We start from the raw sequence: 142026 nt of genomic DNA on the forward strand, positions 1-142026 counted from the left end.
ACCCTTTCCTCTGTAGAAAAATCCATTTAAATTAGTTACAGTGGTCCGGGGAACCCCTGTTAGGATTCTGACGCTCCCCATTCTCCCGAGGCACTGCAGGGTTGTGACGATTTCCGCTTGGCTCATGCTCCGTAACCATTAATACGCCGGGATGTCTTTCATTCTCTCCCCCCCCCCCCCATGTTCCAGGGCAGGAGATGACCTTGCCATTGGTGGAGGGCGGTGAGATTGGGGGCCGTTTCTAGGCCATCCAGCCGACCCGTAGCCACCCCTCTGACTTGGAGAGGGTGAAAATGACAACAGGATCCAGAAACAGAATCAATTCCATGTAGCTTTCGCTGCCTTAGCTGATAATAAACCCCACAAGCCCCTAAAACCCCCCAGGGCTTAATCTGCTGGTTGATTGCAAACGAGCCACACATCTGTCACACTGCAGCCAGAGCCTGTCTGGTTTCTCAGATGATGCTAGCACTAACACATCTCCTATTTATTTCCCTGCTGTCACACCCGGCTCTTTATTATCATCTCTCTTGACCCATTGCAGCAGTCCTGGGCATCTCCTGCTCATTTTAAGGAAGCTGGCATGCGAGAACCTCCTAGCTGTTCTGTAGGGCATGTGACTGGTTGGGTTTTTCTGCCTTTCACACCAACTGCCCTCCCTTCCTCTCTCCCTGTTCCTGCAGGTGACGAGACAAGCTCAGTGGCTATTTTCTCAGCGAGACGATGAGCTTCAAAATGTCAAATCCTTCATTCAGCAGCATTAAAAGTCCTTGTGATCCAGATACCAGACCTGACATTGGATGGGATCCAGCGGTTCACATACCACTTCCATCTGGCTCAAATTAAACCCTGACCTCACTTCCTCTCTTCCCAGAAGCAGGCTGCTTCCCCTTCCTTTGGGACTTTCTCCCCTGAAAGGATTTGAGGTGGATTAAATATATATCGCCATATCAAATTTTATGGTCATGGCAGTTATACAGGCACAAGACTCCCTATACAGGTAAACCGAGCTGGTCAAAGCTGCATTCCACAGCCTGGATGTTATTATAAATCTTAATAAAAACCCCGTGCATTTGTACAAACTGTCTGATATTTGGCATGGGTTAGCTACATGCTAAGCAATACACTCCTGACAAAATTTCCTGTGTGAGTGCCTGGAAGCAGTTGGAGGATGGATGGCGGCTAACAGATTGAGGTTGAATCCTGACAAGAGAGAAGAACTGTTTTGGGGGGACAGGGGGCCGGCGGGCAGGTGTGGAGGACTCCCTGGTCCTGAATGGGGTAACTGTGGCCCTGAAGGACCAGGTGCACAGCCTGGGAGTCATTTTGGACTCACAGCTGTCCATGGAGGTGCAGGTCAATTCTGTGTCCAGGGCGGCTGTCTACCAGCTCCATTTGGTACACAGACTGAGACATTACCTGCCTGCAGACTGTCTTGCCAGAGTGGTGCATGCTCTAGTTCTGCTTGGACTACTGCAATGTGCTCTATGTGGGGCTACCTTTGAAGGTGACTCGGAAACTACAACTATTCCAGAATGCAGCAACTAGACTGGGAGCGGCCGCTGAGACCACATAACACCAGTCCTGAAAGACCTCCATTGGCTCCCAGTATGTTTCCAAGCGCAATTCAAAGTGTTGATGCTGATCTTTGAAATCCTGAATGGCCTTGGCCCAGTGTACCTGAAGGAGCACCTCCAACCTCATAATTCAGCCCAGACACCGAGGTCCAGCTCCGAGGGCCTTCTGGTGGTTCCCTCCCTGCGAGAAGTGAGGTTAGAGGGAACCCATGCAGAGGGCCTTCTCAGTGGTGGCGCCCGCCCTGTGGAACGCCCTCCCATCAGATGTCAAGGAAATAAACAACTGACTTTTAGAAGACATCTGAAGGCAGCCCTGTTTAGGGAAGTTTTTAATGTTAGCCACATGGGTTCCAGGCAGATCCAGCAAATGGCTGGGACATCACAGTTTATAATCTTTTGTCCATTTCACCTTGGATTTTGCCAAGATACTTTTGGGATTGTTTTTCTTGCTCCTTTAATTGGGCACAGAAGTTCAAGGAAATGTGATCATGTGGAGAAGTGACATGCAGACACTCTGCTTCAAATCTCCCTCCTCCAACACATGGACAGCGACAATAGGGACACAGCAGAGGGTGTAGGTGCCCCCCCTGCCCCCACCTCCAGTTATGGGGTTGTAATAATGTGAAAGAGAATGCCCGAATTGGGGCAATTAGCATTCTAGGAAATGGCTAACATGATAGTGAGTCTGTTTGCTGTTGTGGATAACATGTGTACTCTTCAATATACAAATGTGCTGTTTTTTTAAAAAACAACAACTTTTTATTGGATTTTCTAAACAAGGGCCATAGGAATAACAAACGGTACAAATACACTGGTACCTTGGGTTAAGAACTTAATTTGTTCTGGAGGTCTGTTCTTAACCTGAAACTGTTCTTAACCTGAAGCACCACTTTAGCTAATGGGGCCTCCTGCTGCTACTGCTGCGCCGCAGCTGCACGATTTCTGTTCTCATCCTGAAGCAAAGTTCTTAACCCGAGGTAATAGTTCTGTGTTAGCGGAATAGTTCTGAAGCGTCTGTAACCTGAAGTGCATGTAACCCGAGGTACCACTGTAAATAGATCAAGCCTTCTCACGTCATTTGTCCACCACAAAAATAGCAAAAATAAATTTGCAGTAATACCTACAGCATATCACTGTTCATTATTGGTGGTTAATGTATAAGTCAGGGGTTGGCAAGGTTTACCTCGCCTGGGCCGGTTCACTCCAGTGGAGAAACTCCGTGTGGCCATAATTTCTGGCATCTGCGCAGACATGATTTTCGGCATCTGTGTCTGCGCAGATGCGATTTTCGGCGTCTGAGCATGCGCAGACATGATTTCCGGCACCGCGGAAGCAGGTCCCCATGCTGCTCTGCACCAGTTTAGCATAGCGCATGGGGACTCACCGAGTAGGCGGCTCAGTTTGGGGGTGGCTCGTGGGACGGTTAAACGACCCCTGTGGGCCACTTGTGGCCCATGGGCCTTAGGTTGCCTATCCTTGGTATAAGTTCTTGGTTCATGAATTGGTTTAAATAAAATGAAAAACTAAGGGGAAACAGAATAGAACAGAGTTAACAGATAACACTCGGCATTGCGTAGCTAAACGCCTAATCAGGAGCCCTTGTGTTTGTGCTTAGATTAAATATGAGTAATAAGTCACACACACCCCATGTTACCAATGAAACAATGTAAAATGCTTGTCTATCGATGAACATGGGAGCAGGGTTCAAAGTGAAGATAATGATTTATGCTTAAATTTAATTGTAGATCAACCAGATTGAGGCGAATGCTGAGGTGGGGACTTGGTCGTTTCTTGGAATACTGGCATATGTTTTGAAATTACGTCACACCAGGGTAAAGCCATATTTCTTTATCTGTCCACGTGTCAACCATAATTTATATGTTAATCTCTTGAGGAGAGCTCAGTTGTACCAATTGTCCATTGCTGTGCCAAAAAAGGTTATTTCCAGTGTCTGGTTATGTTGTGTCTCGCCGCTTGTAATGAATGGCTTATTAATTTGCTATTATGTAAATCCAGATGGCTGTCTTGAAATACATTCAATAAACTTTTAAAAAAAAAATTATTAGATTTTCCACAATGATAACACAAACCACAAAGCAGAATGATACACAAAAACAGAAAAAGAGAGAGAGAGAGAGAGAGAGAGAGAGAGGAACAATAAACAGATAAACAATAACAACAAACTTAATTCTTCACAAATCCAACCTTTTAAACATCTTGGTTGACTTCCTCAAGTCCCTCCCTTCCGAGTTTCCTTGTAGTTAAAAGTAACAGCTTTCTAATATCATTATTAAACTAAAACAATTTCCAATTATAGTCCATCTTATTCACTTTTCTTAACATTCTAAATCCCATTTATTTAATTATAACTTAGTTTAATCCTAGGCCTATTTGTTTCTTTCAAGTAATTTCTAATTTTTTTCTATTAGAAATATATTCAACGAACTTTTAATTCTCCACCACTGATTGAGGCGGTAGGGTGGGCAGGGCACCCAAGTGGGGGCCTCTGCAGCCTGAGGCAGCTGTCTCACCCTGTCTAATGGCTGGGCCAGCTCTGGTTGTACAGTCCAGCACTGTCTGGAGAGCACCATGTCGGTTACTCCTGCCCTAAAGGCTTCTGTAGCAGCGGGCTAATTTAAGAGGCAGGGTACTGTGAGGCATGTCCAAAATGCTTTCTTTACCCCGCTACACACCATGGCTGTGGGAGGCCCTGCAGCAGCCCAGCTTGGACTACAACTCCCATTAGCCTTGACATGACTGTGGTGGCGGAGGCTGCCGGGAGATGGAGTCCAACAACATGGGGAGAGGGGACGCACAGATTCTCCAGCGCGGATCGCCAGTGATCTTTAGTTTGATGCCACAGAAGGGCTGGTTGCGAAGTGATTGCCGCGGCTGATCCGAAGCCCCACGCTTCTCTGGCCATTCCTGGAGAAGAAAGACTGCTTCTGTCTGTGTTGGTTAAAAGAATGGATTACCCTGGATAACGCAGACATCCTGGACTTAGCTGGTCATGACTTAAAACTTGGCTGGCATGCATGTCTTTGGTATGGGAAGGCGATAATTTGTAGGAATTTTATGAACCATATTCTTAGGAAGAATCTGTATAGAGTTTGGGAGAAATATAAAAATCTGCTGGAAAGGAAAACAGCGTTTTCAGCTGCGCACAATTATTTCCCATATTTTCAATAAACGTTTTCCAATATTCTCTGAACGTATGTTCTTCTTGTTCTCTTATTCTATATGTTAGGTCCGCAAGCTGCACATATTCCATCAATTTAAGTTGCCATTCTTCTTTAGTTGGGACCGCTTGTTTTCCCTTTTGGGGCTAACAAAACACGGACCACAGTAGTGGCATGCATAAATATCCTTTTTTGACACCTGGGAATTTCTGAATTATCCCCAACAAAAAGGACTCTGAAAGATCTGTCTTTAAGCTCTGGGTTGCCAGCACAGACAGATTTACAAATTCATATGTATGTCTGTGTGTGTGTGTGAGACAAATTCCAGAGGGGCCCCCCTTGAAAGACTGCAAGAGATTGTAATGGATCGCGTGGAAGTCACTTCAGCACCACCAGATGAAAAGGAAAGCCGTCCGCCCTGTCTTCTATTTGGCCAAAACAAAGGTGGCCACCTTGCCTCTGACCCTGTGCAGAGCGCTCTTCCCGCTAAGGGGCGGGAACGAGCAGCTCGGCGGAGAAAGAGAGAGAGAGGCCGTCGGCTGGTCCCGGGCGGAGGCGCGCCGGCGCTCGCTCCCCGCGTCGGAGGCGCGCGCAACGGGCTTGCTCCGGCCAGCGGCAGGCGGAGGCGGGCAGGGGCGCACGTGCGGCGGCGATGGCCAGGCGGCTGGGCTCGGGAGCGCACTGAAGCAGCCCGCGCCGCGGCTGCAGCATGGGCGGTCGCGCCATGCTCTTCGTGTTCGCCGTCGCCGCTCTCCTGCAGCCCAGCCACGGAGGCTGGTTCTGGCGTGAGTGTCCCGGGACTTGGCGCGGCGGTGGCGGCACCTGCATTGCGGCAGAAGAAGAAGCAGCCCGGATCGGGCCGGCAGGGGAGAGGGGGAAAAAGGTCACGGGGCGGGGACAAGGCGGACTGCGCTCCGGGGCGCGCGGCGCAGCGCGCAACGTTTGGGGAGAGGGGCTTGCGGCGGGGCGCGAGGTTTGCGCGCGGGCTGCGGCGTCTTGGGTGCGGGGAGCGGCTCCCTGGGGACCTCGGGAGCGGGCGGGGTTTGCGCCGCGCGCTTGTAGGAGAGACATCACCACCCCATCCCTCGAAACCCCCTCGGGAGAGGCTTCTGCGTCGGGGTCGTTTGGCACAGGACGCCTGGGTCCCCTTCCCCGTCTCTTCCCCCATCCCCCCTGCCCCGCCACCCAGGTCAGAGTGTTTATCCCGTGTTAGCAAGGAATCCCGACTTGGGGAGCTGCCGGGCGGGGCTGGGGCTGGAGGTTGGTTGGTATCCTGGCCAGCTGTCGAGAAAGCGGCTTTCCATCCAGCACTTCCCGGCTACTAGGTCTCCCGGAGACCCGGGACACAGGCGCTCATTTGGCGTAACCTTTGCGCCTGCGGATCGGCATGTGTGGATGCACAATTAGGTCGCTGAGCAAATTAAGGGGGCTGGGGGCTGGTAGCAGTGCCCTTTGCGGTGGCAAAGTTTGTTTTTGTTTTTTGGTAAAGCATTCAAAGTTGTTGCTGCCTTTTCCAAAATAGGGGCAAGGGGTCTGGGGCTCAGCACCAAAGATTTGGGCCTCATCAGCTGCTTCCTGACAGCACCCCATCCCCGCTTTGCTCTTGGGCGAGTGTGTATCCTGGGCCCTCTCAAAACAGAGGGCCAGAGAATGGTTGCCTCTTCCATCTGAACACACACATACATACACACACATACACACTTTTTCTTAGGCTGCACAGTTTGTTTGTGGGGATGGCTGAGAGCCTGGAACCTGTTCCATACATAGGTGCTCTGGGAGGGCAGGACAAAGCCAGCCCCCTGCTCCCCCCATCCACCCCACCATGCAGGGCCTTGCAAAAATAGGTTACAGGTCTGGGTCGTTTCTTCCACATCTGCTTTTTTTGGTGTGTGTGTGTGATGATTCTGCAGACTTCTACACTTACCTATGGCTTCCCTCTTCATTTTTTAACAGGGTTGAGTGGGGGGGGGGAGTTTGGGGTTCCTCTCCACCAGAAAGCTCTGCACTAGTGAGCTTGCTGGAATTTTGCCTGAGGTTGGTGGGTGCGATGCCTGTTATTTGTTTTCACCCCTTGGGCAGGTCAGTGGCTTCCTACATCTGTCCTTGATGTAATGTGCATCTCTTTCCGAACTGGGAACCCCGAGCTCGTCCCCCTTCCTTGCACCCCCGGCCATTTGTTTCTCGAAGCCTTGTTCTGCTGTCTCATAGCTGGGTCGAGAGAGGGCTTCCCCATTTTGCTCTCTAACAGATAGAGGCAAGCAGGAGCTGAGCCTGCAAGGGCGTGCCAGCCACTCTCTGCAGTGGAAGGGGGGGAAAAAATAATAAACCTGGAGGGAGGGAGCCGGTGGATAGCTCTGCTGCTGCTGCTGTTGTGAAACGGTCTTCCAATTTTGCAGCGGTGACAGGCTCAGGCCTGCCTGATGTGCGTGTGCCTTGCCATCTCTGGAAGGAAAACAGGAGCTGCTCACTTTGTCGCTTGGTCTTGGCCGCTGGCGTCCAAGAAAACTGAACTTGAAAGGCATACAGCTTAATCTGGCGGGGGTTCTGCCCTGGAACCTGTTTTACACGGGAGGTGGTGATAGCGCAGGGGTAGGCAACCTAAGGCCCATGGGCCGGATGCGGCCCAATTGCCTTCTCAATCCGGCTCGTGAATCAGCGTGTTTTTACATGAGTAGAATGTGCCCTTTTATTTAAAATGCACCTCTGGGTTATTTGTGGGGCCTGCCAGGTGTTTTTACATGAGTAGAATGTGTGCTTTTTATTTAAAATGCACCTCTGGGTTATTTGTGGGGCATAGGAATTCGTTCATTTCCTCCCTTCAAAATATAGTCCTGCCCACCACATGGTCTGAGAGACGGTGGACCGGCCCACGGCTGAAAAAGGTTTCTGACCCCTGTGATAGCGTATCATCTGAGCATGTCTGGAGTGCCTTTCCTTCGCTACCGCAGTGTGCTTTGTGTAGGGCTTCCCTTGATGATGGTGTGGAGACATCAGCTAGTGCAGAGTGCCATGGCATGAGTTCGAATTCGTTGGGCCTCCTGTGGTGATATGCTGCTAGTTCTGGCTGCTCAGTTCATCACTGAGCCCAATTCAAGGCGCTGGCTTAAAACAGTAAAGCCCTGAAGAGGATGGGACTCTGCTGTCTCAAAGAGTGGTGCTCCCTAAACTGTTCTGCCTGTGAATTGAAATCCGCCACGGAGGTCCTGTTGGCCATGCCAGCAATAAACAAAGTCTGGTTGGCCAGAGCCTGGAACAGGGCCTTCTCAGTGGTGGCACCATGGAGTCCTCTCCTGTTCTGAGGCGGTTGTCAGCACTGGCTGGATTTTGGCACTAAGTAAATATGTTTCTCTTTCCCCAAGCCTATGAGGAATTGCACCTGTCTATAATTTGGAATGTTATCAGTGGAATGAATGAGTATGGTTAATTTTAAACGAGGAATCAGAGAATTGTGTAGATATTTTATGGCTGGCATTTGGCAAGTGAACAATTGAGGATGGTGATAATTTGATTTGTTGAAACCCACCCTGAGACCACTGGTAAATTTTATAAATCAATAAAATTAAATTAAATAATTAACAACAGCTATTACACATACGTGTGGCAGTAAGCTTACTAGTTGCTGCCCTCCAAGCTTTTCTCAGTAGACATACTTCGGATGCTTACTCAGAAGTAAGTTCCACTGTGGAACTTAACTCTTTGGTATGTTGGTATGTTGAAGACTGCAACCTTAGGTGGCTTTAAAAACATAGGAAGCAGCCTCAAACAGAGTCTCGCCATTAGTCCATCAAGCTCACCATAGGAGCCAACTCCTAGGGGCTGAGGTCCCTTCACCCCCCCATAAAATATTTGAGGGGGCCACCGACCCCAAGTTGACGGGGATTGCCATTCAAATGGGGGGGGGGGTGCTGCTTTGTGTGACCAGTTATACAGGGCTTACCTGGCGCCTCCAATGTTTAATTCAAGTTGGCGCCCCTGATTATAATGATGATTTCAATTTATAAGTCACTTCCAGCATAAGGAGCATCCAAGTGACTTACAGAATTTAAAGAGCATTAAGCGTAATGTAAAAAAGAAAATACACATTGCAATAAAACCCCGCCCTGAGGTTGCCACACCTTGGGCAGGTGCCCCCATCAAAAGACTCCATTCTTCCTATTCTTCCCTGCAGGGACTTGTGACTATGAACTGGTTGGCCCCCTCTACACTTGGAATCTTGCAGCATCTTCCCGATCCAGCATCTTCCGCGCTGCCACATTCGCTCGGATTTATGGTGAGTTCATAATGGAGGGACAGACTTCATGCTCTCTCCAGCTCAGTAGCATTAACAGATGCAAGACTAAGCCAGTGGCCCATTGAGTTTTGTTGACTGTCTTCCAAAATTGGCCCACTGTCCCAAGGCGGTGCACAAGCAATGCATGGCAGTAGAATGTGTCGCTTGTAGGCGACGATTGCTATACTGGATCCAGCCACCGGAGAAGCACATGGTCTCTAAACGCTGGATTTGTGGTTGTCACACTAAATCAGGGTGGTCCAACCCTCAGATGTGGCCCACGAGACCTTTTTTGGTGGCCCTTAGCAACATTCAGGAAAACAATATCTTTAAAGCTTTATAAATTTATTTTTGTGTGTGTTATGCATTGTTTATGAAAGTTTGGTGGTTCAAGCCCAGCCAGGGAGGTTCATGGGTAGAATTCCTTCATTGCAGGGGGTCGGACTAGATAATCATCCGACTCTACAGTTCTAGGATTCCACGAAAGCAGCCGTTTCCTGTATCTTGTCCTCCCCACCCTCTTTCAGGTGCCGGAGGCTGGTCTCCCGACCCGCAAGACAAGCAACCGTGGCTGCAGATTGACCTGACCAAGAAATGCCGTATCAACGCCATCGCCACTCAGGGGACCTTCAATACCTACAACTGGGTGACACGCTACATTGTGCTCTATGGGGACCACCCCAGCAACTGGAAGCCTTACTTTCAACAAGGGAGCAATTGGGTGAGAGAAGAGTTTCTGGCCCTACCTTCCAACAGGGAGGGGGCAGCACTGTGACATCAGGTGATTGCTGGGTGGGCACCTTCCTGCCCAAACCTGGCCTATAAGGGGTTTGGGGAGATAATAGTTCCCCACGCCTATAATGAAGGGTCATTAGGTAATTCCATTGGAAAAGTCCCTCTCGTTTATTCTGCTTCTTGGCTCCAGAACTGCTGTATTTTCCTACTTGGGCACCACAGGTGGTGAAAACCAGCCTTTTCAACTTCCTGTTGTGGATTTGCAAGGGATCTATACAGTTTTCGTCATGATTTGTGGCTACTGAAAACAACAGTCCTTTGCTATGTAGAGATTCCCAGACTTGTCCTCTAGAATCGCCTGTTGTAGATTCTGTGCCCATATCTTTATATGGTGCAAAAAAGGAACACACTCGTTTTGCTCAGCCACCCGTTCCCACCACCCCTAATATATGTGATGGTTCAAAATACATATATAGAAAGAATTCCCTGGATGCCAAGATCCAGATCTGGGGCCAGTACGCGTTGGTGAGAGAACCCTAGCAGAGATTTAAAGTCATAAAGTAAAGCATGGAAATACAGACTTTAAAATATGCCCTTCCAAATTTTCTCACTTCCAGTAGCATAGAAAAAGACCACATTTTTGATAAGTTAAAAAGTGGTTTACTTATCAACTCTCCAAAGGTCAGATTCATGTGCTTTAGAAAGTTGCACAGGCGGTATGGCTTGGCTTAGCTACAAAGTGGTGAAAGTTCCTAAATTATTGGAGTAGGAAGTCAAGAGTGGCTTGTGAGAGCCATGCGGTTGAGCTGGAGCAACCAGCTCAAACCTCTTGACGCTGAGCTTCTCAGGTAGACTAAGGTTGAACAAAGCCCTGATTACATAGCCCTTCCCAAGGTAAGGGGAAGTGGATGTAGCTAAGCCTGGCAGGACAGCTTACTCTATGGTATTAACCCCTTCATGCATTAATTAGACTTAAGCATGTTGGTTATATGAGGCTGGTTATCCCACAATTTGGCCGTGCTGACTGGGCATGATGGGGATTGCAGTCCACAACATTTGGAGGCTGTCATATTGGCTATCCCTTCTTTAACATCAGCCTTGAAGGTCCTCCTTGTATACCTGTCAGTGCATCTGCTTGGCTGGAGTGGGCATGGCCTTTTCACCAGTAGCCCCACCCGTCAAAATGAAATTGCCTCCCAGGTGGGATGTGGGTGGCTCTTTCTTTGCAGGCCCTTAAGCAGACATTCAAGACTAGTCAATTACAGATGCCTTTCTATTAAAAAAAAAAAAATGTTGTGCCCCTATACAGGGCTTGAGGGAGTCTTTTGCTATTATGGCTTGTTTTTATGTCCTGAAAGACCTATGTACATTGGCTCCCAGTACGTTTCCGAGCACCATTCAAAGTGTCGGTGCTGACCTTTAAAGCCCTAAACGGCCTCGGCCCAGTATACCTGAAGGAACGTCTCCACCCCCATCGTTCTGCCCAGACACTGAGGTCCAGCGCCAAGGGCCTTCTGGCGGTTCCCTCACGGCGAGAAGCAAAGCTACAGGAAACTAGGAAGAGGGCCTTCTCGATAGTGGCACCCACCCTGTGGAACGCCCTCCCACCAGATGTCAAAGAAATAAACAACTATCTGACATATGAAGGCAGCCCTTTTTAGGGAAGCTTTTAATATTTGATGAATTATTGTATTTTAATATTTTGCTGAAAGCCGCCCAGAGTGGCTGGGGAAACCCAGCCAGACGGGCGGAGTATAAATAATAAATTATTATTATTGCTATATTATTATGATGTAGTAGGACGACTTGATAAGTTGGTTTGCTCTTACTTGTTTGCGTTGTACTGCATCTTAATACTGTACGGAAGCTGCCTTGTGCCATTACCGTGAAAAGTGGCTCGTAAGTATCAAAAATAAATATGTCTTTTCCCAACTGACTGTGTGCCTTCAAGGTCTTGGGCAGAGGCTTTACCCAAGTTCCTTTCCATGGCAAATGGCAAGGAACGAACCTGGAACTTCCTACATGGGGAGAAAAAAGTGCCCTTGCCTGGAGATTTTGCATTCTATTGCCTTAATTTCTCATCCCTCCCTTTGGCTCTTAGTTCTGAAATCCACAAAGTGTTTGTGTGCCTAGGAAGACAGCCCCCCATAGCTGATCGTGCTGCTGCTCTTGAGAAGTTTCTCTTCCCATCACCACTTTGTTTTCCCTTGTGCAGACATTTTTTGGCAATGTGAACGCAAGTGGCGTGGCCCTCCACAACCTGCATCACCCCATCCTGGCGCGGTACCTCCGCATCATCCCTGTGGCCTGGAATCCACATGGTTCCATTGGCTTACGCGTGGGCCTTTACGGCTGCTACTACCGTAAGTGATTCAAGCTGGGAATGTCGACTTCTCTTTCATTGATTTCATTTCATTTTTATTTCCCCACTCCGAGATTTATGTGCAGCGCCGCTCTCTTGTGATAAAAACCCCAAAGCGGTTTACGAAAAGGATAAAGCAGTAGCATTATCAGTAAAAAAATAGTTTAACAAACCCTATTTGCAATATTCAAAAATACAGTGGTACCTCAGGTTACAGATGCTTCAGGTTACAGACTCCGCTAACCCAGAAATAGTATCTCAGGTTAAGAACTTTACCTCAGGATGAGAACAGAAATCGTGCGGCGGCAGCAGGAGTCCCCATTAGCTAAAGTGGTACCTCAGGTTAAGAACAGTTTCAGGTGAAGAACGGATCTCCGGAACGAATTAAGTTCTTAACCCAAGGTACTGCTGTATCAACAATAAGCCAAAAAACAAATTAAAACACATGCTAACGTTCCACGGCATTCTAAAAACAACTGCTTCACAGAAATGTGAAATACTTGGATGCTGTTTATACCTTCCAAGTAAAATAAGATTTGTGGTGGACACCCTGAAAATATCTGAAGTGTGTTATCTATCTAGTCAGATTATTTTACTTTGGGCTCTGAAATTCCGAAGTTTACATTGGGGCAATACATTTGTTAATACATTTTGAACATGCCCAGTGTTTTTATTTGCCTTGATCGATATGTTTTCCTAATAGGCAGTGCTTTTCATTGAAAAAAATGAATGAGGTGCTGGTATTCATATCTTAATCCAAGTGTTGTGGGTGCCAGCACAAAATATTTTTTTATTCTTTTAAAAACTTTTTTAATTCAAAATTAAAACAAAACATATTATCCGGAAACCTATCATCCTTATTCCCCCCCCCCACATTTTTCCTCCCACCCCCCCTCCCACACAACCCCCCCAGCTTCCCTCAGTTCCAGTCTCTGATTTCTCTAAGAATGCTGTTTTCTGCATGTTACACAGTTGTATAGATCCTCAAACTATTTAGCTGATTATCATCACAAAATAGTTACCAGTAGCAGCAAAGACAGAGAGAGGTGACAGTATTGTGTACCAGTGAGTACTCTCACAAAAAACAGTGTTTGAGATTACGGACCAACATGACTCCCTTTTACTTTTTCACATTAACAAAAAAATCCATAATCATAGCACATACTCAAAAGAAAAACTTGTATTTGTGGAGAAGCAGTTTGGAAATTGATTGGCCCCCACAATCATTGGTTAAAAGAGGAAAATATGGTGCATGTATTGGTTTGTTTGTTTTTTCTTAGCAAACTGGGCGGGGAGGGGGAAGAGGGTGATTTTCCAGATGTCTTCAAGGTGTGACATATTTAGGGCTGAGGAGACAGATCTAGATAATATGGGGATAAAATGGGGGAGAGGAAGGTATTCAGGAAATTAATGGAACCCGAGATGAAAATATAGCTTAGTAACTGAGGCGCTGACTCTTAGTATTGATCAGGAGTCACATGCAAGCAAACTTTGCATTGGCCAAGGTCCTGTTGGTCTAATTTGGGACATTGGCAACGGACTGGCTACTATTGTACTGTCGTACTTGGAAAGGGGGGGACGCGGGTGGCGCTGTGGGTTAAACCACAGAGCCTAGGGCTTGTCAATAAGAAGGTCGGCGGTTCGAATCCCTGCGACGGGGTGAGCTCCTGCTGCTCAGTCCCAGCTCCTGCCAACCTAGAAGTTCGAAAGCACGTCAAAGTGCAAGTAGATAAATAGGTACCGCTCCAGCGGGAAGGTAAATAGCGTTTCCGTGCGCTGCTCTGGTTCGCCAGAAGTGGCTTAGTCATGCTGGCCACATGACCCGGAGGCTGTACGCCGGCTCCCTCGGCCAGTAAAGCGAGATGAGCGCCGCAACCCCAGAGTCGGCCACGACTGGACCTAATGGTCAGGGGTCCCTTTACCTTTACTTGGAAAGGAGACTTGACTGGAAGCATCTGTGCAACTGCTTTGCTCCTCTTCCCCGCAGAGTCTGACGTCTTATATTTCGATGGCGACGATGCCATCGCCTACAAGTTCCGCACCAGAACGGTCCGTACCGTCCAAGACATGCTTGGGTTCAACTTCAAGACGATGGAACGCGAGGGGATCTTAATGTACGCGGCGGGGGCCCAGGGCGACTACATCAGCCTGGAACTGCAGCAGGCCCAACTGGTCTTCAGCATAAGCCTTGGTGAGTTTGGAGGGGGGTGGAAACCATGCAAGTCCCAACTCAGAGATAGGCAACGTGGTGCCCTCCAGCTTTCATTGGGCTCCAAGTCCCATCATCCCTGACCATTGACCACACTGGTGCCAGATGGTGACAAGCTGCTAAGGCAGTGATTGGGTACCTGGGTGGAAATCTGCAGTTGTGACATAATTCATTTGTGAATATCCTTGTTTGACGTGAGAGTAAATAACTGATAACAACAACAACAACAATTTTATTATTTATACCCTGCCCATCTGGCTGGGTTGCTCCACCTTCCAACACATATAAAAACATAATATAACATCAAATATTAAAAACTTCCCCATACAGGGCTGTCTTCAGGTGTCTTCTAAAAGTTGTGTAGCTCTTTAACTCCTTGACATCTAATGGGTGGGCATTCCAGTATACCTGAAGGAGCGTCTTCACGCCCATCGTTCAGCCCAGACACTGAGGTCCAGCTCCGAGGGCCTTCTGGCGGTTCCCTCACTGCGAGAAGAGAGGTTACGGGAAACCAGGCAGAGGGCCTTCTCGGTAGTGGCGCCCTCCCTGTGGAACGCCCTCCCATTAGATGTCAAGGAAATAAACAATTATCTGACTTTTAGAAGACATCTGAAGGCAGCCCTGTTTAGGGAAGCTTTTAATGGTTGATGTTTTATCATGTTTTTAATATTCTGACGCCCAGAGTGGCTGGGGAAACCCAGCCAGATGGGCAGGGTATAGATAATAAATTATTATTATTATTATTATTATTATTATTATTATTATTATTACTGCTGCTACTACTACAGAAGCACAATGAAAGAATAACATTAATCAAGGCAGTCAAACTCATAGCAATGCATGTAGATGTTTCAGGGTGCTAAGATTTGAGATTTTGTTTAGCAGACCTCTCCTGTGAAGCTCTCTGGCAGAGGTGGTGCAGTTTGCAACGTCTGCATGCCAGACTTTGGCAGCTGAGCCCACTAAGCAGCTCAGGCTAAGCAGAGATGATCTTGAGCTGAAATGACATAAAGTTGATAGACTTTCATCTTTAAATGTGAGCACCGCATTTGCATGCGAAATGTGTGTATTTGTGAGAGAGATTTAAAGGGCATGCGAATGGGTGGATGGGTGCACGCCAAACCTTTCTGCTGCCCTTCATCCCCATGCTTCCATCTCCCCAGGTACTTTTATCTCAGCTAAACTCTTGATAGAGAAAGTGAGCTTAGCTGGGAGAAAGCGTCTGTGGAGGATAAAGCTGGCTGGAGTAAGGGCCCTACACTTCTTTGACCTTTCAGAATTGCAACCCACATCTGCCACACCTGTGAATAGACACAAGATAATATCAGTGGTAAAGTGGTAAAGGGACGTGGGTGGCGCTGTGGGTTAAACCACAGAGCCTAGGACTTGCCGATCAGAAGGTCGGTGCTTCGAATCCCCACGACGGGGTGAGCTCCCGTTGCTCGGTCCCTGCTCCTGCCAACCTAGCAGTTCGAAAGAACGTCAAAGTTCAAGTAGATAAATAGGTACCGCTCCGGTGGGAAGGTAAATGGCGCTTCCTTGCGCTGCTCTGGTTTGCCAGAAGCGGCTTAGTCATGCTGGCCACATGACCCGGAAGTTGTACACCAGCTCCCTCAGCCAATAAAGTGAGATGAGCGCCGCAACCCCAGAGTCGGCCACAACTGGACCTAATGGTCAGGGGTCCCTTTACCTTTACCTAATATCAGTGGTACCTTGGTTTTCCGAGCGTCTTGGAAGCCAGACATTTCGGTTTTCGAATGCCAGAAACCTGGAAGTAAATGTTTCCGTTTTCGAACGCGCCTCGGAAGTCAAACGGCTCCCGCTGCATTTCCCCCCCAAATTTCTCTATTGAAATTGCCAACTGCCCTTTACGCCTCAGTTGCCGAACTTTTCGGAAGTCAAACGGTGTTCCGGATTATGTTCAACAACCGAGGTACCACTGTTTCTGTAAACAAACAATAACCGTCCCCAAAAATGGCAAAAGTCGTTTCTTTCCCAAATAGGTTTTATCTTAAACAATGGCAAACGCAGTAAATAAAGAGTTCCCTTGTAATATGTCAGCGGTTCAGTGCTCATTTCTTCTCTTTCCAAAATAGATTTTATCTTGAACAATGGCAAACATGGTAATAAATGGTCCACTTGTAATGTATCAGTGGTTCAGTGCTTGGACGTTGTTCTGGTAACCTAGCGTTTTGTCGCTAAAGAGCTTAGTCATCGAGCTTTGTAGTAAATAGTGTACAACAGAAGACCTAATCCATCCTAGAGGCCAATAGAGCATAGACAACAGAAGTTAGACTATTCCTGTTCAGATAGAGGGACAGCTGAACCACCAGCCAAAGCTGATGGAAGGCACTCCACATCACTGGGGCCGCCTGAGCCTCAAGCAACAGCAAAGGATCCAGGAGGACCCCCAAGCTATCTTATCTGCTCCTTCAGAGGGAGTGTAGGGAACCACCCACTAACAGACTTAGCTGGATTGAACTTCAGTTTATTGGCTTTCGCCCAGGCCGTTACCAAGGCAAGACTGCAGTCCATCACACATCCGCTGCCACACCTGCAGATATTAAATAAATAATAGAATAATATATTGTTATATTAATGGTCTATTGTTGTATGAACTTAGTTCACTGATTGATTTGATTTTGTGTCCTGCTCTTCCTTCCCAAAAAGCCCAGAGTGGCAAACAAATAATGCTGTTTAAAAGGAAACAGAAACAATTAAAAGCATCAACAATCAGTTTAAAACGTCCCTAAAAGCTGTTAGAGCTGTTTAAAAAGTTCTTTGATTCAGTGATCTGCAGGATTCCTGGAACATTGTTCTTCGGCCACCCAAATTCCTGAGTTGCAGTTTCAAAATTGACCTTTTGCTCAGTTTTCTGGGAACTTCCAGTACAGAAAAACAGCATTCTTTGCCTGTCTTCTGCCCGTGGGTATATACAGTGGTACCTCGGGTTACATATACTTCAGGTTAATACGCTTCAGGTTACAGACTCTGCTAACCCAGAAATAGTACCTCGGGTTAAGAACTTTGCTTCAGGATGAGAACAGAAATCGTGCTCCGGCAGCAGCGGGAGGCCCCATTAGCTAAAGTGGTGCTTCAGATTAAGAACAGTTTCAGGTTAAGAACGGACCTCCGGAACAAATTAAGTACTTAACCCGAGGTACCACTGTACTGGTTCACCAAATAACCAAGGCCAAAAGTTGGATTTTAGAGGGGCACGGAAAGAACTCGAATGACTTGGCTCTGCTCTTCTGCGGACAATATCTCCCGCATCCTGTTGACATGCTGTTTCTGCTCCCCAGGCAACAGCTCACTAAACATGAGCGGAGGGGAGACGATTATGAAACTGGGAAGTCTCTTGGATGACCAACACTGGCACCAAGTTCGCATCGACCGCTACAGGCGATTTGTCAATTTCAGCTTGGACGGGGAGGTCTTGCAGTACCGCCTTAACGGAGAGTTTGATCAGCTTGACCTGGACAAAGAGGTGATTGGGATGGCATGGCATGGTGGGCAGCTGCTCCCAGCTCTGCCAGGGGTTTACACTTGTGATGCCCTGATTGGAGATTTTAAATTTAAGCCCCAAATTGAACCCTGCTCTTCTCCCTTTCTCCATGGCAGTGGTACCTTTCAGTGTTTCCCAGCCTTACATATTTGATCCCCTCTGGGTTTCCTTGACTTCTGCAGATCTTCTTTGGGGGAATAATGAACTATGAGAAGCAGCGCCTTGTCTATCGGCCAAACTTCCGTGGCTGCATGGAAAACATTGCCTACAATTTGGTCTATATCAGCAACTTGGCAAGACGTCGTAAACCGTCTATTAGGATCGAGGTGAGGATGAACGTGTTACTGTGGTCTGCAAAAATAGAGAGAGAGAACTTTGTTTAGTTGCCCCTGACTCTGTTGTAGATGTTTGCTAAGACTGCGGAAGCAGCTTTGTTGTTGTTTAGTCGTTCAGTCATGTCCGACTCTTCGTGGCCCTATGGACCAGACCGCGCCAGGCACTCCTGTCTTCCACTGCCTCCCGCAGTCTGCTCAAACTCATGCTGGTAGCTTCGAGAACACTGTCCAACCATCTCGTCCTCCGTCGTCCCCTTCTCCTTGTGCCCTCCATCTTTCCCAGCATCAGGGTCTTTTCCAGGGAGTCTTCTCATGAGGTGGCCAAAGTCTTGGAGCCTCAGCTTCAGGATCTGTCCTTCCAGTGAGCACTCAGGGCTGATTTCCTTCAGAATGGATCGGTTTGATCTTCTTGCAGTCCGTGGGACTCTCAAGAGTCTCCTCCAGCACCATAATAGTCCAAATGTAGGGCTCTTCGGCTTACACTTATTCTATTATGAGGCTTGCATTGACCATGCAGCCCTCTGCACTTCTGTTATTTTCTCTCTCTAGTAATTCAGAAGCAAGTAGACTTTTATAGAGATGCCTGCATATTCAGCCCCCAGACATATTTTCCTCTGGGTCTGCTGCCCATCACCTGTTCAGTGGGGAGCAACTGAGAGAGAAAAGGACAATGTTGTATAAAGTGTATGGCCGCTGCTCATTTTTCTGTAAGAAAAGATAAAAGTAGCAGAGATAATGCCTGAACAGAAAGGTGGATCCTTATTCCGTGCTAAATGTTGCATGTATTTTGTGATTGCACGTTTGGTGATGCAATTGCATTTTGAAGTTTGAGGCTCTGAACAGCTGAGAAGCAGGACTTGCAGGTGACATTGACATTTTCCCGCTGAGATGATGGAGGTTTTTTTAAAAAACCTCCTGCAAAGTCAGGACACCTAAAGGATGTTGGAGGCTTTTGTTTTACAAAGTTTGTAGATGAAAGAAAGTCAAAGGACTGAAATTCTGAGGTGTCAGAAAAGGTTATTTATGTATACAACAACTGTGGCCTATGTTTTGTTAGCCCCCAAATGGAAAATGAGTGAGGTCCCAACCAAAGAAGATTGGCAACTTAAATTGACAAAATATGCACGACTTGCAGACTTAACATACAGAATATGAGAACAAGAAGAACATACGTTTAAAGAAGATTGGAAAACGTTTCTCGAATATATGGAAAATAATTGTGCACAGCTGACAACGCTGGAAGCATTAAGATAAATTCAACAGTGGAACTAAGTTTTGAAGGCTGCAATAATGGAAAACCGATTGGTGTAGTTTTTGTAAAACATGCAGGGATATAAGATACGTAAAATGAATCACAGAAATAGAAGATGGGAAGTCATCGATACCTTAAGTATGTAAAATGTTTATCTGAAATTGTAAAACATAAAATTTAATAAAAATCATATTTAAAAAAAGGAAAGAAAGTCAAAGGAGTAAATGGAATGAGAACGCCGAGTGGAGTTACACCTCTGTTTCCACCTACATCCGAGGCTACTTCAGGCATTGCCCTGTTCTTAGCACCAAAAACATGATAACATTAATTTTATTCCAAAAGAAGCCAGAGATTTGCAACCTGCAGAGTTGTGTGCCTGTTAATAAGTCCATCTGCTGCACAGCGCAGTCACAGGAGCATATGGCCCTGTTGTGATGGAACATCAACCAAGCCACCTCCTTAGCTGTCTCCTCGTTTGTTTCAGGGCCACTTGGGCGACTACTGTCGAGACAACCTCTTGTTCCCCTTCACCTTCGCTGGGGTCAACAACTTCTTGCAGGTGCCCGGGTACCCGCGCCGCAATCAGCTGGCCGTCAGCTTCAGCTTCCGGACCTGGGACGTTGTGGGGCTGCTCATGTACACGTCCTTTGCAGACGACCTGGGCTGGCTCGAGATGGTGTTGAGCGACGGGCAGATCAACGTGACCATCGCTCAGCCAAAAACCAAAACGAAGACCAAGAAGCTGGAGTTTGCAGCAGGTAGGAGGAGGGGACGGAGGAGGGATGGTTTTCTTCTACAGTGGTACCTAGGTTCTCAAACAGCTTAGTAATTGAACAACTTGGAACCTGAACGCTGCAAACCCGGAAGTAAGTGTTCCGGTTTGCGAATCTTTTTCAGAAGACGAATGTGCTGTGTTTTGAGTGCCACACTTCCGATTTGAGTGCCACACTTCCGTTCTGAGTGTTACGCTGAGATCTGACTGTTTTTGCTACTTATTTTGCATTTTTGTTTTTGCTGCTCTTTTCTGTCTTGTTTTCTTGACTGTGTGGAACCCAGTTCAGCTACTTATGGATTGATTGTATTACTGCAGTACATTGTTTATTGCTGTCATTTTATGAATCAGTGGTCTCATTAGATAGTAAAATTAATGTTACATTGCTGTTTTAGGGGTTGTTTTTAAAAGTCTGGAACGGATTAGTCCTTTTTGCATTACTTTCTATGGGAAAGTGTGCCTTGGTTTTGGAACACTTTGGTTTTGGAACGGAAATCTGGAACGGATTACGTTTGAGAACCAAGGTACCACTGTAATTGTTTTGAGGTGAAACTTTAAAATGCCTGCCCTGGAGGCAAAATGGAGGAATGCAACCTAGCATGCCGTTTGGGTTTATTTGTTTTTGTTTTAAAAATTATGCATTCTGTTGCATTGTGTCATCGGAATCACTCAAGGTAGCAGATATTTCATTGAGGGCTTTGGTGGCCCCAGATGTGGGGACCCGTGGCTCCAACGTGAGGAGTCTGAGGAGTCTTATCCCCTCGTGTCCCTCCACCCACAGGATATCGCCTGAATGATGGCTTCTGGCATTCGGTGGCCTTGATGGTGCGCGAAACCATGGCTGTCATCACCATCGATGACCAGAATGACGCCAGCTTCCGTGTTGACAGAGACATTCAGCTGCGCACGGGAAACCAGTACTTCTTTGGAGGTGGGTTCTGGGCTGGTTAAGGGTTAAAGGGGGAACTGGTCATTTTTTTGCAAGAGGGTGGGCTGACAGTTGGTTAACTAATAGGCAGTCGTCAGGCTTCGGGGAATCCTATCCCTCCCACATAGCAGCCAAGAAGAAGAGAAACAATAAAAGTTCTTACCAAGTAATTTATTCAATATTCACAGAGAGACACGAAGGTATGCAGTATCCCCTAGATAATGGCGTTGCTCCAAGTCTCTTGGCGTCTCTTCTGTTCTCTGTCACCCCTGCGTCGGCTAATCTGAGCTTTCCGCCTCTGAGCTTTTTGTTCTACTACCCTCAATGCTCGTCTGGTTCTGGGAGAGGGGGGTCAGGAATGCTTTCCAAAGGCACTGAGTCTGTCAGCTGTCTCTCCCCTGGTGCTGCTTCTTCTTCCTGCTGCTCCCCCAATATTCCCCAGCTTCTCCACTCTTCAGCCACTGAACTATGACCTTCTGCAAACCACTGTTCTAAATCTATAATGTCCTCTTGTTCTCGGGAAGGTTTGGGAGAAGGGGCAGTGACCCCCACCATTCCTCCTCAGTCCAGCCCCTGACAGCAGCAAGCTCTATGGGTCCACGGGAGCTGCCTGCTGATGTACTGCTTTTGAGAACAACTATTAAGGGAGGCACCTGAGAAGAGATGGGGAGGCAGCCAGGCGCATGTATTGTAAGCTGTTCTGAGTTACCTTGGGAAAAGAGTGAACCATACATTTAATAAATAATAAAAATGAAAAGAGGAACAAACGGCTCAGTCGTTTTAAGCCATTTTAATCTAGGTGCAAATTGAAGTTTGAAGGTGTTGGAATGAGGCCTAGCTAAATCTCACGGTCACGAAAAGGAGGAGCATAGACTAAGGAGGACTGTTCTAGAAATGGGGGCTAGTCATCAGTGCCATCACCTCCAAAGTAAAAAGAACAGGACAGAAGAAGCCCAAAAGCAAAATGCATTGCAAACTAAATGTACAATAGTAAAGGTAAAGGGACCCCTGACTATTAGGTCCAGTCGTGACTGACTCTGGGGTTGCGGCACTCATCTCGCTTTACTGGCTTAGGGAGCCGGCATACAGCTTCCAGGTCATGTGGCCAGCATGACTAAGCCGCTTCTGGCGAACCAGAGCAGCGCACGGAAACACCGTTTACCTTCCCACCGGAGTGGTACCTATTTATCTACTTGCACTTTGACGTGCTTTCGAACTGCTAGGTGGGCAGGAGCAGGGAGCGAGCAACGGGAGCTCACCCCGTCGCAGGGATTCGAACCGCCGACCTTCTGATCAGCAAGCCTTAGGCTCTGTGGTTTAACCCACAACGCCACCCACATCCCACATATAATACACAGGGCATCACGTTATTTCCTCATCCAATCACTTTTTTTGTTTCTGTTTCGTGAAATGTAACGGAGGAATTTCCCCCTTCCTTTTGCTTGATGGTCGCTGCGTCTTTCCTAGGCTGCCCCAAGCCAGCCTCTCGTACCGGCTGTGCCTCCAACCAAACGGCCTTCCATGGGTGCATGCAGATGGTCAGCGTGGACCGGCAGCCCATCGAGTTAGATATGGTCCGTCTGCACCGGCTCGGCAAGTACTTTGAGGTGTACTTCAACGTGTGTGGCATCACAGACAGGTACGCTTGCTGGAGTGGCAGTTCTGGCCTGGGCAGAAGATGGTGGCTTCGGCTGGCAAGACCAGGGGATGAGGTCTAGCTGGTTCTCCCTGCTGTCTGTTTGGGCCAAGCCTATAGAAACAGCATGGTAGGAACCCAGGGGATGCTCTGAGAGTGTGTGGGGTCTGGCTCCAGGTCAGTGCTTGCATGGGAGATGCCCAGAAAGCTCACTCACACATCATTTAATTTTTAATTCTTTTAATTTTATTGAAGGTTTTCAACTATATTATTGTAGTGTAGTGTAGTGTAGTGTAGTGTAGTGTAGTGTAGTGTAGTGTAGTGTAGTGTAGTGTATTATTTATACATACCCTGCCCATCTGGCTGGGTTTCCTCAGCCACTCTGGGCGGCTTCCAACAAAAGATTAAAAACACATTGAAACATCAGACATTAAAAACTTCCCTAAACATAGACCATTAAATTTAATAGACCATTAAATTCAAACTAAACTAAAAAGAATAATAAAAAACAAACAGAAAAAACTAGAGGGGGAAAAAGATACATGAATAATAACCCTTATATGCTCCTCATAAAATTATAAATATATCTATGTAGGCCTCAGAGAGTTGAATCTTCCTGCCTCCCACCTGGGAGAACTTCTCCTTCTTGAGTCTCCCACTCTGAGAAAAACCACTCTGGTCTGCCTCTCATAATAGGCTCCTTCCTCTTCTCTCTGTAGCTCCCTCAATATGTTTTCTTGAAGGCAGGGAAGATGTGGACTTCCTTGCCCAGATGGAGGAGAAATGTTTTTGCATTCTTTAATCTGGTCTCGGCAAGCTTTGGGGGATGCTTGGGAAAAATGGTTCATGCTGGACTCGGAAGGTGCATCTTGTCTGCTATGCCTACTCCTGTTCCTCAGGAAAGGGCTTGAAAATAACCTAGCAGATGTCATCTCACCAGTTTAGAGAGATCGGAGCTTTTGCTCGCAGTTGAAATATCAACACAGTTATTTTTTGATCGCCTCCTTCTCAAAGAACCTTCGAGAGTGGGGAAAGGACCTTCTAAAATTATCATGAAAGTGGAGGAAAAGGTTAAGGAACTTGGGGGAAACACACAGATTCTTTATAAAAAAATTTAAGGGATGTTGTAGATACTAGGAGAGGATATATTGATTTAATAGTATCCGTCCTAACTCATGCTTGTGAGTGAGCAGCAGAGTGCATTCTCCACAATATATATCAGGAAGCTAGTTGGTAGATTCGTTTGAATCTCTTTACTTAAGCAATCCTATGTGGCTTTGTTCAGCTTGGGTTTGGTTCCTGGTAAGTCCCCTTTTATCCCTCCCAAAAAAGAATAAAGACACAACAGTCTTCTTTTAAAAGTAATAAGAAGTTTACTCACATTCAGTTCACGGTTGGATTCCTCTAAGCTTTAGCTTAGAGTTACAGAAGAGGGTTTGAGTTCATCCCATATGGGAATGAGCCCATGTGCTGGTGGCTGAGAGCCAGCAGACAGCAAACTACTTCAGTTTCAAGAGGAAGAAGAAGGGAGGTGTCTGCGTAACCAGCCCCTTTTATGTGGTCTCCCAGGATCACACCCACCAACCTGGTCACACGCAGGGGGAGGACGCTCCAGACCAGGTGTGATAGGAAGTCCTCCTGGCTGTGGAGTAACACCCCTCTGTGTGTCCACTCTGGGCAAACAGGAAGTGTTGTACTTGACTCCTTGTGTTACATACCACAAATGGGGCAAATGCCCCTGAAGAAAACTAGCCCAGGGTGTTCAGTAGCCAGTATCTGGGGGTGGGAGAATTTAAAATCTTGAATGGAGATGGAATGGGGTCTCCTGGAAGGAGGGCAGACTGGCAGAAGTGTGCCACACTGCCATGTTATGTTGCAGGTCCCACTGCAGGAGGCTGGCAGTGCCATCATGCTTTAATGTTGTAAACTGCCCTGTGATCTTTCAACAAAGGGTGGTACGTAAATTTAATAAATAATATTCATGATCACAGTCATGCCGTGCCTATGAGCTTACTGTGGGTATTGGCTTTGCCAAAGGTGAAGTCAAAAGCGCCAGGCTAGAGGGCTAGTTTTTGATGTTTCAGGAGTGGCAGTTGTCTTCCCAACAAACTAGAAAAGAGATGGTGTACCAGGAAGCTTGACTGACTGATTGATTGATTGATTGATTGAATTTATATTCCGCCCTATATCCGGAGATCTCAGGACAGCTCACAGAACACAAAACCACAAAATATATTATCAAGATAAAAACAACAACCCAATTACCACCCCCAACCACGTTTTAAAAGGGCATCGGATGTCAATCAAATCTACCAAAGGCCTGGTTAAAAAGGAACGTTTTTGCCGGGCACCTAAAGGTGTATAATGAAGGCGCCAGGCGAACTTCCTTGGGGAGAGCATTCCACAGACAGGGAGCTGCTGCAGAGAAGGCCCCGTTCTCGTGTTGCCACCCTCCAGACCTCTTGAGGAGGAGGCTTGGATCCCTGCTGCGATGGGGAGTCCCTTCCTCTAGTGCCAGCTTGCTTCTCATGTCATCCCAGGTGCACTCCCAACATGTGCGAACATGGAAGCCGCTGCATCCAGTCCTGGGATGACTTCACCTGCATCTGCGACTTGACGGGCTACAAGGGGGAGACCTGCCACACACGTGAGGCCCTGAGGATGGAGAGGGGAAGGGAGATCTTGAGGTGCTGACCACACGAGTGCTGACCCTTCACTTTCTTCTTAAACCTTGCAGCCGTTTACAAGGAAAGCTGCGAGGCCTACCGGCTCAGCGGCAAAGTATCTGGAAACTACACCATTGACCCGGATGGCAGCGGGCCCCTGAAACCCTTTTACGTCTACTGTGATATTCGAGGTATGGTGGAAATGTGTGGGATACTGGTCTTTATCAGGGGGTGTTCAGTGCAGGCTGGAATAGGCACAGCAGCGAAAAGAAAAGGGAGTCTTGGAGTATATGCAGAGAGCAAAGCCATCATCGCTGAGCAAAATGAGCCAGACTCTACCAATATATTATTTAGATGCCCAAGCAGCCCAGGCACTGTGCAAAAACTGTTGAAAGAGAATATGTCAGAACCTGAAAGCTTTACAACAGAAATCTTCAGCTTGCAATCTAAATTTTGCAAAGGGGTAGTGTATCATTTTTATGCTGAATATCAGCAAGCAACGCCCTTTCCTTTCCTGGAACGCTGCTTTTCTGTATTGTTGCTGATTTATAGAATGTGGCATCGCATGAAAAAACATTACCGGCTGTATTTTGCTGCTCGTCTAAATAGCAACAAGTGTTGCGGCGGAGAGCGCTTTTAAAAAATGGCAAATGGAAAAGGTCAGAAGCATAATGGAGGTGAGAGGTGTCGGGGACTGGCTGGACCGAAGAGGAATAGTGGGAGCCCCAAGAGAAGCCCCAGAGGAGGAAGGATCAGAGCCTGGGGATTGGCGGTGGGACACTGAGGAGAGGTCAGAGAGAGAACTGGATGCTGAAGGGGCAATGGGGTTTAGTGAGCAGGGAGAGCCGGTGACAGGGAGCAGTTCAGACTCAGAGGATGAAGCAGAGGAGGGGGGTTCAAAGGCTGCTGAAGAATCCAGGGAGTCTCCCTCTTCAGCTGCGACAAGCTCCCCTCCCTGCTGGTCTCTAAGATAATGAGAGCAAAACAGAGGGCAGAGGTGCGCAGACACAGTTTGAGACTGCTTGGGAAATGTCCGGGAGAGGAGGAGCTTTAGACGGGGTGGAAGGCAGGGGCCTTCAGTTCTGGCAACTGCTCTGGCAAGACCTACTGGGAATTGTTGCTGAGTTGTATGCCGTATCCTTGAATAAGGAGTTAGCTTCACGGGCAATTGCCTCTGCCTCTCTGTGCTGAGCTGCATCGACTCCAACCTTGACGAGTTGTGGCACCCGGTGCGATTCCTAGCATCTCGAAGTAGGACGGGGTTACCCAGCCTGAAATCCTGCCAGCCAGTGTAAACAGCACTGGGCTAGGCTGATCGATCATTCAGCTTTTGTAAGGTCTTCTGATGGAGGCTGGCTCTGTAAACTGGCTACAGAGGGTTTCCACAGCCAGCCCTGCAGGCCACTGTCTCCATTGCATGGGGGGGGCAGTTGTTTTTCCTGTCGCACACTCGTTTTGCACCCTTTCTGCCTTCCAGAGGACCGGGCTTGGACCATCGTCTGGCACAATCGATACTGGGTCACACGAGTGACCGGTTACAGCCCTGAAAGGCCTTTCCTGGGCACTGTGGACTACTGGAACGCCTCGTGGAGCGAGGTGTCGGCTCTGGCCAACGCCTCCGAGTACTGCGAGCAGCAAATTGAGTTCCGCTGTTACTTCTCTCGCCTGCTCAACACCCAGAGTGAGTGACCAGGTGGACGGAGCTGCACGGCTGCACCCTCGGGTGCTGTGTGGGTTTCGCTTTTAGCACCTGCTAAAATTTGAAATTTGCTAAAATCGAACCATTCCAGGTGGCTTGTTTTTGTTCTGCCTCTTCTCCCTGGTCCCTGTGCAGAACCTGTTTTTCTCAAGTGGGAAACTTCTAAAGTTAGGCTCATGTTTTTGGTGGGTACCTTGCCCTACCTTCTGTGCCATCGTTCCCCAAGTTGGTGCCTTCCAGCTGGTGCTGAACTACAACTCCCATCATCCCATTGGCCATGCTAGATGGGGGTGATGGGCATCGGAGATGGGGCTCTGTGTGCAGGCAGCCACTCAGAAGGACTGTAAAGGTAAAGGGACTCCTGACCATTAGGTCCAGTCGTGGCCAACTCTGGGGTTGCGGCGCTCATCTCGCTTTACTGGCCGAGGGAGCCGGCGTACAGCTTCCAGGTCATGTGGCCGGCATGACTAAGCCGCTTCTGGCAAACCAGAGCAGCGCACGGAAACGCCGTTTACCTTCCCGCCGGAATGGTACCTATTTATCTACTTGCACTTTGACGTGCTTTCGAACTGCTAGGTTGGCAGGAGCAGGGACCAAGCAACGGGAGCTCACCCCGTCGCAGGGATTCGAACCGCCGACCTTCTGATCTGCAAGTCCTAGGCTCTGTGGTTTAACCCACAGCGCTACCGGCGTCCCTCCCAGAAGGACTGTAGTTCCAGGTAAACCACCTGTTTCTTCCAGTTGGGTCCAAGGGCTGAGCCAAGCCCTGGAATGCCACCTGTTCCAACACCTCTCTTGAGCCTGCCTTCATATGATTCACTAGGCATTGCTCACTCTACTCTGAGGTTGATCTTTACCTCTATCATGACTAGAAACTTGAAAGTATTCATGCTCCCTAAAGAAGCATGGAGCATGGGAGCATGAATACTTTCAAGTTTTGGGGAATTATAGGGACAGAACTACCTAAAATTGTATAGAAATTTATTTATGTATGCTACTACAGCAGCAAGAATGCTACTTGCCCCAAAGCAGAAAGAAGCAGAAATCCCAGTAAAGGAAGAATGGATACAAAAACTCATGGAATATGCAGAAATGGCAAAACTTACTGGAGGAATAAAAATTCAAGATAGCAAACTTTTTTAAAATAAAAGAATGGAAACGGTTTATTGAACATTTACAGATAAATTGCAAACAGATAAAAACATTATCAGGATTATTGTAGCAACCTGCAGTTTCACAAGAGTGAATATTTACAGAAGTTAAATGAGCAAGTGAAATGAATTTGGATATGCAGAAGATATTAAAAAATAATCATAAGGAACCGCAGAAAGGGAAGAAAGTTGAATTTTGAAATGTGAAATTGATTGTAAAACTAATGAAATGTATAAACTTGAAAAGTATATATATAAAAGTATTCACGGCTGGAAAAAATTCAGGGTGCTGAGCTTTGCATTAACCGATGGCACTGTTGTCACAGAATGCAGGCAACCCCCCTAAACAGAGGAGATCTTTACTAGGAAGAGATTTTCAGGTTGTGTTAGATATCTGAATGAAAACGTAAGTTTGGTATGCAGAGGCAGCGGAGTGGGTTAAATGGACCTCTCGCCTGATTCAGCAGGTGGTAGTTTTGTTGCATAGCTGTCAACTTTCAGATTTGAAAATAAGGGATCAGAAGCCTCACCTGTCCCGGGGACAGTCTACGGCAGGGGTCTGCAAACTTTAAGACAAAAAGAGCCACTTGGACCCGTTTCCGAAGAAAACAAAACTGGGAGCCGCAAAACTTGTCATTATAAAAATAACTTTTTTGTCACTTTTTATTATTATTTCTTTGTTTGACCCCTCAGAATTACTCCTCCTCATAGAAATAAACGTTAAATTAACAAGTTACCTTTTTGTGTGTGTGTGTTCTTCACTCCCCTTCAAAACAGTGACCAGCGTACATGGCCCCTTTCAATGCAGTGACCAGTGTACATGCCCCTTACAATGTAGCGGGCGGGCGGGAAGGTGACGTCGGGACGGTGCGTGACTAATGCACGCACCGCCCCCATGCGACGTCACAGCCAGTACAGCGCCCGCCACAGTGGGGAGTGTCGGGGCGCACAATGCGCGTCCTCCCCTCGCTAGTATCCGCCCCGGAGCCGCGGCAAAGGTGTAAAAGAGCCACATGCGGCTCCGGAGCCGCGGGTTGCAGACCCCTGGTCTACGGGATATCTAACAATCCGGGATAGCAGCGGGAAGCAGTGGGAAATGGCGTTGGAATAAAGGAATTTCCCGCAAAAAAGGGAAGGTTGACAGCTATGTTTTTCCGTCTGCCTGCGAGCAGGCTCTGTGAGGTATCCCTCTGACAGGCTCTCTCGTTCTTCCTTAGCTGGGATGCCGCTGAGCTTCTGGATGGGCCGCAACGAAGAGCGCCATTACTACTGGGGGGGCTCTCCCCCAGGGCTGGGGCGCTGCGCTTGTGGCATGGACAAGAACTGCGCCGACCCCCGTTTCTACTGCAACTGCGATGCGGACCATGCCATGTGGTGAGAGAGAAGGCGGCCCTCGTCCCTCCAAGGAGGGCCTTGGGTGGTCATGGCGGCGGGTGCGAAACGTATATCCCTAACTGATAGCGGGCCCAGTTTCCCACAACCATGGTGTTATGTACTGAAGTTCTCACCCTGGGCCAGCAGGGGGATACTGTAAATAGTTCAGGTCCACATGCAAATAAGGGATCGAAAGTGATGTTCAGTGATTGGATAGTTACAGAAAGTTGTTACAGTTACGTTGTACTGGAGCTCTATATAAGCAGGCTGGCTGAACCCTTCAGTTCAGTTCTGTTCTGGCCTCTGAATAAACAAGAGCTGTTTGAAGAATCGCTGTGTCGTCTGATATGTTCACCCACAACTTAACACATTGCTCTCTCTCTCTTCCAGGCGGGCGGATAAAGGGCTGCTGAATTTTGTCGACCATCTTCCTGTCACGCAGGTGGTGATCAGCGACACGAACCGCACCGGGTCGGAGGCCCAATTCTACGTGGGCCCATTGCGTTGCTATGGCGACCGTGAGTAGCGGCCTGAGGATACGGATGCCGTTCCCTCATGTGTCTATCGAAATGGATGGAGGGCCCCTGAGGGAGGACGGGATGGGGCTCGCACCCATTTTACATGCGCTAATAACGGACTTCCTACGATTTGCAGGCAACTCTTGGAATACCGTTTCTTTCGTCCGGGGAATGGCTTTGATCTTCCCCACTTTCCAAGTCAACTACAGTCTGGATATCAGCTTCTTCTTCAAGACTTCTGCCCCATCTGGCACTTTCCTGGAGAACATCGGGCCAAAGAACTACATCCGTGTGGAGCTTAACAGTACGGAATCGTCATTGAAATTCCACTCAGTATTGATCCAGAGTAGATCCCAATGTATAGTTAGCAGAGTAAGAACTTAAACACATTGGAGGATTCCCAAAAAATAGACAAGAGGCAATTATATTTCATCCAGCAGAGCTTTACTGCTACTGAAGGCAACTGAGCATAGTGGTCACAAATCCAATACATTCAGGATTGGCCCTGTCCATAAGAAATCCAGTTGCAGAAGACTTACAATAACTTATAATAAGACTAAACCTTAATACTATATATACTATGTACAGAACACCACACCAGAAGGAAGAGAGAAAGTGAAACTTAGGCTCCTTCTGGCCTCTTATTATAGTCAGAAGAGATAAGAGAACCAGTTTAAACCAGCTGTATTCAGCTTCTCTGAAGGAATAACCCAAACATCATGAAGTTTCTTTCACACAGAGAAGCTTCCAGAAGCTTCCAGAACCCTCTTAAATTAAGTAGAATAGGAAAGATCTCTACACAGCAGATCAATACTTTCTGTACTAAGAAATGCAAACTGACAGGAATTGGGAACTCGAGGCAGTGGGAGTAGTCCGAGAGGCCTTCTTAGACAGATATTGAATGTATTGGCACTTTGCCCAATCCCAGTGGTGTGCAAAATGTAGGGCTCCGTCCGCATGGTACATTTGAAGCGGCATCAAATAACTTTAAATAGGGTTCCCCCCCAAAGAATTATGGGAGATGGCGTTTGTTAAGGGTGCTGGGTGTTCTCCCCTCACAGAACTGCAGTCCCCAAAGTTTCTTGGGGAGAGGGATCGACTGTTAAACCACTCTTGAGAATTGTAGCTCTGTGAGGGGAGTAGGGCTACAACTCTCAGCACCTTTAGCAAACTATAGTTCCCAGGATTCTCTGAAGGAAGCCATGGCTGCTAAAAGTAGTATGATATGTTAGAAATGTGAACGAGATGGAGAACTAAGGATGTATTGCTTGAAAACTGAATCTTGAGTCATCTAAGTAATATTATTAATAATAATATTAATTCTATTATTTGTACCTTGCCCGTCTGTCTGGGTTGTCCCAGCCACTCTGGGCAGCTAATAACAAAATATTAAAAACACAGCAAAACATCAAACATTAAAAACTTTCCTATACTGGGCTGCCTTCAGATGTCTCCTAAAAGTCATATACTGTATTTTTTGCTCTATAAGACTCACTTTTTCCCTCCTAAAAAGTAAGGGGAAATGTGTGTGCGTCTTATGGAGCGAATGCAGGCTGCGCAGCTATCCCAGAAGCCAGAACAGCAAGAGGGATTGCTGCTTTCACTGCGCAGTGATCCCTCTTGCTGTTCTGGCTTCTGAGATTCAGAATATTTTTTTTCTTGTTTTCCTCCTCCAAAAACTAGGTGCGTCTTGTGGTCTGGTGCGTCTTATAGAGCGAAAAATACGGTAGTTCTTTATCTCCTTGACATCTGATGGAAGGGTGTTCCATAGGGTGGGTGCCACTACCGAGAAGGCCCTCTGCCTGGTTCCCTGTAGCTTCACTTCTTGCAGTAAGGGAACCACCAGAAAGCCCTCAGAGCTGGACTTTAGTGTCTGGGCTGAACAATGGGGGTGGAGACGCTCCTTCAGGTATATAGGACCAAGGCCATTGAGGACTTTAAAGGTCAGCACCAACACTTTGAATTGTGTTCCAAAACGTACTGGGAGGCAGTTTAGATCCTTTAGGACTGGAGTTACAGGGTGGCTGTAGGAAATCATCAGAAAAAAAAAACCAACAACACTTCCTTTTGTGCTTATACTCAGCAGGCAGTGAACCCAGGTACAGGGAGATAGCATTATTTAGGCCCCCCCCAAAGCATAGCTGTCTGGAGGGGCAGAGACCCTCCCTCCTGGTCAGGGCTGTCTTAAGAATATCTGGCGCCGTGGTGCAAAGATCCCGCCACCGCCGCTCGTTTCCCAGAGTTATCGACCTTTTTAAGGGGGAGACCCCAAAGTTGTTGACCTTTTTAAGGAAAGGCTGCTCCCACCCTCACGCTGCTGCCCTGTGCTGCTTGAACGTGGCTGGGCATTGGCTGGGGCTGGGAAGCCGGGGCGGCACGGGAAGCAGGCGGGGGTCTTGTCCGGGCAGGGACAAGCAAAGCGAGCTGGGCTGTACGTGTCGCCGCAGCAGAGAAGCGCGCTCACTCAGCTGCAGTCTCGCTGTCCTTGCTTGGGGAGGAAGGAGGGGGGAGGAGAGAGCATGACTGGGAGGGGATCGGGCAGGGGAAGGAAACGAGGTTTGTGTGAAGGGGTGCAGAGGTGGTGGGGGCAGTGGGAGGAGGCAGGCTCCATGCAAGGCAGTGGAGAAGCAGGAGAAGGAGGGAGGGGCGCTGGGGGCAGCAGTTGCAGCGTGCAGCCTCAAGCGCAGGGATCTTTTGAGGCAGAGTAGATGAGGGGAGCGGGACATGGGTGGCGCTGTGGGTTAAACCACAGAGCCTAGGACTTGCTGATCAGAAGGTCGGCGGTTCGAATCCCCGCGACGGGGTGAGCTCCCGTTGTTCGATCCCTGCTCCTGCCAACCTAGCAGTTCGAAAGCACGTCAAAGTGCAAGTAGATAATTAGGTACCACTCCGGCGGGAAGGTAAACGCTGGTTCCGTGCGCTGCTCTGGTTTGCCAGAAGCAGCTTAGTCATGCTGGCCACATGACCTGGAAGCTGTACGCCGGCTCCCTTGGCCAATAAAGCGAGATGAGCGCCGCAACCCCAGAGTCGGGCACGACTGGACCTAATGGTCAGGGGTCCCTTTACCTTTACCTACACGAGGGGAGCAGTGGTAGAGTCACGTTTATGATGCGCAGAGCTTGGGATGCAAGCACACACCATGCAGCCGAGGAGATGGTGTGTTGCGGAGCCAGGAGAGAGAGCTCCCGACTGCGGGAAAGCATCCAGAACCTTTCCGCCTCTGACGGGCGCTGGAGGCGCGCAGGCACCAAGCCCCCGCTCCGCCTCGCTTACCTCCCCGCTCTCCCCTCCCCGGACTCTCCGCTTGGCACCCTGGCTCGCCACGCCACTACGCCCAATGCTCCTGGAAGGCAGCTGTGGTGTGACACCTCTCTCCTGCTGCTGTTTTCTAGCTACCCGAGACCTGGTATTCATATATGACATTGGCAACGGGGACGAGAACCTGACAGTGCACCGGGACATGCCCTACAATGACAACGAGTGGCACGAGGTCAGGGCGGAGATCAACGTGAAGCTGGCTCGGATGCGGGTTGACCGGATGCCGTGGGTTGCGCGAGCAGCCCCTCCCCAGACCTTCCTTCACATGAACCTCACGAAGCCTCTCTATGTGGGTGAGTGAGGATGGGCAGGATGGCGTGAATGAATGAATGAAAGAGGGAGAGATAATAATAATAATAATAATAATAATAATAATAATAATAATAATATCTTTATTGTCATTGCCCCCTTCGGGGTCAACAAAATTACTTGACTGCTCCATAAAAACACTAATTAATCAATACAGTATAATACAGCAAGGGAGATTAGATGACTTTCAAAGTCCGGGCTTCCCATTCAGGGCCGAGATCGCTCTGGAGAAGAAGCTGTTCTTAAGACGGCTCGTTCTTGTCTTCATCGTCCTGTATCTCCGTCCCGACGGCAAGAGCTCGAAGAGACAGTGACCAGGATGCGATGGATCTTTTACTATGTCCAGTGCCTTCCTATGGCACCTTGTGGCATAAATCTGCTCTAAGGTGGAGAGTGGGCAGCCAACAATGCTCTCTGCTGCCTTAACAACCCTGCACAACCCCATCCTGTCCTGGGTAGTACAGCTTCCGTACCACACACATAAGCCATAAGTGAGCACGCTCTCAATGGCACAGTGATACCCTATTGGATGAGGTTCTTTCATTGTTGATAACCTCAAACTAGAACCAGGTTCAATACAGCTTACTCATCAATATGAAAAAGCTCAGCCAGCTCAGTTTTGTAACAGGCAAAATCTCATTTTTGTGTATGTGTGGGTGGTGAAAATCTAGCTTTATCATCTTCACCATCCTCTTCATTTTATTTGTTAAAAACTTTATTTCCATAGTTAAAAACTTATAGGTTAATTTTTAAAAAAAATAATTTTTATTTGATTTTACATGTAAAAAGCTATCACATTACCAAATGCATCACCATATATAGAGATTTCTCTGAATCTCGAAACTTCCCCCCCATCCCCTCCATGGGTCCTGTTGTCAACATTTATAATTGCATATTATTCCATAATCTCCATTTTGAATCCATAGTGTTTGTTACATTACAAGTGTGATTAAAATCCTGCTAAGGTTTCCATCTGCTGACAGTGGTCTCCTAAATAAATTACAATTTCCCACCATTCTTTTAAAAAGTTCTTGTCCAGCTTCAAAGGCAACGGACTTTACAAAAACACCTTGCTGTTTTCCACTGGGACCAGAAGACTTAAAACGAGCTTGCCTAGATCCAGCAAGGCAGCTGTTAACGTTTTCATTTCCTGTCCCCCTTTCTTAGGCGCTGCCGAATACTACCTGCGCCCCTTCTTGGGCTGCTTGCGGGGCCTGCGCATGAACGGGGTCACCCTCAACTTGGAGGGGAAAGCCAACGAGACGGAAGGAGTGCTTGTGAATTGCACCGGGCATTGCCGGAACCCTTTGGTGCCCTGCCGGAACTACGGCACCTGCCTGGAGGCCTACAGCCACTACACCTGCAACTGCTCGGTCTCTGCCTTTGAAGGACCTTTCTGCAACCTGGGTGAGCGCCATAAACAAGTCCGGAGGGTTGAGGTGAAGTGACGAGGCGAGGAGGGGGCAGGACGGAGAAGACAGGGCTGATTTTTTCCCACCTTCGCCGCATCAAGCAGTTGGTCCCTTACCTTTCCCGCCCCGACCTGGCCACAGTGATCCATGCGACGGTCACCTCCAGGCTTGACTACTGTAATTCGCTCTACGTGGGGCTGCCCTTGAAGCTGTCCCAGAAACTCCAGCGGGTGCAGGATGCAGCAGCGAGGCTCCTCACGGGGTCTCTGCCATGGGAGCATATTCACCCAGTGCTTTTCCAGCTGCACTGGCTCCCGGTGGAGTACAGGGTCAGATTTAAGGTGCTGCTTTTGACCTTTAAAGCCCTTCACGGCCTAGGACCCTCGTACCTACGGGACCGCCTCTCCCGGTATGCCCCACGGAGAGCCTCAAGGTCCATAAATAGCAACACCCTAGTGGTCCCGGGCCGTAAGGAAGTTAGATTGGCTTCAACCAGAGCCAGGGCCTTTTCAACTCTGGCTCCGGTCTGGTGGAACGCTCTGCCTCATGAGACCAGGGCCCTGCAGGATCTGATTTCTTTCCGCAGGGCCTGTAAGACAGAGTTGTTCCGCCTGGCCTTTGGCTTGGAGCCAATTTGATTCCCTCCCCCTCTTTCTTTTTCCTTTCTCCCCTGTGATGAGGCTGCATTTTAATGTTTCAATGTTTTGATGTTGTATTTTAATCTTGTTTTTAAGTTGTATTCATTCAACCTGTTTTTATTATTGCTTGTTAGCCGCCCTGAGCCCGGCCTTGGCTGGGGAAGGCGGGGTATAAATAATTTTTTTTATAATTTTTTATTATTATTTTCCTTAGGCCTTTGACTCTCCGCCTAACCGTTGCCGTGTTCCCCCATCTATCCCCTTTTGCAGACATCGGCGCCTACTTCGAGCAAGGCACCTGGGTGCGCTACGACATCATGACGATGCCATTGCACGTGGTCCGGGAGTTCTCCAACATTCTCCACCAGCCGATTCAGCCGCTCCCTGGCTACAACCTGACCAGGGAGGATGTGTGGCTCAGTTTCCGCACCACTTCGGCCCCCGCCGTCCTGATCTACGTCAGCACCTTTGTGCACGATTACATGACCATTTTGATCCGCGAGGACGGTGAGCACCACGGGAGCTAGCTCAGGGCCCTCCGAATCTGGCCTCTTTCTTGTTGACAACGCATCTTGCCATGGCGTCAGGATAGTTCATAGAATTGTAGAGTTGGAAGGGGTTCCTCCCAGGGGTAATCGAGTTCAGCCCCCCTTCAACGCATGAATCTTAACTACAGCATCCACAGCAGATGGCCTAATAATAATAATAATAATAATAATAATAATAATATATTATTTATACCCTGCCCATCTGGCTGGGTTTCCCCTGCCACCAGAATACAGTGGTACCTCGGGTTAAGTACTTAATTCGTTCCGGAGGTCCGTTCTTAACCTGAAACTGTTCTTAACCTGAAGCATCACTTTAGCTAATGGGGCCTCCCACTGCCGCTGCGCCACCAGAGCACGATTTCTGTTCTCATCCTGAAGCAAAGTTCTTAACCTGAGGTACTGTTTCTGGGTTAGCGGAGTCTGTAACCTGAAGCGTATGTAACCCGAGGTACCACTGTAGTTCTAAAGGGATTTGTTTCAGGGCTGGCTTTATTGCTCTATGGTGGGTGAGAACAGGGAGCATAAATGTTCAATCCACACACATTCCTCTTACCTCTCATAGTGAGAAGCAGCAACTGTCAGAATGACAGTTTCTGAAAACCGCAGGAGAGGACAGCGCCCTTGCGCTCGGATCCTGCCTTTGGGCTTCTCACAGGTCAGCCACTGCGACAACAGGACGCCAGACTAAATGGACCATTGGCGTCATTTTTCACTGGAAAGAGACACGATGTGATGGGTTTGAAGTTGTGTCTTCTATACAACATCACATTTTCATTAATTGGCCCTGAGGAGAGGGAAATTCCGCCCCATCATTCTGCACCCACCCGAGGTACCACTGTATTAAAAATGCGATAAAACACCAAGCATTAAAAACTTCCCTAAACAGGGCTGCCTTCAGATGCCTTCTAAACATCAGGTAGTTATTTATTTCCTTGACATCTGATGGGAGGGTGTTTCACAGGGCGGGTGCCACTACCGAGAAGGCCCTCTGCCTGGTTCTCTGTAGCTTCACTTCTCACAGAAGGTCCTTGGAGCTGGACCCCAGTGTCGGGGCTGGATGATGGGGGTGGAGACGCTCCTTCAGGTCTACTGGGCCGAGGCCATTTAGTTCAGCACCAGCACTTTGAATTGTGCTCGGAAATGTACCAGGAGCCAATGTAGGTCTTTCAGGACTCAACACTGAAATGTTCAAATGTTTCTTTGGTTGTTCCGGCCACGCTTGCTGTTGCACCAGCGTGGCACCCCTTTGAGAGCTCTTGTTTCAAAGTAACACCATCTCCTCCTTGCCGTCCCCTTCTACCTGTTGCCGTTTCCCTTGCAGGCATCCTGCAGCTACACTACCAACTGGGCGCCCTCCCTGCCATCTACCCCCTGAGCACACGCTCTGTGGCCGACGGACAGCCACACAGTATCAACGTCACACGCGTCAATCGAACGTTGTACACACAGGTAAGGGGGACCCCTCTTGCTGCACGAGTGGGGAGGGGCCTGTAGAAAGGCGTCTTGCGGCGGAAGGGACTTGGAGCCCCCTGATGTTGCTTGGCTCCCAACTCCCATCAGCCTCAGTTGAGTGATGGATGCCGCAGTTTAGCAATGCCTAGAGGACTACACATGGTCTTCACCTCTGGCCCTGTGGCTCTCTCACTGTCTGGAGGGAGGGAGGGACTCACGGGAGAGTAGCCCAGCAGCTTTCTGCTCTGCGGAGTGTGGGCCCGTTGGTGTCATGCGGACAAACGGTTAAATTATGCAGTGCTTGGCCTCATGTCTCCAGGCACACATTCCCAGCGCCTGGAGGTTCTGAGATAAGGTGCCAGGTGCGCTGGGTTGCCATAGCAACACTAGCAAGGCCAAGTGTATGTCTTGGTGAGTCATTTACCCTTCCATTAGTCCAAGAATGCCTAGGTGTAGAAACAGGTATAACAGGCATTGTTTTTATGATGTATGCCATATTGTTCTGTCCTGTCTGGATACTACCCTGTTTCCATGGGAGTGTCTGACTCTGCATGTGAGGAAAAGGCTCTGCGTTTTACCCAGCAGCGTTACCTAGCAGGGAGATAGTGTTACCAGATCTCTCTGTACATATGTATCTTTACTTCAGAGACCAGAAGAACTCTATATAGTATATAGCTGGGGCTCCACATACTCTGCTGATATATAAAACTGGTTGTTGAGGTGTGGGGAACACAACCTTCCACAAGTAGCCCACAGGGCCTGGGACAGCGCTGGGAATGGCTGAGTTATCCACTGTAAAATACTACTACTACTACTACTACTAATAATACTAATAATAATGATGATGATGTTAGTATTATTTATAGTCCACCCAACTGGCTGGGTTTCCCCAGTCACTCTGGGCAGCTCCCAACACAATATTAAACAGAATAAAACTTCAAACATTAAAAGCTTCCCTAAACAGGGCTGCCTTCAGAGGTCTTCTAAAAGTCAGAAGGTTGTTTATTTCCTTGACATCTGATGGGAGGGCGTTCCACAGGGCGGGTGCCACCACCGAGAAGGCCCTCTGCCTGGTTCCCTGTAGCCTCACTTCTTGCAGTGAGGGAACCACCAGAAGCCCCTCGAAGCTGGACCTCACGTCCGGGCAGAACAATGGGGGTGGAGACACTCCTTCAGGTCTACTGGGCCGAGGCCGTTTAGGGTTTTAAAGGTCAGCACCAACACTTTGAATTGTGCTCAGAAACGTACTGGGAGCCAATGTAGGTCTTTCAGGACCGGTGTTCTGTGGTCTCGGCAGCTACTCCCAGTCACCAGTCTAGCTGCCACATTCTGGATTAGTTGTAGTTTCCAGGTCACCAGTCCACTGTTCTCTGTGAGGGTATCCTGATCAGCCTTATAGTATGTCCTCTCTCTTCTTCCTTCCTTTAGTTGGATTATTACCCAGTCCAGGTGTACCAGCTCTCCCTCTTTGTGGATGGCAGACTTGACTCGCCCAAGGCGCTCTATCTCGGTCGTTTCATGGGTGAGTGAGAGTCATGGGTCCTGCCCATTCTTGACATTGATTGTCCCATTCCCAGCTCCTTGGATGGGCCAGTCAGCCTTCTGCTGCCCTGGTTCCTTCCACTTACTTTGGATTCCCAACCCATGGCCAGTGGCCAACATCTAGAAAGCTCCAGATTGAGGGGGATGCCTGCTCCACATAAGCTCACCCTGACATCCAACTCTGCTTTGCTTTTAGGCTCACAAACATAGTTCTCTCCTTCCACTTCCACATTTCTGGATTTTGCCCTGTCCCTCGAAACAGCCTCTGTTGTCCTCTTTCCCCTGTGTTCCTGGAGACCCCCATTCCTTCTAATTGCCAACCTGGGAGTGCCTATCAGTTCCAAAGCAAAATGTGGCCACCCCAAAATGAGGAGATGGCCTCTGCATCCTCAGGGGCCTCCCTTCGGTATATGGAAGTTTGTTGTTTTATATATATGCCCGATAGGGAACTGTGAGCTTCGATACTTACCGTATTTTTCGCTCTATAGGACACACTTCCCCCCCTCCAAAAATTAAGGGGAAATGTGTGTGCGTCCTATGGAGCGAATACAGGCTCCTTGGCTTCCACGATAGCAACGCAAAGCCTCCGAAGCGCAGAAGGAGCGCTCCCTCCGCACTCTGGAGGCTTTGTGTTGCTTTCGCTGAAGCCTGGAGAGCGAGAGGGGTTGGTGCGCACCGACCCCTCTCGCTCTCCAGGCTTCAGGGATAGCTGCCTGAAGCCTTTGGAGCGCAGCGGGAACTCGCGCTGCGCTCCAAAGGCTTTGGGTTCCTTTTGCTGAAGCTGGGAGAGCAAGACTCTCCCAGCTTCAGCAGAGAGGGAGAGCTGCGCAGCGCCCCTTCAGCGAAGCAGGAGGAGAAATGGAAGGGGCTCCGTTTCTCCTGCCGCTTCACTGAAGGGGCGCTGAGCAGAGAGGGAGAGAAATCCCCCCCCCCGTTCTCCCCCTCCTATGGTCTGGTGCGTCCTATAGAGCGAAAAATACGGTAATAGAATTTGGTGGCAGCCAAGTCTGTAACAGGAGGAGAAGGGTCTCCTCTAAGGTAAATGGGGAACTCGTTTCTTCAAAGAGCCACCATCGCCCGAGCTCCTCTGCTCTTCCGTTTCCCTCCTGCACCACTTTTTCACGTCTTCTCCTTCCACCCCACTTTCTGCAAGCTCTCCCCCCCCCCCACTTTCCCTTTCCTTTCCCCCTTGTTGCATCCGTCAAACGCAGACCTCTCTGTATGAACATTCTGTAACAGGGCTGAAAATGATTTTGCAGGTTCTGGGCTGAATAAATTATGCAGATCATATGAATTTTGCATGCGCGTCCTTAATTTGCATAGCATGCCCTTCTGTCGCTAGATGGGGAAAGGAACAAAGAGCCCCTCTCCCCCTGGAGTGCTGCTTCACGTCCTGACAGACAATGACTCCTAAGCCTGTCCTTACAGATCTCAAGGCTTTTTCAAAAACTGAAACGGCTGACCGTTGTCAGTGCTTTTGATTTGGGGTAGTTTTTATTTCATTTCATTGAACAACCTGTTTTATTACATACATTTAAACCCATTGACACACACAATTTCTTTTTTAATTTTCTAAATTACATTTCAAAATACTCATTTCAACAACCATAAATCAATGACTTCCCTTCTTCTCTTTCGGTGGTTCATTTTGCATCCTATACATCCCTGAATATTTTACATGAACTAAACCATTCAGTAATCCATTTTTACATCCCTCAAAACTTATTTACACTATTGAATTTATCTTAACACTACCAGCGTTTTTAAATGAACACAAATTTCACCCAGATATTCAGTAAACATTTTCCAGTCTTCTTTAAACGTGCATTCTTCTTGTTCTTTTATATTCTATATGTTAAGTCTGCAAGATGCTTGTATTCCATCAATTTAAGTTGCCATTCTTCTTTGGCTGGGGCCTCCCTCATTTTCCAAGACACTGGCCGTGGTAGTGGCATACATAAATAGTCTTTTTTGACACCTGGGAATTTCCCTCTGAATTATCCCCAACAAGAAGGACTCTGGGGGTTTTTTGAGGGAGGAATGTACTTTAAAAATTTTTTTTTCAATTCATTATATATAATTTCCCTGATTTGGGGTAGTTTTGAGGGGGGTTAAGGTTTGAGGGGGAGCTGAGGAAGAAGCTGGCGTCTGTTTAACTGTGTCCTGTTCCTTTTATCTTCCATGGTCCATAGAAACGGGCCTGATTCACCCGGATATCCAAAGGTACAACACACCGGGCTTCACAGGTTGCCTCTCAGGAGTGAAATTCAACAGCATTGTGCCTCTGAAAACCATCTTCCGGGCCAGTGGCAAAAATCCTATCCGCCCCTACAGCATCAAAGGGCGGCTGGTGGAGTCTAGCTGTGCCTCTATGCCCAACTCTTACGTCGAAACGCCACCGGAACTTGACCCCTGGTACATAGACCCAGGTAAGGTAGCATTTATGGGGCAGGAAGGGTTGGGGGCAAGACTGTGCTTACCTGGGGGCGAGGAGACCTCTTAATAAATTTAATAATAAATGTTATTTACACCCCGGCCAGAGCTGGGCTCAGGGCGGCTAACACCAATAAAATCACAGTAAAAACATAATGGGGGGTGGGGGAGGAAACAACCAATTTAAAATACAGGTTAAAATGCAATTTAAAATGCAGCCTCATTTTAAAAGTAGCCCATAGAGCAAAACCATAAGGGGAGGGAAACATAAGGGTCAGACTGAGTCCAAACCAAAGGCCAGGCGGAACAGCTCTGTCTTGCAGGCCCTGCGGAAAGATGTCAAGTCCCGCAGGGCCCTGGTCTCTTGTGACAGAGCGTTCCACCAAGATGGGGCCAGTACTGAAAAGGCCCTGGCCCTAGTTGAGACCAATCTAACCACCTTGCAACCTGTTGTCATTTGTGGACCTTAAGGTCCTCCACGGGGCATACCAGGAGAGGCGGTCCTGTAGGTACGTGGGTCCTAGGCCGCATAGGGCTTTAAAGGTCAAAACCAGCACCTTAAACCTGACCCTGTACTCCACCGGGAGCCAGTGCAGCTGGAAAAGCACTGGATGAATGTGATCCTGCGGCAAGGACCCCGTAAGGAGCCTTTCCGCGGCGTTATGCACCCACTGGAGCATGCCTAGCCTTCCTTCATGTGCCCCAGGTGATGTTTGGCCCAGAACCCTTGGACTAATCTACACTGGTGAGTTAAAACATTATACAGTGGTACCTTGGTTCTCGAATGGCTTAGCTGACGAACAAATCGGCTCCCGAATGCCGCAAACCCTGAAGTAAGTGTTCCGGTTTGCGAACGTTTTTTGGAAGCCGAACATCCGACGTGTCTTCTGCTTGAGGGCAGGAAGTTCCTGCAGCCAATCGGAAGCCGCGCCTTGGTTTTCGAACCGTTTCAGGAGTCGAACGGACTTCCGGAATGGATTCAGTTCGAGAACCAAGGTACCACTGCAAATGCGTTATCAACATGTGACACCAGAGGGCGCTGTCATCAATGTAAAATTGCATCGCTCTTGTTTTATTTTGAGCGTTTTTACAATCACGATTTAAATCACCAGTCAATAAGACTTGATTTAAATCTTTTTTTTTTTTTTACAGAAAGACTCATTATTGCTGGTATTATCTTAATATTTACAACCAGAGGAAGGTTTTATTTTTGGAATAATAAATTTTCAGAGTAGTTTTTACAGTTATATCAAAAATTACAGATTTGGTTATACTATTAGAAATACATAGACAGATAATTAAGAAATTATTGTGAGGTTTAATGTTAACTGTTTATATTTGGACAACTTTTTTGCTGTATTTTATTGGAAGGAGATAAATAATCATTTCCTTAATAACAATTTATTTAACTAAAACAATAACATATAGCATATGTATCCATGTTTGTTAACTGATGTGGTTAAACATTTTTTTAAAAAAACTTACGAGTTTTAGCACACATGAAAAACTTAAAACAAATCCTTATTTCCTGATCAATAGCCTTTGGCCTATAATGTACAGTGGTGCCTCGCAAGACGAAATTAATCCGTTCCGCGAGAGTCTTCGTCTAGCGGTTTTTTCGTCTTGCGAAGCAACCCTATTAGCGGCTTAACGGATTAGCGCTATTAGCGGTTTAGCGGCTATTAAAGGCTTAAAGGCTTAGGGGATTAGCTGCTAAAAGGCTATTAAAGGCTATTAAAGGCTTAGCAGATTAGATAAAGGGGGGGGAAAGCGAAAAAAAATCTCTAGACTCGCAAGACATTTTCGTCTTGCGAAGCAAGCCCATAGGGGAATTCGTCCTGCGAAGCAACTCAAAAACGGAAAACCCTTTCGTCTAGTGGGTTTTCCGTCTTGCGAGGCATTCGTCTTGCGGGGCACCACTGTAACTTAAAAAGAAAACTATCTTTAGAAAGATTTTCCCTCCAAAAACATTTTATTTTAAAAATCTGATTTAAATAGAAAAAAACCTGATTTAAATAAAAAATCCAATTTAATTATTTTTTAAATCCGATTTTCAAAAAAATCATTGATTTTTATTCATCCTGGTCCTCTGTGTCCTTCTAGTTGACTTCCTGTACATCCACGACGACGGCTGGATCGCGATCATCATTGGAGGTGAGTGGGAGACCAAGAGGGTTGCTAGGAACTTTGGCCCAAGAGCTTGGCCCATGGGAGCTTTGAGAGCTCAGATTTAGATGCTGACTGTGGCCTACTGTGCTACAGCCACAACTAAGAACAGAGGAAGCCACAGGGTGCCACGTCCGACCACGAATCCACCTAAGGGCTCAGCACTGTCTGCGTGGGTTGGCAGTAGCTCCCCAGGGTTTCAGATGCGGAGGGGGGCATTCCCAGCCTTAACCTTTAAAGCCCTAAACGGCCTCGGTCCAGTATACCTTAAGGAGCGTCTCCACCCCCATCTTTCTGCCCGGACACTGAGGTCCAGCGCCGAGGGTCTTCTGGCAGTTCCCTCCCTGTGAGAAGCCAAGTTACAGGGAACCAGGCAGAGGGCCTTCTCGGTGGTGGCACCTGCCCTTTGGAACGCCCTCCCACCAGATGCCAAAGAGAAAAACAACTTCCAGACTTTTAGAAGACATCTGAAGGCAGCCCTGTTTAGGGAAGCTTTTAATGTTTGATGCATTAGGTAAAGGTAAAGGGACCCCTGACCATTAGGTCCAGTCGTGACCGACTGTGGGGTTGCGGCGCTCATCTCACTTTACTGGCCAAGGGAGCCGGTGTACAGCTTCCAGGTCATGTGGCCAGCAGGACTAAGCCGCTTCTGGCGAACCAGAGCAGCGCACGGAAACGCTGTTTACCTTCCTGCCAGAGCGGTACCTATTTATCTACTTGCACTTTGATGTGCTTTCGAACTGCTAAGTTGGCAGGAGCAGGGACCGAGCAACGGGAGCTCACCCCATCGCGGGGATTCGAACCGCCGACCTTCCAATCGGCAAGTCCTAGGCTCTGTGGTTTAACCCACAGCGCCACCCGTGTCCCCATTTGATGCATTACTGTATTTTAATATTGTGTTGGAAGCTGCCCAGAGTGGCTGGGGAAACCCAGCCAGTTGGGTGGGTTATAAATAATACAAACTATAATATTTATTATTATTTTGATGATGATGATAATGTTACAGTGGAGAACTCAGCCATTCCCAGCGCTGTCCCAGCACCCATTATATTATTATTATTAATACTATTAATTATTATTATTAAGTATTATTATTATTATTATTATTAATTAATTAATGGTTAATTATTATAATTAATAATTAATTATTATTATTAATTAATATTATAACTGGAGAAGCTGGGAGTTGAACCTGGCACCTGCAGGCAACCCAGATGCCCTGCCCATGTGTAGCCTTCCTTCTGGGTTATTCTCGTCCTCCCCCTTCACTCTCGCCTTTCTCCCTCAGTGATTTTCTTCCTGCTCCTGCTGCTGGCGGCCGCTCTCCTCTTGATGTACCTGCACCATCACCGCTACAAGGGCTCGTACCACACCAACGAGCCCAAGGCTATCCAGGACTACAACAGCAGTAGCAGCAGCGGTGGTGGCGGTGGCGGCAGCAGCAGTGGCAGCGGCGGAGCCCCTCCCGTCCCGCCGGCGAAGCCTGCCGCCTCGCGGAAGGATCAAAACTTGCCACAAATCCTGGAGGAGTCCAAAACCGAATAGCCGACCGGAGCCAGGAGCGCCGATTCCTCCCTCCGATGGTGCTGGCTGTAGCCTTTTGGCAAGACCAAACCTGAACTGCCAACTGTGCCACTTTCTGGTTAGCCGACCTTCTCCCCCCTGACGACGGCGCTCCTGGCGCCTCTGCCTTGTTTCACCTGCACATCCTGTGGAGTGTTGCTGCATCTTCCGGTTGGATCCAATAACCGATGGGCAGGTGTCAATCAAAGGTCCCCAGCCCGAGTTTTTTTTTCTTTAATAGCCTGATTCTCCCCAGTCCCGTTTCTCATCTCTTGATCAGGTGGTGCCTAAGAAGATGCCCAAATGATACCTGACGGTGGTTGTTCCCTGACCCCCAGAGCTATCAAGTCTCTCTGCACTCCTGTTTCTGGACCGCGCAGAGTCTCCTTTGGAGTAAAATTGGGGTGGCAGAGGTGACGCAAGACAGACTTTCTCCATGCCAAACTCCACAGATCCTTGCCGTTATTGAAGAGAGACACTGGATGGTCAATATTGCACTTTCTTCTTTTTATTTTGTTTTTACGGAACAAGGGAAAATGCAACGCAATATCCATTCTGGCCTTTTCACGCGTGACTCACTAGCACATAGTCTTCCTTGCTTAATTGCTTAGCATTTAATTAAAAAAACAAAAAAAAGCCATTAGTCGAGCCATGCAATACAGCATATTTTAGATCTCGGCACGTTATATTGTGCCCTAAGAGAAATCCAATGTGCAATGTAGGTACCTGCCTGCCAGTATATATAAAAATATATATAAATATAAATATATTTCTGTGTGCAGCTGCAGCGCATGGAAGGATCACTCGCACTTTGCTACCACTTTGCTGCTTTCGTAAATCAGGGTTTTGAGAATTTTAAGATTCTTTCTACCTTCCCTTCTTCCCTTTTAGTTGTGGGTTATTAGACAGACTAGTTTTTTTATTCTATCGGTTTGTATAAAAAACACAAAAGCAGAAGTCTGATGTTCTGTTTTTTCAAGTGAAGTGATGTCGTCTGTGTGGTCTGTAGTTTGCTACTTCGGGGAAGGAGGTTTTGCTCTTGGGTAACTCTTCCGACCCTCTTCCTCCCCCTACCTTTTGAAAAGCTAAGTTCACTCGTGAAATGTTAAGAAGATAAAAACTGTGTAGCAGAAGCAAAATGGATTTATTTTATCCAAAAGCCCAGGGCTATTCTTGGGCGGTTTATTTTTTCTAAGGAGCTGTTTGTCTGGACAAAACGTGAAGGTTACCTAAATAAATAAATGTAAAGAAAGTTAAGTCAGGGCGATGACGACGTGATCCTGTGTCATTTTGTGGGGAGGTGATGGTGTGAAGGCTGTTGTTCAAAAGTATCTAAATTATGAATTGAGTTTTAACAGGCAGCCCTCCAGCGGTTCTCAACCTGTGGGTTCCCAGATGTTGGACTACAACGCCCATCATCCCTGAGCTCTGGCCTTGCTAGCTAGGGGTGATGGGAGTTGTGATTCAACAACATCTGGGGACCCACAGGTTGAGAAAGGCTGCAGGCTTAGTCCAAGCAACCACCAGGATTGTAACTACAGTGGTACCTTGGGTTAAGTACTTAATTCATTCCGGAGGTCTGTTCTTAACGTGAAACTGTTCTTAACCTGAAGCACCACTTTAGCTAATGGGGCCTCCTGCTGCCGCCGCGACGCCAGAGCACGAGTTCTGTTCTCATCCGGAGTCTGTAACCTGAAGCGTATGTAACCTGAAGTGTATGTAACCCGAGGTACCACTGTACAGCCATGTGGTGCAATCAATGAGGGTGTGTTAAAGGTAAAGGGACCCCTGACCATTAGGTCCAGTCATGACCGACTTTGGGGTTGTGACTCTCATCTCGCTTTATTGGCCGAGGGAGCCGGTGTACAGCTTCCGGGCCATGTGGCCAGCATGACTAAGCTGCTTCTGGCGAACCAGAGCAGTGCACGGAAACGCCGTTTACCTTCCCGCCAGAGCGGTACCTATTTATCTACTTGTACTTTGACATGCTTTTGAACTGCTAGGTTGGCAGGAGCAGGGACCGAGCAACGGGAGCTCACCCTGTCGCGGGGATTCGAACAGCCGACCTTCTGATCGGCAAGTCCTAGGCTCTGTGGTTTAACCCACAGCGCCACCTGCGTCCCGAGGGTGTGTTAGGATGGTTCAAAATCTCCACTGCTGCAAAGTTCCTGCTCTAGACTCACGTTCCTTTTGCACATAGAGAATCGACGTGCTGGGGTGAGAACGGCAGCAGCGAAACCGGCCGGAGCTGCCCTAGCTATGCAAGGCAATCGGATCTCACAACACATAAAACCCGAACAGGCATCGTTTGTCGCAAAGGCCAGCTCCTATGTGTGGCTCCTATGGTGAATAACAGGGTGAAGAGACCTTGGCTCCTACAGCTAACACTAGAATGATGGGCACCCCTTGCCCCGAACTCTGCATTAAGGCAACAGCTTTCTTAAGCTGACCAAAATGTCACAAAATAGCATGCAAGCTCTCGGTTTCCCCAGAACTCTTCATCAAGTTAATAGTTAAAAAAAACAACACCAGCAACCCACAAGCAGGGGAGGGTGGGAGGGAGTCTATATTTCAGTTTCTCTTTCCCCCCAGTCTTCAAAGTCTGTTCTTCCCTTTTCTGCTGCAACTTGTACCTATTTTTATTTTTAAAAAAGGTCCTCATGAAAATTCATCAAGTGTTGAAGAGAGGATGGAATCACCCGTAGTTGTAAATGCGTTTCCTCTTCCCAGGCGGCCTGGATGCATCCTGATTTGTGCAAAATGTCTGCTACTTCCCCCCAACGGTCAAAACTCCCATTGTTCTAGGCGTGTTTTGCGACAGGGAATTTCGTTAACGTGAGCAGTTTCTGAGCTCTGGGCGCAGTACTGAGCCCAAGATTTCAGATTAAAACTGCAGAGTGGAAGGAAAGGAGGACCTTTTTCTGCCTCCCCACTTCCAGCTACTCTCTGAAGACTGGAAGAGAGACCCTCTTAAGAATATTAGGGGGGTGGGCAGGGGAAGGACTAGACCATGTGAAAAATGAACATGATATTTTAGCTGCAGTTCCTTCATTCTCAGCTTTGTATTCTTGTTATAAAGAAAAGGCTCACCTAGACATTCTGTTGTTGTGCCCAGAACCTAGGTTGAAGGTGCCATTTAGCTCCAACTTTCATATCTCTGTTTCTAATGTTGCCACTCCACCATGCCACCTCAAGACTCTTACCAAATGCCCACACCTTCCACTTTTCTCTTTCCCTCCTGCTTTCTCTCTCATTGGATTTTTTCTTACCATCTAGTGGTGTTGTTGTCTAGTCGTTTAGTCATGTCCGACTCTTCGTCACCCCCTGGACTAGAGCACGCCAGGCACTCCTGTCTTCCACTGCCTCCTGCAGTTTGGTCAAACTCATGCTGGTAGCTTCGAGAACACTGTCCAACCATCCCATCCTCTGTCGCTCCCTTCTCCTTATGCCCTCCATCTTCCCCAACATCAGGGTCTTTTCCAGGGAGTCTTCTCATGAGGTGGCCAAAGTATTGGAGCCTCAGCTTCAGGATCTGTCCTTCCAGTGAGCACTCAGGGCTGATTTCCTTAAGAATGGATAGGTTTGATCTTCTTGCAGTCCATGGGACTCTCAAGAGTCTCCTCCAGCACCATAATTCAAAAGCATCAATTCTTCGGCGATCAGCCTTCTTTATGGTCCAGCTCTCACTACCATAACATCACTACTGGGAAAACCATAGCTTTAACTATACGGACCTTTGTTAGCAAGGTGATGTCTCTGCTTTTTAAGATGCTGTCTAGGTTTGTCATTGCTTTTCATTGACATCTAGCCTAGGGAAATCAAAAGCTTGCACACCAGTTCATGACATTTCAGTCAGCTTAATAAAGGCACTGTCTTAATATGGGCTCCCCCCCCCCCTCTTATGGGCCTTTATTTGTAGGCTGACTGAGATGAAACATTCCTTTGGGTACCTCTGACTTCGTGAGGCAAGCATTTTCAGAGACACAAACCACAAGCGCAATACAAAACAAAGTAGAAAGCACATCATCACACCCCACTTTTTTTTTGTCTTTCCCCCTCTGCTGTGAGACTCTATATACCAGTGTTTCCCATACTTGGGTCTCCAGCTGTTTTTGGACTACAACTCCCATCATCCCTAGCTAGCAAGATGATCGGGGTGATGGGAAGCGTAGTCTAAAAAACTGCTGAGACCCAAGTTTGGGGAACGCTGCCCTACGCAAATGTCACGGGGATGATTCTCAGGGTCCCTTCCAACTCAACAATTCTATGCGTGTGTATCTCAAGTTGTATATGCGTTACTCAGTTACAGTGCTGTCATCTCGAAACATGCATGTACGGTTGTGTCCCTCGGTCTCCTGAGGGTGTGGGAAGTGCCGGGGGGGTGGGGGTGGGTTTAGACCAGATCTCTCTTATTTGGGACCCAAACACCCTTGCTCTTCGCCCTCAAGTGTTTTTGCCTGCCCTTGGCCTGTGCTAATACTGCCTCCTTGCTTGGATGGAGAGGACCACATGCTGCGCAGAGAGGTAAGTATCCCAACGACTGCTCTATCAACTTTTTCCCGCAGGCTGAACAAAGGCCCCGACTCCCCGGGTCAGACAAACGGTCACTCCAGCTTACTGTCCCCAGGCAGGCTGGAAAAGAGGCAGACTTAACTCAGCAGTCACTACAACTTTATTAAGACAAAACTCTTACAAGCCATAATATATAAAGTGCACATAAGTTGCCAGCAGCAAAGCACAGAGACACAAGCAGCCAGAGGAGTTGGGAGGAAGAAGCCAAGGCAAGAGTGGCTTTGAGAGAAACTGCTCTGCCCCGCCACCACTTCTCCAACACAAGAGCAGTTCCATTAAACTTCCTTTTGGTGTGTGTTGTGTTGTGTTGTGGGTGGGGGGTGGAAGTAAGCATACAAGTCCACAAGTCCACAATGCTAAACCTGCTCTTGTTACCACTCTATAAATGTTCTGGGAGGGGACTGGAGGCCTCTGCCCCGGCCAACCTCTGTGCCGTGCCTCAAAAGTGTCAAGCGATACAGGCTTGCATTATAAGAGGGAACAGAATGCACTATGGATGTGAGGTCCAAACACCCAAACAGCTGCACAAACAATGCCTTTTTATGGGTTAAGGTACTTTTGCAACGGAGATGAGCAGATGAAGCGCCTGTTACTAAAGGCCCAGCCAGCCCCTAGCAAAGTATTAAAACTTGCATCACCTTAAAACCAATTGCTGGTTCAGCACTGGATAGCTCCTTTCAGAAAGGCAGCAGCTCAGTTTGGCACTTCAAGCCATTGGTCAAATCAGAGAGTTGCAGACCTTCCCACTGCAGTCTGCCCCAGGAACCATATTCTCCTTAATCTAAAGTTGGGTGCAGAGGTAGCTGAGGTGGGAAAGTGCATTTGCATCTATTTTATTTAGCTACAACCCCACAGCTAATCTCACACTCCAATTCCACCTTCCCTGCTACCAAAAATGACTTGCTGCTATGCCGATAGCAATCCGAACGCTAGCCTCCTTCATGGCTTTAGGCAGCATTTAACACAGTGTTTCCCAAACCTGGCCCTCCAGCTGTTTTGGGACTACAATTCCCATCATCCCTGACCGCTGGTCCTGATAGCTAGGGATGATGGGAGTTGTAGTCCAAAAACAGCTGGAGACCCAAGCTTGGGAAACCCTGATTTAATGCATCGAGGAGTTCTTTTATTAACTTCGGCATCCAGCGCGCACGCATGTAATCTCGGAAGCAGGCTGCTGCCCCAGAAAGCTCCCATCACAATTAGTCAGTTTCTGCGCATTTTTACAGATAAGGGCTGCTGTGGAGGGTCCTGTATGAGCAACAGCCAGGGAGAGGAGGAGGACTGCAAGCTGACAGCTACTGGATCTCCTTTTCTCACAACAGAATCAATATTCGTGTTGGGAAGCACAGTAAAATGGTTTGAGCGACTATGTGTGTGATAGATGTCCTTGTTTCCCCGCCACCACGAGTATTCAGGTGCTGGGGAACAATGAGCAACAGGGAAAGGGGCGCAGTCACTGCTGCTTAGTTCTTTCTGTGATTAATTTCCGAGAAAGATTTGGGAAGTCTAGGCGGTCCAGCAATCGCAGCCCCCCTGCCTGGAAAGCCCTGATCCCAGATGACAGAGGGAAGGTTATAGCTATACGGGAGAAAACGCACTCTACGCATGTTTATACACTATCCATAGTATTACTCTACATGTCAAATGTAGGCCAAGGGACAGGCAGGAAAAGGGATTTGGTCAATGAACCCTTTCAAAGAGTGTTCGACTTGGGATAAATGCAGGAGCTTCTACAATTAGGCAGCTCTCTTGATCTGAAATGGCTGAAAATCCTTCAGACTAGGCCAAATGTTGCTCTTTGCAGGTAGTAAGAAAACGCTCCCTGATGCTCCAGGAGATAATTATGTAGAATTCAAAAGCTCTGCATACTACTAATACGAAACCCAGCCCCATAGTGTAAAACGTCTTTCGCCACCTCTAAATGGACAAGACTGTCACACGCAGCAGCTGCTATGCCAAACTTTGAGAAGAACATCTCGTCTTCTGCTGGTGCCTGCAAATAACCTCAACAGCAGGAAAAGCTGGCTATTATTACTGCCGGAGCTGATGAGGATTCAGCCCTTACAGTAATTCACGCCATCGACTCAGCTTTCCACCCTCGACAGCTCACAGAGAGCCCAGCTCTCTGCGGCCTACCCTTGGTGGAGCAAATTATTCTAAAGTGCATGCTAACTTGTTTGTTTTGTACATCGATAGGCAGGGGGAAATCCTGATTTCTGAGGGAGAGGAATTTGGTCAGGAACAGACTACACATCCCATCATCCCTGGTCACGATGGAAGGGGCAGATGGGAGTTGTAGTCCCGACACCATCCCTGAAACAGCATTTCGTAAGGTTTCATTCTAGCTGGGACATGTACCACCAAACATCCCTTGCATGAAACCTCCTGCAGCTTCAAAGGTGCTGATTTATTCATTCATTCACTTATTTATTTAAAAAAGCTTAAAGGGGTAGAGTCTGACCAAAAACGTGAACTCAGCAAATGTGGAGTGTTGCCAGTGCTGCAGGGCCTGAGATTCTGCTGGAGGGCTTGGGAGAGGACAGATGATGAATAAGCAACTTCCTTGCTTCAGAGGCGATGGGAGAATTGCTCACGAGACTCTGGGGGAATTAATCCTGCAGGATTGCAGCCACAGAGTCATTTCTCAAAAACAGCGGGTCTTGGGCAGCGCAGCTGCAGCACCATTCTGTGCAGTCGCTTTGTCGCTACTGGCAGGGACTCTTGGTTCAGCCTGGCAAGACTGAAAACAACCGGGGCTTCCTCTGGACTCTGAGAATGCTTTGTACTTCCCGTCTCCCAATATCTACCACATACTGACGGGATGGAAGAGAACTGATTATGGCCAGGGAGGAGAAGCCCCATTACACCCTAATGCAACCAACAAAAGAGGTCAAATCACCACCATGGGAGACCCAAACCAGAGCCGATGGCGTCTGCGCCTTGTCTCCCATGCCCTGATGCCTCCTACAACCTTCTGCCGCATCTTACTGACCCACTTTACCTGCCCCAAACACTCCTCCTCACCTTTCTGCCCACATCTCTATGTGCCCATGCTCCTTGCTTTTAACTACAGCTCCTTAGCCTATACAAATTCCTTGCTCCAATGACCTCCTGTGCTTAGCACTTCACGGCCCATCCTTCCCTGCAGGTGGGGTTCTCGCTTGTGTTGCTCTTGCCTGCAGAGAAGGTAGGGGGCAGCCAGAGGAAAATAATACTTCCTGCAGCTCAAACCAGGCTTCCCTGCAAAAGACCAACAGAGTCCACAAAGCCCAGCGTCCCAACCCCAGGTTCATTCTGCACGGGGCAGCGCTCAAACGCCTTTTCAGCACCTCTGAATTTTCCTCCAACGGTAACTGAGAAGTGCTCCCCAGCTCAGGCCTTGGAAGTCAGAATCTCACTTCTGTAGGACGTTTGTGGGCCTCTCCTGCTCCTCCTTTCCTTCTCTGAAGAGGGACCTGGATGGAATGAAGCGCTCACGACACACACAGCAACAAGGGAAGCAGCATGGATAGGGTGTGGCGATGCTTGCTGGGAGCACGGCTAGATTATTTCGCCTTCTCTTTCTATGCCAACGTATTTGAGCGCGTCTGCCTGGCTGTACCTGCGGAGAAGAGAAAGCAACGTGGACTTTCCTCCGCAACTTCTCAGAACCTCCCGGAGCTAAAAAGCTTGCGCGCCTTCCCTGTCGCACGCACTCTCACCTGTAATCGAAAAAGAGTTCTTCACCGGCCTGGATTGCTCTCTTGGCAAAGATCCCAATGCGGTGGTCCCCGTTCACCATGACCACTGAGTCAGAGCAAGAGAGGGAGCGCGTCAGTTGCAAGGCCACATCAATGTAGGACAATCGCTCCTCCCTCCCTCCCCCCCCCAGCTCCTCAGGGTCCCGGCCGCCCACCAACCATCCACATACGTGGTCCCGAGTTCACGTTACTTCCTAAGACACAGCAAAACTTGGGATGAAGGTTCCAGATGGTATCTTCACAGCCAGAATCTACTTTTGCACATAAGCATCAAACTGGCATAGACAACAGTAACTGGTTAATCCAACCCCCCCCCCCCATTTTATTTACGAAGACTAGAAACCCAAAAGCTTTTACTGAACGCTAGGATCTATTTCTTAAATTCATTAGACAGCCAACAGCTATCATTATCTTTCTGCCATTCTGGATTTTGCAAGAGGCACTCAGTGAAGTGAGTGACTTCCAGCAGTTTCTGAATTAGGGCTTTCAGACACTGAGCCTTCATCCCATCTAAGCTTCTTGTTTCTCCCCCACAGCTGCAGGATGTTACTCCCTTTTCCCCCAGAATCCCTGATAGGGCCCTCGTATCTACGGGACCGCCTCTCCTGGTATGCCCCGCAGAGGACCTTAAGGTCCATGAACAACCATAGTTTAGAGGTCCCGGGCCCTAAGGAAGTCAGACTATCCTCCACCAGGGCCTTTTCAGTGATGGCTCTGACCTGATGGAATGCTCTGTCCCATGAGACTAGGGCCCTTCAGGATTTAACCTCCTTCCGTCGGGTCTGTAAGACAGAGCTATTCCGCCTGGCCTTTAATTTGAATTCAGCCTGATCTTTTATTTCCCTTCCCTCCCCCTCCCCTTTTATGAAGATCACCCGCTCTGGGATCCCACAACTAATTCTCCCCTGGCTTCCTCGCTGGCTCAAGTAGGACCAATTCAGCCAGCTAGCCCTGGGGATTATCTAATACTTATTTCCCCTAAATTGATTTTTGAATTTTATTGTTATTCATGTTTTTATACTGTATTTTATGTTGCTTTTATAATTAAGTGTTTTAAATTTGTTGTTAGCCGCCCTGAGCCCGGTTTTCGAACTGGAAAGGGCGGGGTATAAATAAAAATTTATTATTATTATTATTATCTGTGCTCAAAACCTCCCCCTTCCAGGAAAACCAATTCTACCAAAGATTTCTACTTTCAAAAACCTGCAGCCACATTTCTGGGGGTTTTGACTACAGAACCGCTTTGCTGTGGTCCTCTTTATCTGACCTGATTATTTAAAAATGCATTCCCTACCATGTCTGCTTTATTTATTTATGGGGGGCGGGGATGAGAAAGACACCAAGGGGCTATTCTGCTCCCACAGAACAGTCGCTGAGCCACTCATCTTACCTTTGGCGTAACAGTTGGGGTTGACGGAGTGGTTTGCAAACCGGATTTTGTTGCCTTTCCGGGTGGCGTCAACAACGAAATCTGTCCGGGGAAGAAAAGCAGAGCTAAAGAGACCACAGACGCTACTGGGACCTATTGAGAAAGCTGAATTGCCTCTCTCCAAACCAAGCAGAAGGGCTGGGTTTTTTGGGGGGAGGGGTTCCCCCATTGCCACTACCATGCAAATTGCTTCCCCCCATCCCCTTCCGTTACTCAGGATTGTGCCACTGATCCGACGCGGTCAGTTACCGTTATTGAGGTTGAAGAGGAAGCTGGACATGTACTTGTCATAGACCTTCCCACGTCGGTCAGCCTCATCTTGAGAGATGAGCTGAAGCAAGCAAGGAAGGAAGGACAATAGATAAAAGCCAGTGAGTGGGCAAAAGGAGACCAAGTCAGATCCTGTCAAGCAAGCAGATAGGGTTGTTACAGGGATCAACCTCCTGCAAAGAACCCCTAGATCGGGCAGACAAGAGCCCCCCCAAAGCGGAAAAAGACCAGCATACATTCCCTGCAAGAAACAGCACAGCGGGGGAGCTAATACAGTCGTACCTTGGATCCCGAACGCCTTGCGAGTCAAATGTTTTGGCTCCCAAATGCCGCAAACCCGGAAATGAGTGTTCCGGTTTGCAAACGTTCTTTGGAACCTGAACGTCTGACGCGGCTTCAGATTGGCTGCAGGAGCTTCCTGCGGCCAATCGGAAGCTGCGCCTTGGTTCCCAAACGTTTTGGAAGTCAAAAGGATTCCGTTCGACTTCCAAGGTACCACTGTATAGTCATGGAGGAGAAGAGAGCACCTAACCCTAGCTCAGCCTCACTTTCCCGTAGAATGGCAAAGACCACTACCTATGCGTTACAATATCCCCCCTCCCCTAAGAGTTTGAGAGAATAGCATCAAGTCAGCTGGCCACAAATGATCACAAACGCAGAGGCTGTCTGCCTGGATCTTCAAGCCCCAGGTGCCATTACTTAGAAGGACTGCTGACCCCGGAAGGGCCCCCAAAATCCAATGGTAGGCAATTTCCAGCTGCCTCATCTTAGCCTTTGGGCTATGGGGGTACGGCAAAACCAGAGCTAGCCACAAAACGCACTTTGGGGAAGGATTTGACAATTGCACAGGTTTCCCATCCAACGCCAGACCTGACCAAAGAAAGCTGCGCTTCCTCCACGAAGTCCCTTTCCCGCCTTACGAGATTATGGAGGTGGGATGCCAAGAAATCTTTGATTTGCTGCCCCACCCCCTCCACCACCAACAGAGCATAGGAAGGCCGCGCCAGAGAGGAATTTGGAGCTCCCATGCCACATCCTGCCTCCCAACTCACCTCCCCGCAGTACTCAGAGATAAATTCATTCTTCTGCACCGCCTCCTTGATGAAGGTTCCCCACCCGGCAACATCCGATGGGGCGAGCAGCAGGTGCTAAGAGGAGGAGAGATGGAAGGTGCCTCAGCCTGCCCTGCCGGGTCCCTGGGAAAGTGGCGGCAGGCCACACTGACCCAGGGACTCAGAGGGCTGGGAGGGACCAAATAGGTACTCCAGGCCCCCTTCAACACATCCGTTATCCACTACCCACATCCGTTCTGGAAGATGCCTGTCCTTCAAAGACCCACAATCCGTTGATGCTCTAATGCAGGCTTCCTCAACCTCGGCCCTCCAGATGTTTGGGACTACAACTCCCATCATCCCTAGCTAGCAGGACCAGTGGTCAGGGAGGATGGGAACTGTAGTCTCAAAACATCTGGAGGGCCGGGGTTGAGGAAGCCTGCTCTAACACAAAGCTCCCAATCTGTTGGTGCTCTGAGCCCGGAGCAGCAATGCTCAGAGGATCCCCTTCGGAAAAGCAAGCTGCTTGGCCCTTACGGCTGCGGAAATAAGCCCAGTGTTGCTGTGAAACTTACTTAGCATTCCCATTAAAGAATGGCATTGGGGTTGAGCATTTCTCTTCTTTGTTTTTAAGTGGTTTTTACAAATTCATTCACGCTCAAAACCGCAAATAATAATTACACAAGATTCCTCCGAATCTCAACACTTCCCTCCTCCCTTCTGTGGGTTCTGTAGTTAACTTTTTCAACTGCATTATTATAAATCCTCCTGTTTTTCCATTCCTCCATCGTATCCAAAGTCTATGTAACATTACAAGAGCTATTTAAGACCTGCCAAAGAGTTGAAGTGTTTACAGTGGCCTGTTTGCTTCCGCTTGCTCCTCCCCATGGCTAGCGGAAGCAAACGAGTTACGCAAAACACATCAGTCTGTGCAACTGATCTATTTTGCGTAGCTCAGTTTGCTTCCGCTAGCGATGGGGAGGAGCGAGAAATAATGAGAAATACTTGGGGTTGAGCATTGGTCATTACTTCTTGCTCCTCCCGATGGCTAGCAGAAGCAAAAGGAGTTATGCAAAATACATCAGTTGCACAGAATTCCTATGCAGGCTTTCCCCGTTCCGCCCCCACCCCTTCCACAGCAAATTCAAATATCCACATCAAATATCCACACCAACCCACAGCATGCAATCTCGACTAACCTTCTCTCTCCTCCCCACTCTTTGAACAGAGATATACCTTCTTAAGACCCCGCTGGATGCTGCAGTTCTTGCAGGAGACCACCTTAGATTCCCAGTGCTCCGAGGCGCCGCAGGTCAGGCAGAGGTCCGGGTCACACTCTCGGACCGCCAGGTAGCACGGGCACTGCTTGGTGTTGCACTGCGTTTTGCACCGGCAGCCTGGGAAACGGTTCTGGCCTTGCGGGAGGAAACAACAGAGACACATTTCAAAGGGACTCACGCGCCACGAGAAAGACGGAAAACAAACCCACATGAGGCCGAGTGCCTGCCCACTCTTCCTGGAACGCCACGCGCCAGGAATTTCCGGCCTGGCCTAGTGCCTCGCCCCTTACAGTCGGGATTGCACTGGCAAAACTTCTCGCAGAAATTCTGGGTCACGATGCATGGGCAGGAGCTGTCGCAAGGGTGGTCCGGGTGGTCGCAGGGCTGGTAGTTGTACACCTGAGTGGAGGAGCTGTCTGCACAAAGAGAAAGAGGGGGAAGCTGTGAGCTGAGCCCCGTGGAAGTTTGAGGGTCAGACAGACAGGAGACCCCCAACAGACAGTGTGCCCCACACGCAGAGGGCCACGCTCAGCTTCACCCAGCGCTAGAATAGGGCTTGAACAACAAGAGGCTACGCTTTTATAATAATAATAATAATAATAATAATAATAATAATTTTTATTTATACCCCGCCCTCCCCAGCCAAGGCCGGGCTGAGAGCGGCTTACAAGCAATAATAAAAACAAGTTAAATGATTACAACTTAAAAACAAAATTAAAAAATACAACATTAAAATATTGAAACATTAAAATATTAAAATGTAGCCTCATCGCAGAGGGAGAAGGAAAAGAAAAAAGAAAGAGAGGGAGGGAGGGAATCAAATTGGCTCCAAGCCAAAGGCCAGGCGGAACAACTCTGTCTTACAGGCCCTGCGGAAAGAAATCAGATCCTGCAGGGCCCTGGTCTCGTGAGGCAGAGCGTTCCACCAGACCGGAGCCAGAGTTGAAAAGGCCCTGGCTCTGGTTGAAGCCAATCTAACTTCCTTAGGGCCCAGGACCACAAGGGTGTTGCTATTTATGGACCTTGAGGCTCTCCGTGGGGCATACCGGGAGAGGCGGTCCCGTAGGTACGAGGGTCCTAGGCCGTGAAGGGCTTTAAAGGTCAAAACCAGCACCTTAAATCTGACCCTGTACTCCACCGGGAGCCAGTGCAGCTGGAAAAGCACTGGGTGAATATGCTCCCATGGCAGAGACCCCGTGAGGAGCCTCGCTGCAGCATTCTGTACCCGCTGGAATTTCTGGGACAGCTTCAAGGGCAGCCCCGCGTAGAGCGAATTACAGTAGTCAAGCCTGGAGATGACCGTCGCATGGATCGCTGTGGCCAGGTCGGGGCGGGAGACCTTGGCAACCATAACTTCCCCGTTAAGGGCTTTTCTTTAAATAACACGAAGGGCAATGAGGGAATACCTGCTCTGACTTGAATGGCACTGCCTTAGGGGAAGCGACAAGGAGATTCTGTTCGAGATTCAAACACGAAAGACGACAGGCATGGCAAAACCGGGTGCCTGTTGACATTCTGGACCCCCCCCCCCAAATTTCCAGTTGGGCAGAAAATCACATGGGGACATTGTTGGGGGAGAATGCACAGTACCTTTTTTAAGTTGGATCTTCCGACAGTGAGCAGCCCAGAGCCTTTGTTGGAGACAGGGGCAGGGGGAGAGAGGAGAGAGAAAATAATGCCCCAGTGTGACGTTAACATATGAAAGTGCTGGAGGTGAAATAGTTAAACAGGTTACCCTATCAGAACCCAGGGGGTGGAGCCAGAGGGACTATAAAACCAGCTCTGGGAGGGGCAAAGGGTGGTGTTCGTTGGGAGTTGGGTGGTTGGTTGGAGTGGGAGTGAATTGGGCTAGAGTTGTGGGTAGGTTGAGTTAGTGTAACAAAATAGGCTGAGTCAGGAACAGTTAGGGGCTAGGCAGACAAGTAAATATAGGAGAGTTGGTTTAGTGAGTGAGAGCAGGTAGCGGAAGTTATAGGTCTGGATAGGCACCCAATGAACGTAATTGACTGCTACCGTTTATGAAACCACACGCTTGTTAAACTGCAATAAATAAACAAAAGTTTATGTTCCAATTTAACTGGACTCAGTATTGTACCAGGTAGGGCCTGGGTGGTGGCAGTGGGAAATAAAGTGGTGGCACAGGGATCAATAGACGGTGAAACGTCCAGGGACCCTGTGTGATCGCCACGCCCGGTTTTAATCCTGATGACACACCATGCTGAATCCCCAAGGCTCAGTAGCTTCTATCCTGATCTTCCCTGACACATCCTTCCCCGAGGAACTGGGAGCCGGGGGAACAGCAATATGGGCGGCAGGGGGCTTTCCAGCCAAACAACACTCAGAGAGGGGTGTGGGCATGAAGCAGCCACATCTTAGATCTTTGACCCCTTTCCTCAATATGTGTGGAAAAGCAGAAACAACAGCTAGGGATTCATTTGTCCTGGGCAATCCCCGCCCCGCCATAGGCTTCATCAAGGGGCAACTATATTCTGTAGCCCAATGGAACTATTTTTACGTGGGACTTCCTCATGAGCCTCCTACTGGACAGGCTGTCCTGGCCACACACCTGTGCTTCCTCTTCTTCTTCTGGGAAGGATTCAAGAGCTCATTCATGGGCAGCTTCATGATCAAGGACTCCTTTACTGCAAACTGAAAGACCTGCCAGGAGAGAAACGCAGCTCGTTCAAAGGACTCTCGGCGTCAGGAATTTGCACATGCAATTCCTGGTTCTGCTGCCGGTCTGCTCTTCCCAGCCACCCAGAGGTCCACCATACCTGCTTGCAGGTCTTGGTTCCCAGGAGCCGAGAGATTGAGCAGAAGTTGTTGAAGTAAGTCCCGTGGAAGACGCGGAAGAGGGACTCCTCGGCTCCGGTCCACTCGACAGGCTCCAGCGGCATGTCAGCCACGAAGGGCTGCGAAGAGGCAGGGCTCAGCTTCGGCTTAGTTGGGGTCTGGCAACGTGAGTTTGCCTCTAGAGCAACATGAGAACAAACACAAAAGGTTGGAAGAGAATCCGCCTAACAAAGCAAGCTGCAAGGGAGCTACTGGTCCCTTTTGCCGCGGGACAATCCTCAAAAAAAAAAGTAGGCCTTTATCAGATGCTTTTATCTCTAACCCCACTCCAGGCTTGAACCTGGACGCAGAAAGCAGGTTCTGGGATTAAGCTCTGTTTGGAAGTACTGTATTTTTCACTCTATAAGATGCACTTTCCCCCTCCTAAAAAGAAAGGGGAAGTGTGTGTGCGTCTTATGGAGCGAATGCAGGCGGGAGGCTCTGCTCAGCACTCCCTTTAAAGAGCCGCGTGATCAAGGGACTGATGGGCTGCCCTTCTCCCTCCTCGGGGAAAAGCCCCGAAGAGCCGCACACACGCTCCAGGCAGCTCTTTAAAGGGAGCGCAGCTCTTGGGGGAGCCTTCATCCCACTGCGTGGGAGAGGCTGCACATGGCTATCCCATAAGCCAGGACAGCCAGCTGCACAGCGATCCCACTAGCTGTTCTGGCTTAGCATGCGGCTCTTGCGGGAGGTGGGGGAAGGGACAGAGCACAGGCTGCCCTTCTCCCTCCTCGGGGAAAAGCCCCTGTAATGGTTCAAGGGGTTGCTCGTGCGTAAGCCGGTGCCCACACCTGGCTGGGTTGCCTAAGTGAACCTTTTCTGTCCGGACAGCCACTCACCCGTGGCTGTCTCAATCGCTGGCAGAATCCGTCAGTGGCCGTTTCTTAAACTTCTTCCAGCAAAGAAGTTCTTTCACGCCCAGTCGCCTCCTACTTTCCCTGCGCGGAAGCCTTCTGCGCAAGGAAGGCGTAGGCAGCGGAGGACCCTTCCTCCCACCACTGGTCCCAGGCAAGGAGTCATGTGACTCCCTCTCAGATTCCCCCATCTGCCCCCCTTCTCCACTGGAGCTGAGCTGATTCCCTTCCCCAGAAGATGGGCTGCCTCTCCCAATCCCGTGATGCTCTCTGGGATCCCTCTGGAGCTCTCTCTCTCCCTTCGGCACTGATGGCAGTTCCCTGACAGCCCCCAAGAGCCGCACACACGCTCCAGGCGGCTCATGAAAGGGAGCGCTGAGCAGAGCCTGGGATGCATATAGGCTCTGCTCTGCGCTCCCTTTAAAGAATCTTTTTTCCCTTGCAGTCCCCCTCTAAAAACTAGGTGCATCTTATGGTCAGGTGCATCTTATGGAGCGAAAAATACAGTGAATTCTGGAGGAACTCTGCCTTGAAAACAGCAGGCTGTGCGTCTCCTTATATCTGTTTAACCAGCAACCCCAAGAAGCACAGGAAAATCTTGCTCAGCGGGAACTGCTGGCGGCCACGATTCCTGCAACTCCTGCACACACACACACACACACCCTTCCCATAGGGCAATGAGAGGATCTGTCAAGTACCAGAGGAACTGGAGGCCCAGTCATTGCCCGTGTCTCGGTCGCTATCGCCTTCTTTCGCTTCGTTGCTCGTGGAGGCGGAAGCGCTGGAAGTGTTATTGAGTGTGAGATGCCTGCGGCGACGTCGTCCAGAGCACTTGGAGCGCGGGTTGTGCAACACAGCAAACTCCTTGGCTCCCTCCTATAAGCAAATCTTCATTAGAAGAGTCCACACAGAGACATGGGGATTCCCTAGTGCTGCGTATCTCAAATTTGGGCCCCCAGCTGTTATTGGACTACAACTCCCATCATCCCTTGCTAGCAGGATCAGGCTAGCACCTGCCTTTGAAGTTTCTGTTGTTGAAGAAGAACGGTGGGTTTCAGGTCAGTATCAGAGAGCTGGGGGTGGGGAATTTGAAATGTTCTGCCATTAGCAATTATTTGCCAATAATGCTTCTATATTCTACACACAGAACAAACAGGCAATGGATGCCAATCTGACATAAAAGGGCTTGCTTACTAGTGATTTTTGTAAGCCACATTGTGAGCCTTTTGTAGCTAAAGAACAGAGCTTTTAAATAAAAGTAAATAAAACAAACATTCGGAAACCACCCGGAGAACTTAACACTCTCCCAAGACATTCTGGTGCTGGCCTTACAAGCTGCCATTCTTCAACAAAAGAATAAGGGAGACTCTGGCATTACTTGGAACTGATCAGGAAATTTGATCCTATTCATTCAGGTCAGAATGGAGGCAACAGTTTCATTTCCCACTTACAGGTGTTAACCAGCACAACAAACCAAGGATGACTGTGTTATCGTCACTTGTTGCTGCTGTGAATGGCTGCTACACTTATCTTGTATACATTCAAGGTTTACACAGAAATTCTCACAGACTATCATTTGTCTCTCTCTGTCAATGTGTGTGTGCATAAGACAGAGAGAACGAATAGTGCTAACTCTAATGAGTGGATTGCGGTCCAATAAATGTGCTAGCCTTAAAAGGTGCTAAAGAATTCCCCTCTCTTTTTTTTTTGCTCCAACATAAAGGTAAAGATAAAGGGACCCCTGACCATTAGGTCCAGTCGTGGCTGACTCTGGGGTTGCAGCGCTCATCTTGCTTTATTGGCCGAGGGAGCTGGCGTACAGCTTCCGGGTCATGTGGCCAGCATGACTAAGCCGCTTCTGGAGAACCAGAGCAGCGCACGAAACGCTGTTTACCTTCCCGCCGGAGTGGTACCTAGTTATCTACTTGCACTTTGACGTGCTTTCGAACTGCTAGGTTGGCAGGAGCAGGGACCAAGCAACGGGAGCTCACCCCGTTGCGGGGATTCGAACCGCCGACCTTCTGATCGGCACGTCCTAGGCTCTGTGGTTTAACCCACAGCGCCACCCGCGTCCCTTTGCTCCAACATATACCACCCTCAATTCTTCACTTCTAAGTGAACAGAATATCTTCTTCCTAAGTGTACATCTCTCTCGCACCCTAACGTAACCTCTACCCAACATACCAACCACAGGAAGCACTCTGGCCCGCAAGGCTCCATTTCAATTTTGGTTTCTCTGTTCTTCCTCTTGTAAACGTTGGGAGTAGCGTGAAAAGCTAGAAGACAGAAGTTATTTTGTCTGGGTTACAATGAGAAGCTGACGAGATCACCTGTCGCTCTGATCCTCATCAGAAGTCCACCCTCCCCCTTCCTGTGAGAGCACCCCAAGCCCAGCACTAAATAATAAAAGTTACTATTACAAGTTTGAGAGAACTTGGTAATAACCCCACCCATATCCAGCACACCAGCGTTAAGAATGCAAGAGTGGGGCAGATTAGGGGGCATTTAAGAAAGAAAATCTATCCTCCCAAAGAACTTGAGGAATTGCTCGTGTCTTTCACATGCTGCTAATTAATCTTGCGATGTTTCATTATGGATGAATAATCCCAATTGAGCCTGGCTGGCTGAGGTTACCACTAGTATTGCAAGAGCTAACCCAGGGTTTCCCAAACTTGTGTCTCCAGCTGTTTTTTTGGACTACAACTCCCATCATCCCTAGCTAGTGGGACCAGTGGTCAGGGACAATGGGAACTGTAGTCCAAAACAAAGAAACAAACAAAAAAACAGATGGAGACCCAAGTTTGGGAAACGCAGAGCTAACCAATAGGAATTTTAACTGAAATGTTCACCTGCAAATGAATTATGGTTTGTAATCACGACATGTGTTTTACAGATTTTGTTAAACCACTCTGGGGTAGACAGGTGGGTGAATGGATAAGCAGGCAAGTGGGGAATTTCTCTAGGGCAACTTTTTGCAGAGGCACATTCCAAATGGTGGGTATGGATACATTTACAGAGGAGAAGTTGGATCCTGCTAGGGACCTGGCAAGACAAGATTGGCTAAGATCTTTAGGGAACGTTTCCCATGTCATAGGGAGCATCTGGGCCACCTCAAATACTTGGATGTAACCGCTTTGGAATAGCCACTGCTTCTCCCTGAATTGGAAAGCCGGAACAGAAAAGGTTGGGGTGAGAGAGGCGGGGATTGTGACTACATGGAATTGGCGGAAATGACTGGCAGAATCCGTGACCAGGGAGAAGAGTCGGTGGAAGAAGATTGGAAGAAATTTAAAGATTATTTACAGAAATATTGCAAAATTAATGAATGTTAGAGTGATGTTGGATTGAAGTTAAGTGGCTTCTAGCTGTACAGGCTTTAAAGTTATAAATATATCAAGATTAAGGATTAGGATTAAAAAGGTTAAAAGAATGGAAAAATTGGTTTTTAATAGGTAAAAATTTAATGTTATAATATATTAAGATTAAGGATTGGGATTACAAAGGAGGGAAAGAAATTGCTGGACTAACAAACTGAATTGGAATACAAAAGAGGGAGGTATGAGGAGGCCCGGGAAATAAGTAAATGTAAAAGAAGTGATGAAAAGACGGAATTGTTTTTAACTGTTTTTTCTTTTTTCTTTTTGTATTTTGTATTGTGCATTTTTCCTTTTATTTTTAAATTCTTCTTTTTTATTAATGTGATTCTTTTTTTTGTGAAACTTTAATAAATATCTTTAAAAAAAAAAAGAGAGGCGGGGATTGTGTCGGAAACTTACGATGGAGGAAACAGTCATACTTGAAGCAGCGCCTGCAGAAGAGAGTGTGGAAAGAGTGCAGGGCCTGCTCACGCTGAACAGATTTGGCACACGGTCCATCGATGTTTGGCGTGCATTGGGGAGGGAGCACATTCGGGTCAGACTCTTTTGTCAGTTCTCTGTATCTGTGGAGGGAGTGGGGTGGATAGAAAAGTCACTCGAAGGCACTCAATAAGGTGCTCCAAATGATAGGACTGCTCGGAGCCAGCTGGGTGGACGGACAGTTTGCATCGGTGACGGACTTGAAAACACCTGCCACTTTCTAAAATTCTTCCGCCATTTCAACCCTGCCATTTCAGGGTTGCCTTGTTAAGAGGCAGATGCCGCTTTTGGTGTTACTCAAGCACAAAGCACTATGCCCAGGAATACAACCGGACACCTTCAAGAGAGCTCCAGACATCTGGACAATCTTCATTATGCTGCAGATTCTGGGATCACAGAGTTAGAGCAGGGCAGAGCCAAGAAGACGTCTAATCCAGCTCCTTTTATGAACCACATTCATCCGCTGCCCAGTGCCCAAAGATCAGCCCACCTGGTCCAGACCTTAGCACGCAGGAAGCCAAGTCCATGGCAGGGCATAGGCCTACAGAGCATCTTGCTCAAAGGTTCATTGGACAAGCAAGCAGAGTCTCACACTGCAGTGGCGTGAGGCCAAAATAAGGCAGCACACACCCCAGGATCACTTCCATGTAGTAATTAAGGGGAAAACCTTGGTTTAAATTCAGCATCTCTACCTACACTGCAAAGGGACGCGGGTGGCGCTGTGAGTAAAACCTCAGTGCCTAGGACTTGCCGATCGTATGGTCGGCGGTTCAAATCCCCGTGGCGGGGTGAGCTCCCGTCTTTCGGTCCCAGCTCCTGCCCACCTAGCAGTTCGAAAGCACCCCGAAGTGCAAGTAGATAAATAGGTACCGCTTTATAGCGGGAAGGTAAACGGCGTTTCCGTGTGCTGCGCTGGTGCCGGCTCGCCAGAGCAGTTTCGTCACGCTAGCCACATGACCCGGAAGTTTCTCCGGACGGCGCTGGCCCCCGGCCTCTTAAGTGAGGTGGGCGCACAACCCTAGAGTCGGACACGACTGGCCCGTACGGGCAGGGGTACCTTTTACCTACACTGCAAAGCAATGGGTGAAACTCACAAGTTAAGCAGTGCAAACCATGTACAGTGGTACCTCGCAAGACGAATGCCTCGCAAGACGGAAAACTCGCAAAACGAAAGGGTTTTTGGTTTTTTGAGTTGCTTCGCAAGACGATTTTCCCTATGGGCTTGCTTCGCAAGACGGAAACGTCTTGCAAGTTTGTTTCCTTTTTCTTAAAACCGTTAATACAGTTGCAACTTGACTTCGAGGAGCAACTCATAGCACACGGTGTGGTAGCCTTTTTTGAGGTTTTTGAGGACTTTGGTGATTTTTGAAGCTTTTCCAAAGCTTTTCCGACACCGTGCTTCGCAAGACGAAAAGAACCGCAAGACGAAAAAACTCGCGGAACGAATTCATTTCGTCTTGCGAGGCACCACTGTATTCCAGTTACTGATCCTGGGAATTTATAACTCCGCCTACTCTTATAAACCATGACTAGAAATGCCAAAAGACTGTGTCAAGAATAAAAAACGGCTACCTCTCCTTCATATCCTCAGGAAAGCCGTTCTCTGGGAACATTGACGAAAGAGCAGTGAAGATCATGTCGTTTGGAAAGTGCTTCTTCAGACATTTCTTGTTGCCTGCATCACAGGGAAGGAGGGAAGGGGGGTGATTTCTGAATTAAAGCACTTTATTCCCCTCCTGGAAAGAGTCTTCCAAGATAGGAGTGGCCCAGAGCAGAGTTAGAAAAAACCCTATAAAAGTAAAGCAGATGCTCATACAAGCATTAGATAATACGCCAAGTGTAAGATAGAGGAATCCCACAATTTTATTCTACAAAGCAAACAGGTTACATGGAATTATTGTACATAGTGTGCAGGTAGCCATTCAATGCTTCCCATGCAGCAAAATACACACCTTACGGCCTTGATCTGCATGTAAGTTGAAATTTAGTTCTTATAAGAAAAGGAACTTCCGCATACGAATTGTGGAGTGTTTGCAGCAGCCCTTAACCTGCTCCTTCTCAGATCAATAGCAGCAGCCTTGCTAGTGACAAAAAATGCTAGCAAATTTAGCGAAACTTGCGTGGGGTGGCTTCCATAAGGTGACATCATTTCCGGGGTGATACAAGAGCTGTGAATTTTAGCAGAAATGTACTCCAATCCGTATAACAAGCAAGGCCCTTATGGTTCTGACAGCATCATGGTGCGCCGTAATAGGAGGGGGGGAGGGTGATACTGGGAGGGTAACTGGTTTACCTTCCATGGAAAGCCACTTCCTCTTCCGGGTGACAGGCAGCTCGTCCTTCGCCACTTCCTGTTTGCCTTCCGCAGCATCGTGGCCTTCCTCTTCCTCCTCAGAGTACTGATTGAGCGCATCCACTAGCTCCAGGAACACAGCATCGCTGATCAGGACGGAGGTCGAGAGCATTTCTGGATGGGAGAATCAGGCGAAAGGTGGGATGGCATATACTCAAGCGTGGAAAAGATGCAGCTTCTCTGTCATCACAACGACGATGATAATGTCGACGATGACACACAAATCCAGTACAGTGGTACCTCTGGTTACGTCCGTTTCATGTTACGTTCTTTCAGGTTACGTCCTGCGGAGACCCAGAAGTACTGGAAAGGGTTACTTCCAGGTTTCTCCACTTGCGCATGCGCAGATGTGCAAAATGGTGTCACGCGCATGCGCAGAAGTGGCAAACCGTGACCCGCGCATGCGCAGACGCACCACTGCGGGTTGCGCTCTTTTCATGTTGCTTACGGGCCTCTGGAACGGATCCCGTTCGCAACCAGAGGTACCACTGTACGTGCAAGCAGAGTAGTGTCCGTAAGGGTGATAGACTCTTCCAAAATTGAAATGCTAAGAACTCAAGGAATCTCCCCTCCTGTCCACCAGCCACCACCACATGGCCTCTTACATCCCTGTTGAAAACTATTGCCCTCATTACCTTCCTCTCCGTGGACTTTGCCATCATAGTTGTTAATGAGCTCCTCAATGAAGGTTTCATCCTCCTCTTTCACCTCGTCCCCCATGTAGGGGATGTTGCACAGAACGGTTTCATCCTCCACCTGCAAACGGAGTAGACACAGCAGGTGGTTGTCCCTTGTCCACTCACCAGGAGCGCCTGCAAATGGCAGATTGCACGGCTACCTTAACGAGATCCCAGAGGGGTATTTGGTGGTCTCGCTGCATAGCCCCTCTCTCAGCACCAGAGAGCAGATCTTCCTTCATCAGTGGGAGAGGGGATCCTGAATGCAGTATTCCCCTCTGCCACCCTCTGATGGCAAGGCCATGCACACCTGCTAGAGATTTATCCTTTCCTGTAGAACAGGGTTTCCCAAACTTGGGTCCTCAGCCGTTTTTTGGACTACAACTCCCATCATCCCTCACTAACTGGACCAGCGGTCAGGGATGATGGGGACTGTAGTCCAGAAACAGCTGGAGACCCAAGTTTGGGAAACATAGCTGTAGGATGTGGCGCACACGGTTCTGATCCTACCCACTTGGAAGCAGCAGGGCATTTTCAGAATTTCTGCTCCCTAATTATTTGTTGGTCTCCTGGATTAAATAGTTTTGAGGTGGGGAGACAGCTAGACAAAGTACTTCCCCATACAACAGCACACACTTGACCATTGCAAGGTGCACAACTGACTCTTCTGGCTATCAGGCAAAGAGAAGAGACAGCCTTGAGAGGTGCAGCTAGATGATGAGTGGTGGGCATTTTATAACCTTACCATCTCAACCCAGATGCAAGAAGGCAACAGGGGGAAAGAATGGAGGGGGCTCAACAACTGGAATGGAACAGCTGGAATGGATTGTTTCCTGCTGCCTCTGCACCTGGGTTTTTGCGAAAAGTTCCTTATAATGTGGGAATCTGAAGACAGGTACCTCTGCTAGCATGCCTTATCTATCTCTTCTCACTCTGATCCTCTCTGTAGGTGGGCAGGGAAACAGCCTCACATTGGAATAATAATAATAATAATAATAATAATAATAATAATAATAATAATAATTTTTATATATCCCGCCCTCCCCAGCCGAAGCCGGGCTCAGAGCGGCTAACAACATTAAAATGATACAACATTCTAAAATCATTTCATTATAAAATCAGTTCAAATCAAATTAATGGCAACCATTGGGCTAGAGTTCTGTGAGGAATGCCAAAGGAGGGGGTCAGACTGTGCCCTGACCAAAGGCCTGGTGGAACAGCTCTGTCTTGCAGGCCCTGCGGAAAGATGTCAAATCCCGCAGGGCCCTAGTCTCTGGTGACAGAGCGTTCCACCAGATCGGGGCCACAGCCAAAAAAGCCCCTGGCTCTGGCTGAGGCCAGCCTAACCTCCCTGTGGCCCAGGACCTCCAAGATGTTTTTGTTTGAAGACCGTAAGGTCCTCCGTGGGACATACCAGGAGAGGCGGTCCCGTAGGTACGAGGGTCCTAGGCCGTATAGGGCTTTAAAGGTTAAAACCAGCGCCTTAAACCTGATCCTGTACTCCACCGGGAGCCAGTGCAGCTGGTATAGCACCGGGTGAATGTGATCCCGCAGAGAGGACCCCGTAAGGAGTCTTGCTGCGGCATTCTGCACCCGCTGGAGTTTCTGGGTCAGTCCCAAGGGCAGCCCCACGTAGAGCGAGTTACAATAATCCAGTGGAACTCAAGCTTCTACTGGCAGACCATTAGTGGGACTTTTTTTTTTATTCTGCAAATCACGCTGGACCTCCTCAGTCCCACATGGGGCAGAGTGTGAGAGATATACCACCCCTTGCAGCACCCCCACAATATAGCCGGGCAATATGCAAAGCAGTTCCATTTCCCCAACCAGACACTAAAGCCTGAATCAGGAACATTTGCTCAAAGTAAGAAGTTCTCACGCAAAACTGTTATTTGCAGCAAGGGATTCTGTATATATGGTAGCAGCTGGTCACCTACCATGAAATTCTGCTGAAGTGGGGACCAGGAATACATGATAGGCACCAAAGCCACAGTGTTCAGAGTCCGCATGAACAAGGTCTGGGTGGTCAGACTGGGGAAAATGCTCTCGACTGTGCACTGGAGTGGTGAGAAAAAAATGTTACACAGCTGACAGGTAGCAATTTATTCAGTCATCCAATGCCAAGGCAACCTCAGCTCCACCGACTCTCAGTGGTTGCTCAACCCAATTGAAGGTGCTGGTTCTTAAATGCCAAGGCCCATCTCCCAGAACATTGAAAAACACCAACATACTGTACTGTAGTCATTGTGTGTGGCTCTGCTGGTGCTTCTCTTTTGACCTATAAGACCCTGCTGATGATTCCTCTGCGTTCAATCAGGCAACAAATTAAGATAATTCCATTCAGATGGGAATCTAGGGTGGGCTGTGACCTGGAATTGTGCTGCTGTATTAAAATGGGCTTGATCTTGTCTGCTGCCAAGCCATAACAGTGGTACAAGAGTTGGTTGTGTCTATGCAGAGACCAAAACAAGGCCCCTTCAATATGACCAGGTGCACCTATTTGTATTCCTTGGAAGGGCATCAAGACATGATTCTGGGGAGAAGCCCTCACTCATATTAAACCTGCTCAACTCACAAGCACAGTCTCACTACCTCTGTCCTAGAAAGGCAAGTCTCTAGAAAGAAGGGACAAGAGAACAACGCAGGCTGAACAGAAATTCTCGACATCTGTTGTTTTGTTCAACCTCCTCTATTCTCTAACAGAAATCTGTACACAAAATGGAACAATGGCAAGGAATGAGGGGCACATGGCAGGAGGTAACAGCATTCTAAAAACAATATTCCTCTTTTCATCCTCTAGGTCTCGAAGAGACTGTGGTAACTTCCTTTCGCATCGTCACTGGGTACAGCTGAGCAGAACGGACTGCAACTAGCCAGCAGGAGGAACTGGAGTACAACTAAGCAGGAAAGCCTTTATACTATTGAAAGCAAACCATTCTATCCAAACCCATTTCTGCATGTTTCCCTGGTTTTGTAAAGGTTAGCATTTTTTATTGAAAGTTCAGACTGGGATTCTCCATGGGACAATAATTCCACACTACTTAAGCTTTTCAAAAGCACTTTGAAAAAGATTCATTATGAATAAATTGTAAACCTGGGATGTGAAACCTGTGGCCCTCCAGATGTTGGTCAGCTCCCGTCAGCACTGCCAATGGTCAGGGTTGATGAGGATTGGAAGCCAACATCTGGAAGGTCACAAACCCTGCTTTATAATATGGCATTGCAGAACACAAAAAAGTAGAGATATCTTGGTGTGTGGATACAAATCCTAGGGGAGGAGGCACAGAGGGTCACAACATGGCAGACTGGCACATCCACAGAACCCAACAGCTGCCTCCTCAACATACCTGTTTGAGAAAAGGATGCCCCCCAACCAGCTTCATTGATTGAATAGGTTGAACTCTAAGCTTCTTCCAGTCTTCGTTCAGAATGTTTATCTTCTCCTGAACCTTTGCGTAGTTAGACACAAACAGCGCCTAGAGAAAAAGAAGATGCTTGATTGCCAACCTCACCCAAATCCTTTTGCCACTGGGGAAGAAGGTGCTCCATGGAGACTGCTTGAACTTAGCTAGCAGGAAGTTGCTGTTAAGCCTGCATCCCTGATAAAGGAACGATTAACGATCTTATGCAGGTTGGCAGAATTTCAAAGATGAAATCCACACAATTTTTATGCTGGTTCAGCGGAGAGCAATCTCTCCCACATAACAGCCTGTAACGACACCTGCTTGCCTTCGGTCTCAAATATGTCACCATATCTTTTCTATCAACTGGGAGACCTCCTTGCTCTCTCACATGTTAATAAGTGAGTTCTGGTTTTCCTTAGTTAATAATTTTAAGATTTAAAAAAAGGCAGTCATTCCCTTCATGGCTCTTTACCTTGGCTCCCATGTTCGCTTGCAGTCTCTTGAGCTGCCTAAGGCGCATATATTCTGACTTGACCTTCCTTTTCCAATAATGGATGCATTTGGACGTTGGTACGGCTGGAATCTCCATTTTCCTGGGGGCGACAAGAAGGAGCATATGAGCTATGTGAACAGTAAATGGAACCACAGTTGTTGTTGTTGCTAATATTATCGGCAACAAATCTCTTTCTCAAGAAAAGCTGCATCCCTCTGTTCTGTATCATTCATGCAAACTGATATATTTACTTGTTCTACATAGCTATTAGTCCTGGGAAAGTAGGAAACCTATGGCAAAGGAAGCGGGAAATTCCGATCAGCTGATATTCCACTCGGAATTACCTCTGGTTCTTGTTATTTCACTATGCCTTGCTCCTACTTTGTGGCTTCTCTTCACACCAGAGTCCTCACCCTTTATAATAAAAGCTTGCATTCTCAAGTTGCTGAACTGCACCCATTAACAGCTTTTGTTTCGTGCAGTTGCAAAGCTCTAATCATAAGGTGGATGGGCCCTTAGAAATTCAATTAATACAGCACCATCACTACCAACACTTCTGCAATAACTTAAGAACTGCAATGGCTGAAGTATGTGGGGATTTCAGGATGCAATCAAAAGGATATAATTAGAGTTTTGAAGGCAACGAGTGCTTGTGATTAACAACTAGTTGAAGAGGATGGCATGACTCCTTCTCATACAGCTGAACTATGAATTGGGGAGGCAAGGACTCCAGACCCTCAAAGAATGCAGAAGCCACAGCAGAGAGAAAGCAGAAACTGCTATAGATCTAGACATAGTTCTCTACTACAGTGAAGAGCCAACCACGATCTCTTTTTCTTTTTTCTTTCACTAGGAAGAACAGGGAAAACGCAAAAGACCCTTTCATCTCTCCTCATTCAACAGAACGGAGGAAACCTTGTAGAGCAGCTTTCTCCAACAGTGCTGGCTGGGGCTGGTCCAAAATACCTAGAGGGCACCACATTTGGGAAGGCTGTTGTACCTATACCTGGGCGTTTTCAGGTGCTTCCATCAGCACCATTTAGGTCAAAAAGCACAGAAAGCTGCCTAGATCAACACTTGAACAAGTGTCGAAAATAAAGGGGTGGAGGAAGAAGCGACGAAGCCTCGCCTATTGCCCACAAATTCCTCACACAGCAGCCAGGAAACACACCACACAAAAACAAAAAAACCCGAGCTTTTCACGCCCATTTCTTTTTCCACACATGCCTCTGCCGAAGGCCAGGAAGCGGGGGAGAGAAGGCTGAAAAGTGCAAAGCTTTGGGAGCATTCACAGGCATGGGAGATGCAAAGGGCCCTCCCTCCCCACAAGGGTCAGCCCCAATGCAACCCTGTCATCTTATGGAAAGATGTCCTGAAACCCCCCACCCCACTTCCTTTTTGACCCCCTTATGGGAAGATGTCCCTGACACCCCCAGCCCAACCCCCACCCCTTCTTGCACCCCCTTATGGGAAGATGTCCCTGACACCCCTTCCTCCTTTTTGCACCCCCTTATGGGAAAATGTCCCTGACACCCCTCAACCCTTTTTGCACCCCCTTATGGGAAAATGTCCCTGACACCCCCACCCCTTTTTGCACCCCCTAATGGGAAAATGTCCCTGACACCCCTTCCTCCATTTTGCACCCCCTTATGGGAAGATGTCCCTGACACCCCTTCCTCCTTTTTGCACCCCCTAATGGGAAAATGTCCCTGACACCCCTTTCTCCTTTTTGCACCCCCTAATGGGAAAATGTCCCTGACACCCCTTCCTCCTTTTTGCACCCCCTTATGGGAAAATATCCCTGACACCCCACCCCTTTTTGCACCCCCTTATGGGAAAATATCCCTGACACCCCCACCCCTTTTTGCATCTCCTTATGGGAAGAATTATCTGACACCCCACCCCTTTTTGACCCCCTTATGGGAAAATGTCCCTGACACCCCTACCTCCTTTTTTCACCCCCTAATGGAAAAATTTCCCTGACACCCCTACCTCCTTTTTTCACCCCCTAATGGAAAAATTTCCCTGACACCCCTTCCTCCTTTTTGCACCCCCTTATGGGAAAATGTCCCTGACACCCCCACCCCTTTTTGACCTCCTTATGGGAAGAATTATCTGACACCCCACCCCTTTTTGACCCCCTTATGGGAAAATGTCCCTGACACCCCCACCCCTTTTTGACCTCCTTATGGGAAGAATTATCTGACACCCCACCCCTTTTTGACCCACTTATGGGAAAATGTCCCTGACACCCCTACCTCCTTTTTTCACCCCCTAATGGGAAAATGTCCCTGACACCCCTTCCTCCTTTTTGCACCTCCTTATGGGAAGAATTCCCTGACACCCCCACCCCTTCATGCACCCCCTTATGGGAAAATGTCCGACACCCCCACCCCTTTTTGCACCCCCACCCCTTTTTGCACCCCCTTATGGGAAGATGTCCCTGACACCCCCAGCCCAACCCCCACCCCTTCATGAACCCCCTCCCCGCCACAAACACATATTTTCAGGGGGGTCCCTCTCCCCTCCGCCTCCTCCTACCCCGGAAAACCGTTTCCCCACACCCTTCCCCGCCATTTCTGAGGAAGGGGCTCCCCATGGCACCCCAAATTGCCAATGCTTCCCCCCTCCCTCAAAGGTCCTTACTGCATAGGCGTGGCGGCCCCCCCTTTTATTCCTCAACCCACCCCCAGAGCCCCCCCCCTCGAGGCCCCCCCGTCACTCACTCCACAGACATCGCACTCAGGTGACCTACAGAGACCACAGAAGCAAACACCCCCCTCCTCCTCCGCCTTCCGATGCGCGCATGCGCGGGGAATCGCGTCACCGCTTCCTCCTCTCCGGCTCCCCGACGCGGCCCTCTTCCCGCAAAGCCACGCCCCCTTTGCCGCAGAGACCCATAGACTCTCAAGGGTAGAGGTGGCGCGTCGGGGGCGGATTCCGGGATCCGTAGTCGTTTCCTCTCGTGCGGTGAATTAAGTGGACATTGGCAATTGGGGGGGGGGGCGACACGTTTGTCTGTCTGTCTGTCTGTTTTCAAAGTTTTTAGCGGGACTGCGTCTGGGTAGCAGGTATCCCCCCTCCCCCCCAGATAAAAAAAAACAGAGCAGCGAAGTAAGACATTTTTTAATGTGTGTATAATTTTTATCAATTATATTTATTAAATATTTATTAAATATTAAATATTATTCCGTTTTACGATTTAAAACATTCATTTAAACAACCTTAAAATGTCAATGACTTCCCTTCTTCCCTTTCCACGGTTCAGTTTGCATATCATAAATCCTTGAATATTTTACATACACAAAACCATTCAGTATTCCATTATACCCATCAAAACTTGTTTACACTGTTGAATTTATCTGTATGCTGCCCACGTTTTCAAATATACACAATCCCCCCCCCCCATATATTCATTAAACGTTTTCCAATCTTCTCTAAACGCGTGTTCTTCTTATTCTCTTATTCTATATGTTAGGTGTTATATACTGAAGTTCTCACCCTGGGCCAGCAGGGGGATACTATAGATAGTTTTCACTCAGGTGCACAAATGCAAATAAGGGATTGAAAGTGATGTTCAGTGATTGGATAGTTACAGAAAATGGTTACTGTTGCGTTCTAGTGGAGCTCTATATAAGCAGGCTGGCTGAACCCTTCAGTTCAGTTCTGTTCTGGCCTGTGAATAAACAAGAGCTGTTTGAAGAATCGCTGTGTCGTCTGATATGTTCACCCACAATTTAACATTAGGTGCGCAAGCTGCGCATATTGCATCAGTTTACAGTAGTTGGGAAGAAGTCAGACATTCTCATCCCCTCCTCTAATTTAAGGCATTACAGTGGTGCCTCGCAAGACGAAATTAATCTGTTCCGCGAGTCTCTTCGTCTTGCGGTTTTTTCGTCTTGCGAAGCACGGCTATTAGCGGCTTAGCAGCTATTAGTGGCTTAGCGACTTAGTGGCTATTAACGGCTTAGCGGCTTAGCGGCTATTAACGGCTTAGCAGCTTTAAGAAAAAGGAAACAAACTCGCAAGAACTCGCAAGACATAGGGAAATTCGTCTTGCGGAACGACTCAAAAAATGGAAAACTCTTTCGTCTTGCGCGTTTTTCGTCTTGCGAGGCATTCGTCTTGCGAGGCACCACTGTATTTAGAGAGAGGATGGTTTTGAAAGAATTAAGGGTTTAAAAGGGCGACACCTCCGCATGCCAGTCAATGTGTCCCACGTGGTTTCTGCGTGCGACACGGTTTTGGAGCTGAGTTGGTTTTAATATTTGCACCTCCACTTTTCCAACAGCGATTGCTGAGCAGGAACAGTAATAATAAAAAATTGCAATCACTATAATATCAAATGCAAAAGCCTATGAAGCGAACAACAAGAAGAAATCCATCAAAGCAAGCAATACAATTCAACAAAGTCATAGTTAACTCATAGCATGGCCAGGATACTTCCTAATTTGAGCCAAGAGGAAGGCAACAAGATGAGGAGTGTTTTGCAGGAGGGATTTTCGACTGGAAAAGGCAAACCAGTCCACACTCCCAGCACTCTGCAATATTGGCAACAGAATGTATAGTGCAAGGTTGTTTTGCACAGCTCTGTAAACGATACCTAAGAGCGGTGGACTCGTAATCTGGTGAACTGGGTTCGATTCCCTGCTCCTCCACATGCAGCTGCTGGGTGACCTTGGGCCAGTCACACTTCTCTGAAGTCTCTCAGCCCCACTCACCTCACAGTGTTTGTTGTGGGGGAGGAAGGGAAAGGAGAATGTTAGCCGCTTTGAGAATTCTTTGGGTAGTGATAAAGCGGGATATCAAATCCAAACTCTTCTTCTTCTTCTTCTATTTTATTTTATTGTTTTTTTAATATTTTTTAACTATTGTTGTGTTGATGTTTGTGTACAGGCATGGTCCTCACAATAAACGGATTTGATTTGATTTTATTGTTTTTTAAGGCACACTACTCCATAAACAACAAATCACAAGAAATAAAATCCAAATTGGAAAGAGTATAAACAACCCTGCTGTTTTGTGTTTGGGCGTGGAGACGCCGATACCTATTGGCAGCTCCCAGTTCTTTCCTCCTTTTTCTACAGTTCTCAGTTATGCCTTAACATTTCTCTGATGAAAATAGGGATGTCCTATTCCATAATAGGGACATCCTATTCCTCCACCACCACCATCATTTTATCATTTATACCCCACCCATCTGACTGGGTTGCCTCAGCCACTCTGAGCAGCTTCCAACATCTATAAAAACATAATAAAACATTGAACACAGAGACACAAAAAAACAACCCTTCCCTATACAGGGCTACCTTCAGGCCAGGTCTTCCTGTTATATACCTGCTGGGACTGACAAGGCATCTGACCCTCACCTGAATCTCATAGCTCTCCTGACGAGTGCTTTGGTCTGCCCACCAGATACCAGGCACTCTACTATTCAAATTAGGCCCCAGTGTTTTTGTTACAATCCCCTTCTCAATTAAGTAATCAATTTTAATCTAGAATTTAAATTCTCAGAACTTTCTTATCAGATTATCAGATGTCTTCTAAAGGTTGTAGAGTTACTTATCTCCTTGGTTCGCGGGTTGCATAACTCCATACCCTCCAACATTTCTCTGATGAAGATACGGATAGCCTAACGAAGCGCGGGACATTCTGGTATCAAATCAGAAACTGGTACAGCTTCTGTAAATCTGGGACTGTCCCTGGAAATTGGGGACACTTGGAGGGTCTGCCTTAGGGTTTAGCAGCTTCTGTGTCGGACTAGAATTGAGTAACTAACATCTGATAGGCAGCACAATTCCTCAGGTTGGAACTGGGAGTGGTGACAGTGGCATGGGCCTTGTGTTAATTGTGGGGGGGCTACCTCAGACTTTTCCGAGTGAGACATGTTCACAGTGCAGCAAGCTTTTGGGTTCCACAGAATCTTTCAGGCAGGAGTAGGGAGGGTGAAGAGAAGTGTTACCGGAAAATCCGAGGGCTCCCTTGGACAAATGAAGACACCGACCAGGGCAATACAGAGCAAAACAGCAGCCAGTAGGCTTGGTCTTTATTTGAAGAAGACTGTCGCGACAGGGCTCCCACCGTCCACGAGGTGAAACAAGATGGAAGCCCCGAACAATGGGAGACCCCAACTTTTATTAACCACTAATCCCCTTGACTACACCCCCAGAATTACATCATATATACATCATGATTTTATTAAAGAACGGGAGGAGTCGAGGAGGAGCTACCCAGGTAATCCGAGTATCCTGACACCTGGCAGGGACCACCTTTCCCCCTCCCCACATGAGTCATTTCCATAAACAAAGGAATGAGCGAAGTTTTCCTGCCCCCTGAGGGGAATCCGGTCAGGGTCCTTTGTCGGAGTCTGTATTGAATACACTACCGTATGCAGTTTATTGTGTTCCTAATAGCATTTCGTCTGAGTCCTTCCCGATGGTTATCAAGGTTGCCCCGCCATCCGGAGAAGGGCCGTTGTGTACGTGACTGCGCGGTTCAAGGCTTATGGCCGATCAATCCCAGCTCACCCCCCTTTGATAGTCCTTGTAGTATGCAGTGAAATAAAAGTGGTCCGGTGAAAATCCATGGTACGGCTGATTTTTGGTGAATTTGTAAAGAATATAGTCACTGAAGTTCAAAGTACTTTCCTCTTTCGGAAACAACTTGCAACATTTTGATTAGATCAGTCACGGTCCATTGAACTCGGAAACAATGAATTGGGAGCTGTCAAAAGGTGAGGGAACAGACGCTCGCAGCCTGCAGTACCAGCGTGGCCGCCACAAGGGGCGCTGTTCGATAATGCTGATTGGTTGAGGCGGCCGCTGTTTAGCCTAGAGTTCGGTCGTCCGGTCTACTCTCAATAAAGATAGGGCGGCGCGGAGCGCTAAATAGAGTGTTGTCAATGCAGCGCTTCCTTATTTACGGAAGGCTTTTAAGAGATGGCCCTCTAAAGAGACATCTCTAGGGTCAGGGAGGGGAGATGCGTGTGTGTGTGTGAATGTGGTGCTTGTGCGATACCAGTGTTAATGGAAGGGGGGGGTTTCCGGCGACAGTTCCCCCCTTCGGAGATAAGATTGCGAAGGCAGGGAAGCCGCGCAATCCTTTTCTCCGCACAAATCAATAAAAGTTTGACATGCCATACCTAGAATCCAGATTCTGGAAGTCCTTTAAGGGCCCCATTTCGATGGGGTTCGTCTGGGTTCCTGATGCCGGTGGTCTGTAGGTGATAGTCGACCGCGAGCGAGGGGTTGGAAGGCAAGAGTCGCAAGCTTGACAGCACATCGGGAAGCAGTGGATCGCGCAGCAGAAAACAGCAATACAGATTGTCAGAGTAATGAGGATCAAAAGTCCGTTCCCCAGGAGTTGTTTTATCCAGCCAGACCCAGGTAGCCAGCTCCACAACTGGATATCGGAGAGTCCTTCATGTTGGATGTCTTTAAGTCCGTCCGTTAGTTTATGGATGTTGTTAAGATGTCCGGTAATATTAAGGGTTTGATCAGATACGTGTGTGCAGCATTCGGTCCCGACAAGGGCACAAACGCCTCCAGTCGAGGCGAGAACGTAGTCCAAAGCAAGGCGGTTCTGTATCGAAGTCTGCCTGACTTCCGTTAACTCTGTCAGGATAGCTTGGGTAGCCGCATTGGACTCCTCCATGAAATTTAACAGGATGTCCGTTAACTTAAGGATATCGACGTGGTTGGAGCCGGCCCCATATGCGGGAAAGAGAGCCCGACCATAAGTTTCACTATTGGCTGCTACGTCGGAGAGTTGTGACAAGTCTTTTGCCCTCTTATTGCGCCTCCTTCCGGAGGGTAGATCTTGGGTGACCCGGACTCCAGGCAAGATTAGACCGAGATAACAAGTGCCGCGGGAGTGGGGGCTGGCCCATACATAGCCGCGGTGGCCGCAAACCCAGAACAACCCCTGTAGGCACGAGTCTATACGCCCGGTGAGGAAGGTACGGAAGAAACACTGGGAGACCGGGGAGGGGCTCCAGGAGTCGGGTAAGGTCATAACGCGTTTCCATGCGGACATCAAGCTGGGTTGGATAGAGGGGTTACCTTGGTGCCACAGGGTGATCCTCCCGTTTAGAGCAACGTCAATGGTGTACTTACAGGTGCTCTCGCCGATGACCTTGTCGTTCCCGCTGAATTTCCGGCAAAGGTCGCCTGTTGTGGGTCCGGTTAGGTAGATGTACTGGTGTGTCAGATTCACCGCAGTCAGGTTCCAGGATTGCACATTAGCAGAGAGATGTTGTTGTAGGGTGAGAGGTACTCCAAGAAATGGTATGCCACTGTAGAGGTGTGAGGGGGCATTGGCGCAGATCCAGCACTCTTTGGTTGCTGTCTGTTTTGCAATTTGAGAGATCAGTTTTACGTAGGTGTTGGAATGCCAAGTGGACAGAAAGTCATTATTTTGAGGGTTTTCGGATATTGACAGTTCCCCCCTTTGTCGAGGTGCAGTACCGGGGGGGTGAAGGGGGTCTTGACGGAGTAGGTAGGTGAGGTTTGTGGTGAGGCCCCCGCACCTTTGGGGTCCGGTAGTGTCCCATTCTGCCGGAGGCATAACGGAGTAATGCCAGCCCTCGAGGTACGCTTTCCCGTCCCAAGCGGAGGCGAGTCCGATGTCCCAGACGCAGCAGTACCTCCGGAGGCAAACTCCTTGTAGGAGGGTTTGGCGGGGAGCGGAGTCTACTCGTTGGCAGTAGAACCCATGAATTAGGTGGTCTGTGGGGTGATTCCGGTCAGTATAAACTGAGTCACCACCCCCGTTGTCTATAAGTGTCCAGTTCAGAGTTTGTTCGAGTGTGCCATCAGAAAAGAGTACGTAAGATCCATTGAGGCAGTGGGCTCTGTACCAAGGGCCATCTGTGGTGAGGGTGAGTCTGCCAAGTGGAGTGTAGGAGGGCGAGCGAATAAAAAGTTCCCAGTTTTGGTGAGTAGCGAGGGTCGGTAGTATGGAATGTCGAAGGAGAACGCGGGTTTCGGGTAGGCAGAAGTCAAAATCTCCTAGGCGGTCTGGTGTCCCTCTTTTCACCATATCAACGATTCCAAAGTCCAGATATTTGTATTCAGTTTGTAATCCAGGGCATGAGATGTGAGTGGTTATGGTGTGTTGAGAAAGGGCAGATGTGATAGAGAGGATGAGGAAGGTGGGTACAGTTGTTGTCATTGTGAATAGCGGTGTGAAGCGGAGCTGTCAAACAGTGGAGCTGTCAAATGTGGAGCTGTCAAACCGTGGAGCTGTCAAATGTGGAGCTGTCAAACTGCCGAGCTGTCAAAATGTGGAGTTGTCAAACTGCCGAGCTGTCAAATGTGGAGCTGTCAAACTGCCGAGCTGTCAAAATGTGGAGTTGTCAAACTGTGGAGCTGTCAAATATGGAGCTGTCAAACTGCGTGTGTTTTACGGAGTTTGAGACGAATTGGGGGTTGCTCGTCCTGATTGGCTGCCGGGATGATTTCGGAGGTCCAAGTGGTTGACGAATGTGGTCGGTCCGGTCCGGTCTGTTGGGCCCGATATGTGCCCCGATCTGGTCCGGTCTGTTGGGCCCGATATGTGCCCCGATCTGGTCCGGTCTGTTGGGCTCGATTCGTGCCCCGGTCTGGTCCGGTCTGTTGGGCTCGATTCGTGCCCCGGTCTGGTCCGGTCTGTTGGTCGTCCTCTGTATCGGTGTCGCTGTCTGCCGGTCGGTCTGGGGTGCAGTATGGTGGGTCGTCAGAGGGAGGCTCGGGTGGCGAAGCGGGTTTGCAGCGGGTGTGATGTAACCAGGCTGTCTTCTCTGCTACCTTAACGGAAGTTGGAGTGGTTAAAAGTACTTGGTAAGGGCCCTCCCAAGTGGGCTGTAGGGGTACCTTATGGTAAGTTTTCGCTAGTATCCAATCGCCTGGTTGGTACGGGTGGATGTTTTCATCTAGAGGAATGTTTTGACCTGAGGCTGCGTATCTGTGAAGATCAATGAGTTGTTTTTGGAGTTGTATTACGTATCTAGTTAACTCTGACTCGCCCACCTCTAGTTCTGATGTTGGAAACTGGGTGTTATATACTGGGGAAGGCCGTCCGAATAGTAGTTCGTAGGGAGATAGTTTAAGATTTCCGCGGGGGCATGCTCTTAAATTATGGAGGACTAATGGAAGGGCATTTACCCATTTGATGCCGGATTCTTTGCAAAGTTTTCCCAGCTGCGATTTAAGCTGCTGGTTCATTCTTTCGACTTGTCCGGAGGAAGGAGGATGGTATGGGGTATGTAATTTCCATTTGATTCCGAGGGCAGTAGCAATTTGTTGGATTATATCCGATGTGAAATGTGAACCCCTGTCGCTGTCTATGTGCCTGGGAACCCCAAAGCGAGGTATGATTTCTTGTATCAGAATTTTTGCAACAATGTGCGCAGTTGCTCTGCGAGTAGGGAAACATTCTACCCACCCAGTCAACTGGTCTATGATTACTAAAGCATGTTTGTAGGCTTGGCACGGGGGTAGGTCTATGAAATCTATTTGAAGGCTTTCGAATGGGACAAAAGCCCATGGTCTGGCCCCTGGCGGGCATCTGGCGGTATGTTTTGGGTTAAAACTCTGGCAAGTATGACAATTCTTTACGGCTGCCTTAGCGGCAAGTGTAAGACCTGGGGCATACCAGCAGCGTTGCATCGTGTCGATAAGTTTCTCCCTTCCCCAGTGGGTACGTTGATGGAGAACTCTCAAATGTTTAGGTACCCATAGCTTGGGCATTATGAGTCTTTTATCCGGATAATACCAAATGCCATTTTCGAAGTGAGCCCCTTGTTCTTCCCATACTTTAACTTCTTCTGGGGTTGCAGTTTGGTACATCTCAGTAAAATTTATATCGGATAGAACTTGTGGTCCCTGGAACTCATTGTCTGTGGAGAGGGGCTCGAGGGCTGCTTCTTGTGCTGCGCTGTCAGCACTTCGGTTCCCAGTTGAGACCGGGTCCCTGCCTTTCGTATGTGCCTTGCAGTGTACTACTGCAATAGCCTCAGGGAGATGGATGGAGTTCATAAGGCGCTGTACTAGGGATGCGTGTGCGATTTGGGTACCTGCAGCAGTCAGAAACCCTCTCTGCAACCAGATTTGTCCGGTGGCATGCACCAACCCGAAACAATACTTAGAATCTGTGTAGATAGTGATCCTTTTGCCAGCCCCTAGTTCGCAAGCTCTGATCAAAGCGATAAGTTCAGCCGCTTGTGCGCTGTATTTTGGATTGACAGGTCGTGCTTCTAGAATGTCACTATGAGTAACTACGGCGTACCCACTTTTCCGTTGCCCTCCCACAACTTTGGAGCTCCCATCAGTGTATAAGATGAGGTCAGGGTTCGTTAAAGGGAGGTAATCGAGGTCTTCTCTGGGTTTTTCGAGGTGACGAACTATTTGAGAGCAGTCATGATGCGGTGTGCCATCGTCGGGGAGGGGCAGAAGGGTCGCGGGATTCAGGGAGTTTACTCTCTTGATGGTGACGTTGGACGGACTGAGGAGAATGGCTTCGTATTTGTTTAGGCGTTGTATCGTGAATCGTTGGCACCCTTGTAAGCTAAGTAAGGTAGCTACAGCGTGGGGAACGTTCACAGTTAAGTCGTGTCCCAGGACTGTTTCTTGCGCCTTTTCTAAAAGTTGGGCTGCCGCTGCTACAGCTCTCAAGCATCCCACGTTTCCCAGTACTGTAGTGTCAAGTTGAAGGCTGTAATAAGCCACAGGCCTGTTCCTCCCCTGGAACGGTTGGGTAAGGACACCCGAAGCTACTCCCTTGTTCTCATGTACATACAAAGAGAAGGGTAGTCTATAGTCAGGGAGTCCGAGGGCGGGCGAGGATCTTAGTTCTCTTTTAATAGATTCAAAGGCTTCGAGTGCCTCAGCGGACCATTGTAGTTGGTCTGGGGAGTTATCATGTGTCATTGCTGTAAGGGGGCGGGCGAATTCTCCATAGCGGGGGATCCACGCCCGGCAGAATCCGCTCATCCCTATGAATCCTCGGAGCTGCCTTTTTGTTTTAGGTAAGGGTAGTTTTGTTATTGCCTCAATCCGATCCGTAGTTAAGGCGCGGGTGCCCTCTCCCAGTATGTGACCAAGGTACTTGACCTCCTTTTTGCAATATTGTATCTTTTTTGGGGATACCTTATGTCCCTTGTGTGCTAGTATGTTTAGGAGAGTTATGGTGTCATTTTTGCAGGATTCTAGGTCACGCCCACAGAGTAGGATGTCGTCTACGTAGAGCCTCAGAGCAGAGCCTCCTGGCAGGGTCACATCTGCTAAATCTTGATGTAGTATGGACGAAAAAATTGCTGGGGATTCTACATACCCTTGGGGTAACCGGGTCCACGTTAGTTGCCCTGTCTGCCAAGTGAAGGCGAAGAGGAATTGGCTTTCGGGATGTACGGGGATGCTGAAGAAGGCAGAGCATAGATCTATGACAGAGTACACCACAGTTCCCTCCGGAATGGTGCTGAGGAGATGGTGGGGGTTGGCAACGACGGCATGCCTCGGAATAACAAAAGAGTTGATGAGTCGAAGATCCTGTACCAAGCGCCATTTAACTGGATTGGTATTAGGCTTCTTGACGGGAAGTAGGGGGGTATTGCAAGGGGAGGCACATGGGACTAGAACTCCCATTCTCAAGAATTCGTCGATCATCGGGGTGAGTCCTTCAATCGCCTCTGGGGGAAGCGGGTATTGTTTAGTGCAAGGGAAGGGCAAATCGTGCCTGTAGTTTACTTTCACCGGGGTTGCAGATTTTAAAAGTCCTACCGAGGTAGATTCGGTTCCCCATAAGGAAGGGGAGACATTGTGTATGAGTTCGGGTGGAAGATCAATGTTGGTATTTTGGGCTTCCTGTAGAACTCCTTGGAAATTAAAGATGGACTCATTCGGCATGTGTAAATAAATACCTTCCTGACCACATTGTATAGTGGCATTTAATTTGCAGAGCAGATCCCTCCCCAAGAGGTTGACGGGGCTAGAAGTTAGCAGGAAAGTGTGTTTTACGGATAGAGGTCCAACGGAGACATTTGCGGGTTTAGAAAGAGGACAACTCCGAGGAATTCCGTCCAGTCCCATTACAGTTCTGGTCTCTTCCCCGGGGGCTAAATGGCTGTTCGTGAGGGTGGAGTATGTGGCTCCGGTATCCAAAAGGCAATTGTAGGATTGCCCATCAATTTGCATAGTGCAGATGGGATCGGAAGAAGACAGTTGTAAAACCGGGCAGAGGAAAGAAAAGGAGGCGGGATCTGCTTCTGATTGTCAATGCGGTTGGTATTCGTCCATTACCATTTCATGGGCTGTATTAATGTTGCGGGTGGCTGTTTTAAAGGGATTCTGAGGATCTGGAGTGGGGTTCCTGGGTCTTGGTTGTGGAGGGGGAGGACCCGCACGATATTGCGTCTGGGTCATGGGTTGAGGGTGTCCATATGGGAAGTTCGATTCCCTGGGTTTCGGGTGTAGGGGTTCCTGATAATCTGGTCTGTAAGTTTTAAAGTCTCTATAGTCAGGCCTAGGAATTTCTGGTAGGAGGGGGCAAAATCTTCTTATGTGCCCTACTTCCTCGCAATTGTAACAAACGCGCCGGTCTCGAGAGTCGGGTCCCTTTGGTTTGCTTTTGTCTTTGTAAGGGGGAGCCGCTCCTGCATAAGCTAACACTCGCGGAGAGTCGGGTTTCTGATCTTTCTTCCTCCGCTCGTCTCTGGAATTAAAGACTGACTTGGCGATGGAAAGAATTTCGGTTATAGTCTTTCCGTCGTAACCCAGGTGTGAGTTTAGGGCTTTCCTTATATCTGCAGTTGCTTGGTCCTTGAAGAAGCCTTTAACTATGACTTCATGTTGAGGACTCTCCGGGTCTATCCCGCCCCAGGTTTTGATAGCAGAGACTAAGCGGGTGTAATAGTCGGACGGGTGTTCTTCAGGCCCTTGGAGGACAGCTTGGACTTTTGTCCAGTTTACAGTTCGCTGACCAGCAGCTTTGATTCCATCTAAGATGGCCTTTTTGAAAATTTTTAAGCCCCATATGCCGTTGTCTGTGTTATAGTCCCAGTCAGGGTCATTAAGTATCGTCTGTGCGGTCAGTGGGGTCATCGAGGCGGGACGATTTGGTTGGTAGCCTTCTCGGGTTAGAGCCTCCCCCGCCTTTGCTAGTATTTCTCTCTTTTCTGCCTCGTTAAAGAGGGCCCCAAGTAACATATGCACATCTGCCCATGTAGGGTTATGAGTAGAGAAAATGGTGGCCACCTGGCGGTGGCATTTGTCAGGGTCGTCCCTTAAAGAGGGCATCTTATCGGACCAATTCATCAAATCCGAAGTAAGGAAGGGCTGATGAGTAAAAACCATGCGAGGTGGGTCTCCTGCCCTGACTGGGGGTATGGGTAGTGCTCGCAGAGGGAAAGCGCCTTCTATTTCCCCGTTCTGCAGATTATCTCTGTTCCTAGTTCTGCTGGAGACGGGTCCCTCTCTTTCTCCGTTTAAAAGTTGCCCGTTAAGTAAGGGTCCGAGATCCAAGTCTACTTGGTTTTCCCCTAAGATGGGTGTGCTTAAGGATGGGTCGGGCAGTGAGGCATTCGGTATGTTTTGAGAAGGGGTAGCAGCGGGTGGGTGTATGACGCTTCCTGTCGGTCCCGCACCCCCTTCACCAGATCCTGTTCTGTTCCCCGACCCGGGTTCTGGCAGTCGGGGAGCCCGTGGTTCGGGGTAATAGAAGGGAACGAGAGTCCTATCCAATTGTTCTTCTTGGGCTCTAATCTCGTCATATGGAGGGGGTCTGGTTGGTTTTAAAACAGCCATCTGACGGACAATTTGGGACTGCTGCCGGTGAAATAGTTCGCGGGCTTCAACGAAAATATTTAGGTAGTATAGTTGTCGGGGCTTCTCGTCGGCTAAATGGGACTTAAGTGCTTGCATTCTTATGAGGTTAAAGGAACCATGAGGCGGCCATTGGGAAGGTGGTTCCAGGTGGTGGGTAAGAGCGACCCACGAGATGTTACAGAGGTCCCTCAGTTTGGATTTTGAGAGTCCCCTTCTCCCTCTCAACTCCTTCCAATTGAGGAGGACAAATTGCAGAGGGGTATCGGAGTCCTCTTCAGAGCGGCAAGGCTTCCTCGAAGCCTTGTCGCCAGGAGGAGTCCAGTCAGAGTATTGAGAAGCGTGGGCTCCCATTACTCTATTCTACAAGAACGGGGTTTTGCGGACGATGTGCACTACAGACAAGAGGACGGACAGACGAGGGGAAAACACAAAGACAAGGGGAGAAGATAAAAAATAGTGTTCTTTCAGTAATTTAGGTACCTCAGTTTATTCCTACTGAACTTAATCCTGCCTGCTATCGAACCGTAACTAACCTATCATCAATAATTCTCAAACATCAACCTTGAACTCACGGGTCTCTCTCTCTACCCGATGCACAAACAAAAATCCTCAAATTCTACTGCAGTACTGCCTATACAACTGGTCCTAGTGTGGGGCCCCAATCCGTGAGCCACCCCTTCTACCCTCCACGACAGCCTCCTGCCTAGCCTTTGAGACTAAGTTCGGAACCCCTACTGGACGCTTGCGCAATGCAGTGCCAGATCAAGGTCCGAGAAAATGAGAGTTTGGAAAGGAAACAAACGACCTTGCGTTCTCACGTACCCGGGTCATCCCTAACAAAGGTCGCCGGGCAGGAGGGGCGGCTTCGTTTGCATAATTAGACGAGAAAGAGAGAGAGAGAGATATTTGGACGGACGCCTCTGGACGACTCCGAGAGAGGAACGTCAGAGAAAAAGATAATAAAGGGCCACGCTTCCCCGGACTCAATTCCAAGACGGGAAACGGGGGAGAAAAGGACAGATAGGTTAAGGCGTACCCGGACGACTCCGAGGGGTGACGCCGGAAAACAGCAAAAGTACCACAATTTCCCCGGACACACTCCGCGTAAGAAATTGAGGGGAGAGACAGAGAAAGGTGTTGACGTTCCTAGACGACTCCGAGGGGTAACGTCAGACAGTAAAGCTCCGCGATTTCCCTGGCCACTTTCCGAAAGGGGAGAATCGGGGTAGAAAAGGACAGAATTTTTAGAACGTACCCGGACGACTCCGAGGGGTAACGTCAGAAATGAAAGAAGGAAAGTCTGGCTGTCGTGGGGACACTGCTTCTCCAACCCCCCTCCCAATGTGTTTTACTTCAAACCATACTCACGTTCGAAGATGTCCCCCGCAGATCCCGGGATCCTTTTCTTTTAGCCGGCTTTACCTCGCCTTTGCTCTCCCTGGTCGGGCTTCCGGTGACGGTTGATTACCGCCCGCAAAGAAGAGGCAAGGAGAGGAAGAAGGATTCCTGGGCTAAGGTTGCCCAGCGGCGCCCGATCCCCTCTATCTCCCCCCTCACCTTCGCAGGAGAACCAAGTGTCCCAGAGCACGGTCGCCAATACTGTTACCGGAAAATCCGAGGGCTCCCTTGGACAAATGAAGACACCGACCAGGGCAATACAGAGCAAAACAGCAGCCAGTAGGCTTGGTCTTTATTTGAAGAAGACTGTCGCGACAGGGCTCCCACCGTCCACGAGGTGAAACAAGATGGAAGCCCCGAACAATGGGAGACCCCAACTTTTATTAACCACTAATCCCCTTGACTACACCCCCAGAATTACATCATATATACATCATGATTTTATTAAAGAACAGGAGGAGTCGAGGAGGAGCTACCCAGGTAATCCGAGTATCCTGACACCTGGCAGGGACCACCTTTCCCCCTCCCCACATGAGTCATTTCCATAAACAAAGGAATGAGCGAAGTTTTCCTGCCCCCTGAGGGGAATCCGGTCAGGGTCCTTTGTCGGAGTCTGTATTGAATACACTACCGTATGCAGTTTATTGTGTTCCTAATAGCATTTCGTCTGAGTCCTTCCCGATGGTTATCAAGGTTGCCCCGCCATCCGGAGAAGGGCCGTTGTGTACGTGACTGCGCGGTTCAAGGCTTATGGCCGATCAATCCCAGCTCACCCCCCTTTGATAGTCCTTGTAGTATGCAGTGAAATAAAAGTGGTCCGGTGAAAATCCATGGTACGGCTGATTTTTGGTGAATTTGTAAAGAATATAGTCACTGAAGTTCAAAGTACTTTCCTCTTTCGGAAACAACTTGCAACATTTTGATTAGATCAGTCACGGTCCATTGAACTCGGAAACAATGAATTGGGAGCTGTCAAAAGGTGAGGGAACAGACGCTCGCAGCCTGCAGTACCAGCGTGGCCGCCACAAGGGGCGCTGTTCGATAATGCTGATTGGTTGAGGCGGCCGCTGTTTAGCCTAGAGTTCGGTCGTCCGGTCTACTCTCAATAAAGATAGGGCGGCGCGGAGCGCTAAATAGAGTGTTGTCAATGCAGCGCTTCCTTATTTACGGAAGGCTTTTAAGAGATGGCCCTCTAAAGAGACATCTCTAGGGTCAGGGAGGGGAGATGCGTGTGTGTGTGTGAATGTGGTGCTTGTGCGATACCAGTGTTAATGGAAGGGGGGGGGGTTTCCGGCGACAGAAGCAAGTCTAAAATATAAATACAGTGGTACCTCGGGTTAAGTACTTAATTCATTCCGGAGGTCCGTACTTAACCTGAAACTGTTCTTAACCTGAAGCACCACTTTAGCTAATGGGGCCTCCTGCTGCCGCCGCGCCGCCGGAGCCCGGTTTCTGTTCTTATCCTGAAGCAAAGTTCTTAACCTGAAGCACTATTTCTGGGTTAGCGGAGTGTGTAACCTGAAGTGTATGTAACCTGAAGCGTATGTAACCCGAGGTACCACTGTACTGTGGGAAATGACTATATATAACCACTTTGCCTTATTCCCAGAAAATGGCTGTACTTGCCGACCTTACCTCTACACTGCCTCCAGAACTGATCTTTTGTGGTTGGACTCACCCTTGGAACATGAGGTGATCATAACATGAGGTCACCTTAGAACCTATACACAATATAGAACACAATTTTCTATCCTAATGAAGGGGGGAGCGGTAAGGTGAATCATTCCCTTCTTATGAAGACCACCACGATTGGTTTTTGGTTTTTTTAAAAAAAAATTATTCAAAAGTTACAATACAGTTGAAATGCAATGCATTGAAAGACCACTATTGTTCTTTACCAAACTCGCATGGTTTCAAAATGTGCCTCTGGTGAGAGCAACGATATCACTCATTGCTGCATACACATCCCAACAGGGAAAACTCTCACATAGTCTCTGACACTTCAGAAACTTGAACCACCATTTGTTTTGGCACTGGGACTTGGCTATTTTGAGTTTTTGCTGGAAAACAGCCAAGCAACTCCCCTCTTGAAGTTTGTATATCTCTCATAGGGCTGAAGGGAAATCATTTGCCAATACCTCTCTCCCCTGCTTTGCGGAGTGTTTATAGAATTGGTCTTATCTTACTGGCTTCAAAACTATGTTTTCCTTCTCATTGGTTCCATATACCTGAGCATAGGGGTAACTGATACATTTTCAGCATGCTGCTGGCTTCGTAGCTAGAGAGCAGGGCCATCTTAACCTGAGGTCCCACTGTATTGATTAATATGATCTTTCCTAACTCGCGCTAGCAAGTTTCTTCATATAGCAGAGTGCATCCCCCTATTAGACAGCAGGAAGTTGGTTGCAGACTCGTTAGAATCTCTTAAGACAATGAGCAATTCAATCTGGATTGCCCAGATTGGGATATGCTCCTGGTAATACCCCTTGAATTCCTCTTAAAAGAATAAAGATACAACAGTCTTATTCATAAATAACAAAAGCAAGTTGACTCATGATCAGGCAGAGCACGGTGTGATCCCTGAAGGCAGGCTTTAGGCTTAAAGTTACAAATACAGTGGTACCTCGGGTTACATACGCTTCAGGTTACATACGCTTGAGGTTTCACACTCCACTAACCCAGAAATAGTGCTTCAGGTTAAGAACTTTGCTTCAGGATGAGAACAGAAATCATGCTCCAGCAGCGCAGCAGCAGGAGGCCCCATTAGCTAAAGTGGTGCTTCAGGTTAAGAACAGTCTCAGGTTAAGTACGGACCTCTGGAACAAATTAAGTACTTAACCCGAGGTACCACTGTATGCTTAAGTATGCCTTACCTTGTGTTGTGGTTTGGTCCCTGCATGTACAGTGGTGCCTCGCAAGATGAAATTAATCTGTTCCGTGAGTCTCTTCGTCTTGCGGTTTTTTCGTCTTGCGAAGCACGGCTATTAGCGGCTTAGCGGCTATTAACGGCTTAGCGGCTTTAAGAAAAAGGAAACAAACTCGCAAGAACTCGCAAGACGTTTCGTCTTGCGAAGCAAGCCCCTAGGGAAATTCGTCTTGCGGAACGACTCAAAAAACGGAAAACTCTTTTGTCTAGCGAGTTTTTCGTCTTGCGAGGCATTCGTCTTGCGGGGCACCACTGTACCGGTAATTTTCCATTGTTCAGAAAACAAGTGTGGTGCCTACCTGTTCATTTTCTCAGCACGGCAGCATTAAGAAGCAAGCATCTCCCTGGAATCTGTGAACAATGAGATTATCTTGGAGCATGTTTAGGATTCTCCAAAGCCAGCTCACCCATGGAACGATCATCTCCCGTTCATCAAACCTCAGGATATTCATGCCCCTTGCTTGATAGTTATCTATGATGAATGACTCTTTCTTTCAACAACTGGTCCAGTTTGCAAGAGGCTCACATGGGAGGGTTTCACAGCCAAACTCCCAAGTCGATGTGGGCCATAGGGGTCTCAGACAGCCATTTGATAAGAGAGGAGAAAGGCTGAATTTCTCTCCCAAGATGGTGATGAGAATGCCCCAACCTCTCTGGCGTTGTCTCCTGTATTATATCCTGCTTTTGCTTTTTTGCAGAGGTAAGTGTCCCCTTTCCCGTCCCATTAGAAAAAAATATATAGTTGTCTTTCAGTGCTACATGGCGTGAAAAATACCATGATACTGGCAGTAGACTGGGCTTATGTGAGTATAATGCTATTGAGAGAAAAAACCAACCCTAAGTTTTGTCTGAATTGTATGGGGAAAAGACCAACCTGTATATGTAATTGAGCACTGATCCTGCACAAAACTCCCATGGAAGTTAGAATTGCATCCAGTCTTTTATTGAGTATTTGTTCTGATTTGCTTGGAAACTCTACGAGTTTTAGCTACAGTGCAAGCCTAAACACGCCTACTCAGAAGTAAATCCTATTCAGTTCAGTGGGGCTAAGCTGTAGTTTCCAGTTTTGGAATACTGCAATACTGCATATTGATTTCCACAACCTGACCAAATTTCTGGCTAGGACTCTGCAATAATTACGATGAATGAGGGCTTTGGCATTTGCAATCCCTTGGAGCTGTTCTCCTTCTCTTGGAAGAACGAACATTTTAAAAAAAACACAGTGGAAATTGTGTGATTTGGAAACCCACAAAACGACTTGTTTTGATTCCAGTTTAACAAACATTTGGAACAAATTACAACAAATTTGCCTTCCTTGGTGAGCCCCCCCCCTCTCCTGAATCTATGAGGCCAGCTTCTCCATAGAAGCTCTACCTCACGGTTTATAAAGCTATTGTATTTAACTTTGGGGGGTGGGCTGACATCTGTTGGTGTTTAGCTTGGATTATTTTAGTTGGCGGCAGCAAAGTTGCTTTTGATTTCCTATTCTTGGGCTCAGTTGCATTGTTCGAATAAAGCAACAAAGTCATCCTGGCTTTAGCATAATAACGCTGTGTTGGTGCACACCTGGAGGTGACTCCTTTGCAGGTGAACCTGATGGACCTTGTTGTGGACCTGGGGTCACTTGTGGGGCAGAGAGAAGGGCAAGGAAGCTGCCTGCTGTGCTTAGAACTGGCTTCAAAGCAACCCAACCGAAGAGAAACAAGGGAGCCCCTCTCCATTTCCAGCAGCTGCACAAACATACAATATGCAAAAAAAGAGCAGCCAAAGCAGTTATTCTGAACTGACAAGGGTAGTCCAGGGAAGCCCCAGTTAGATTTCTCTTTTCCTACTGCCAGATTCTTTCCTCCTTCACCTCTTCCATCTGTTGCCCCGTGAGGTGCAGCTGTGGCCTCGACAACGAGAGCTTTACATACCCTCCAACATTTCGCCGGTGAAATGTTTTCGGAAGTTAAGTCCTGAGTAACTGAGAGGGAGGGACACGGGTGGCGCTGTGGTCTAAAAACCACTGAGCCTAGGGCTTGCCAATCAGAAGGTCGGCAGTTCGAATCCCCGCAACAGGGTGAGCTCCCATTGCTCGGTCCCTGCTCCTGCCAACCTAGCAGTTTGAAAGCACGTCAACGTGCAAGTAGATAAATAGGTACCGCTCTGGTGGGAAGGTAAACTGCATTTCCATGCGCTGCTCTGGTTTGCCAGAAGCGGCTTAGTCATGCTGGCCACATGACCCGGAAGCTGTACGCCGGCTCCCTTGGCCAATAAAGCGAGATGAGCGCCGCAACCCTAGAGTCGGTCACGACTGGACCTAATGGTCAGGGGTCCCTTTACCTTTACCTAACTGACAGGGAGGCAGCTTTTAGTGTTCTGCAAACTGAACAGAAACATCCTTGGGGTTATTTTGCTTAAAAAACAGGTCTCTGTGTAAGGCCTTAAGGCTTAATCCCATCTACGTGGAAATGGACTGTGTCAGGCTGCTGTGCACATTGCGTTTTCTTCCGGGACCAAGTACAGCACTTTGCCCCCCTCCTCTTCATGGTGCACACACAACCTAGATCTTGCCCTGAAAAGCACTCCTTGAGAAACTGGGGGGGGGGGGGGTATGTGGGAACCTATAATATCATTTATAATATAATTTGTTAATTGTGTTGTATTTACATATAGCAAAGGGAAGCCTAGAGCAATTAGATATATTTTAATTTAGGTAATCTAGGTAATAGGCTTATGTTAGAAAATGAATATGGATTTTGAATTTGATGTTTGTAAATTTTATTTTATTTTTTTAAAAGAAAGAAAAAAAAGAGAAACTGGTTTCATTTTGAAAATAAAAAAAAAATTGTTGCAGAGTGATTTGGCATCCCCCCCCCCCCGTGTGTCCATTAGCGGGAAGGAAAAAATGTGAATCGCCTAATCAGAGGGAGGGTTTTCTAATGCGTATCAAGTAAACCCACCTTCCCTTGTGGCAAACCAGGATCCCGGACCAATATAGACCAAGCAGCATGCTAAGAATGAGCATGATTGCAGTGCTATTTTTCTAGAAAAAGAGGTGCCAGAACTCACCATGAACACTTCTCTTGTTCTCCTAGAATGGCAATGGCGCCCACTGGAGCCCACCAGAGGTGCTGGAACTGAGTTCCGGCTGAAAAAAAAACCCCTGGGGACGTCCTATTCCATGCCCTCCAACATTTCTCCAATGAAAATAGTGTGGGTGGCACTGTGGTATAAACTACTGAGCTTAGGGCTTGCCGATCGGAAGGTCGGCGGTTCGAATCCTCACGATGGGGTGAGCTCCCGTTGCTCAATCCCAGCTCCTGCCAACCTAGCAGTTCAAAAGCACATCAAAGTGCAAGTAGATAATTAGGTTCCGCTCTGGCGGGAAGGTAAACGGCGTTTCTGTGCGCTGCTCTAGTTTCACCAGAAGCGGCTTAGTCATGCTGGCCACGTGACCCGGAAAAACTGTCTGCAGACAAACATCAGCTCCATTGGCCAGTAAAGTGAGATGAGCGCCGCAACCCGAGTTGTTCACGACTGGACTTAACTGTCAGGGGTCCTTTACCTTTAAGGAAAAGTGGGACATTCCGGGATCAAATCAGAAACCAGGACAGCTTCTGTAAATCTGGGACTGTCCCTGGAAAATAGGGGCACTTGGAGGGTCTGGCTTTAGGGTGGGGCCGAGACAGAAGGGACTCCTGCAATTCTCCCTCTCTGACCTTTCTTTCTCTCTCTCTTTCCTCCTTCAGGATGCACAGCACTGACCTATGATGACTTTGAAGATGAAAGTAAGAGAGAAAGAAGTATTTGTTCTCTGGGAACAAGGAGAGCAAACCAGTCCTTAGCACTGCCCTTTCCCATTTATCTTTCCGTTGCCATTTCCACACTTCTCATACAGAGGGTACTGGGCCGTTAAGAAATGGGGACACGGGAGGGCCTTCCCAGAGGCTGCACCCTAGATTTAGAAGACCCTCTCTAGGGACGTCCACATAGCCCAGTGGTCCTCAAAGGGTGTGGTGTGCCACACTGGTGTGGCAGGAGAGGGTGGCGAGTGTGGTGGGAACATTCAAGGACAATCAATATTATATTCTGGGAATGATTTGTGTTGTTACAGAGCCACAGTCTTTTATACAGTGGTTCCTCGGGTTACAGACACTTTAGATTACAGACGCTTCAGGTTACAGACTCTGCTAACCCAGAAATAGTACCTCGGGTTAAGAACTTTGCTTCAGGATGAGAACAAAAATCGCGTGGCAGCAGTGGGAGGCCCCATTAGCTAAAGTGGTACCTCAGGTTAAGAACAGTTTCAGGTTAAGAACGGACCTCCAGAACAAATTAAGTTCTTAACCTGAGGTACCACTGTACTTTCTGGATATCTCACGATCATATGACAAAGTAGTTGTGTTCTGTGCTATAAATCAAGCACTGCTAGAAGTTGTTTTGTTTTCCAATGTACCGTATTTTTTGCTCTATAAGACTCACTTTTTCCTTCCTAAAAAGTAAGGGGAAATGTGTGTGCGTCTTATGGAGTGAATGCATGCTGTGCAGCTATCCCAGAAGCCAAAACAGCAAGAGGGATTGCTGCTTTCACTGCGAAGCGATCCCTCTTGCTGTTCTGGCTTCTGAGATTCAGAATATTTTTTTTCTTGTTTTCCTCCTCCAAAAACTAGGTGCGTCTTGCAGTCTGGTGCGTCTTATAGAGCGAAAAATACGGTATTTCTTATCGATAAAAAATTTGTTGTGGCGCGAGCAAATTTTTATTTTGGAAGTGTGGCCCAGAATCCAACATTTCTCCAATGAAAATAGGGTCGTCCCATTCCGTAATGATAATTTTACTATTTATATCCCACACATCTGACTGAGTTGCCCCAGCCACTCTGGGCAGCTTCCAACATGTATAAAAACATAATAAAACATTAAATATTAAAAAAACTTCCCTATACTGGATTGCCTTCAGACGGCTCGGGGATCAGATAACTCCGTTCCCTCCAACATTTCTCCAATGAAAATAGGGGTGTCCTAAGGAAAAGCAGGACATTCCGGGATCAAATCAGAAACTGGGACAGCTTCTCTAATTTAGGGACATCTCTGGGAAATAGGGACACTTGGGGGGTCTGGTGACCCAGAAAAAATGTTTGAGAACCACCGACTTAGCCCCTTTTCTTTCCACTGTCAGGAAAACACATTTTAAATTCATCTAAAAGTGTTTTAATGTGACCACTGTTTGGTCCTATTTTCTCTCTTTTTATATTTCTTAAAGTGTTTTGATGTATTTTTAATGGTTGCTGTAAATCATCACCATCATAATTTTATTATTTGTACCTCGGCCATCTGACCAGGTTGCCCCAGTCACTCTGTGCAGCTTCCCACATATATAAAGACATCATCATCATCATCATCATCATCATCATTTATTATTTATACCCCGCTCATCTGGCTGGGTTTCCTCAGCCACTCTGGGCAGCTTCCAACAAAATATTAAAATACAATAGTCTATTAAACATTAAAAGCTTCCCTAAACATAATGAAACATTACAAACTGATCGCCTTGGGTAATATATTGTAGAAAGGTTGGCCAATAAATTGAAAGAACAGCCAAACAAATTGTACGACAAGCAGCAGTTTGGCAGGTGAAGCGTTTCTGGTGTCTCTGCACATTGAGGAGGAAAGATTTCAGCTGCTGAATTTCTGCCTGCAATGACGGTGCTAAAGGCACACAAATTCTGCCAGAAAAAAATGTGGTAATCTCTTCCCAAGACAGTAACAGATTCCCTCCGTCTTTAATAAGGACATCAGGTTAGGGCAAGGGGGAACTTTTCATTTGTGCTTTCCTCCCCACTCCTCCCCAAACTGGAAGAGATCCCAGAACTACCTAATATTTTTGGATCAGGAATAGGGAGTCGCTGCCTTGGGAAGGAAGGCGTTTGGTGAGTTTTCGCTTTTGAACAAGGAGGTGCTTGAGAGGAAACCATGGATGTTTATAAAAATTACTCGGAACAATGTGGAAGGAGCTGATAAGGCAGGGATTCCTTTTCTCTTTTTTTAAACAGTAACACTTAGGGTCAACCAGTGAATTTTTACGACACCAGGGCAGATAGAAGTTAATATTGCATTGTGCAACATGTGATGTATCTACGGAACGCATTGTCCCTGGGTGTTCTGGTGGCATAGATGGCTTTCAAAAGAATTGTTTTCTCTCTCTTTTGCCTTCTTGGGGAATGTTCATTCATGTCCATTGACCATTGCAGCCAAGAATAAAAGATTTACTTTCGAAAGCAGGATGATGCCCAGTTGCCAGAAATACTGGCTTGGTTTGCAATGTTAATGTTATGTACTGAGTTGAATAGGATCCAAAATGCAGCAGTCTGATTGGTCCTAGAACAATAGGATTTAGAATGCAGCAGTCTGATTGGTCCTAGAACAATAGGTTCCAGAATGCAGCAGTCTGATTGGTCCACAGGAGCCACCCAATCCAGCTCCAGGTGGAAGTGAATCCGTGACCTGATTGGCTATTTCCGGGGTTCTCCTGTAGGCCAATCATGTGGGGCCCATTGTGTAAATAATGTATATAAAGCAGACATTCTGGGGGAACTTCCTTTCCTCCTCATCACTATGAGCTGAATAAAGAGCATGAAATCCACTCTTGACTCCGAGTATATTTCAGTTAAACAATAGTTTAAAACAGGGTCAGCAAACTTTTTCAGCAGGGAGCCAGTCCACTGTCCCTCAGACCTTGTGGGGGCCCAGACTATGTTTTTTTTTGGGGGGGGTTAAATGAATTCCTATGCCCCCAAAATAACCCAAAGATGCATTTTAAATAAAAGGGCACATTCTACTCATGTAAAAAGACACTGATTCCCGGACCATCTGTGGGCCGGATTTAGAAGGCGATTGGGCCGGATCCAGCCCCCGGGCCTTAGTTTGCCTACCCATGGTTTAAAATAAACTATAGCTTAATGTGCACAAGCACATCTCCTGCACAGCTGCTGCTCTTAACCTCGCCATGCAGAGGGAGAAACAAGCCCCAAGCAAGCTAGAGTGTGGCTTGTTGTGATGTGTGAAGCTGTGCTCATGGTTTGTTACCTTCAAATAAACCAAACGAGGTAAACTAAGGACATGGTTTGGTTGTAGGAAACAAACCATGGTTCTGGGTTCACACATCACAACATTGAGACTCTGGCTAGTTTCTTCCCTTGAATGGCACAGATGGGACTAACTTCAACTCCATCAGTTTCAGTGGGTCTACTCTGACTGTGATCAACTCAGATACAACGGATAGTTTGTCTTTTAACTACGGTTTAACGCGGCATTTGAACGCAGACATTGGGACTTAAGGTTGCCTGGATGCCTTGCTTGCTGGTCACCTCAAAGTTCCTCATTCCTGATCCTTGTAGTTGTGACAGGAGGGAAAACCAACATGCACATCCTCAGAGAGGCACTCGTGAACTTAAGCAGGGTTCTGGGCTGAGCCTTTGTCCTCCTCCAGATGTTTGTCCCCCCAGCAGAGATTTAATAATCTCCATCATCCCTCGCTTGGGAACCTCTGGGGTGGGGGAGGTCTCTGCTGGAGAGAAAAGTGCTGTGCCAAGATATATCTTTGATCTGATCTACAGAGCCCAGGACTTGCCGATCAGAAGGTCAGCGGTTCGAATCCCCGCAAGGGGGGGAAAGCTCCCGTTGCTCAATCCCAGCTCCTGCCAACCTAGTAGTTCGAAAGCACGTCAAAGTGCAAGTAGATAAATAGGTACCGCTCCGGCGGGAAGGTAAACAGCATTTCCGTGCGCTGCTCTGGTTCGCCAGAAGCGGCTTAGTCATGCTGGCCACATGACCCAGAAGCTGGACGTCGGCTCCCTCGGTCAGTAAAGCGAGATGAGCGCCGCAACCAGAGTCGTCCGTGACTGGACCTAATGGTCAGGGGTCTCTTTACCTTTACCTTTATGGATCAGTACTTGGGCTGATTCCATCTGTCTTCCTCTTAAGTTTGTGTCAGTTCTGGAGCCTAAAGCTGAAGGTGAAATTGTGTATACAGTACAGGGGAGATGAAACAGGCTTCACAGGTTCCCCGCCTTTAGATAGATCTTTCTTGAGGAAGGTAATAGTTGAGCCAGCGAGTCCCCAGGCCTGCCCTATTACTGTTACTCATCCTACTGCTGTTCCTAGACTAACATCTACCTTCTCCTTCCAGTCTCCTACCTGTATCCAGATGAAGGTGAGCAACAATCTCTTCCTCCCATCTCCTCTGTTGTCAAACAGAAGTCTTTGTTCTTCTTTTAGCCACAGGCTTCTGTTTTAATGAGATCTGTGTCCCAAAATGGTCTGTTTACCCAATATCTCGCTTTTTATTTTGTGACCTCTCTTGGAAGTTTTCACATGTGACACACACTGCATAATAATAATAATAATAATAATAATAATAATAATTTTTTATTTATACGCCGCCCATCTGGCTGGGTTATAGCGAACCAGACAGAGGGTCTTCTTGGTAGTGGCACCCGCCCTGTGGAACGCCCTGCCACCAGATGTCAAAGAGAAAAACAACTACCAGACTTTTAGGAGACATTTGAAGGCAGCCCTGTTTAGGAAAGCTTTTAATGTTTAACGGACTATTGTATTTTGTTGGAAGCCACCCAGAGTGGGCGGGGTATAAAATTATTATTATTGTTGTTGTTGTTGTTGTTGTTGTTGTTGTTATTTGCACAACTCTAGTTACATGCACCATTTGCCTGTTGGGTTGAATGTAAAAAGCTGGCTGGAATGTGATTTGATTCCTTTCCCAATTCAACACCATTTGCACACAGTGTAGGTGCTACAACAGAATCAGGCATCCTTTCTGTTGCCTGCAGTGTTTGATACGCTTTTTTCCCAGAGCCAAACTAGAAGTGATGTTTGTCAGGTAGTTTGCATTTGCATAGCTGATGTTTAATAAATGAATTGCTGGCAAGATGCCATGAACTGATTTTATAATGAAATGGTTTTAGAATGTTGTATTATTTTACTGTTGTTAGCCACTCTGAGTCCGGCTTTGGCTGGGGAGGGCGGTATAAATAAATTATTATTATTATTATTATTATTATTATTATTATTAGAGCAGGGGGTGGAGGCACACATTGAGCTGGATGGGATGGGGCAGGGGATTTTTGCCTGCCACAGTCCCAGTCATAATTCTCTTCCGATCTCTCCTTCTCGGCTAGGGCCTTTTGAAGAAGAGGACGACCAAGCCAGTGACTGTGGAGATACCTACTATGACTGGGTAGCGCTGTTCTGCTGGCCCAAGTTTCATGCCTCCGTCATGGCTGCAGCAGAGAGCAGCAGGTGTATCTGGGAAACAACTGGCAGGTATAGATTTCTGAACCACAGACCTGGTTCCTGGTACCTCAGGGGGGTTGGTTTCTTGATTTATAGGCCTCCCCCCCATTTATGTGGGGGTTACATTCTGGTGTGTTGTTCCTTCTATGGCAGAGACAATGCCTTCCAAGATTTCTCCAATGGAAACAGGGACTCCTACCACACTCTGCATCTTAAAAAGCAGAGACATCACCTTGCCAACAAAGGTCCGTATAGTTAAAGCTATGTTTCCCCCAGTAGTGACGTATGGAAGTGAGAGCTGGACCATAAAGAAGGCTGATCGCCGAAGAATGGATGCTTTTGAATTCTGGTGCTGGAGGAGACTCTTGAGAGTCCCATGGACTGCAAGAAGATCCAACCTCTCCATTCTGAAGGAAATCAGCCCTGAGTGCTCACTGGAAGGACAGATCCTGAAGCTGAGGCTCCAATACTTTGGCCACATCATGAGAAGAGAAGACTCCCTGGAAAAGACCCTGATGTTGGGAAAGATGGAGGGCACAAGGAGAAGGGGATGACAGAGGATGAGATGGTTGGACAGTGTTCTTGAAGCTACCAACATGAGTCTGACCAAACTGCGGGAGGCAGTGGAAGACAGGAGTGCCTGGCGTGCTCTGGTCCATGGGGTCACGAAGAGTCGGACATGACTAAATGACTAAACAACAACCATACTCTCCAACACCTATACAGTGAAAATAGGGACGTTCTAAGGGGAAGCGGGACATGCTAGGATCAAGCCAGAAACCGGAACGGCTTCTGTAAATCTGGGACCGTCCCTAGAAAATAGGGACACTTGGAGGGTCTGAGAGATAATTGATCCTGAGTCTGAGCTCCTTGACAAATTGGTTGCCATGTTCTTGTTGATGGTGCAGTGAATACACTAGGCAGGGAGTAAAGGCAAGCTACCGCAGTTCTATAGGGACAAGGTTGCCCCTTTAAGGATTTTCACTCCTCAGACATGGAAGTGGAGCTTGGGAAGGGGAGTCCATGCCTGGAAGGTTCCCCCCTCCAATGTATTTTTTATTTGCCTAGGAACCTCACCAAAATGCTAAAGAGGATGCACCTCCACAGGCACATACCTCCACGTTAGGGTGGTTCATAAAAAACTTTATTTTGAAAATGCCTGCTTCCATAAAGGGGAATTTGAAAACTTTGAAAACTTGGGAATTCAAAGGATATTTCGGTTAAATTAATCCAATTTAGTTTTGGTTGGTGAGTAAAATGTGTGTAAAATTGCACAGCAATCATTAAAAACGATTGCCAAGTACTTGCTGTTATATAATATTAATTTATTTATTAAACATTGCCAGATATTTTCAGACAGCAGAATTAACACTCTTTGGCTTTCCAAAAGCACTTCATGCGCTTCTTCAACAAATGTTATTATTATTATTTATTAAATTTCTATACCGCATCTCATCTGAAGAGCAAGGGGCGGTTTACAATATGATGTTGTCCAATCACAAAAATAAAAGCAGTTTTGATTCCCTCACACCTAAAAACTTATTTTTAAGACCCCCTCACGAAAGACATTTGCAAAAAGAGAGAGAGAGAGAGAGAGCATACAGTTGTACCTTGGAAGTCGAACGGAATCCATTCTGGAAGCCTGTTTGACTTCCAAAACATTCGGAAACCAAAGCGCGGCTTCTGATTGGCTGCTGGAAGCTGCTGCAGCCAATTGGAAGCCCCGTCAGACGTCCGGCTTCCAAAAATAGTTTGCCAACCGGAACAGTCATTTCCGGGTTTGCGGCGTTTGGGAGCCAAAACGTTTGAGAACTAAGGTGTTCGAAAACTAAGGTCCGACTGTATTTGAATTCCTCCCACCCAAATGCATATTTTTAAGACCCCTCACTGAATAAATTTGCAAATGCCCTAGAATCATAGAATCGTAGTTCACCCACCTGCAATGCAGGAATCTCAGCTGAAGCATCCATGACAAAGCGTGTTCTCCCCAAATGAGAGCACGGGTTGCGGGGGGGGGGGGGTCTGCCAGGCTAAACCTCTGTTGCCAGGCAGGTTAAATGGTTATTGCCTGAAGCAACGATTGGATGACTAGGTTGCTGGGGCAAATTGCATGTTGCAATTTGGGTGGGCGGGACCAAAGGTTTTAAATATTGGGGCACTCTGCCTTTTCCTTTCTCTTTTGCAGAGTGCATCGGATCACCTGCCCGCCCGCCCTGTGTTGACCTTGCTATGCCTGTCATGGGGTCGTCTGCCTTGGGGCAGGGGCCTAGTAGGAATTTTGCCATTTGGCTGATTGGCTGGTGCCATCTGGTTTTTGCCTACTACTTAGCAATTCGTCAGAACTTGTAAGGTTGCGTTAGGCATTGTTTATAAAAATTGGTGGAGGAGGGGTCAGGATAGGCTGTGCCTGCCCCTCCAATGGTGGTGGAAGGGAATTCCCTTAAAGGAATCCTGGGGCTTGCCATGATTTCATCCAATCCCTGAAATGGGACCAGGGCCAGCAAGCCTTGGGGAGCAGATTGGGTGAGCGGTAAGGGACTGACGCTCAGCTCAACTGATCCCCAATATTGTTATCCTTTCACTGGCTTCCGAGGGAGTTCGGATAGTCAGTTCTGTCCCAGGTGGGGGGGACAGATAGTCATAACCAATGCCTAAGCAACCACTCACAGATTATGTATTTTTATAAAGTTGTGGCCCAAAATTTTATACCAAAAACCTTAAACTAAAACCTTTTCATTTTGTCCCTCTGCAGTATATATAGCGAGCTGGTCCTCTGCACTGGGCTGCTGGCTGAAGGGATGGGCTGCCCGGTGGCCAGCCCCACGTTGGACGCCTTCTTCATGAGAATCCACGCGGAGTACTTCGCCAACTGCTCCCTCCCCCGTGACCCCACAGAGCATCGGCCACCCACCGGAGTGGTCGTCATCTTGACCTCCCTGCCGGTCTGTTTGGTGCCCCTCTCCATCGCCCTCGTTCTCCGCAAGGCACGGGGTCCCGAAACTGCACTGCAAACTCCCCCACGGTGGGCAACAGTTCGAAAGGGAGTGGTACTGCTAAATGCTGAGAGGTGCGAGACATCTAGCCTGGAAGACAACTGAGATCAACTGGGCTGAAGTGTGAAAGGAGAGGCGGATTTTATTCTGTTGTTTTGTTTTGACATCACATTTTTATTCAACTTCAAAATCTTTAAATTCCAGCTTTCAAGTTTTACATTTCTCTTTAAACTTCGCTTAAAGTTTTAAGTGTCTATACGCTTTTCGCGTTTATAAATTTCAAATTTATTGTTGCACATTGTTTTAAATGTTTGTTTTCCTTCTGGGATTGTACCCCCAAGTGTGTTTTAGAAGCTGGTCTCCGACCGTAATAAATTATCTATCTATCTTTAAACTTTGACTTTCTGCCTTTTCTTCCCTGCTGTTCTGAATCCCATCTCATCTACATACTGCCTTCTAATGAACATTCCACCGAAAATATATTCTTTCATTTCAAATATTATCATCTTTCTTCTGCTTCTCATGTTTCAAATCCTGCTTGCAATTTCATCTGATTATGGTGTTTTTCAGAGATTCCAAAAAAAAAGGCTTCTATTCTTCCAAAAATAGACCGTCATTCTGGTTTTTTATTTTTGCTGTTTGATTCGCCAGTTCTGCATAGTGGCTACTCCCCATCCCTTGAATTTTATTTCTGAAATTACATATTCTTAGTGCTTTTTTTCTATATATAAAAAAAATTGCTTAGGGTTACTCTCATTTTCCTGCTCATATTGAAATACTGCCCCTCAATGAGGCCAAACTTAGATTCACAAAATGTTTAGGGGTATGCGTACCCCTGCGTGTCCCCCCAGAAAAAAGCACTGCATATTCTACTTGTATGAAGTTACACATTAGCCCAGACGGAGATTTTTCTACAATAGCAATGTTAACCCAAAGCCCCAGAAGAATGGAAGACCATTTTTGGACTACTTAAGGAAATATTGCAGTTTGATGGCCTCACAAGCAGGATTTAAAAAAGAGCAACAGAAGGTATTAGAGAATACAGTATTGATGTTATGGTAAAAGATAGAAGGTATTGCACAGCAGAGGGGGAGAAATGAAAACATCATGGAAAATGAGGTGGGAAGTCAGAAAATGATAAATTTGTTTATTTATTTTCCAAAATCCCCCCCCAAATTTACAACAAACACACAAAAAAGAAAAACATTGCAATATTAAAAAGAAAAAACAAACAAACATATAAACACCTAACTGTTTGAAGCCCAATTTGATTTTCATTGTTAAGTGACTTCCTCAAATCCCCCCTGACTGAGTTTCCATAAATCTCATTGTAGCAGTTTTCCAATATCCACTTTCTAATAAAATTAACTTAATCCAGTTGCTATCTTTCTTTCTCTTCATGGTAATTTCAATCCATAATGTTATACAATTCAACATATTTTACTCCTAGGCCGGTTTGGTACTTACAAATAGTTCTACTTACGTTATATTAGAATATCTAGCTAAATAATCCTTAAATTTCTTCCAAGAAATTGGAAGGAAATGATAAATTTATTAAGTATTGAAGTGTATATGTTAAATCTTTGAAACCTTAATAATAAAAATTATGGGGAAAAATAAGCCCTTCACAAACCCCACATTGCAGGGCATAACAGCTGGACTGCTTTCTTTAAAGTTGCCAATCGTGCCTGCCCGTCTTTGTAAAGTGTTTCTCATTAGGCCCAAGTGCCAATCTGCATTTCATTAAAAGCTGCAGTTTCTCTGCTGACCAATCTTTGTATTCCTTCTTCGGTTGTTAACCAAAACGTCTCCCTTCTCCTGCCCATCAGAAGGAAACGCCACTTTATCCAAAGGCACTTCCTTCTAAGTGTGTGCCTAGACTTGCAGTCTTTTAAGGCAAATCGCCCCCCCCCCAAAAAAAAACAGCCGCAACTTTCGCCGCAAACAACAGTACAAGTGGGCAGACAGACTCCCTTCTTTATTCTCAGAGAGTTCTTGCAATCCATTTCATAATCTTTATTTTGTACCAGTTACCTAATTAGTTTGATCACCACAGCCAGATGACGATTTGCAGATCCTCCCACCCCGGCTTCTATTGAGGGCTTTGGAAATAATTTCCTTTTTAAAAAGGCAAAACAAATCCCAGGGCTTGTCTTTCCACATTTTGCTTTAAAAAAATATATAAAAAATCTCCCACTTCAAAGGAGAAGTGAATTTTTTAAGCCTTCAAATTCATCTGTGATTGATTAAAATCCAAGCCATGGAAGAACTGCCAGCCCCTTCACTACTCCCACCAGCCTTTGCCCTTAATAAAACACATCCCCCTCTCATATTCCTTGCAGGAGGAGCAGTATTCTTTACCTATGGTATGTGGAATATCATGCAAGATGTAAGGTGGAATGACCTGTGGGATTCATAGTCTACACAACAGCTCTGTTGTGTTGTGTTTTGTGTTGCTTACAATTTTCAGCTTGCACCAAGGGCTATGTTATGTACTGAAGTTCTCACCCTGGGCCAGCAGAGGAATACTGTAGATAGTTTTCACTCAGGTCCACATATGCAAATAAGGAATTGAAAGTGACGTTCAGTGATTGGATAGTTACAGAAAGTTGTTACTGTTGCGTTGTAATGGAGCTCTATATAAGCAGGCTGGCTGAACCCTTCAGTTCAGTTCCGTTCTGGGTCTGTGAACAAACAAGAGCTGTCTGAAGAATCGCTGTGTCGTCTGATATGTTCACCCACAACTTAACAGGCTACTTGGGCCAATCTATTCTGGCCTCCATTGCTCCTTCCACAGTTACTCCATTGTCTTCAGGTGTCCCTTAAAAGTTATATATTTGATTGATAGCATGTAATCTCAAGCATGTAGTATGCTACACAATAACTGCATGTATTAGCAATCTCAGGCTGAGAGCGCCAACCAAAATTGACCACTAAGAAAGAAGAGGAAACTATCAGTTTGACTGAGGGAATCCCAAGGATTTCAGTAGAGATATTGATATGGATATGGATATGGATATGGATATCGATTACATATACATATACATATACATATACATATACATATACATATACATATACAGGTAAAGGGACCCCTGACCATTTGGTCCAGTCGTGACCGACTCTGGGGTTGTGGCGCTCATCTCGCTTTACTGGCCGAGGGAGCCGGCGTACAGCTTCCGGGTCATGTGGCCAGCATGACTAAGCCACTTCTGGTGAACCAGAGCAGCGCACGGAAACGCCGTTTACCTTCCCGCCGGAGTGGTGCCTATTTATCTACTTGCACTTTGACGTGCTTTCGAACTGCTAGGTGGGCAGGAGCTGGGACCAAGCTATGGGAGCTCACCCCGTCGCGGGGATTCGAACCGCCGACCTTCTGATTGGCAAGTCCTAGGCTCTGTGGTTTAACCCACAGCGCCACTCGCGTCCCTTGATGATGGAATAGGACGTTTCTATTTTCATTGGAGAAATGTTGGAGGGTATACACATAACAATCCATCTTATAATGAAGTTCCACTTATTTTGTTTGTCAATTAGCGTACCCCCTACAGTAGTACCTTGGGTTAAGTACTTAATTCGTTCCGGAGGTCCGTTCTTAACCTGAAACTGTTCTTAACCTGAAGCACCACTTTAGCTAATGGGGCCTCCTGCTGCTGCCGCGCCGCTGGAGCCCAATTTCTGTTCTTATCCTGAAGCAAAGTTCTTAACCTGAAGCACTATTTCTGGGTTAACGGAGTGTGTAACCTGAAGCGTATGTAACCCAAAGTACCACTGTATTTCCGATCTGCAGCTTACAGTTCCCTGGTCAGAGACGTGATTATGATGATCCCAATCTGAAGTTAGGAAGGCTGTGTGGACCCCTTGTGAGGTCAACCTCTGGGCTCAGGTTGATCTGCTAAGTTTTATTTTAAGCAAAATATCCTCAGGAAAAGCTCCAGGACGTCTGCGCCAAGTCTGTTTGTTAAATATACTCAGAGTCTAGAGTGGATTTCATACTCTTTATTCAGCTCATACTGGTGAGGAGAAATGGAAGTCCCCTCAATGTATCTGCTTTATAGACATTATTTACACAATGGGCTGCACATGACTGGCTAATTCCGGAATTCTCCTGTAGGCCAATAAGGTTGTGGATTCACTTCTATCTGGAGCATGATTGGGTGGTTCCTGCCAACCAATCATACTGCTGCATTGTTCTAGGACCAATCAGACTGCTGCATTCTGAATCCTATTGTTCTGGGACCAATCAGACTGCTGCATTTTGGATCCTATTGTTCTAGAACCAATCAGACTGCTGCATTTTGGATCCTATTCAACTCAGTACATAACAGTTCGCAATTTATTTCCTCGTATCTCCGAATGGCACATGGCAAGCAGGCAGAATTATGTCACGGGGAGCTTAGCTTCTGCCTGTTGAGCTGCCAAGGGATGACCAGCTCAGGGTACTAATTGGCCTCCTCAGACTCTAAAGATGTTCTGACTTCAGTGGGTGTGTTTGCGGCAAGTAAGTAATGCGCACAAGCTGTTTTCACCGAGGGCTTGGATCCAGCTGCCATGACCTCAGCAAACAGCATCAAAGGTGCTGACAGCCCTGGACTCCCTCCAGGATACGATCTGTTCCAGATGTGGGGAGGGAGGGAGACTCCTGCTTGCCCACAGTCCAAGGAAAATGGGTCTCTTTCTGTGAAAGCTCTGGGTGATGAGGGTGGGAGCCATCTTGCTGGGTGGTTTCTGTCTCATAAATCGCACAAGGACGGGAGGCGAGGGAGGGAGAGGGAATTGGCAGCAAAGCTTGGAGGGAGCTGCTGTCTCTGGCCAGGAAGAACTCTGGGCAGAGCTCGGTTCTGCCTGCTTCTCTTCCTGAGTTTATCCAGAAAACCACTTCATCCTAAACGGCTGCATTTTCTTCTAACTCAGAAAGGTTCAAGATGGGCCCAGCTGGGGGCTACAGGCCAAGGGGACGGAGTTGTACCTGGGTCTATGAAACTGAGGTTCAAGTCTTGCCTCCGCAACAGATTTGCCGTGCCGCACCAGAGCATGCCCTACTATTGGCCTCAGTTCCTCATCTGCGAAATGGGTGTATGTGTGTGGTGGGGGGTGTTGCTCAGAGGTAGAAGGTGGCGCAATGGCTCGGTGCATCTGGCTGTTAACCAGAAGGTTGGCGGTTCGAGCCCACCCAGGGGCACCCTACCTGCCCGCAGACTGTCTCGCCAGAGTGGTGCATGCTCTGGTTATCTCCTGCTTGGACTACTGCAATGTGCTTTACGTGGGGCTACCTTTGAGCCGGAAACTACAACTAATCCAGAATGTGGCAGCTAGACTGGTGACTGGGAGCGGCCGCCGAGACCATATATCACCGGTCTTGAAAGATCTATACTGGCTCCCAGTATGTTTCTGAGCACAATTCAAAGTGTTGGTGCTGACCTTTAAAGCCCTAAATGGCCTCGGTCCAGTATACCTGAAGGAGCGTCTCCATCCCCATCATTCTGCCCGGACACTGAGGTCCAGCGCCGAGGGCCTTCTGGCGGTTCCCTCGCTATGAGAAGCAAAGTTAGAGGGAACCAGGGAGAGGGCTTTCTCGGTAGTGGCACCTGCCCTGTGGAACGCCCTCCCATCAGATGTCAAAGAGAAAAATAACTACCAGACTTTTAGACGACATCTGAAGGCAGCCCTGTTTAGGGAAGCTTTTAATGTTTAATAGGTTATTGTATTTTAGTGTTTTGTTGGAAGCCACCCAGAGTGGCTGGGGAAACCCAGCCAGATGGGCAGGGTGTAAATAATAAATTATTATTATTATTATTATTATTATTATTATTATTATTATTATTCCTGCATTGCACTAGATGGGTTGGGCTAGATGACCCTGGGGTGCCTCTATGATTCTATGAAAGGAGTTAACACCATAACACACGTTGCAGTTTTAAAAAGTGATGGCCAGAAGTCTGCATCTGGTGGGGGTGGGGCAAATAAACATGGAGTTTGGGCCTGAGTCACAGCATTATTCACCGACTTGTGCCCACCCTATTCCCAATGGTTTAGATCCAGTAGCAACGTTAGAAACAAGTAAGCAAAACTCTCCGAACACTTAAAACATAAACAAGCAACACCAGTAACAGGATTCTAATTTTCCCATCCACTGGGTGTTCGCTGGATATTTTTCCGGGTTGAAACCCTTTCAGTGTTTTTTGACGCCAGCCATGGTGGTCCTTTCCTCACTGTGCAATTTTGAGATGAGGAGAGCTATCGACACGACCGTCAAAAGGTACCTGGTCTGACACAGCAGAGTTCTTTGTTTTCCCTGGTTCTTCTCCAAGCTAATAGCAAAAGAGCCCTCCACAGACCCTGAGGAGTTGGACAACTACTGCCCAGCCTCTAATACTCGCTGTAGGCACCATGGGGGGGGGGGGACGGGACAGATTATCTGGACCCATTCCAGCCCAGGTTCAGGAAATCAGCCCTGAGTGCTCACTGGAAGGACAGATCGTGAAGCTGAGGCTCCAATACTTTGGCCACCTCATGAGAAGAGAAGACTCCCTGGAAAAGACCCTGATGTTAGGAAAGATGGCGGGCACAAGGAGAAGGGAACGACAGAGGATGAGATGGTTGGACAGTGTTCTCGAAGCTACCAGCATGAGTTTGACTAAACTGTGGGAGGCAGTGGAAGACAGGAGTGCCTGGCGTGCTCTGGTCCATGGGGTCACAAAGAGTTGGACACAACTAAACGACTAAACAACAACAACCCCTGACAGATGACTTCCTTTAGAGATGGGAGGAGTCAGTGAAACTGCATTCAGGGCCAGCCCGCCCATGAGGCAAGGGGACATGACTGCCTCAGGCGGCAGGATCCACAAGGTCAACAGACCCTGATGTAGATGTTTATCTACATTATCTATTTATGATCCTTAAGATCCTTATTTATACCTTCACTCATCTCATCTTCCCCGGTGGCGAGAAGGGAGAGGCACCATTTTGTGGTTTGCCTCAGGTACCAAAAAGTCCTGGGCTGGTCCTGACCATACTTCTGTGTCTTCACTGCCCAGCAATCAGCTAAAGGGACACAGTTACTTTTACTACGACCTGATTATTATGGGCTTGTGGGAACAAGGAGGCAGGCTTTTTCACTAGTGGCACCAGTGTTGTGGAATGCCCTTCTGAAATAAGAGAGTCCCCACCAGACCCCTGAAAGGAAACCTGTTATTTTCCTAAATGTTTTAATTATTCTGCTTTTTAGTTGTTTGTATTATTGTATATTTTAATTAAGGCTGTTTTAATGCCCCAGTGGAACTGTTAGTGCGCATTTCAGTTATGTCTTGATTTTATAGCTGTAAACCACTTAGGAACATACCGTATTTTCGCTCCATAAGATGCACTTTTTTCTTCCTAAAAAGTAAAGGGGGATGTCTGTGCGTCTTATGGAGTGAATGCATGGTCCCTGGAGCTGAATTGCCCAGGGGCGAAAAGCAGATCATGCTTTAAAAAAAAAAAAAAAAGGGACGTGGGTGTTGAAACAAAGCCACTGATCAGCAAGCGATCAGGAGCGAGATAAGGGACGCTAGCAATAAAGGAGGCTGCCTGGGAGGGGGGAGGTAAAGACAGCAAACTTGCAAGGAGAGGAGACAGGAAGACTAAAGCAATCAGGAGAGAAATTAGTAGAAAAGGAGGAGCAAAAAACCTAAGACACTAAGGCAAACAAGAGGGAAGGGAGTGTTGAAAGGAAGCAGCTGATCGGCGAGCGATTGGGGAGAGAGATAAGGGACGCCACAATGGCACAAAAACGTGGTTACAAAGCAGGGATCCACATGGATCCTCAGGATTTTTGCATTGGGCTACCCCAAACTCACCATCAAATCACATGTCTGTGGCCACAGCATGAACCACAAAAATCCTACATACACTGTTTAGTTCAGAATATTTTTTTCTTGTTTTCCTCCTCTAAAAACTAGGTGCGTCTTATGGTCAGGTGCATCTTATGGAGCGAAAAATACAGTATTTAGGCATATTAGGTAAAGGGAACCCCTGACAGTCAAATCCAGTCGCAAATGACTCTGGGGTTGCGGCACTCATCTTGCTTTACAGGCTGAGGGAGCCGGCGTTTGTCCGCTCTGCAGACAGTTTTTCCGGGTCATGTGGCCAGCATGACTAAGCCGCTTCTGGCGCAACGGAACACCAACACCAGAGCAGCGCATGGAAACGCCGTTTACCTTCCCGTCAGAGCAGTACCTATTATCTACTTGCACTTTTGGGTGTGCTTGCAAACTGCTAGGTTGGCAGGAGCTGGGACCGAGCAACGGGAGCTCACCCTGTCACGGGTATTCGAACCACCGACCTTTTGATCGGCAAGCCCAAGAGGCTCAGTGGTTTAGACCATCCTTGAGCATATTAGCGGGATATAAATTAATATATAATAACAACAGCTCCCATCAGCTCCAACCAGCATGCTAGCTATGGCTGCTGGAAGTTGCAGTCCAAAAACATCTGGAAGACTCCAGTTTGATACGGAAAGTTGACAAAGTTTTGCTGGATAACTTCTCTGTGTTGCTGTTTGCAGATGGGGAAGCATCCAGAAGCCAGAACGGAGTTTCATAGCTGGGCATCAAAGAGGGGATTTTAGCAGGTGTGGCAAAGTGCCATGCAGCAGGCATCTGCTGGGATACCCAGGATGAAAAGGGCAGAAGCTCTGTCCTGTTTGGCAGCTGGCTGCCCTGCACCCAAGGCCAGAGCTAGGGTTTCTGGTCAAGGTCAACCCAAGTCATTTTGTTGCCTGATAATAATAATAATAATAATAATAATAATTTATTATTTATACCCCGCCCATCTGGCTGGGCCTCCCCAGCCACTTTGGGCGGCTTCCAAAAGAATATTAAAATACTATAATACATCAAACATTAAAAGCTTCCCGAAACAGGGCTGCCTTCAGATGTCTTCTAAAAGCCTGGTAGTTGTTGTTCTCTTTGACATCTGGTGGGAGGGTGTTCCACAGGGAAGGCGCCACTACCGAGAAGGCCCTCTGCCTGGTTCCCTGTAACTTGGCTTCTCGCAGTGAGGGAACCGCCAGAAGGCCCTCGGCGCTGGACCTCAGTGTCCGGTTAGAACGATGGGGGTGGAGACGCTCCTTCAGATATACTGGACCAAGGCCGTTTAGGGCTTTAAAGGTCAGCACCAACACTTTGAATTGTGCTCAGAAACATACTGGGAGCCAATGTAGGTCTTTCAAGACCGGTGTTATGTGGTCTCTGCGGCCGCTCCCAGTCACCAGTCTAGCTGCCACGTTCTGGATTAGTTGTAGTTTCCGGGTCACCTTCAAAGGTAGTCCCACGTAGAGCGCATTGCAGTAATCCAAGCGGGAGATAACCAGAGCATGCACCACTCTGGCGAGGCAGTCCGCAGGCAGATAGGGTCTCAGCCTGCGTACCAGATGGAGCTGGTAAACAGCTGCCCTGGACGCAGATTTGACCTGTGCCTCCATGGACAGCTGTGAGTCCAAAATGACTCCCAGGCTGCGCACCTGGTCCTTCAGGGCCACAGTTACCCCATTCAGGACCAGGGCAAAGGACAAGAGCCACACCCCCAATCTTACCTGAGAAGCCGGCAGGATTGGCAGCTATATCTTGCTTCTTCAGCTCTGGCAAGGAAAACAGGGGGCTAAGCGTAGTGGGGAGGGTGCAGGGCAGGCTGTGTGGCACACACAGCTCTGCCCTCCAACAGACTTGGGGAGGCTGAGGGGTCTGCCAATGCCCTACCCCAGCAGCTGATGCCTGAGGTAGACTCCTCACTCCACCGATTGCTAAAAGGCCAGCCCTGTTTCTGGTGCTGGTTGTCAGCCTTGTGTGCCTTGGAGTGTTGCCTGAAGAGGACGATGCCTCTGAGCATGTACAGAGCTAGTTTCCCCTCACCCTGAAGCAGTAATTTGTGACACCTTTTGGGAGACAGGGCAACTTAGAGAATGTACATTTCAGGCAGTCCACCACCGTATCTCCAAAGCTCCTTGCTCTCTGTTCCAAATAATCCTAGAAATTGTAGTTTGCTTGTTTGTTTTGGATCATGCTTCATGCGTGTGGAGCCTATTCCACAAAACCTGATGCAGCAATAAATTTGCTAATCTTTAAAGTGCCACCAGATTACTGCTTCTGGTGATAACAGTGACCTATTATAGGGTGGCGCTGAGAGCCAGGGCAAAGGCAAGGGTCGTGGGCATATGAAGCACACTCCGAGCAGTCACTTTCCCTTGGAGCAAGTGCTTTGTAGTTGTACACACCCTCGTGCCATAGCATTTAAGTAAATTGGCAGCTACAATCTGCACTGTTGTTAAACACAGGTTGGCATCTTTACAAAATAGTGTGCATTGGTGCGATCTACTCCCCTTCCCCTCAGTTAGCATTTCCCAAGCGCTGGTATAACAACAACAACAACAACAACAACAACAACAACAACAACAACAACACTTATTGTTATTGTTTGTTTGTTTATTATACCTTACCCATCTGGCTGGGTTTCCCCAGCCACTCCGGACAGCTCCCAACAGAATATTAAAAACACGATAAAACATCAAACATTAAAAACCTCCGTAAACAGGGCTGCCTTCAGATGCCTTCTAAAAATCAGATAGTTGTTTATTTCCTTGACATCTGATGGGAGGGTGTTCCACAGGGCGGGCGCCACCACCGAGAAGGCCCTCTGCCTGATTCCCTGCAACCTCACTTACGCAGCGAGGGAACTGCCAGAAGGCCCTCAGAGGAGGACTTCAATGTCTGGGCTGAACGATGGGGATGGAGATGCTCCTTCAGGTATACTGGGCTGAGGCCCTTTAGGGCTTTAAAGGTCAGCACCAACACTTTGAATTGTGTTTGGAAACATACTGGGAGCCAATGTAGGTCTTTCAAGACCGGTGTTATATGGTCTTGGCGACCACTCCCAGTCACCAGTCTGGCTGCCGCATTCTGGATTAGTTGTAATTTCTGGGTCATCTTCAAAGGTAGAGCGCATTGCAGTAGTCCAAGCAAGAGATAGTCCAAGTGGTAGAAGTGATGTCCCTCCCCAGTGAGGTCCACTGGGCGCTTTTACAGGCATCTGTTATGCAGTAGGCCATGGGTAGGCAAACTAAGGCCCAGGGGCCGGATCCAGCCCCATCACCTTCTAAATCTGGCCTGCGGACAGTGCAGGAATCAGCGTGTTTTTACATGAGTAGAATGTGTGCTTTTATTTAAAATGCATCTCTGGGTTATTTGTGGGGCATAAAAATTCAGTTTTTTTTCCTTTCCAAAATATAGCCCGGCCCTCCTTCAGAGGGAGCTGCCCACTAACGGTGTCTCAGTCTTGTACAGTGTGCGCACGATGCATGCACAATGAGATTGGAATTGTGCATGTAGGACCGGCAGTGATTTCTGCAACTGACTTCATTTCACGCTTGTAACAATATCATGTCCGTTATGTCCAAATGTGGCATCCAGAGGGCTGCCCTAGCAAGGATGTGGTGAAGAGTAAAAAGCTGGGAGTGTGCAAACCACACTCTGTGCGCTTTCAGAACACAGGCAACCTCTGTGGACAACCTCTTCCCCTGTGTGGTGATCCAGGAGGGACGAGAGCACAGAGTGTGTAAGTGCTTTGAGTCACATAAGGTCACAGCATTTGGTGTCTGCTTGATGCTTGCACGAGGCAAGTTTAGATGGAGTGAGAGAGACGCTTAATTTTAATCTTCTTCTTTGGCGATCACTCGTAGCCGAGTAAGATTGTCTTCCATAAACATGGTTTTAACAGCGAGTTCGTAAGTGACTGTGGAGGCCAATTCTGGATCCATACATTCTCCCACAGTGGGGACATAGGTTTCTGGCCAGGAGTCGATCACAGTGAGGGTTTGCCAAATGTGCCTTCCTCTTAGCTCGTTTCTCCCTTTCGCCCTGAGTTTGAGCGTCTTTAAAGCCTGTTATGTACTGAGTTGAATAGGATCCAAAAGGCAGTAATCTGATTGGTCCTAGAAAAATAGGATTCAGAATGCAGCAGTCTGATTGGTCCTAGAACAATAGGGTCCAGAATGCAGCAGTCTGATCGGTCCACAGGAGCCACCCAATCCAGCTCCAGGTGGAAGTGAATCCGCAACCTGATTGGCCTACAGGTGAATCCCAGAATTAGCCAATCACATGGGGCCCATTGTGTAAATAATGTATAAAAAGCAGACATTCTGGGGGAACTTCCATTCCTCCTCACCACTATGAGCTGAATAAAGACCATGAAATCCACTCTCGACTCCAAGTATATTTCAAAGCCCATGACACCTTTGGTAAAGGCTGTTCTCCCACTGGGGCGCTCACAGGCCAGTGTTTCCCAGTTGTTGGTGTTTATACTACATTTTTTTAGATTTGCCTTGAGAGAGTCTTTAAACCTCTTGTGTTGACCACCAGCATTACGCTTTCCATTTTTAAGTTCGGAATAGAGTAGTTGCTTTGGAAGACGATAATCGGGCATCCGAACAACATGACCAGTCCCACAAAGTTGTCATAAGGGCAATATTAGCAACAAAGAAAGCAGAGACACAGAGTGAGCGGCAAAGGACTTTCTTTAATGCAGCCTGTATTTTTCTTTCCACAGCGGATGACCACTCCCTGCACATCCGTGAGGTGTCCCTTAACCTTCCACCTCTGGGCTGAGTGAACAAAGAGAGGGAAATCAGTTCGCCAAGAGAGGCCACTGCCACTTGCCATCTGCAGTTTGTTAAGGGTGGCACCACAGCACCCATAAAATAGTTCAGACCCTATGATGAGTGTCACAAACACCTCCCTGAATGTAAGTTATGAATGTGAAGTCTATGAGCATTAACATCCACACCGCACAGACTGGTTACTCTATTGTGTACACGGAACACCGTGAAAGCCACCAGGACCCAAGCGTTGCTCTAACTGAGCATCGACCTCCCCCCATCCCTCTTTCTGACTTCCAAACATAATTACTTTACCACATGATATTCAACACCTATAAAACTGCCCAAAATGTATACATCTATAAAACATCTGTTGGAGACGGCACTATGAGCCACGTGTGGCGGAACTGCCAAAAAATCAGGGATTTGGGGGAAACAATATATAATGAACTTTAAAAAATGTTTAAAAGTTCTATCCCTAAGAAGCCTTGAGCCTTCCTGCTAGGCATAATGAGCAATGGAATTCCAGAAAGGGTAAGGAAAATTTTAATGTACGCAATAGCAGCAGCAAGGATTTTAATTGCTAAGGTATGGAAATGAGATTCTACTCCCTCAAAATTAGACTGGAAGAATAAAATGTTAGAATATGCAGAGCTAGCAAGATTGACAGCAAGATTCCGAGACCACACAGATCAAATATTTAATAGAGTGTGGAATATTTACAGAGAATATTTAAAAGAACATTGTAATAATCTAAATTCTTTGGCAGGCCTGGATTGATTTCTGCATGAAATAAGATAACTTTACAAAATTAACGCAATCGAACAACCTAGGAGAGATAAAGTTTAGAACGCAGTTGTTATGTAATTTAGAAATCACAATGGGGGATTGGAAGTTATGTTAGAATTCGTGACGTGTGAACTCAATCGTTTCTCCTTTTTGTAACGAGTGTTGATATTGGATTGCCTTTTGTTGATTGTTGCGTATTGTTTTGCATTTGTTTTGTTTTTAAAACCAATAAAGCATTTAATCAAATAATAATAATAATAATAATAATAATAATAAACTTGCAGTTTTCCTTTTCTGCAATCTTCCCTGTCGCTATACTTTGAAGCAACTTTGTGCATTGCGTTGGTTCCTGTCATCTTGCAAACCTCGTCCAAGCGTGAGTCAGATGAGTTGCACAGATGTGCAGAGTTGCCCCTGGGGCTGCTTGTCCCCTGTCTGATTTTGCACGCGGGAGACACACACAGAGAGAGCCAGTGTCTTGCTTCCAGAGGCGTTCCCCTCTCTTCCCTCTGCCCTGGCTACCCATTTCAAGCTGCCTCTTTGATTTCACAACCCAGCAGACAGAAACGACTCGGAAATTGCCAATCCAAAGGCCGGCTGGGCCTTGTAAAAGTTGGAAGGGCTGCGGAGGAGAACGTTCCTCTGCTGCCAGGCAGGGTGACCCGAGGTGGCTGCCCCGAGGTTACAGGGGTCCCGGTGCCTCCGAATGGGTGTGGGAGCAAGGGAGGAGAACTGAGCCTCACTGAAGCAAAGCCCCTGGGAGCCAGGCTTGCTCCTGGATCTCATTTTTCACATGTCGGCTGCACTCTCAACCACCAGCCCTGTCAGAGGAAAGGAGGCGCTTCCTGTTATTCCGATTCAAATCTCAAGCTGGTCAGGAGGAAACAGGCAGCTGTGCTGAGAGTGGCAGGGTGAACCAAGATGGATGGCCGGTGCCTGCCCTTGCTGCTGTTTCTGGTGGTCTTTACAGGTGAGTAGCACTTCAGGGTGGCCGTCGGGTGGGAAGCAGAAAGCTTCTGCTCAGCAGTCGAGAGGGGCTTGGGTTCTCAGAGCTGTGGAGAACAGAGATAATCTCCACCCTCAACAGGTTGTCCGCCGCAGGGAGATGGGTATCCCTTCTGAGAGTCTCCGCAGGTCAGCTAGAGTTCTCAGAGTCTTTGTCTCAGATCCTGCTTTTTATCAGAATTGGATTTCTTAGCTCTTGTCCCAGCTCTGAGGTAGCTTCTAGACTCTCTGCGTAGACACAGACTCACCCTTGTTTCTTACTCAGGCATGATTTGTCCTGCTTCCACGCTGTCTTCCAGTGCTTTTTCTGGCCAGGTTCATCGCAGTCTCAGTAGGGCTAGTCAAAAGTAATATTATGTCCCAGAGATCTAGGCAGCGCTTTTTTCGGGGGGGGGGGGGGCAGAGAGGGACGCATACCCCTAAACATTTTGTAAATCTAAGTTTGGCCTCATTGAGGGGCAGTATTTCAATATGAGTAGGAAAATGAGAGTACCCCTAAACATTTTTTTAAGAAGGAAAAAAACCACTGGATCTAGATAAACCCCCACTGTCATTTTCTTCCCCTCTCGCTCCAGCTTTGCTGGCATTTCTGACTCCCCAAATACTCAGCCCAGCCACACTTTGAGGTACAGGAGCCTTGGGAGAATTTGCCTTTCTCTGAGGCAGGAGGCAATTTCTTTCTGTGTTATTAGATATTTGGGTGACTTCCTCCGTTTTCCAAGTTGAGGCTTACAGCAACTTCTCCAGGGAAACAGCACTCCTGTGGTGAACTGTTTTTGCATGGCTATCTCACCTCTACGGATTTATTATTTCTTACATTTATATCTAGCCTTTCCTCCAAGAAGCTGAAGGCAATGTGCTTGGTTGTCCTCTCTCACTGCATCTCAGCCTCATAACTAGGACTGGGGGATAAATTGATATACAGTGGTACCTCGGGTTACATACGCTTCAGGTTACATACGCATCAGGATGAGGACAGAAATCGGGCTCCGGTGGTGCGACAGCAGCAGGAGGCCCCATTAGCTAAAGTGGTGCTTCAGGTTAAGAACAGTTTCAGGTTAAGAATGGACCTCCGGAACGAATTAAGTACTTAACTGAGGTACCACTGTATCGTCCCAAATCGGTTTCAAGTCCATATCATGATATTGCCTTCATAATTTTTGACCTGGCAATATGTTGCAAATCATGGTGTGTGTGTGTGTGTGTGTGTGTGTGTGTGTGTGTGTGTGCCATGCAAATGTCACAATGCGGGGGAAACCGCGAAGACAGCCAATGCCTCTACATAGCTCCACCCTTATTTCAGACATTGTAATATATCAGTACAGTGGTACCTCTGATTGCAAACGGAATCCGTTCTGGAGGCCCGTTTGCAACCTGAAAAAAACGCAACCCACGTCTGCGCATGCGCAGGTCGTGATTCGCCGCTTCTGCGCATCTGCGCATGTGTGAGCGATGATACCCGGAAGTAACCCTTTCCAGTACTTCCGGGTCACCACTGGACACAACCTGAAAACACGCAACCTGAAGCAAACGTAACATGAGGTATGACTGTATACAGTGGTACCTCAGGTTACAAACCCCTCAGGTTACGAACACTTTGGGTTAGAGACTCCGCAAACCCGGAAGTAGTACCTCAGGTTAAGAACTTTACCTCAGGATGAGAACAGAAATCGTGCGGCGGCAATGGGAGGCCCCATTAGCTAAAGTGGTACCTCAGGTTAAGAACGGTTTCAGGTTAAGAACGGACCTCCGGAATGAATTAAGTACTTAACCAGAGGTACCACTGTATCACAAAGTTTAGCTGGTGATATATTGCAATGTTGCCAGGCCAACTTCAACAGGCCAACTTCAACAATGGAATCAAAAGTAATTATATAATTGTACGGTTGGAAGGGGCCACGAGGATCATCTATGTCAGGGGTGGCCAACTCCCAGAAATCTCCATGAGACATTATCAAAAGCCTTTTTGGCATCCATTAAGACGAAGGCTGCTGCTTTCCCTGGGTTCATGTCTAGATATTCTATGGCATCTATCACCAATCTCATATTATCCCGCATCCTCCTCCTAGGAGGCTGTGATCTACCTTCAGAATTAAAAACTGGCAGTGATCTACCCCTGTTTTTTTTGGGGGGGGGGGTTTCAGCTTAGTTGTTGAGCTTTCTTAGGGAAGAGAAAAGCCCCTTTTGGGAGGGGGCAGCTCAAGGTTGTTGCGTTTTTTTTAAGGAGGGGAGAACCCTGTTTTGGGGGTGTTAAAGGCAAGGGACAAAGGGGTAAAGTCACTTACAGAAAGATTGCTGTGGATGAAAACAGCAACACAGAGAAAGCTTTATCTTCTCTTCCAGAGATCAAACAACAATGGAGGGCAGGGTGAGGGGGCAGGCAGGAGTCAGTTTTAGCAACACGAAGGAAAGGGAACCAGAGATCGACTGCGATCTACCAAAACCTCACGGGGATCTACCAGTAGATCACGATCGACCTGTTGGACATCCCATATCTATGTCCAACTGCCTGCAATGCAGGAATCTTTTGCCCAACGTGGGGTTTGAACCAATGACTGTGAGAAGAGCCTCTCTTGTCCAGAGGTTGCATTATTAACAATTTACGATGGGGTAGAAGGTCCGCAGGCTATGAAGGACTTGCTCACAAATTTATCGACAGCTGCACGAATTATGATAGCCAGGAAGTGGAAAGGGTAAGCAGAATATAAAATGGAAGAATGGTATAAAGAGCTGTCGGAGATAGCTATTAATGACAAATTAACACGTGCCATTAAGGTAAGACAGGGAATATGCAGGACAAATGATTTCGAGGAGATATGGAAGGTGTTTGTAGAATCTGTACTGTTAAAATGGAAAGGGGTCAAACCATCGCAAGAGGTGTTGAAATTTTGGGAGTTTGGATAGTTATAATGGAATGGCCTCGGTGGTGGGGTGCACATTTTTATTCTTATTTATTTATGATTATTACTTTGTAAAATATATATATATATAAAAATAAAGAGGCTCTCTTGCCGGATCCAGGAATTTTGAGGGACTCAGAAATATAGCCTAACACCCACCTCCTGCAAAAAAAACAAACTCACAACTATATATTGATATTTCAAAAATCTCAGAGCGGTAGACATGGCTCAGTGTAAACACAACTCATTTACAGAGTCGCCACAGTTCACATTGATTTTTGTACACAATGCCCTGTCCCTGGCTGTAGCAACTTCTTAAACTCCAGAGGAAGTAAGTGAAGGAGGAAACCTTCCTGTTCTAGCAGGCTACAAAGCATTGGCTAAGTACATGTTTATTGGGGTGGGGGGGAGGGAGAGCTTCAGGAAAGGGACATTTAGAAGGCAGGAAGGAGTGCTTAACTCTTTCCCACCTTGCCAATGCTGTGCTCCAAATGTCTAGCCTGCTTGCTGGAATACCAGACATGTTTGTCCTGAACCCAATTCCATTCCCTCAATGGTTCCAGAGCATAGCTGTCAGCTTACAGATTTGAAAATAAGGGACCAGCAGCCTTGAAAATAAGGGATCAGCAGCCAAAATAAGGGATTTTCCAAGCACAGGTATGTTCAACTTCTGGGCCCCTCCGAGCCAAAGGCAGAAAGCCCAGCCAGCAGCCAAACAAAGCCTCATGCAGTGGTTCCCACAGCGCAGCAACCCGGCAAAGGAGATGCAGCAAGGAAAACCACCGTCACCTCTCTGCTGGGAAGCGCTGAGCAAAGGCGAGTCCCCAGGCAACGCGGCCGATTTGATTGGCACAAGGCATGCAAGCTCCACCCCCCAGTCGTTCTTAGACTCCTTATTGGGTGAGCAACACAGCCAAGCAACACAGTTGGAACCTCCCTCCTCCCTGGCCAGCAGGGAGAGAGGGAGAGGAGCTGCTTCCTTTGAAACCCGGGAAATTTAAGGGACATCATCAATAAGGGACAGCAGCGGGACACGGTGCTGGGATAAGGGACTTTCCCACCAAATAAGGGACGGTTGACAGCTATGTTCCAGAGGGACTGTTCCAAAATACAGTGGTGCCTCGCAAGACGAAATTAATCCGTTCCGCGAGAGTCTTCGTCTAGCGGTTTTTTCGTCTTGCGAAGCAACCCTATTAGCGGCTTAACGGATTAGCGCTATTAGCGGTTTAGCGGCTATTAAAGGCTTATCGGCTTATCGGATTAGCTGCTAAAAGGCTATTAAAGGCTTATCGGCTTAGATAAAGGGGGGGAAAGCGAAAAAAAAATCTCAAGACTCGCAAGACATTTTCGTCTTGCGAAGCAAGCCCATAGGGAAATTCGTCCTGCGAAGCAACTCAAAAACGGAAAACCCTTTCGTCTAGCGGGTTTTCCGTCTTGCGAGGCATTCGTCTTGCGGGGCACCACTGTATCCACTTGTCCCCACTCTTCTTGCATTCCTTCTGCTCTCTCTGTCTCACCTGCAGTGGCCATCAGGCTCGATGCTCATAATGGGACCACAGAAGCTCCTGGCAACGCCAGCGTCTCTCTCGAAGGAAGACCAAACGCTACATTTCTGGGCCCCGAAATGAAGCTGAGCCTGGACGATGGTGAGATGATAGCAAAGCCCAGAAATTCTGATGCCTCTGAGTATGTACAGACCGCCTTTTCTTCCCTCTAGACACATCGTGACATGCCCTTTGTTATGAGGACGCTTTGGGTCAGAACATGGCTCCTTTAGTCCTCTTGTCTGAGAGAGGCCTTTCCTGAGGTGGGTGACCATCTCCACCCCTCCAGTTGGAGGGGCTTGTGGGAAACTGGGGCTTGTAGGAACTGGCGTCCAACAACATCTGGAAGGCCACAGGTTCCCCACTTCCGGCCTAAGTTTGAAAATGAGCTGCTGAGGTCACCTCTGCTTTCAGCACCAATCCAAAAGTATCCCCAGTATACAAACCTGGCTGTTTACATCTCAAAACAGAAAACATTGTTTGGTGTACCAAAACAGGGCCGGCCCACACATGAGACAAGATGAGGCAACCGCCTCTGGCGGCAGGATTCACAGGGTCAGCACACCCCAATGTAGATCTTTATTCCCCCTTTGCTCCTAATGCATATGTTCACTCACCTCTGATTCCATGGCAGGGAGGGAGATGGCATTTTGCGTTCACCTCAGGCGCCTAAAAATGTCTTGGGCCGGCCCTGATCCACTCTTTCTCAGGGCCCCTACACTCCCCAGAACTACTCCAACCTGAAACAACTGTCCCAGGCTGCAGTAAAAAATTTGGAACCTCACCTTTTTCCCCAGTGGTTCCCATTGAACAAACCTGTGCATAGCAGCCAAATCCTAGAGACTGAGGTCCCTTTGCCCCCATAAAATATTTGAGGGGGCTGGGGGCCCCCAAGTCAGTGGGCATTACCATTCAATTGGTGTGTGCGTGCCGCATCTTGTGACTGATTATGCGGGGTGTGACTTACCTGTCCCCCAAATATTTTATTCAAGTTGGCACCCCAGAACCTGCGATTCGCTTTGGGAAACCCTGCAGCCATAACTGTTTCCATACACCTGCCATTGCGAGCCACTTTGAGAAGAGACAAGTGAAAATGTTGACTCAGTGCTGTCCTGAAAAATTGCTGTGCTATTTGATTTGATAGATAAACAGATGACTGCCTGGTTTTTTGAGGTGAGATCTGAGATGGGGGGCGTCCTCCTTGCCTGTGCAATAGGCATGTACCTCAGAAGGCAGAATGTTGGTTATATTCTCACTCGTTGGCCCATGTGCAGATTTCTTCACAATTCCTCCTTTCCACCGTTGGATTTCAGTATCACACGACACAGCCAGACCCCTGCTTCCTCCACCGCTACCCTTACCATGCTGCGTCACACACACAAAGGGCATTACTCATTATGCTTTGCTTCCCCCCATCTAGTTTACAGTATCCTTGTGGCAGATTGCTGGAGAGACTTTGAGAAGCAGATGGCCAACATCACAGAGGAGCACTGGTGTGAGTGGATGGTCATTAGAAGGTAATGAAGAACGGAGCTTTTCCACTGGGTAAGGGGTGGTTGAGAGTGGTAAACAAAAGTTGTGCCAGTTTCTTTCGGGAGTCAAATAAGGAATATGAAATTCTGGAGTTACGACGTTCAGATGTTGACTCTGCCACAATTCATAAAGAAATTTTGAGATGTATCAATAACAGTCTTAAGGCCAAAATCAAATGTTACATGCTGTTTATCTGAACAGCAATAATGATGATGATGATGATGATGATATTTAGACTGTAAACCACTGAGCCTCTTGGGCTTGCTGATCAGCAGGTTGTGGGTTCAAATCCCTGCAATGGGGTGAGCTCCCATTGCTCTGCCCCAGCTCCTGCCAACCTAGCAGTTCGAAAGCATGCCAGTGCAAGTAGATAAATAGGTGCTGCTTTGGCGGGAAGGTAAATGGCTTTTCCGTGCGCGCTGGTTTCCGTCACGGTGTCCCGTTGCGCCAAAAGCGGTTTAGTCATGCTGGCCACATGACAGCCCTTCAGCAAAATAACTCATTCAAACAGAGGGCAGACCTTCTAATAGATGACTGACCCCTGTAAAGTCAGACACAGGACCACCCCAAATGCAGAATGTGGCTCAAAATCCTTCTGCAATGCACAAGGTTTCTACAACAGGGAAGCTGGTGAGAAATGTGGGCAGACATTTTACTATGAAGTTTTTAACAACTATTATTATTATTATTATTATTATTATTATTATTATTATTATTAGTGCCCCGTCCATCTGGCTGTATTTCCCCAGTCACTCTGGGTGGCTCCCAACAGAACACCAGTAACAGTAATAAAAAAGCAACAACAAACATTAAAAGCTTCCCTAAACAGGGCTGCCTTCAGATATCTTCTAAAAGTCTGGTAGTTGTTTTTCTCTTTGACATCTGGTGGGAGAGCGCAGTGGCGTAGCATGGGTTGTCAGCACCCGGGGCAAGGCAAGTAATTTGTGCCCCCTAACCCTGAGTGAGCCAGGTAGGGGCAGAGAGCTGCGAGTGCGAGCGCCCCCCCCCCCCAGATGTTGCGCCCGGTGCGGCCGGCCCCCCCTGCACCCCCACGCTACGCCACTGGGAGAGCGTTCCACATGGCAGGTGCCACTACCGAGAAGGCCCTGTGCCTGGTTCCCTGTAACTTGACTTCTCGCAATGAGGGAACCGCCAGAAGGCCCTTGGAGCTGGACCTCAGTGTCCAGGCTGAATGATGGGGATGGAGACGCTCCTTTGGGTATACTTTTATTGAGATTTTCATGACACATAACAGAAAAACAAACTAATCTACAATAAATAATAGAAAGGGAACTAAAATGAAGAAGAAAATAGAAAGAAAACACCAGTCCTCTCTCACTGCGGCACCTTAACTTTTATCCCATACAGAGACAGGTGAGCCCTCCTAGCTCTCACCTGGGATCGTTCTTCTCCTCACAGCCTCTCACCTGTGAGGTCTCCCCTTCCCCGCCTTTCACACAGGGTCCTTCCACCTGTGAAGGCAGACATTTTAACAGCTACTTAGAAAGGTTGTAAAGGTAAAGGGACCCCTGACCATTAGGTCCAGTCGTGGCCGACTCTGGGGTTGCGGCGCTCATCTCACTTTATTGGCCGAGGGAGCCGGCGTACAGCTTCCAGGTCATGTGGCCAGCATGACTAAGCCGCTTCTGGCGAACCAGAGCAGCACACGGAAATGCCGTTTACCTTCCCACCGGAGCGGTACCTATTTATCTACTTGCACTTTGACGTGCTTTTGAACTGCTAGGTTGGCAGGAGCGGGGACCGAGCAACGGGAGCTCACTCTGTCGCGGGGATTCGAACTGCCGACCTTCTGATCTGCAAGTCCTAGGCTCTGTGGTTTAACCCACAGCACCACCCTTTAGAAAGGTTATAGTGCAAGGTTTCTTTCTGAGGGTTAAGAGCACAGCTTCCCCCAGTTTCTACTGTATCTAATGCTCCAAATCCTGAATTCCTCCCTCTGTTGATCAACTCCACAGGCCATACAATGAATTGCGGGAGTGCCTGGAAAAATGGGCAGAACGCCTGAAGTACGGCTACCCCAACACCTTGGCTCACAACTACATCACGTATGGCCACAGGATGTACTTCCTCAACTGCAGCGTGCGTAACGCCCTGCAGGACCCCCCGGATGACATTTTGCTGCCTCTGATCATCACCCCGATCTGCCTCATCCCTTTCTTGGTAACCCTGGTTGTTCTGAAGAGCAAGGATGGCGAAATGAAATTCTGAGTCCCCGGCCTTAGAGTAGCCGGGGTCCCTGTGGTCCAGCGGCTTGCAACGCCGTCACAATCCTCCTCCCTTGCTTCCCATGGGATCGGGCCCTTCTACTCTGACACCACACCCTGGGATGAGCCAGGCTGAATCTGGAGACTTTGAACAGGGAAAGTATTGGGGCATTTTACGAGTTGTTACTAACGGGAGGAGGCACAGAAGGGAAAACCCCTGAACCTTTCGTCATTGAAGCAAACGCCCGCTGCACGTCTGCAGCTGACATAAGCAGCTCTTTTTCCCCCAGATCTTTATTGAAACTTAACATATATACATACCGTATTTTTTGCTCTATAGGACTCACTTTTTCCCTCCTAAAAAGTAAGGGGAAATGTGTGTGCGTCTTATGGAGCGAATGCAGGCTGTGCAGCTATCCCAGAAGCCAGAACAGCAAGAGGGATTGCTGCTTTCACTGTGCAGCGATCCCTCTTGTTGTTCTGGCTTCTGAGATTCAGAATATTTTTTTTCTTGTTTTCCTCCTCCAAAAACTAGGTGCGTCTTATGGTCTGGTGCGTCTTATACAGCAAAAAATACGGTAATAACCAAAATCCCCAATGATTCCCTCACATAAAATATAATATCTAAATTGCAACAGCTGCATAATTATACACCACCCACCCACCCTCTTCTTCCCCCCACAGCAATTCTTTATATTTCTTTCTACCTTTTTTCCTTGCATTCTGTAATAAATTATTTTTGTTAAATTTTGATTTTTCCTCCTTTCTTTCTTTGTTTTGTTATTGCTTACCTTTTTTATTCTAAGCCTATTAACACGTCATTTTTAGAACACTATTTTGACATATAATCTTCGAAATACTTCCACTCCATTCCTAACTTCTGATTCGATTGATATCTTATAATTGAAGTTAATTTTGCCCATTCTATATACTCACTTAATTTACAAATCCACTCTTCCTTTGTTGGTATGTCCTGAGAGTTCCATTTAGTAGCAATCACTACCCTGGCAGCTGATAAGCTTCGGGATTTTTAATGGGGCCTAACTGTCTTAGCTTCTGGGAATTGTAGTGCCTGCTGCTGAAAATCTTCAGTGAGAAAGTCCTAGGTGCTTGACAGAATTGGTTTCCAGATGGTTTTCTCTGGTCATCTGCTGGGAATTCTTTAGCTGTGATTCTGCATTTCAGGGGGTTGGACTAAATGACCCTTGGGGTCCCAACTCTACAATTCTGTGATAAACCATGACAGTTAAAAGATTATACAATAGATGCGAGCAGACCAAGTTAGCCCTCCTCCTTTTACGTAGCAAAGCTCCATACAGCATCCTCCCCTTTCTGCTGAAGTGCATGAAGTTTCTATTGACCCCATAAACCAATAAAGCTGTGTATTTACATACATGATATGGGTCCAGGGTCCTTCTTATCCCTTCCTTATTTATTAGATCGACACCGTTGCAGCATTAATACGGCAGCCGCAAGGTTCTGTGCTCAGTGCGACCAAACCAGTCGCACTCCCATAAATTTGCCTTTGCGCGCCTAAAGCCAAAATCACATACAGTCTTTTTTATGCTTTATTGATTTTAAAAACAAAACAAGTCAACAAAAACAATCCCAAATCGATCCATATTACAAAAAAAGAAGATTTAGATTCATACATAACTAATTCCAACATGACTTCCAATCACCCCATTGTGGTTCCTAAATTCCATTTTTGACTGCGCACTTTCCTTTATCTCTCCTCAGTTATTTCAGTTGTACAGGGGTACCTCAGGTTACATACGCTTCAGGTTACATACGCTTCAGGTTACAGACTCCACTAACCCAGAAATAGTACCTCGGGTTAGGAACTTTGCTTCAGGATAAGAACAGAAATTGTGCTCCGGCGGCACAGCAGCAGCGGGAGGCCCCATTAGCTAAATTGGTGCTTCAGGTTAAGAACAGTTTCAGGTTAAGAACAGACCTCCGGAACGAATTAAGTACTTAACCTGACGTACCACTGTATTGGTTTTGTGAAATTCTCTTATTTCATGCAGAAGTCAATCCACAAAACCGCATATCGTCAAAACACATTGGGTTCAATGGCAGGTGGGATGGCTGGTCTTTTCCCCCCACCCCCTTTTTATTTTTATTTGTTAAGTGCGTACAGCTGAATGAACACATTAAATATGTGTATGTTGTGGACTCTATTTATCATCTGTCTGTCTGTCTGTCTGTCTTTGTGTCCATCTGTCTATCTGTCTATTTATACACACGCACAGAAAGTTGACAAAGTAAACCGGGAAGTTATCTCCCTTCATCACCACTAATTATATTGCAAATGTTTACACTCAGGGCCTCCATGTTCACATGCTCCTCTCAGTGTGTGCATAATAGGAGGGAGGAACGCACACACTGAAGCTGCCTTTCCAGACTCTCTGCTCCCTTTGTCTTCCAGCGGACGGGTGGTTTTTCCTTCCTTCCTTCCTCACTGGGGCATGGAATCATATCGGCTTGTTTCACCGCCCGCCCCAACAGTATGGATGCTGAGGGAAATTGCACAATCAGCCGTGCGAGAAAAAGAAAACAAACCACCACTGTGGAGAGAGGAGAGGAGACGGGTCGTGAGTCATCTCCCTCCCAATAGCACCCTGAAAGTGCAAACAGAAACATCATACATTTAAAGCATCCTTCCTGGGAACTGTAGCTTGTTAAAGGTGCTGGGAATTGTAGTTCTGTGAGGGCTTGTCACAGGAACCCCCCCCCCCGAATCATTCAGTTTGTACAAACGTCACACACACACACACACACACACACACACACACAACATATGCTACGCTTCTGTTATAAATTCATAGAAAATCAACCATACATCGGATCTGCACCGTTCCACTTTTATTTTACTCCATGAAGGAAGGACCACAAAATGGGGAAGGTTTGATACAGGGCAGCCATAATCCCTTGAGCATACCAGCACATATACAGGAGCCCTGCCCAGTTGCTATGCCAACCCTGATGGTCCTAGACAGAAGACCATCAAGGTCACAAAGAACTTGCATATAGGAGTGGATTCAGGACGGACTGGAACAAAGGACAATGATCAGCTCTTCCCTCTGGGGGCAGGAAACTGCAAACTCCCCTTTGTCACCTGGAAAGTACTCATGGGGAGGGGGGAAAGGGGGAACCAGCCAGGTGACAAGATACTCGGGTTACCTCCACAACTCCTCCCTCAACCCCTCCTTTTTGTGATGTAGTCTTAGGGGTGTAGTTTGGGGGATTAGTAACTAATAAAAGTTGGGGTCTTCTTTTGTACTGGACTTCCATTTTGCTTCATCTTGTTGCGGGTGGGAGTCCTGTCGCGACAGGATCCAGTAAAGGCCAAGCCTACAGGCTGCTGTTTTGCTCCAAGTTATCCTGGTTGGTGTCTTTGTTTTTGTCCAAGGGAGCCCTCGGATTTCTCCGTTAACAGGCTAAACTACAGACCACACAATTATTTTTCCCCCTCTCTTTTTTTTTGGCAGGGGAGAGGGAGAGATGTATGATGTGCACTGAGCCTTGGAGGGAATTGAGTAAGCGCTGACAGAATGTGACAATGAAAGGTGTGGCACCAAAGGAACTGAAAGGAGGGGAGACATTTCTCTAAAATTACATGCCATCATGTGGTGGGGATGACTGTCCTTTGTTAGGAGCGTCGTGGGAGCTGTACAGTAGGCGACTGTGAAAGTTGGAAGAGACACACCGACTGTCGGGAAAGGGGAATCTCCCCAGCCACGAAATATTGTGCTCATACAAGTCGACAAGCCTGCATCAGTTTGAGGAAATATATATAAATTTCCTACCATATGGGTGCAGAATCCTTCTCAGTCTGAAGGTCACACTCCATTCTGGGTAGTGTTTTGAGGGCACAGCCCAGTGGGGAGCAGGGTACAAAAGTGGGTGGAGTAATAATTTTTAAATTTATAATAATAATGTAATAATAACTGGCCGGCTTCCAGGTTGGTGCCTCCGGCAATGGCGGAATTCCTCTGATCGGGAGGAATTTGCCCCGTGGGAATTTGGGTCTGTACTGCCACGGCGAAGGCGGAGACCCGTAAAAATCACAGGCGGGAGAAGCCTGTGAACGTGGGATTCGGCGGGCACCTTTTGCGCCTCCCCTACTCGCGGGGAAACCGGGTTTCGGGGATCCGGAGCGATGTGGGGTGAGTGGCGCGGTGCTTCGAATCGTCTGCTTCTTCCACGGAGCGAAGCCGCATAGCTGTTGTCGGAGAGCACTGACTTTTTCCTGTGGACAATTTGACTCTAAAGTGATTACCCGTGAGTAGAGCTGAATTGGGAAGAATTGGATTTTTAAATGTTTAATCTGGCATCGAAACGGGGAGGTTCAACACAGGAAGTCCGCCTCCCCCTTTTGTAGATAAACTGAAGCAAGGAGGCTGCAAGCTAAAGTCTTGGAAAGCCTTTTGTAAAAGACTAAATTTCCATCGGTAAAGAACTAACCCCCCCCCCCTTTTTGGAGACAGGAGAAGGGGGGGGGGGAGTGGTGGACTGAATATGCCTGTAGGAGAGAGTTAAGAGAGTTAAAATACTGCCGCTCTGACCCTGGAAACGGGCTGCTAGCAGGATTGATGTTTTTTGGAACGTCCATTGACAGCGTTTAGAACGTTCATTGACAGGTAGCTAAACAAGAGAATACATTGTTTCTACTCTCTCCGGTTGTTTTCAAAAAAAGGAGGAAAGTAACTGAAAATTGAAACTAACTTTGGATTATTGAAACTGTGTTTAAAAGAGGACATACTGACCGATACAAATAGAAACTGTTTTCCCCTAGTGGAAGCTTTTGAAATTGGTTACTTTACAGGAGCTGGGCTAGGGGAATTTCCAGCTGCAAGATAAAAAAGTGTGAGACTTTGGAATTGACCTTGAATCTCTTAAGTGTTATGGCAAATGGAAAGGAAAAAACAGACAGGATGTCGACAGAAGAGGCCTTAGTGGCTGCATTATTGAAAATAAACGATTCGCTGGAACAACTTCACAAGAAAACAGACGTGATAAATGTGAAAATGGATGCTGCAAATATTGAAATTGACTTAATCGTAGAAACTTTAAATAACTTGGGACAAAAGGTGAATACCAATTCAGAAACCACCCAGAAACTGACACAGGAATCTACTCTGATACGGCAAACTGCAGATGAAGTCAGGGAAAAAACCCTTGCTGCTGAATCTAAAGCAATACAACTGGAGAGGAGAGTCCCATCCATACAAAGACAACCTGATGAACATAAGCTGACATTCGTTATGATTGAACTTAAAGAAGAACAGATGAATTTGAGGACCAGAGCCCTATCTGAACTGGAAAAGGAAAGCTTGACAGAGTTTCAGGAGGCGACAGGACTAACATCGGTTGAGAAAGAGAGGTATTTGGGGGTTAGTATGACTGCCAAAAATGTGAATCTGTTTAAGGATAACTGTGAAGGATGTTGGATTGAAGAGAAGGGGGATTTGGAAATATGGACAAATCAGAAGTTGTTACTGTTGGGCTGAGTTACTGTGGTGGGGATGAGGGCTGCTGTGTTGCTGGGGATGTTGCTTTTGTTTCAAACATTGCAATCTTTGGATGGGATGGATTGTTTCAGGAGGTGGCAGAGGGATGTTTCTAGAGTTGTTTGGCAGGGCAGGAAGCCTCGAGTAAAACTTAAGATATTGATGGATGCCAAAGAAGGAGGTGGACCTGCCCTGCCAGACCTTTAAATTTCGTTGTGAACCATCTGCTTTTTGCTGGTTGAGAGAATGGCTGCTTCTTGAAAGCACTGAAGTGTTGGACAATGGCAGACGAAGTTGATGGACTATATGGAATTGGCGGAAATGACTGGCAAGATCCGAGACCAGGGAGAAGAGTTGGTGGAAGAAGATTGGAAAAAGTTTAAAGACTATTTATAGAAATATTGTAAAATTAAGGAATGTTAGAAAAATGTTGGAATGAAGTTATATGGCTTTAGTAGAAATGTCATAAGCAATTAAGTATAAATAGATTAATAGAAAATTAAAGGAAAAAGAAGGCAAGAATGTGTTAAGATAATTATAGGATAGAAAACAGAGTAAGATGGAAAGGAATTGCTGAAACAATTAATAGAAGTGGAGTACAAAAATGGAGGTGTGAGGAGGTCGCTGGAAATAAGTGAATGAAATATAAGATATTGAAAATGTTTGAGGTGTTTTTAAATTGTTTTTGTTTGTTTTTGCTTTGTTTTGTTAGTCCATGTAGCGTTTTTGCATTGTATTTGTATTGTTTTTTCTCTTTTCTTTTTTGTTTGTAGTGTTGTGTTGAAAATGTTGAAAAAGTAATAAATATCATATAATAATAATAATAATAATAATAATAACAACAACAACAATAATAATTTATTATTTATACCCCGCCCATCTGGCTGGGCTTCCCCAACCACTCTGAGCCACTCGCAACAGAATATTATTAGTAATACTAATAAAAAAGCAATAAAACATCAAACATTACAAACTTCCCTAAATTTATCTTTATGCAGTAGACTCTTTCTTTCTTTCTTTCTTTCTTTCTTTCTTTCTTTTCCCAACATTTACATACTTTACCATCAACATTAAGTTTAATTTATCCATTGACTTCCCATTCCACCCCCACTGTTCTATGTTTATCCTTTAATGCTGAATATTTTAACTTACAACACTCCATGTATACATCATGAGTTATTAGCCTGAATGTCTTTCTACTGTTCCTCCCATCTCAAATCCTGCCCATGTTTTCATGGAATTATAATAGTTCTTTATATATTCTACAAAAGGTTTCCAATCCTCAGATAATGTTTTGTCATTTTGATGCCTTAATTTTGCTGTTAGCTTTGCCTGTTCAGCATACTCCATCATTTCCATAAGCCATTCTTCCTTCGTGGGAACCTCATCCTGTTTCTAGTTTTGAGCATACAATATTCTTACCGCTGTCATTGCACCCGTAAATAAATTAACCAACTTTTTTCTGTATATATGTTTCCATAAACCTCAGAGAAAAGCTTCAGGTTCCTTGAGGAACATCATCTTAAACAACTTCTTTATCTCATTATAAATCATTTCCCAATGGCCCTTGACTTTTTTGCAAGCCCATCACATATGAAAAAATGTTCTTTCTGTCGTTTTACATTTGCAGCACACACTCAAACAGTAGACTTGTTTCTATACACCTTCTCAGCCACCCCCTCTCTATCCTCCATCCAAGGAACTAAGAGGCATCATCAGAGTTCAAGGGTATATTCCAGCAAGGCAAAAACACAAAAAGAGGGTGTATAGCAGGCTCAGTGAGGGCTGAGGGAAGGGTTTGTGGCTTGGGAACAGTTCCAAGGTGTCATGGGCTGGTTGGACACAGAGGAATGGTGGGAGGAACTAGCAGGGAACTTCCAAAGGAAGAGGACTCAGAGCCTGGGGATTGGTGGTGGGACAACGATGAGTGGTCAGAGGGAGAAGGGAAGAAGAGGTATTGGAAGAGGTAACAGGGCTTAGTGAGCTGGGAGAGTCGGTGGCAGAAGGAAGTCCAGAATTGGAGGCAGAAGTTGAAGCAGGGGAAGAGGGAGGCAGAGAGGCAGAGATGAGTCCAGCTGGTGAAGAGGCACGGGTGTTTCCCCCTCCTACTGCGACAAGCTCCCCTCCCCACTTGTCTCCCGGAAAGCGTGTTCTCCCTAATAGAGAGCACGTGTTGCGGTGGGGTCTAGCAGGCGACCCCACTGTTGCTGGGCCCCAGGCAGTCATTGGGCAGTTGAGTTTCTGGGGAGATTTTCATGTTGCCAATTTGGGGGTGGGACACAAAGGTTTTAAATACAGGTCACGCAGCTTTGGACTTTGCTACGTGCACCGGATCACCCGCCCATCCTCCCTGAAATGAGGGTTATTTCGCTTGACCTTGCTATGCCTGTCATGGGGTTGCCTGCTTTGGGGGCAGGGGCGCCTGGTAGGAATTTTTTCCATTTGGCTGATGGGCTGGTGCCGTTTGGTTTTTTGCCTACTGCGTAGCAAATCATCACAACTTGTAAGGTTTGTGGTTAGGCATTGGTTAAAAAATTGGTTGGTGGAGGGGTAAGTGCCTACCCCTCCAATGCTGGCGCTGCAAGGGAATTCCGTTAAAGGAATCCAGGGGCTTGTCATGCCTTCGTCCAAATCCCTGGCATCGGGTTTGGGCCGCGTAATCCCCTGGGAGCATGTGGGGGGAGGTGAGGGTCTGGTGCCCAGCTTCATTGATCCCCAATATTGTTTTCCCTGACTGGCTTCCGCTGGAATCCAGAAGTCAGTTCTGTCCCTGGACGGGGACAGATAGTCGTAACCAATGCCTAAGCAACCACTCACGTTTGTGTATTTAAATAAAGTTTTGGGAAGACACAAGAGCTTCCCACACTGGAGGAATGGCAGATGAAACTGATGGACTATATGGAACTGGCGGAAATGACTGGCAGAATCCGTGACCAGGGAGAAGAGTCGGTGGAAGAAGATTGGAAGAAATTCAAAGATTATTTACAGAAATATTGCAAAATTAATGAATGTTAGAGTGATGTTGGATTGAAATTAAATGGTTTCTAGCTGCACAGGCTTTAAAGTTATATATAGATTAAGATTAAGGATTAGGAATAAAAAGGTTAAAAGAATGGAAAAATGGTTATTAATAGATAAAAATTTAATGTTATATTATATTAAGATTAAGGACTGGGATTAAAAAAGAGGGAAAGGAATTGCTGGACAAATAAACTGAATTGGAATACAAAAGAGGGAGGTATGAGGAGGTCCAGAAAATAGTAAATTCAAAAGTAGTGATGAAAAGAGGGAATTGTTTTTAACTGTTTTTTCTTTTTTTTATTTTTGTATTTTGTATTGTGTATTTTTCTTTTTACTGTTAAATTCTTTTTTATTGATGTGTCTCTTTCTATCTGAAACTTTAATAAATATCATTTAAATAAATAAATAAATAAATAAATAAATAAATAAATAAATAAAGTTGTGGCCAAAATTCTGCAAAAAACCTTAAACAAAAATTTCTGTGTGAAGTGTGAGTTAATTTGGGATGGCCTGGGGACCTCGACACGCAACCAGAAGAGGGATGAAACGGGAGTAGCTGCGGCAGGCGCAGTCTCCGATTGCTTGTAAAAGGTCCTGGAGAGGAGGGGAGAGGAGCAGTGGGGAGGTGGGGGACTTTCAGACTCCACAACTCCTTCATGGGGGCAAGACCTGTGCTCATTAGGCTTGACACTCCTGTGCAGATCCTGTTTTTGCTAATACAGTGGTACCTCTGGATGCAAATGGGATCCATTCCGGAGCCCCGTTCGCATCCTGAAGCAAACACAACCCGCGTCTGCGCGTGCCACGATTTGCCACTTCTGCGCATGCGCGTGGCGTCATTTTGAGCGTCTGCGCATGTGCAGGCGGTGAAACCCGGAAGTAACGGATTCCATTACTTCTGGGTCACTGCGGAGCGCAACCCGAAAACACTCAACCCAAAGGAATCCGTTCCAGAAATCCGTTTGACTTCCAAAATATTCAGAAACCAAAGCGCAGCCAATCGGAAGCCACGGAAGCCCCGTCAGATGTTCGGCTTCCAAAAGGACGTTCGAAAAGCAGAACACTCACTTGCGGTTTTCGATCGTTCAGGAGCCAGAACGTTTGACTCCCAAGGAGTTACCGGTAACTCCAACTTTGAACTGCTGACTGCCTCTTTGACACAAGGACTGTCACTCTGTCGCTCTAGCAGATGACGCTGATGCTCCTGATCTGATTTTTTTTTTTTTTTTTTATGATCTGCAGTCCTCCCTCCGCAGTTCCTGCTCCACCACAACACTTCTGAGTCACAATAGTGTGTTTATTACATGGGCAGAAAGATACTAGAAAGCGCCCTCGACCTAATACTTTTCCTGCCTCTATGGGTAACAAACAACATGAAAATAGATGGAATTGGTGAAAGCAACAGCACCCTCTGGTGCCCCCAAAATACATTTATAGGTTGTTTTTCCCTGCTCAATCTGGTTCAGAGTTCTCAAATGTTGTGGTTTTGTTGTCAAGACTTTCAAGAAGGGCAACCCACAGCTACCTGCTTTCCATAAGGGTCTCCAGTGTCATTCTCATAGCGCTGATGCATACGATGCTCCTGCTTTTAACAGGCTCAAAAGTGATAGAGAAGGTGGGGTGATTGTTTACTGGTCATGTGACCACAGCACCTTGCATCAAGCCAGAGCACCCTTTGCATTTGTTTGCAAATAAGTATGTGAGGCTGGAATATTATTCTTCCACTTACATGATCCTGCAATCAAGCAAGATGCATTGTTACTAGAAAAAAGGTTATTTATGTATGCTACTACGCGGCCCACCAAACTGCGGGAGGCAGTGGAAGACGGGAGTGCCTGGCGTGCTCTGGTCCAGGGGGTCACGAAGAGCCGGACACGACTAAATGACTAAACAACAATAACTATGCGGCCCGTGTTTCGTTAGTGCAAAAATGGAAAACGGGCGAGGTCCAAAAAACCAAAGAAGAATAGCAACTCAAGTTGACAGAATATGCACAGCTTGCGAGTTTAACACATAGAATAAGAGTACAAGAAAAACATATGTTTAGAGAAGATTGGAAAACGTTTATTGAATATATGGGAAATAATTGTGTGCAGCTGACAACGCTGGCAGCATTAAGACAAATTCAACAGTGTAAACAAGTTTTGATGGATGCAATAATGGAACACTGAATGGTATAGTTTTTGTAAAATATGCAGGGATTTATGATATGTAAAATGAACCATGGAAAGAGAAGAATGGAAGTCACTAATATTTCAGGGATGTAAAATGAGTATTTTAAATTGTAAAACAGAAATGAATGAGAGAGAGAGAGAGAGAGAGGGAATATAGCCTCTCCTGTTGGTTATTTAAGGCATACCCTTTTCCAGGCATTAGAATAGAGTTTTCCAAAAGTTTCATGTTGGCGACACACTTTTTAGACATGCATCATTTTGCGACACAGTAATTCAGCCTTGCTAGCAAACCGGAGGTTAAACTAACCCCTTTCCAGCCCCGGGAGGAGTACAAAGAGTGTTTGTGTGACACACCTACACACTGCAGCTGCCACACTAATGTGTCACGTGACACACAGTTTGGAAAGTTCTGCATTAGGAGTACTGGCGTGTGGTTCAGCAAAGGGATGGGTTCAAATGTCAGTAAAGGAGGACAGGAGACAAAAACAATTGGAAAATGATGGGACTGCTGTGGGATTCACACCCAAGGCTAAGGAATGGGAATAAACTTGGTTCCAAAGTCTCACTCTCCATGACAGCTATTATTTACTCAACTGGAAGCTGAATTACTTGGAGACATTAATTGGCTACAGCCCAGGCATTTTGCCACAACACAGAGGACACCGCTCTTGACACACTGAGGAATGGGCCTCACCCTGTTCCTCTTTCGTTGGGCAATTATCATCAAGCAGTGTATCATTCATGACGCAGCTTGAGACACAGTCCTGGGCTATGAATAGCATATGAGCAATATCAAGGACACTGCCCACTGCAACCAGGAGATAAGCATGGAATCCGCTTCCCGGATCTCTACCCATAGGCCCATCCTATGTGGCATGATCCAAGCAACCTGCCGTCTCCCTAGGCCAGCCCAACCTTGAGGGCGCAAGCACATGGCCACATCCAGGCATGTCACTCCACAATTCTGCTTTGATCGCAAATGTTGGGGCATCAAATCAACAGTCCATCCAGGATGCCCTAGGAAATTCACCCATAGGCTAGCCTTTGCTGTTTTGTCCCCAACTGCTACTTAAGGGACGTGTCATAGCTCAGTGACAGAGCATGCGCCTTGCCAGCAGAAGGTCCTGGGTTCAGTTTCCTGCATCTCCAGGTAGAGTTAGGAGAAATCCCTGCCTGAAAACCTGGAGAGCTACTGCAAGTCACTGCAGACAATGCTGGGCAAAATGGACTAATGGTCTGACTTAGTATAAGGCAGCTTTCTATGTTCCTATATGGTTGTTGTTGTGGTTGTTTAGTCGTTTAGTCGTGTCTGACTCTTCGTGACCCCATGGACCAGAGCACGCCAGGCCCTCCTGTCTTCCACTGCTTCCCGCAGCTTGGTCAAACTCATGCTGGTAGCTTCGAGAACACTGTCCAACCATCTCATCCTCTGTCGTCCCCTTCTCCTTGTGCCCTCCATCTTTCCCAACATCAGAGTCTTTTCCAGGGAGTCTTCTCTTCTCATGAGGTGGCCAAAGTATTGGAGCCTCAGCTTCAGGATCTTCAGAATGGATAGGTTTGATCTTTGGGCAGGCCAATGGCCTGGGCAGGCCGGGTCTTCCTGTTTTATACCTGCTGGGATTGACAAGGCATCTGACCCTCACCTGAATCTCAAAGCTCTCCTGAGGAGTGCTTTTGTTTTTTTGTTTTTTTTTTAATGATATTTATTAAAGTTTCACAAAGAAAGAATCACATCAACAAAAAAGAAAAATTCAAGAATAAAAAGAAAAATACACAATGCAAAATACAAAAAGAAAAAAGAAAAAACAGTTAAAAACAGTTCCCTCTTTTCATCACTACTTTTACATTTACTTGTTTCCCGGACCTCCTCATACCTCCCTCTTTTGTATTCCAATTCAGTTTGTTAGTCCAGCAACTCCTTTCCCTCCTTTTTAATCCCAATCCTTAATCTTAATATAATATAACATTAAATTTTTACCTATTAAAAACCAATTTTTCCATTCTTTTAACCTTTTTAATCCTAATCCTTAATCTTGATATATTTATAACTTTTCCTGAGGAGTGCTTTTGGTCTGCCCACCAGATACCAGGCACTCTACTATTCAAATTAGGTCCCAGTGTTTTTGTTACAATCCCCTTTTCAATTAAGTAATCAATTTTAATCTAGAATTTAAATTCTCAAAACTTTCTTATTCGTTAATTCGAGCAAGTAAACTACTGCTCTCACTTCATTACAAACAGTATTTCTACCTGCAACACACTTGAGCAAACCTGTTCCTCTTCCTTTTACAGATATTTTATTGCCATTTGCAACTGTAGCTGCCTCTGATTAGTTATCATTTAACACTTGGGAGAAATAATTAGCATCACACGTCTTGTGCATGGAAGTTGCCGAACCAATTAACCAACTAGAAGGATTACTGTTAATAGCACCAGTTTTCCTATAACTTGATATTGCTGGATAGTTTTGATGAACTGCAAAAGCATTTTTAGTTTGCTTTCTGTTGCCACCCTGGAACTGTTCTTTATTAGTGGCACTTTGTTTTGTACGATTCCTTGCAAATGAAGGAAAACAACTTTTCTGCTTGTATATGTTGATAATATAATTTTGGTTACTGAGGACAAACAGGATTGTACAAAAACAAGATTGGGTGCAGGCCTGACCAGGACATAGGTGTCCTGACTGTGACAAAGGTGACCTGTATTCTTGCTTGCTTGCTTGCTTGATTAACATTTGTTGGGAACTTCAAGGCCCCTGCTCTCCCTTCTTATGGTCTTTGTACTGGACCTGGAGACTCCAATAGAGAGCATGCCATGTCAAGAAGGAGAGCAAGTGAGCACCCTACCAAATGACAGGGCAGGAGCTACATGGAGCAGGGCCTTTTCACTGGTGGTGCCCATTGTATGCCTCGCTCTTCCCAGACCTACTCTCTTTTAGCCTGTATTTTGGAGCTTGTCTCAGGGTTTGCGGCGGGGGGAAGAGGTGTCAAAACGAATTTCCAATAAGTGCCCCCCTTTATTTCCCTAACAAGTCCTTGAGTCTGTACTCTGAATGGTGACACCAGGGACCTAGAAGGCGCAGGGCTTGTCAGTCCAATCCCTGCACAGTCTCATGAGGGCAACTGGAGCAATTGGGTCAAATTGGGCCCCATGGACCGCTCCTAAGTGGGCCCCGGCACCAGGGCAATCTAGACGGATTTAATTTATATCTATAAGATTTTGCAGACTTGGGCTGTGAACTGGGGCCCTACCAAAAAATGATAATAATCAAGTTGCACCCCACTGCTTCAAATTGGGCCCCACTGGCTGGACCTGAGTCTCATAGTTGCTGGGACTGAGTCGCCCTGCCCTCGCATGAAGTCTTGGGTTTGCAATTTTGGGAGAGGGGAGACTCCCTGCTGGGGAGCGGGCAGGCTGCAGAGTCCCCATAGATTTAGAGGCCCTAGGCTTCAGCGTACTTAGCCTATACATAAATCCGGCACTGGTTCAAGGCGGTGGCCGCCCCTCTGCCACCGCCATCGCTGCAGCATCAACGTCCCGAGCGTGTACTGTAGTATTTATTTATTTGGGCATGCCCCCCGGCCGACCAGATTGGTCGACCCAAGTTGTGACACAGCCGGGGACTCCCTAATGGCATGGGGCTAGCCACGCCCCCCTGCGCAGAGGGGAGAGCTCGTGAGAAACCCGTGAAAAGGAAATGGCTTTGGTGGGCAGGCGCTTGGGGGCCTCAAGTGATTGCTTTTTCAAAATGGCCTGGGGGGCCCTTTGAAACCAGCCCGGGGGCCGCAAGTGGCCTGCAGGCTGGACTTTGGGCATGCCTGGTCTATTCCAACCAATCAATTTCCCCTCCTTTTCGTATCACCTCAAACATAGTTATACTGCTGAGTTGACATTAATCCTGCGAGCGTTTTCACTTGCTTACAATTATTTTCCAGGTACTCCACAAATATTTTCCATTCCTCTTTATAAACTCAATCTTGTTGTTCTGTCACCCTACTGGTTAGACTTGCTAACGCTGCATTCTCCATCATTTTTAGCTGCCGTTCTTCCTTCTCTTGGTCCTCTCCCACCCTCCATTTTTGGGCTAACAAAATCCAAGCTGCTGTAGTTGTATACATAAATATACTTTTCTGGCCCCTGGGAGCTTAAAAAGAATAACTCTGTTTTTTGCCTCTGTATTTTTAAATAGTTTTTTTTTCTCTTTTTCATTTCATTATAGATCATTTCCCCACTGATTATTTTCTACTGTTGGGTCTATTGAACTGGCATAATAGGTATGATTTAATACTGGATAGCACCTCTCAGAGTGCCACAGTGGTGGACTTCCTTCATCCTGGTTGAACTTTTGAGCCCTTTCCCCACTTTATAATTCTTTATCGCTACTTATAGATTATGAGTTCTTACTGGAATTATTATTTTTAATGCAAATGAGGCAATTAGGTGCTCTTTGCTCAATGAGAAATCATGCCAAAGTCCCAACTGCATTGGCAAGAAACTTCCCTTTGATATCTGACTGGAGATGTTGTACCACTTTAGCTAATGGGGCCTCCCGCTGCTGCCACCACGCCGCCGGAGCACAATTTATGTTCTCATCCTGAAGCAAAGTTCTTAACCAGAGGTACTATTTCTGGGTTAGCAGAGTCTGTAACCTGAAGCATCTGTAACTTGAAGCGTCTGTTATTATTATTATTATTATTATTATTATTATTATTATTACAGTCATACCTCAGGTTGAATATGCTTCATGTTGAGCACATTTGAGTTGCGCTCCGTGGCAACCCGGAAGTAACGGAGCGTGTTACTTCCAGGTTTCACTGCTCGCGCATGCGCAGACGCTCAAAATGACGTCACGCGCATGCGCAGAAGCTGCGAAAAGTGACGCGTGTGTGCGCAGACGTGCCATTGCTAGTTACGTTTGCTTCT

The 142026-nt window shown here is 47.3% G+C and overlaps 4 protein-coding genes across 7 annotated transcripts; 3 read left to right on the forward strand and 1 right to left on the reverse strand.

Moving 5' to 3' along the window:
- The first annotated feature begins 5388 nt into the window (after positions 1–5388).
- CNTNAP1 (contactin associated protein 1) lies at positions 5389–46806 on the forward strand. The gene is made up of 24 exons (XM_080976499.1): positions 5389–5541; positions 8925–9026; positions 9554–9747; positions 11977–12124; positions 14111–14314; positions 17635–17819; positions 18020–18163; positions 19909–20182; positions 20978–21127; positions 22592–22763; positions 25301–25407; positions 25498–25617; positions 26904–27107; positions 29494–29650; positions 30041–30168; positions 30305–30472; positions 33561–33779; positions 34963–35202; positions 36116–36352; positions 37715–37842; positions 39274–39367; positions 41580–41816; positions 43924–43974; positions 45275–46806. Exons 1-24 carry the CDS (start codon positions 5466–5468, stop codon positions 45529–45531), a joined length of 3996 nt encoding a protein of 1331 aa, XP_080832625.1. The 5' UTR covers positions 5389–5465; the 3' UTR covers positions 45532–46806.
- A 3397-nt stretch (positions 46807–50203) lies between these two features.
- Positions 50204–75212, reverse strand: EZH1 (enhancer of zeste 1 polycomb repressive complex 2 subunit). 4 transcript variants are annotated; one of them, XR_013978551.1, is made up of 20 exons: positions 75118–75200; positions 72342–72462; positions 71813–71941; positions 70403–70522; positions 68424–68544; positions 67729–67902; positions 67008–67110; positions 65355–65518; positions 63763–63854; positions 62277–62454; positions 60667–60863; positions 60459–60550; positions 59483–59523; positions 58183–58308; positions 57849–58027; positions 56613–56708; positions 55540–55692; positions 55252–55332; positions 53823–53907; positions 50204–53722 (listed from the first exon to the last, which is right to left on the reverse strand). XR_013978551.1 is itself a non-coding variant. In XM_080976708.1 (20 exons), exons 1-20 carry the CDS (start codon positions 75097–75099, stop codon positions 53662–53664), a joined length of 2253 nt encoding a protein of 750 aa, XP_080832834.1. In that variant the 5' UTR covers positions 75100–75212; the 3' UTR covers positions 50204–53661. The 4 variants fall into 4 exon arrangements, 3 of the variants coding, with proteins under 3 accessions (XP_080832834.1, XP_080832833.1, XP_080832835.1); XM_080976708.1 differs by having other exon boundaries at positions 55540–55621; positions 75089–75212; XM_080976707.1 differs by having other exon boundaries at positions 55540–55621; positions 75118–75199.
- Positions 75213–92076: 16864 nt separating this feature from the next.
- On the forward strand, positions 92077–103966 carry LOC308460562 (receptor activity-modifying protein 1-like). Its single transcript, XM_080977129.1, has 5 exons — positions 92077–92184; positions 95219–95257; positions 99655–99678; positions 100661–100805; positions 103528–103966. The coding sequence occupies exons 1-5, from the start codon at positions 92112–92114 to the stop codon at positions 103871–103873; spliced, it is 627 nt and encodes a 208-aa protein (XP_080833255.1). The 5' UTR covers positions 92077–92111; the 3' UTR covers positions 103874–103966.
- A 13746-nt stretch (positions 103967–117712) lies between these two features.
- RAMP2 (receptor activity modifying protein 2) lies at positions 117713–127787 on the forward strand. The gene is made up of 4 exons (XM_080977148.1): positions 117713–118155; positions 122614–122736; positions 124055–124151; positions 126144–127787. Exons 1-4 carry the CDS (start codon positions 118107–118109, stop codon positions 126394–126396), a joined length of 522 nt encoding a protein of 173 aa, XP_080833274.1. The 5' UTR covers positions 117713–118106; the 3' UTR covers positions 126397–127787.
- The last annotated feature ends 14239 nt before the right edge of the window (positions 127788–142026 follow it).

Source organism: Podarcis pityusensis (genome assembly GCF_964106645.2).
Source record: "Podarcis pityusensis genome assembly, chromosome: 13".
Classification (NCBI taxonomy): Eukaryota; Metazoa; Chordata; class Lepidosauria; order Squamata; family Lacertidae; genus Podarcis; species Podarcis pityusensis.

Excerpts from the sequence above, each read along its gene's own strand:
- EZH1 (XM_080976707.1), bottom strand. The coding sequence starts at position 75,170 with ATGCGCGCATCGGAAGGCGGAGGAGGAGGGGGGTGTTTGCTTCTGTGG. Across the intron at positions 67,903-68,423 it reads CAAAGTCCACGGAGAGGAAG|AAATGCTCTCGACCTCCGTC; the intron begins GTAATGAGGGCA and ends TCTCCCATCCAG. Across the intron at positions 63,855-65,354 it reads GTATGACTGTTTCCTCCATC|CTTTTCACGCTACTCCCAAC; the intron begins GTAAGTTTCCGA and ends TCTGTCTTCTAG.
- RAMP2 (XM_080977148.1), top strand. The coding sequence starts at position 118,107 with ATGGATGGCCGGTGCCTGCCCTTGCTGCTGTTTCTGGTGGTCTTTACA. Across the intron at positions 118,156-122,613 it reads GTTTCTGGTGGTCTTTACAG|TGGCCATCAGGCTCGATGCT; the intron begins GTGAGTAGCACT and ends TCTCACCTGCAG. Across the intron at positions 122,737-124,054 it reads GAAGCTGAGCCTGGACGATG|TTTACAGTATCCTTGTGGCA; the intron begins GTGAGATGATAG and ends CCCCCCATCTAG.
- CNTNAP1 (XM_080976499.1), top strand. The coding sequence starts at position 5,466 with ATGGGCGGTCGCGCCATGCTCTTCGTGTTCGCCGTCGCCGCTCTCCTG. Across the intron at positions 30,169-30,304 it reads ATTGCGTTGCTATGGCGACC|GCAACTCTTGGAATACCGTT; the intron begins GTGAGTAGCGGC and ends TACGATTTGCAG. Across the intron at positions 39,368-41,579 it reads CTATCTCGGTCGTTTCATGG|AAACGGGCCTGATTCACCCG; the intron begins GTGAGTGAGAGT and ends CATGGTCCATAG.
- LOC308460562 (XM_080977129.1), top strand. The coding sequence starts at position 92,112 with ATGGTGATGAGAATGCCCCAACCTCTCTGGCGTTGTCTCCTGTATTAT. Across the intron at positions 95,258-99,654 it reads TGATGACTTTGAAGATGAAA|TCTCCTACCTGTATCCAGAT; the intron begins GTAAGAGAGAAA and ends TTCTCCTTCCAG. Across the intron at positions 99,679-100,660 it reads CTACCTGTATCCAGATGAAG|GGCCTTTTGAAGAAGAGGAC; the intron begins GTGAGCAACAAT and ends CTTCTCGGCTAG.